The sequence below is a fragment of the Stegostoma tigrinum genome, chromosome 1, assembly GCF_030684315.1.
Source record: "Stegostoma tigrinum isolate sSteTig4 chromosome 1, sSteTig4.hap1, whole genome shotgun sequence".
NCBI classification, from domain to species: domain Eukaryota; kingdom Metazoa; phylum Chordata; class Chondrichthyes; order Orectolobiformes; family Stegostomatidae; genus Stegostoma; species Stegostoma tigrinum.
This window is the reverse complement of record NC_081354.1, coordinates 133,889,011-134,033,189: the sequence shown is the minus strand read 5'-3', so window position 1 is coordinate 134,033,189 and position 144,179 is coordinate 133,889,011. Positions and strand designations below refer to the sequence as shown.

The following is a 144,179-nucleotide window of genomic DNA, read 5'->3' as shown; positions in this document are numbered from 1 at the left end:
TCAGCTTGGCAGGAATTGAACCCATGCTGCTGGTGTTACTCTACATTGCAGACCAGCCATGCAGCCAACTGACCTGACCAATTCCTAGAGTATTTTAGCTTTTTATCTAAATAGTGAGACACTGCAGAGCTCTGACTTGGGGGTCCTGGTGCATGAATTATGAAAAGTACACCAAATAAGTAATGAACATTTTGTGCAGAGTATAGGGAATTTTAGAAATAATTTCAAGGGAATGTACGCATTGCTGGTTAGGTTGGTATTTATTAGCTGTCTGCAATTTCTCCAGAGATAGTAAAGGTAAATTGCCACCTTAATCCATTGCAGTTCAAGATGTACGGACATCCACAATTCAGATAGGAGAGTAATTCCAACATTTTGACCCAGCAACAGTGGAGAAATAGTAGTACAGTTCAAAGTCAGGATAAGATGTGTGACTTGGAGGGGACTGCAGCTGGTGGTGATCCCATGGTGCTGCCCTTGTCCTTGAGAAATTGTGGGTTTGGTGAGCTGTTGTATTACATGTAGTGCAAATGGCTGGCATTGTTTATTGGTGGTAAAGGGAGCGAAGTTTGAAAGTAGTAGATGCAGTGGCAATTAAGTGGGCTATTTTAGAATTTGTCAAGCTTCTTGAGTACTGTTAGAGCTGTGCCCACCCAGTCAAGTGAAGAGTGTTTCATCACACTCTTGATTTGTGTCTTGTAGATGGTGGACAAACATTAGGGAGTCAGGGAGTGAGCCACTCCCTGCAGAATTCTAGTGTTGTCCCTGTTTCTGTGCTGCCATATGTATAGAGCTGATCCAGTTCAGTTTCTAGTCAATGATAACCACCACGATCTTGATAGTGTGGGATAGGGTGATGGAAATGCTTCCAAGTGTCAAAAAGCAATGTTTAGGTTAGTGGCTAAATTACCTCTTATTGGAGATTGCCATTACCTGATACAGTGCTGCGCAAATTTTACAGGGCCATATCTGTAGTACTGTGTATAGTATTGGTCTCTTCATTTTTGAAAAGATGTAAATACATTGGAAACAGTCCACAGAAAGTTCACTGGAATGATACCTGGAAAGATTAGACTTGTATCCTCTAGGTTTAGAACAATAATAGTGACTTAATCGAAAAATATAAGAGCCTGAGGGGGCTTGCCGAGGTAAATTTGGAGAAGATATTTCCACTTGTGTGAGAATCAAGAACAAGGGATCATCCTTTCAAGAAAGAGATGGAGTGAAATGTTTTCTTTCAGTGGTCTGTAAATCCTTGGGACATTCTTCCTCAAAAGGTGATCGCAGAAGAATCTTTGAATATTTTTAGGTCAGAAGTAAAATGATTCATGATAAGCAAGTGAATGCTGGGTACTGGGGATGAGGAGAGAATGTGTAATTAACGATACAATCAGATCATCCATAGATTTATTCAATGGCTGAAGAGGCCCAGAAACCAAATAGTCCACTCTTTCTCCTAACTCCTATGTTTATACATTCCTTTACCGCCTCTGGCCTAAGAATGTCAAACTCCTATCCAAATAGCCCTACTGGTACTTACATCCAGAGTCTTCCGCTGGAATTAAGATCCAATGGGTGGGAATCCTGCCCACTGGGACATGTTGATCAATCAAACACTAAGTAACTGCAGATTGGGGATAGTGGATTTTCATGGATTGAGGATGGCATGGTAAGGGAGCAGGGATTATGAAAATTAGGGCAGTGGTTGGATTTCATTGTCGTACCTCATTCCTGACACAGTTGAGTTGATTCCAGCAGTGCAAGCTGATGTCCATAAGGTTTCCTTAATTAGCCAAAGAAGAACTTCAATTCATAATGGGGCAGGAATGTTGACTATGGGCCTGCCTGTCCAGAACCTAATTTTGTTAGAAACAGATGACAGTGAGGTTCAGGTACCCTCTCAGACCACCCCATCTAATTCAACTGAGCCTAATTTCACCGCCAGTGGGAGAAGTTGATTCAACCCAAAGAATAGTGAAAATTTGGCATTGTCTTCTGAAAACAGACACTAATGCGAGATCAATTGTGACATTTTAAACTGAGATTGACAGCTTTTAGCTAACCAAAGATATTAAGTGATATGAGAAAGGACAGATACATGGAGCAAAGTTGCAGATCAACAATGGTTTCATTCTACAGCAGAACAGGCTCAAGGGATACTATGTACTTTTCCTGTTCCAACAAACCTTGATTGGCTAATGTAGTGGTTGAGAAGCAGCAGAATTATCGAAAACACTGATCTCAATCTTACAAAGAAATTCATCAGCTCCTCTCATTCATTAGAGTTTAAAGTTATAACTCAAAGTAGGATGGGAGCTACTTCATATCTTCTAAGGCCATTTAAACCTTGCTCTGATGTCAACAACACAAAACATAAATATAAATGAAACTTTTGCTTATTCATTATCCTTTGTTAACTCACCAAACAATAAAACACACCAAATTAGGTTTCTGGATGCAATACTGATGTCTTTCTAGACCTCCTTGAAAGGATTCTTAGCATATAAGGCTACACCTCAAATCGGGTCATCTGATAATTATTAAACCCAGTCTGTCTATGATTGGCCTGACCCCATGTGGTTGCACCCTGCCCTCGGTTGGGAGCTGTCTGCAGATGGATGCCAAAATAATTTCCACTGTATCCTTGGAGATGACGAAGATGACTAGCATCCTTGAGGTGCCTATTGTCCAATTAGCTTCAATAAACAGGATCTGAACATGTGTGAGCCATTTTTCTTTTCATGTCTTAACACATCTGGGTGTAGATATAATACTTAAAGTCTTTTTTCGGCAAGCAATCTGAGTCCCAGTCCCAGTCTAAGTCCCAGTCCCAGCAGTGGAAGCCAGGATCATCTCCTCTATACTACTGGCCCACAACTTACACTAACATCACAATTCTTCATATTTTATGCATAAATACATACAACTACAGCACAAAGTAAAGAGAGATAAGACAAAGAAATGCTTTACATCATGACTTAAAGAAAGGTGCAGAAAACAAAGTGCTTTACAACATCTAACTCTGTCGAAGTAACATCAGAATGGCAAAATGCCTTACAAGGTATTTAAAAAGATGGTTGTAATCATGAGGATAAAGTGGAGATTCTCATTGCTCTCAACAGCAACCCATATTTATATTGCACAATTAATGCATTAAAAACTTCCAAGCAACATTCATGCTAATTGGTTCTTCTTCTGGCAGACGAATAAGATCTGTGCGCTGCAGCAACTTCTAGAACTGGAAGTCAAAGCTGCGCACTGAAACTGTGCGCAGGCTCACACCGCAGCTCCACAGCTTCGAAGAGGACATATAATAGAATACCCTTTATTGAAAATCCTTTACTGTCACATGTACTACAGGACAGTAGTACAATAAAGGTTTTTCAATGGCTGCCTTTAATGGCAGCATCTTGTGTGCAGTAACTAGATACAAACCTTACAGAGTAAAAGAGAATATGGATTAGCATGAAACAGTGAAAGGGTCCAGAATGATAACAAGTGACCATCAGTGCTTAAGTTCCACTCCATGTCTGCAGGCCCCAGAACACAAGGCCGCATTGCCTCCAACTGCTGGCCTCCATCCACCATTATTTCCACTGCTGCTCCGGGAATCACCCGGTCGCTCTTCTGTGGTTCTCAGCCCATGCTCGCCCCACTGTGGGTCTCAGCCCATGCTCGCTCCGCTGTGGGTCTCAGCCCATGCTCGCTCCGCTGTGGGTCTCGGCCCATGCTCGCTCCGCTATGGGACTTGGCCCATGTTTGCTGTGCCTAGGATTTGGCCCGTGATGACTCTGTTGTGAGACTTGGCCCATGCTCGCTCCACCATGGGACTTGGCCCATATTCGGTCTGCTGTGGGACTCGCTCGGTGCTCGCCCTGCTGCGGGACTTGGCCCATGCTCGCTCTGCTGCGGGACTCGGCCCGTGTTCGCTCTGCCACCAGACATGGCTCGTTTGCTCCACTCCTCGGCCCCACTGTCCAAGTAGTGTAGGGTGGTGGTGAAGAAAAGGAAAGCTACGAAAAGGAGATAAAAAGAAGGGAAAGGGAAAGCGACTGGCAAGCAGAGGAGTTCCGACCAGAGCGTCCTACTCTGCCATCTTACATCTTCGAGACAATGCTGCTTTCCAGGCAATGACCAATGCCTTGGTCAATGAGGAAATTCTTGTTGTTGTGCTGCAGCAACTTCTAGAACTGGAAGTCATTTCAAGGCTATTGGTTTGAATAGATCATTATTCACTGTGAAACAAAGACTGAATTAACAAATTTTAAGGAACATCTTTACAGAAAAAGTGAAGCCAACAAGTAGAAAAGTTTAAGGATAAAATTCAAAGTCTAGGGCATCCATTACCTGAAAGCATTGGAATCATTCTATGTTCAACAGTGTTTGTTTGCACTGATTCAGCATGTTCTCTAATCAAAAGTATTCAATCAGCCATCATTTGACATTGAATAATGAACCATCGAAATCAATAACTTTGAAACAAAATCACACAGCACTCAAAGCACATCAACTGCAAATATTTATTTGTCTTTAAACTGGTTAGAATAAGACATTGTAAGGCATCCCTCAGCTTAGAGGCTCTTGAGAAAGAAACTGTCAAAGCTAAAAATCACAAAGTAATTTCTAAGCTCCAGGCACAGTAATATAGAACCCGCACAGTGCAGAAAGAAGATATTTGGACCATCAAGTCTGCACCAACCTTCTGAAGAGCATTTCATGCAGACCCAGACGCCTACCCTATCCGCATAAACCTGCTTTTCCATGGCTAACTCCCTAGTCTGCACGTCTTTGGACTGTGGGAGGTAACCAGAGTATGCAGAAACCCACACAGGCACAGGGAGAACATGCAAACTCCACACAGACAGGCAGCCAATACTGGAATTGAACCCAGCTCCCTCAAGCTGTGCGGTTGCATGTGCTAACCAATGAGCCAACATGCCACCCTCTCATGAATTGAGTGACTGTCTGGTATAGAGAAATCACTACAGTATCATTAAAGTGCTATTATTATTTGTTATACTGGTTATTAGTATTCATTATTATAACCACTATAATTAGTTGTTGTGATGTAAAATTGCATTTTTATTGTAAAGCCATATATTATTCTAGTTTTCCCTTCTCTTCCATCTGCCTTTTTCACCTTCCACCCTGCTCTCCCTCCTGTTTCATTCCTCCTTGCATCTCCACTTCACCCACACTCTCTCTTTGTAGCTTTGCTCCTGCCTCTCCTCCCTGTTCAAACTCCCTGCTCCCTCCTATTGCCCCATAAACCCGTCACTTTCTGGAGACCCAAGGAAGGGAGACCTTCAGAAGGGAAGGGAGGAAAGGTTCCAAGTCTGGTGGAGGGGAGGGCCCTGAGCCTGGGGATAGCTTGACATGAGATCCAAGTTGGGTGGGGGTGAGGGCAGAAAAGAGGGAAGGGTAGGGATGCAGTCCCGAGATTGTGGGGAGGGTAGAGAAGAGGGTGAGGAAATACTGAACAAAGATGTGCTATAGTTCTGAGTGAGTGGGCAGAATAGGCATAGAGTCCCAAAATAGCAGGATGAGAGGAGGAGGAGGATGGAGGGCAGACAGCATATTGTAGTCCCAAGATTCCAAGGCATGAGGAGAAATGGAGACAATCCTACTCCTGTATGCTTCTGGAAGGCCAACATGAGTGGTCTTGTCTCTCAACAGGTTAAAGGATAAAGCCATTTGATGCAGAATTAGGAGGGTGGGGTGAATCATGAGATTGTGATTCTAAGGCATACGCTGTTGGCTACTCGTATCTTCAAATATTTTTATCCACAATATGTTTTTATCTTTTTCGTGTCTGTTCCCTTTCTGTATAAACCTTGCTAGGTTAGTTTCATTGGGAAATAGTGCAGCCTGGAGTTTGTACTGGACTATACCTTGGGCTACGGTGACTCTTGCAAGGAGTTGAGTTGAGTTCCTCATCGTTCCTCAGATTGTAGCAGGCTGTGCCAGCTGCTGGCAGCAGAGGTTATGCAGGTCTTGCTTTCCTGGGCTACATTGTCGTGCATCTTGAGCAGACTGGAGTTATTTAGAAAGGAGATCTAGGATTTTGATCCTGCAACAGTGAATGAAGAATGAAACAGTTCCAGTTAGGATGATACGCGGTTTGCAATAGAACTTGCACATGGTGGTGCTCCCATGCACATGCTGCCCTTGACTTTCTGGGTAGTAGAATGAAGGTGCTATGGGCAAAGCCTTCATGACTGATAAGATGTTAGGTTTCATATTTTATTTCATACCTTTAAATTTAATTACACGGCTGCATTTAAGTTGTGACTTACATTGTTGACTATCTCTTTATCAACACCACCACACCCCACCCTTATCACAATCACCACTGGTTTTTGTGGTCAAGTGTTCCTTGTGTGATCCCCAGTTCTGTTCACCTTGATGGAATCAGCACATTTACACTGCAAAACGATCAGAAGGAAGGATGACAGGCCAGCTGAAATGGAGGGTTGAGGAAAGTTCTTGGAAAACATTTTGAAAATATCCAGTAAGATTTGCTTGCTTTTGTTTATGTCATAATAATTAGGAAGCTGTATTTAATGTCTATGCCTGCTTCTATACATGTAACAAGCTGTGGTCACTTTCAAGTATTAATGATTGCTTTCACAAACTTTACAAGCTGTGATGTCTTTTGAACACTATCATGATGTTAACTGAGCACTTAGTCAGCAATCAAGAGTCATTCTAAATCACACCATTTGATTTCAGAAACCCATCAAACACTGAATCAATGGCTAGGGTGGATGACTAAAAGTGTAGACACCCAAGTCGGAGGGATAAAGCGCAGTGTTATTCAAGAGGTCAGAATTAGAGGAAAGTAGATATCTCTGAGGGTGTGGGGCCAGAGATTATAGAAACAGAAAGCAGCCAAGTGGATAAGAATTTTAAACCAACATGTTTTATACAGGGAGTCAATGTGGGTCAGCCACCATGGGGGTGATCAGTAAGCAGTATTTGTTATGAATTAAGAAACAGTCCAAACTGGAAAGAATAATAGCATGGATGATATTTTCAGCAGAAAAAGAGCTTCAGAAGATTCAGTGATGAGGGATGTTACAGACGTGGAAACAGGCTGTTTTACTGATAGTGTGTGCGTGCATTTCAAAACTTATCTCTGGGTCAAATATAACACCAAGCAAATATAACATCTCACAGTCTGATGCAGTGCCAGGCAGTCATAAGAGAGCAGGATAGAATTGATGGGGAGGTAGCTGAGTCTGAGGCAGGGACTGAAGGTAATGTCTTCCAACTTCCCAATATATAATTAGAAGAACGATAAAAGTTAGCGACAAAGGAGAAGTTAGTGAGGTATAGCTGCACAATGTTCAAGCTAATGAAATATTTTCAGATTATGCCTCTGACAATTAGATATTTAAAATGAGGTGGATCCTAGGGAGACACCAGAAATAATAGTGTAGGGATGAGTAGAGAAGACATTGACATTCTCTAGCTATGATTGGACAGAAATTAATGGAATCGATAGATCATATATCATTGGGAGAGAAGTCGGTTATTTAGTACATTGAGTCAGCTCCTGGTTAATCTGATAGTCCTCATCTCCCCTTCTCTGCCTTTTCCCCATACCCCTTAATTCCCTAACTGATGAAGAATCAGTGTGTCTCAGCTTTGAAAATGTGTGTTTATCCAGTGTCTACACCTCCCTGCAGCATAGAATTCTGCAGATTCACTAACTTCTCAGAAAAAAAAATCCTCTTCATTTCCATCCTAAATGGATGTCCCTTTAGAATTAGGATTAGAATTAGATTTTCTTGTCACACGTCTTCAAGTACAGGAATGCAGTGAAAAGTGTACAAGGTTGCTCTTCCTGGCACCATCTTAGGTACAAGGTTCCTAAGTACAAAACCTTAGGCACAATAAAGAAATAAAGTCAAAGTTCAGCATTACAGTCCTTCTTAGGTACTTTGCCATGCTGGACTCGGTCCCTCTGCTGGTTTGATCTCCTTTGCAGATGCCAGGAGACCTCTGGCTGCCTCTCTCAACGCTGCCACCCATTGAGCTCACCAGACATCTTACCACTGACAACCAAAGTCCTGATCTGGCCCCCAGCCACCGCCACCCTCCAGACCTCGGCAAACCATGATGCTGCCGACCACCAAAGTCCCGCTCGAGGCTCCCAGCTGCTGCTCTGAGGGCAGAGTGAGTGCAAGTGGGTGCAGTTCCATTAAGCTGAACAACAGTGTTGGCACATGGGGGAGATTAGTTTAGTGTGTGATCAATTCTGTCAAAAGCTATAATCATGTTGGAGCTGTTCATTGGTTCATCGAGCTAACTGGTTTTCGTGCAAATATTTCATCTCCTTTTGAGGTGACTTCGTCAATGCTGTGTAGCCTCTGTTGAAGCGCTGTTGTTCTGTTCCATTCTGGATTTATATGGTCCGGTCTGTCATGGTGGGCAGTCTTGTTTCCGGTTTTGTCCCAAGGTGGTATGTAGATGGGGTCTATTTCAACATGTTTGTTGATTGCAATGGTGGTTGAAAGCAATTATGTTGAAATAAACCCCACCTACATACCACTATGGTACAAAACCTGAAACAACGCTGCTCACCATGACAGACCGGACCACATAAATTCAGAGCAGAAGAGAACAACAGTGCTTCAACGAAGGCTACACAGCACTGACGATGTCACCTAGAAGGGAAATGAAACATTTGCACGAAAACCAGTCAGCTCGGTGAACCAGCCAACAACTCCAACCGCAACTCAAGCTATAGATCTTCATTAAAACATTATAATACAATCATGTTGCTGAGAATAAGGAGAGATATTTTCCTTTGTAATGTTACATAAAATGCAATTTCTCACTTTGGTAACAGCTGTTTTGGTAATGTGACAGGGGAAGGAACTTGAATGAAGCTAGTCAAATGTGGAGCTTTGGGACAAATAGGCACCCCTTTAGGATGTGACAACATAATGAATGACTGATGAGGGAGGGAAATTTGGAAATGGGATGTTAATTTCCCTTATTTAAAGGAAAGAGAGACAGACGGAAAGGCATGCCCTAGAGAAGAAAGAGCCATTAGCAGTATTGGTGCCATAAGAGTCAACAGTCTAGCAGAATATGGTTACAAAAGGCCACATAGACACAATGAACTCACAGAGGTCTTTTTCTTTATTCATTCATTGGATGAAGCTTTGCAGGCGAGGGCAGCAATTGTCACACATTTAAAATTGCCCAGGAGGCAGTTAAGAGTCAACCATATAGCTATGGGTCCAAAGTCACATGTAGGCCAGATGAGAATGGCAGTTCCCTTCCCTAAAGAGCATTACTGAACCAGAAACAAAAACAAAATTGCCAGAAAGGGTCAGCAGGTAGACCTGCTGAGCTATTCCAGCATCTTTGTTTTTGTTCCTGAGTTACAGCATCAGCAGTTCTTTCATTTTTCAATTAGTGAGCCAGATGGGTTTTTCCAATAATCGGGAATAGATTCATTGTCACCATTAAACACTTAATTCTAGAGTTTTTTTATTGAATTAAAAATTCAAATCCACATTCCCAGATCATTACCTTGATCACTAATCCATCAAAAATACCTCTAGGCCATCACATGAGTAGAAACAAGAGATATTAGAGAGGAAGCCAAGCCTAGGTGTATGAAAGAAGGTCATTAGAATTAGAATGTGGAGTAGCCTAGAGGAGGTTTGGCATCAGAAACAAAAGCAGAAATTGCTGGAAAACACCCAGCAGGTCTAGCGGCATCCGTGGAGAGAAATCAGAGTTAATGTTTCAGGTCCAGTGACCATTCCTTACAATCCTTAAGTCGGAAGGGTCACTGGACCTGAAACGTTAATTCTGATTTCTCTCCACAGATGTTACCAGACCTGCTGAGCTTTTCCAGCAATTTCTGCTTTTGTTTCTGATTTCCAGCAGCTGCTGATCTTTCAGTTTTTATTTAGGAAGTTTGGCATGGTGGGTGAAGGTCAGGGAGGGAAGAAATTGAGGAAACTCAGAGTAGGGTCTAGATTTTGATCATAAGGAAGTCCATAAACACCTTTCTCATGGTCGGGGTGGTGTTTGAAGAAAATGGGGAAATGTTTTAAGAAGTCTTGTAGCAGAGAAAATAAGTCAGGATGTATCTTTGCATTCAATAATGGTCCTGGAAAGCGGGCAGTTTTTGCAGACGTGAGCAGTACATGATAATGCCACAACGATACCACCCGAAGGTTGCAGGGACAGCAACTCATATTCCGCATGGGAATCCTGCAGCCCAATTGTATCAATGAGGATTTCACAAGCTTCAAAATCTCCCCTCCCCCTACCGCATCCCAAAAACAGCCCAGCTCGCCCCCGCCTCCCTAACCTGTTCTTCCTCTCACTTATCCCCTCCTCCTACCTCAAGCTGCATCCCCATTTCGTACCTACTAACCTCGTCCCGCCCCCCCTTGACCTGTCCGTCCTCCCTGGACTGACCTATCTCCTCCCTATCTCCCCACCTACACTAATCTTTACTGGCTCCAACCCCACCTCTTTAATTTGTCTGTCTCCTCTCCAACTATCTTCTCCTCTATCCATCTTCAATCTGCCCTCCTCTCTCTCCCTATTTATTTCAGAGCCCTCTTCCCCTCCCCCATTTCTGATGAAGGATCTAGGCCCAAAACATCAACTTTCCTGCTCGTAAGATGTTGCTTGGCCTGCTGTGTTCATCCAGCTCCACACCTTGTCATCTCGGATTCTCCAGCATCTGCAGCTCCTATTATCTCTTACACATGATAATGCTTGATGTGATTCAGCCAGACCAAAGAGTGAATGGCTAAAACAATTGTTTTCCATTAGCAACCTATTCCTCCTCAGCATTTCTCCATCAAGTGCCACGACTTCATATGACCTGGGCTCACTACTCACTTCAGAAATCTCTGCGAGTAACTATGCTCCCATTCTGGAATATGTGATACTGACTTTTTAATCCCATGTGCATTTGACGTAGTTACAACCATTAGTATAGTATACTGGCCATTCACCAACTTCATTCTCTTATCCTCATTCGGAAATATCTTTTGCACCCTGGTGAATTTGAATATCTTATGGTTTGGCAAGATAATTTCTATTTGTAGAATCATATGATCTGGATATTGTAGAAAGAGGCCATTCAGCTCAGTGAGTCTGCCCTGACCCATTGAAAAGCATCCCATGCCTGCACCCAATCCCTGTAACCCGACATGCAGTTTTAGCCATGGCCAACTCACCAAACGTGCACATCCCTGGACACTACAGGACTTCTGTTTTAACATGGCCAATCCACCTAACATCTTTGGACTGTGGGGAAAGCCAAAGCAACAGGAGAAAACCCACACAGACACGGGGAGAATATGCAAACTCAAAACACACAGTCACCCGAGGGTGGAATGGGTGGGTGGAATAATGGTTGGAACTACATCAACTACACATGGGATAAAAAGTCACATATTCCAGAATGGGAGCATAGTTACTCACAGAGATTTCTAAAGTGAATAGTGAGCCCAGGTCAGATGATCAAAATGAGCTCTGCTAGTGATGGTGCCCTATACAGAGTCATAGAGATCTATTGTCCAGAACAAGGTCCCTCAGTCCATTGCATCCCTGTCAATCAAAAACAACTACCTAACTATCCTAATTCCATTTTCCTGCACTTGGTCCATTACCTTGTGTACCTTGGCACTGCAAATGCACATCTAACTACTACTTAAATGTTATATCCAGAGGCGTAGCTCCGAGCTGCAACATAGGAACATGAAAAAGAAATCTTTCATTGTCCCACACGTCAAGAAAATCGATTTAATAGTGTGACTCACCTGCTCCAGGAGACCATTTGATGTGGGATAATACTGCGTTAATGACACAATGTTCACACTCTTGGAGAACACATACTTAAAAGGTCCAAACATAATCAGAAATGATTTCTTCAGATGTACTAAACAAATGGTGCATAAGCAGCTTGAATATGACATTCTGCCACGGATATGTTTCAAGTGTTCCTTACCTATGTGAAATTGAAATTTTGGAGAAATGAGTTAGTAAGCTTGTACTTCTTTGGGGTGTCAACTTCACGAATTATCTTCTTCCGTGAATCATAGTATTATCCTTTCCTACTTGCCCTTGAGCAGGTGGTGGAGGTCTGCATTGTTGAACTGTTGCATCACCGGATGTAAGTTCGCCCACAGTGCAGTTTGGAAGGGAGTATCAGGACTTTAACCCAGTAACAATAGGAATGGCAACATTGTTCCAAGTCAGAATTAGTGTGTGGTTTGAGGGTGGGGGTGAGTGAATTTGTAACTTATAGTACATGTACACTCATACATCTGTTTCCTTTGTCTTTCTAATTGGTGGCAATCATGGTTTTGGAAAGGGTCTTTGAAGGAACTGTGATAAATTGTTCCAGTGCATACTCCACATGGTATGTACTGCTGCAGCTGTGTTTTTAAACTAATATTAGTCAAAATATTCTTGCTATTTTTTCTTTATATTGACATTTGATCCTTATATCGGGAATCATCATGATCATAATAAAGACACCCACAAGTAACCTAAACTTGACAATTAGAATTCCAGGCTCAAGTCCACAGAAACAAAGGTGAACATGGTTCTGATATAAATCATGCATTATTATACAATGAGTTTAATAATCAGATCTCACACAACATCCACAGGGTCACAGTGTTTAACTCATCAAATATATTGAAGAATGAATCAACAATTACAAGGTTAGAGATTGTAGTATTTCATATTGTGGCACGATATATTAGGAATGCAAGGGTTTTTATGTTTGACTGCATTATGATCACTAACAGCATTTTATTGAATTACCGGGACCTCAAGCTATGGTTTTTGTGGGTTGGGAGATGCTGCTACTGTTCTCCTGGCTGGATCCAAGGCCTATTCAGTTGACAATGTTTGATGAACAATCACTCACAAATGAAAACAAGTAGAGACATTTGTGTTAACAAGTTGTAGCTTATCGCTTGATAGCAATTAGTTACAAACTACTTGAACTAGTTAGGCATTGTTACTATTGGGAAGTACAGATGAAATATCTGTCCTCTATGAGATCCAAAACTATTTTTCTGAATTCCCTATCTCCAAGGCTTTATGACATCGTCAGACTGGGTGGAGCTTAATGTACTCTCCAACGTTAATGCTTCTAGAAAGATGACCTTACGCAACAAGGCAAGACTGTTGAATGACAGTCATTGCAAGGAATTCCATCCTATCTTTATAACTGCTCAGATGCTCTGGTCACAACATTGATCAAGATCCCGGTTTACATTTCTTTTTAAGATCCTCCTGAGTATTGAACATGGATGATATTGCAAACATCAGTATCGTTTTCTTCAGGTGGTCACATTACAGTATATTAGACACTTAGGATACGTTTCAAGCTTTAGTCTTTAAATCTAAATATACAGGATTGACAACTACCATCACAGCATCAGTTGCTGGGATCTTCTGCTACACAAGATGATTTTAACTTTTTCCCAATTCTCTATTGTAGGATTGAGTTACTTTGACTTGATTAAGCAAGTGAGGAATTAAGTTATATTTTGTTTGATTGTGGTTATTTGTAATACACTTTCACTGAGGAAGAAGGTCAAATGGCCTATATAAAAAGCAAGGTCATGGCTTTATGGTTTTATGGTTTGTTTTTATTGTTTGGGCTAATGTAAACTTAGGCTAACAGATGTGAGAAGGCATTGAAGGGAAGTGTTTTTACTTATGCTTTAAATTGGTTTGGTTACATAATTTAAAGTACGTACTAGATCTATGTGAATTGGCTTGTATGATTATAATGGGCTTTCATTGTGTTTATACATCAACAGTTATTGTGAGTCACACATGGATCTTATGTTTTGGAGAATACTTAGCAGTATAAATTTGGACATTTATAATGATAGCTAATCATTGTGAGGTGACTCATTATGTCACCTTATCTACATAAAGATATATGACCTTGTTAAGCTAAAAAGGACAATTTTTTAAAAATAAATTATCTTATAACTGATTTGCATGAGAAGGAATGAATCAGGAGACAGTAGAAAGTGATGTCACTAAGATGATGGTTATTTTTAAAGAAACTAATCAGGAATTGAACAGGCAATACGTAGCCAATTCAAGGTTGTCTAAGAACTATTCACACAGTAATAAGCCAGTTAGAATTCAAGATGTCCCTGCACAGAGGATAATGACTAGCAAGGATTATTAAATAGTAATTCTTAGTGTTTTCACGCACAAGATGAAAAAAGTGAAGACAGAAAGTGAATAGAAGAGAATATGAGACCAGTGCCTAGTCAGCCAATGTTGTGATCTGGTGTACCAAAGCGAATCAACTGAAAATCAACTCTCTTATTAATTATAATATTCTTTGTGCTTGTTTTGATAAACTTGGATTCTTTAAAGTTTGTAAAAACATACTGGTATCTAGAATGGTTTTCATAGCTTGTCAAGAGTAGTAAGCTTTCAGATTGTCTCTTTCATTCTGAGTTTATAATTGTAATTGCAAACTCATTCAGAAAGACCAAAGAAATGTTTTCCTGACAGGGTTGAGAACAGCAGGAGTGCGTGTTTTTGCATGTCCTAGGTTCGGAGTGCACGCTAGTCTCCAGTCATCTTCAGCATCCTTACCACTGGCCCAGGCCTCACTCTGCCAAGGCCATGTGGTAGAAAGTAGAGACGATGTTAGCAGGACTGGAGGGCTTGAGTTTTAAGTAGAGGCTGGGTAGGCTGGTACTTTATTCCTTAGAGCATAGGAAATTGAGAGGTGCCCTTATAGAAGTTTATAAAATCATGAGGGACACAGATATGGTGAATAGCAAAGGTCTTTTCACTTAAGTAGAGGAGTTCAAAACAAAAGGCCATAACTTTAAGGTGAGAGGAGAAAGATTTAGAAGCCACCTGAGGAGTAACTTTTTCACACAGACGGTAGTTCATTTGTAGAATAAGCTGCCAAATGAAGTGGTAGATGCAAGCATAGTTACAACAATTAAAATACATTTGTACAGGTATATAAATAGGGAAGGTTTATAGGAAATAAAATGTGAGGCTGGATGAACACAGCAGGCCAAGCAGCATCTCAGGAGCACAAAAGCTGACGTTTCGGGCCTAGACCCTTCATCAGAGAGGGGGATGGGGGGAGGGAACTGGAATAAATAGGGAGAGAGGGGGAGGCGGACCGAAGATGGAGAGCAAAGAAGATAGGTGGAGAGGGTGTAGGTGGGGAGGTAGGGAGGGGATAGGTCAGTCCCTCCCAGTCGCAAACCATTTCCACTCCCCCTCCCATTCTCTTGATGCCTCCCAGTCGCAAACCATTTCCACTCCCCCTCCCATTCTCTTGATGCAACTGCACCTCCCAGTCGCAAACCATTTCCACTCCCCCTCCCATTCTCTTGATGCAACTGCACCTCCCAGTCGCAAACCATTTCCACTCCCCCTCCCATTCTCTTGATGACATGTCCATCATGGGCCTCCTGCACTGCCACAATGATGCCACCCGAAGGTTGCAGGAACAGCAACTCATATTCCGCCTGGGAACCCTGCAGCCATATGGTATCAATGTGGACTTCACCAGTTTCAAAATCTCCCCTTCCCCCACTGCATCCCTAAACCAGCCCAGTTCATCCCCTCCCCCCACTGCACCACACAACCAGCCCAGCTCTTCCCCCCCACCCACTGCATCCCAAAACCAGTCCAACCTGTCTCTGCCTCCCTAACCGGTTCTTCCTCTCACCCATCCCTTCCTCCCACCCCCAGCCGCACCCCCAGCTACCTACTAACCTCATCCCACCTCCTTGACCTGTCCGTCTTCCCTGGACTGACCTATCCCCTCCCTACCTCCCCACCTACACCCTCTCCACCTATCTTCTTTGCTCTCCATCTTCGGTCCGCCTCCCCCTCTCTCCCTATTTATTCCAGTTCCCTCCCCCCATCCCCCTCTCTGATGAAGGGTCTAGGCCCGAAACGTCAGCTTTTGTGCTCCTGAGATGCTGCTTGGCCTGCTGTGTTCATCCAGCCTCACATTTTATTATCTTGGAATCTCCAGCATCTGCAGTTCCCATTATCTCTGATAAGGTTTATAGGAATATGGGCCAAAGCAGGACAGACAAGTAGGACTAGTTTAGTTTGGGAAATCTGGTCAGCATGGATGAGTTGGACCAAAGTGTCTGTTTCTATGCTGTATGATTCAATTACTCTATAGCAGTCACCCCACCTTAAAATAATTCATGCATAAGCAGCTTTTATCCCTCAAAATGAAGTTTGGAACTTGGACCATGAGGACCCTCATGGATACTCCCAACAGCAGCAGTCTGAAATGACATTTACTATCGTTGCCCAGGAGTTTGGATGTTTTGACAACGATATTGGCACCTAAGTGCAACCCAATGTCAGCTCAAGAAACAAAGTGGCAGTTGTACCTTCTTCTGGAAATATGAGTCAAAAGTAGAATGTCTCTTCCATGGGGTTGCCTTCACCATTAGAAATAAACTAGTTGACCATCTCAGAAATGCTTCATACAGGTTAAATGAACATCTCTTGTCTCTTCAGCTCACTCTTGCCCAGAACCTGTGCACCACAATCCTTAGCATGCAGGTCCCAACATTGGATACTACAGATGAGCCCAAATCGGAATTCTACTCCAACTTAGAACAGCCCAATTCCCAAAGTTCGACAAACTGATCCTCTTGGCAACTTCAATGCCAGGCTTAGAAAGGACACAGACCCCTTCTAGGTGTAATTGAGTGAAGTCATGTGTCTGGGTGGGATGCTCTGAGGGTCAGTATGGATTTGTTGGTCCGAAGGGCCTGTTTCCATACTGTAGGAGCTCTATGATGGGATTGTATAATCAATAGTAACGGTACCTTATTCCTGACAAAATGCATAGAACATGGCCTGGGCCGCAGGAGAGGTTGAGTCAGTTGGAACAATGAAAGCTGACTTGGCTGACACATGCAATGTTCTGAGGGAGCTTGACTGGGTAGATGTGGAAAAGTTGTTTCCCCTTGTGGGAGAGTCTAGGACTTATAACCTCAGAAAAGGGGAATTTCTTCTCTCAGAGTGTTGTAAATTTGTGGAATTATTTACCATTGACTGCTATAAAGGATACCACTACCATGTAACTCTCCCATCTACTGCAAATGACCATGCAGTCAGACCGGGCAAAGACGGGGTCTTTGGCCAACCGCTCAAGTACCCAAATCTGCAAGTAGCATATTCACAAACAATGAGGAGTGAGTGCATTTTCTTTTCTGTAGACAAAGAAGATGAGCAAAATAAACTTTGAAGTTAAAACTAATAGTGAGATTTAAGTTGGAAACAACAAAATGAATTTTGCAAAGTGAAGTGTGCAAAGGGAAAAGGAAAGTCTTGTGTGTGAGAGAAGTTTGTGTGTTTTATTGCCATTCAAATGTTTTATTCTGTAAAATGTTTGTAAGCCGATGTCCAGTTTTTATAAGTGAATAAGATGTGGTAAATGTTGAAGTCTTGAAAAAAATTATGCTCCTTAGTTGAGTGGGTTAGTGAGCAACAGCATTCAATGTAGTATCAGAGATAATGGGAACTGCAGATGCTGGAGATTCCAAGATAATAAAATGTGAGGCTGGATGAACACAGCAGGCCAAGCAGCATCTCAGGAGCACAAAAGCTGACGTTTCGGGCCTAGACCCTTCATCAGAGAGGGGGATGGGGGGAGGGAACTGGAATAAATAGGGAGAGAGGGGGAGGCGGACCGAAGATGGAGAGTAAAGAAGATAGGTGGAGAGAGTGTAGGTGGGGAGGTAGGGAGGGGATAGGTCAGTCCAGGGAAGACGGACAGGTCAAGGAGGTGGGATGAGGTTAGTAGGGAGCTGGGGGTGCGGCTTGGGGTGGGAGGAAGGGATGGGTGAGAGGAAGAACAGGTTAGGGAGGCAGAGACAGGTTGGACTGGTTTTGCCCAGTTCATCCCCTCCCCCCACTGCACCACACAACCAGCCCAGCTCTTCCCCCCCACCCACTGCATCCCAAAACCAGTCCAACCTGTCTCTGCCTCCCTAACCGGTTCTTCCTCTCACCCATCCCTTCCTCCCACCCCAAGCCGCACCCCCACCTACCTACTAACCTCATCCCACCTCCTTGACCTGTCCGTCTTCCCTGGACTGACCTATCCCCTCCCTACCTCCCCACCTACACTCTCTCCACCTATCTTCTTTACTCTCCATCTTCGGTCCGCCTCCCCCTCTCTCCCTATTTATTCCAGTTCCCTCCCCCCATCCCCCTCTCTGATGAAGGGTCTAGGCCCGAAACGTCAGCTTTTGTGCTCCTGAGATGCTGCTTGGCCTGCTGTGTTCATCCAGCCTCACATTTTATTATCTTAGCATTCAATGTAGCGCAACTTTGATTGTAAGATTTGTCACTGATTGTTCTGTTAGTGAACACTCAAAGAACCCTTACCTCCTCTATTATGTGAATAGTTAGTAGGTTTTTACTGTTTTCTATCTAAAATTAAAATGGTTTGTGTGTTTGCTTGAAAAATCACTTCTACTTCTCTTGAAAATTTGCCTAGAATTATTTGATAAGCATTTTTATGAAAGAAGACCTGAGGCCAAATGCTAAAGCATTTTTTAAGCGCGTAGATTTAACTTTGAAGTTAAATGAATGCTGTAGAGATTCAATGGGAAGCTTTCAAAGAGAAAATTTGTGCATAATAAAGGTGTCGCACGTATGAAGTACACTTTAGGTTTATTTGTTTTCTGAAGTTGTGATTTTACAGAAATACATTTAAAGGAAATTCTAGATTAAGTGGGAATTGAAATAAAATGCTATGAAGATGAGTTGGAACCCTGAAATACAACAGGATGTTTAGCCCTAAATTTCAAAATGTATCTTTTTCATAGAGAACTGCAGTGGGGTCAAAATAACTGCAGAAGTAGGTGTTGATGGCTGGCACATGAAGGTGTCAAAGAAATATCTAACAGACTGGACTACAGCCTCTAGTGACTAAAACAATTATGAGCGGCTAACAAATCCGTGCTGATTATACCCCAAACTGCAAACACATTTTAATGTTTTTTTTTCCATTGAAGACTACTTAAATTCAAGAGTTAAAGAGTCAGTTCAACTCTTCTGGAGCCTGCTAGGGGGACTGAAAATTCTCATAAGTGCCAGCCTGGGTTCAAGCATTAGCATGCTGTGAAGGTCACAGCTGAAGAACTGTTCCCCAGTCGCCCTCTATTGCAGGTAAAGACCCTCATTTATTCTGAGTGCTAGAAGTCAACCAGTTAGCAGCCAGACAAAAAGAAAGCAGGCAACAGCAGGACTCTGTCTCATCCCGAGTACTGGAATTTAACCATGATTGAACAGATGTACAGAATGTCATACAATCTGAAAAATTTAGGATCAAAATAAACACAGTTCAGCTACAAATGATAATGTGAATAATATCCACTGCAACAGTCACAGCAATCAACTATAGGCCCATTGCAAACAATTCAAGGATTAATTCATATAACTGTTTCTTTTCAGTTCTATCCTTTTGGATTCACTATTTACTGTATTTCTAATCTGGGTCTATCTGTGTTGTATAATTAATTCTTTTTTCATTTAATAATTAATAAACTCATTCTTCGTAACTCAAGAAAATCTGATTAAATTTGCTTTTTTAAGATGTATGTTCATTTGGATCTGGGTGGAAGGTATCCACAAGGGCAGAGATCTATTTTTAATTCAATCTTGTGACCAACTGAGGAGCCGGGTTAGTACAGAAGACCCAACAAATCATTCCTCAGCCAGGAATTTAACAACTTGAGATATCCCAACTTTGATCTATAACAAATTGGAGAACCTTGCCTGAGGCTTGGACATAATCCAAAGCAATTGTCAATTCAAGTTAAAATTTCAGTTCGAAATTGAAATTTGAATGGAATTTTGTTTTTATATTTAATGTGGTAATTTTAATCTATATGTGAATTCACACGTGTGTGTTAGTTTTGAGTCTGGATGTTAATGATTGGACTGAAAAATACCAATTTTACTTTTAAATCTCAGGGGAAAAAAATGAAAATTTAACAAAAAATGTTAGAAATTGGGGAAAGAATGATAAATTTTGAAAAGCACGGGACTTTAAAATTTCAAATTTGGACATGTTGATTTCTTTGTTGAAAGCAAGCAAAGGAGTGTGGTTTCTTTGCCTGGGTGAGCTCGATAATTCCACAACATTTTAATGACAGAAGTAGTTAATTCACTATGGGCCAAATGGATACGTTGATTTTTTTCTAATAGGTGGGATATGCAGTGACAGCACCACAAGCAATTCCTAACATCTTTAAAAATCAGGGAATTTTCTCACGTTGTCATAATTTAGACTGAAGGCTTAGCCTTTTTAAAAATGTTGGTTTAAACTGACACAGTTCTGTTGTTATTAGTTATCTTGTGAGACTTAGAACATTTGTAAATTAGTTGTTGTGAATTCCCCACAAATTAAAACACTTCTGTCTTTGATAAGTTGATTTAAAACAACTCTAGGCCTGGAATCTTTATTTCTGAAATTGAAATTGAAATTGACATTGATATAGGCTCTGCTATGTACACGCAAAATGGGTAGGGAATTAGTTTGAGTTTAAAAGAGACAGACGAAATTTTTAATTCTAAAGGAAAATTTGTAATAAATAGCCTGAGTGGTAATGGGTTTCTGAATATCAAAAAGGAATATTTCTATTTGATGAGAAATAAATGGAACATATTATCAGGTAATGATGCAACAGTTTGAAGTTGGGATAATTTCTATGGCAATAATAATAATATGATTTAGTGGGTTACTTAGTGAAATGTACTTTAAGTTAAAGACCAAGAACACATATATAATTTGTTTTCATTGTATGTGTTTGTATGTTAATAGTTTGGGAATTGACCATGCTCCAGTAATTGGTGAGGGATGTTGTTGGGTTAGGCATTTTGCAGTGAAATTATAATGATTAATAATGGACTTTTATTACCATTAGTTACTTGGGGTTATGGAGTGGAGATCAAGATTTTAAGAAATATGAAGTTGGGACAGATCATGCCGTTTAAGAAGTTATGAAGTTGAGAAAAGAAGGGACAATAAAAATAATGAGATCGTGGAGGAGGACAATCTTGTTCAATTGGTAAACTAGAAATTCTGTGAATGTTCTTTAGAATGATTAATTAATCTTCATAACAGTTAAATATCACTTTACAGTATGGATGTGTAAAGGTGGGGCAAGTGTTTTTTGAGCTACAGGAAACCTACCTTCCATTTTAAGCAAGCATGGGTTAAAACTGAGAGAAAAGAAACAATTATTACTTGTGGAATAAATTAATAGGGCATGTTAAGGCATGGTATCAGATGAAATGTTTAGTTCCTCAGGAAAAAAAAAGTGTTGTTGCTGTTAAAGTAAAACTTTTGCAATGTTTGTCAAAGTCAGGGGAGATGGATTTAAGGGAAAATGTACAACGACAATTTGAGATTGAATTTCATGAATAACATCCGGTATCTATGTAGGCTAAGTGAGAGCTAGTAAGACCTGCCGATCCTAGAGTCAGAGATAACACAGTGTGGAGCTGGAGTAACACAGCAGGCCAGGCAGCATCAGAGGAGCAGGAAAGCTGACGTTTCATTTCAGGACCCATCTACTGAAATGGAAGGGTCCTGATCCAAAACATCAGTTTTCCTGCTAGACTTAGTGACAGTCAGGAATGTAGAGTATTTTCTTTTGGTAATGTTAGTGTCCATGTCTAAGGGGTTTTTTTTAAACAGACTGAACTGCAATTTACAAACAGACCATGACCTCAGACCCTTTTTTTACTTACACCTGAGATATGGGCATCACTGCCTGGACCAGCATTTATCACCCATCACCAGTTGTTGTTGAGAAGGTGGAACTGAGCTGCCTTCCTGAACCACTGTAGTCCATGTAGTTAGATAAACAATGCTGTTAAGAATTGGATTCCAGGATTTTGGCCCAACAATACTGAAGGATTGATGATACATTTTCTAATTCAGGACGTTGAGTGACTTGCACCTGATATTATTCCCATGTATCTGTTGCCTTTGTGCTTCTAGATGGAGGTGGTCATGAGATTAGAAGGTGCCATTTAAGGAACTTTAATAAATTTTTGCAGTGCATCCTGCAGATGGTACACATTCCCAGTACTGAGCGTTGGTAGTGGAGGGATTGGATACATGTGGTGCCAATCAAATGTGTTGCCTAGTCCTGGATGGTGTGATACTTATTGAGTGTTACTGAAGCTGCATTCATCCGGGCAAACGAGGAGTATTCCATCACATTCTTGAATTATATCTTTTAGATGGTGAATAGCTCTGGGGAGCCAGGAGGTGTGGAACAGGATTCCTAACATTTTATCTGCTGTTGTAGTCACTGTATTTATATGGTTAGTCCGCTTCTATTTAACAGTGCTAGACAAGTTAGTTGCAGGATGGATGTTCCTGATGGTGAGGGAACCCAGAGCAAGGGATCACAGCTGGTTAAGGAAAAGGGCAAATCTTTCAGGACTGAGATGATGAAATCATTCCTCACCTAAGAAGTGGCCAGCCTGTGGAATTCAAGTAGTTGAGGCCAAAATGTTATGTGTTTTCAAGAAAGAGGAAGATACAGTTTAGTGATAACATCATTGAATGCTAAAGGTCATTGATTAAATTGTCGCACATTAGTGATAGTCAATGCACAGCATTTGTGTGGTGCAAATGTTACTCCTGACTTACAGCACAAGTCTGGAAATTATCCAGGTCATGCTGCATTTTGACATGGGTTTTTCAGGAACTGAGGAATCGCAAATGGTGCAGAACATTGTGCAATCATCAGCAAACATCCCCACTTCTTACCTTATGATGAAGGGAAGGTCATTGATCTCTATCTCAGTCATCTCAGTTCCAGGATATTTCTGCAATGTGTTCCTCAGGGTGATGTCTTAGGCCCAACCATCTTCAGCTACATACAGTCGTAGAGATGTGTAGCATGGGTATAGGTCCTTTGGTCCAACTAATCCATGCCAACCAGATATCCAAAATAATCCAGTCCCATTTGCCAGCATTTATTTGGCCCATATCTCTCTTGAATTTTTCATATTCATGTATCCATCCAGATGCCTTTTAAACGGTGTCATTGTACCAGTCTCCACCACTTCCTCTAGCCGCCAATTCTGCACATACACCACCCTCCATGTGAAAAAGCTGCCGCTTAGGTCCCTTTTAAATCTTTCCGCTCTCACTATGAACCTATGGCCTCTAGTTTTAGACTCCCCGGGTGTGGTGGGGTTGAAGGGGAGTGTGAAGCGGACAAGGGAGTCACGGAGAGAGTGGCCTCTCCGGAAGGCTGACAAGGGTGGGGTTGGAAAAATGTCTTTGGTGGTGGAGTCAGATTGTAGAAGGCAGAAGTGTCAGAGGATGATATGTTGTATCCGGAGGTTGGTGGGGTGGTACATGAGGACTAGGGGGAATTCTCTTTTGGCGATTATTGCGGGGGCAGGGTGTGAGGGATGAGGTGCAGGAAATGCAGGTGACACAGTCGAAGGCGTTCTCAACCATTGCAGGGGGGAAGTTGCGGTCCTTGAAGGACGAGGACATCTGGGATGTACCGGCGTGGAATGCCTCATCCTGGGAGCAGATGTGGCGGAGGCAAAGGAATTGGGAATAGGGGATGGAATTTTTGCAGGAAGGTGGGTGGGAGGAGGTGTTCCAGGTAGCTGTGGGAGTCGGTGGGCTTGAAATGGACAACGGTTTGTCGGTGTAGTCTGGGATGGGGACAGAAAGGTCCAAGAAGGCGAGGGATGTGTTGGAGATGGTCCAGATGAACTTGAGGTTGGGGTGGAAGGTGTTGGTGAAGTGGATGAACTGTTCAAGCTCCTCGGGAACCAATGTCCTGTAAAGCTGCAACGTGACCACCCAACTCCTGTACTCAAAGCATTGGCCATAAAAGGTGAGCATACCAAATGCCTTCTTCACTACCCTGTCTACTTGAAAATAGACTTCCAAGGATCTATGAACAAAGAACTTAGCACAGTACAGCACAGTACCAGCCCTTGGGCCTACAATTTGTGCCAACCTATTATCCTACTCTGGGATCAATCTACACTGCATTCCCCACATTTTACGATCCTCCATGTGCCTATCCAAGAGTCACTTAAAAGTCTCTAAAGTATCTTATTCCACTACCACTGCCGGCAGCACATTCCACACACCCACCACACTCTGTGTAGAGAGCCTACCTCTGACATCTCCCCTGTACCTTCTTCCAATCACCTTAAAATTTTACCCCCTCGTAATAGCCATTTCTGCCCTGGGAAAAATTCTCTGACTATCCACTTTATCGATGGCTCTCATCATCTTGTACACCTCTATCAAGTCACCTCTCATCCTTCTTCACTCTAATTAAAAAAGCCCTAGCTCCCTCAACCTTTCCTCATAAGACCTGCCCTCCAGTCCAGGCAGCATTCTTGTAAATCTCCTCTGCACCCTTTCTAAAGCTCCCACATCTTTCCTATAATGAGGCGACCAGAACGGAACACAATATTCCAAGTGTGGTCTAACCAGAGTTTTACAGAGCTGCAGCATAACTTCATGGCTCTTAAACTCAATTCTCCTGCCAATGAAAGCCAGCAACCTGCACTCCAAGGTCTCTTTGTTCAGCAATGCTCCCCAGTGCCTTCCCATTAACTCGATAAGCCCTGCCCAGATTTGCTTTTCCAAAATACAGCACCTCATATTTATCCAAATTAACCTCCATCTGCTACTCCTCAGCCCTTGGCCCATCTGATCAAGGTTCAATCGTGCCCTGAGGTAACCTCTTTGCTGTCCATTACACCACCAATTTTAGTGTCATCTGCAAACTTACTAACCATACCTGCTATTTTCACATCTAAATCATTTCTTTAAATGATGAAAAGCGGTGGACCCAGCACCAATCCTTGTGACACATCTCTGGTCAGAGGCGTCCAGTATGAAAAGCAACCCTAAAATACTATCCTCTATCTCCTACCTTCGAGCCAGTTCTGTATGCAAATGGCTGTATTCTCCCTGTATTCCATGCAATCTAACCTTGCTAACTAATGTGCCATGCAGGACTTTGTCCAATATCCAGTTGACGTCCATAGAGACATTGTCCAAACCTCTGCCTTCATCAATCCTCTTCATTAGTTCTTCAAAAATCTCAATCATTAGTGAGACATGATTTCCCACACACAAAGCCATGTTGACTGTCTCTAATTAGTCCTTGCCTTTCCAAATACAAATAAATCTTGTCCTTCAGGATCCATTCCAAAAACTTGCCCACCATTGATGTCAAGCTCAATGGTCTGTTGTTACCTGGCTTTTCCTTATGACCTTTCATAAATAGTGGCACCACGTTAGCCAGCCTCCAGTCTGCCAACACCTCCCCAGTGGCTGTCAATGATACAAATCTCCCCTATCTTCCCACAGAGATCTAGGATACACCTGATCAGGTCCTGGGCATTTATCCATCTTTATTGTTTTAACACGTCCAGTACTTCTTCATCTGTGATATGGACATTTTTTTTAAGATATCTCAATTTATTTCCCTAATTTCTATAGCTTCCATATCCTTCTGCACAGTGAACACTGATGTAAAAATACTCATTTAGTATGTTCCCCATTTCCTGCAGTTCCACACAGGGGCAGCCTTGCTGATCTTTAAGGGACCAGGTTCTCTACTTAGTTACCCTTTTGTCCTTAATATATTTGTCGAATCCCTTTGAATTCTCCTTAACCTTATTTGCCAAAACTATATCATGTCCTCTTTATGCCCTCCTGATTTCCCTCTTAAATATACTTCTATTGCCTTTATGCACTTCCAGGGATTCATTTGATCCCTGCTGTCTATACCGAACATATGCTTCCTTCTTTTTCTTGACCAAAGCCTCCAGTTATTGAGACCATGAAGAGAAACTACTTATTTTGATTAACTTAATAAATTCTGTAAAACTTATGATAAACAGATTTGTACCTGGAATTTGTCTTGTAGCTAATCGGGACTATTAGATTGTTTCTCTTGACTCAGTCTATAATTGTAATTGATTTTGGTCTGTTAAAGTCGAACCTCAAAACCTTCCTGTTCAGTCACAAAATTATTTTCAATGTAGAAAGCCGCAGTAGTAATAAACCATAGTTTAGTCCTTTGTGTGTGTTTTTCTTCAAGTTGTTTTAAGAGATAGGATACGTCAATTATTATGTGTTTTCACCAAAGAAAATCATTCTTGGACAAGGACTCTAGCCTCTAATTGTTTCCCAAATAAATAAATAAGTTCTATCAGGATCTCCAATATTATTATAAACCAGGAGAATGTAGTTTGAATAGTTTATAAACATCAACTGAACACCAATATTAAATGATAGCCTTAATTACCAGGACCAACTTCATGACATAATTGCCCAGTTGTATTTGTCTCACCCATGATTTATACCATCTTTATATATTTAGTTTCCATCAAAAAAGTGTATCTAATGGCACACTTTATCTATCACATTATGCTCAGGGTCATACATGCATATATGTAAATTTCTTGCACCTTAATTTTTGAAGTTGTAACACAGCTGTTGAAAAAGTAGAAAACCTGTGATTCAAAACAAAAGGAAAGGGGGTTCACAGATTTCTAAGAATTAAGCAACGGATATTTTGATTTTCGCTATTACACCAACATTCTAATTAAATGGTCAATAAATAAGAAAAAGGTGTCCTGTATTTTATGTTCCAGCTTTTATTTCAAAGACTATTTGTACTTACTTACTTTTCTACCTGTACTGGGTTAAGTCGAATTTTTTCTAGGATTCTGTTGTACGATCTTGGAGATCTTTTTCAAACATTCTTTCATGGGTCTTGGGCCAACATGTTGTTCTGATGTCCAAGAGTTGACTCACCTGCCATTATGCATAATCCAACTTCACAAATTCATAAAAGGACAATGGGTTTCACATAAAAGTAGAAGATCAAATTCCAGATTTGAAAGAACTCATATCAGTTGATTAACTTGTTTAACTTGACTAGTTCATCTTGGATGACAGGAAGAAGGAAAGTGGCTGATTATGTCCCACGTCATGTGGAATATATTTCTTCAACCATGACGTGACATTGAAAGCAAAAGCATCTGCGGAGATGCTACCGTGCATGCCATTGTTGGTGCTTTTTTTTTAATTCAGGGAATGTTCAACAAAATTAAGGCTCACATAAATCTGTGAAGCCAACCATCCTTTTGTCTATTTCACACTGGAATTGAAGATTTGGAATTCATTAAAAAAAATCGAATGAAATGGATAATTAACTAGTTATCTAGAAATGTTACCATGATAAAAAAAATTAATCAAGCTTTCAGGCAGCATAACTTTTTTTTTCTCTTATTTAAGCGTTACTGACAAGGTAACTATGCATTTTTTTTTCCAAAACTGGGCTTTATGAAATACTGTTCGTACTTCTGTTACATACGTTTAGTGAATTGAGACATCAAAATTCAATGGGTGATGTTTTTTGGTCTTGCCAGAAGTTGCCTGTATTTTCTTGCAACACTGCCATCTTCTGGTCACTTTAAATCACTTCAACGCAGACATAGACCAGAAGCAAGTCTATAGCATCTCTACAGCATGGAAACAGGCCATTTGGCTGAACATGTTCACACTGAGCTTCTGAAGGTCACCCCACCCAATCTCACCCTATCCCTGTAACCCTACATTTCCTGTGGCTAATGTACCTAACCTATAGATCCCTAGTCACTATACCACAGCACGGAAACAGGCCATTTAGCCCAACATGGGCCAATCCTCCTAAGGGTATCCCACCCAGGCCCATTCCCCTACCCTATTCCTGCATTTCCCAAGGCCAATCCACCTAACCTGCACATTTTTTGACTGTGAGAGGAAACCAGACCACGTAGCAGACCATACAGACATGGAATCGAACCTGGATCCCTGGCACTGTGATGCAACAGTACTAACCACTGAGCCACCATTCCACTCCTGATAAGGTTACAAGGTTATCTCACCAAGAAGAAATCCCAAGGTCACTGGTGCTCAGAAGACTGTTAGAGGCCAAGCACCTGCTCAGGTCCAGGCAGAGAATAATCCCATGGTGTCAGACATTAATGATATGTGCAAATACATAAGAGATATAGGCACAGCCATCAGGTTTTGTCAGAGACACTGGTAAACTGAAGCAAAGGAAGGAGAAGACCACCAACGTTATCATTACCATGCTGTCTCCAGCATGTGTGCATCTGGCTGTCTCCATGGAATGGCATAGAAAACCAGGTCCAGCAGAATGCTCAGTGGACACCAGAAATAAATGAGAACTAGACTCCATTATTTTTGATAATAAAATGTGAGGCTGGATGAACACAGCAGGCCAAGCAGCATCTCAGGAGCACAAAAGCTGACGTTTCGGGCCTAGACCCTTCATCAGAGAGGGGGATGGGGGGAGCGAACTGGAATAAATAGGGAGAGAGGGGGAGGCGGACCGAAGATGGAGAGTAAAGAAGATAGGTGGAGAGGGTGTAGGTGGGGAGGTAGGGAGGGGATAGGTCAGTCCAGGGAAGACGGACAGGTCAAGGAGGTGGGATGAGGTTAGTAGGTAGCTGGGGGTGCGGCTTGGGGTGGGAGGAAGGGATGGGTGAGAGGAAGAACCGGTTAGGGAGGCAGAGACAGGTTGGACTGGTTTTGGGATGCAGTGGGTGGGGGGGAAGAGCTGGGCTGGTTGTGTGGTGCAGTGGGGGGAGGGGATGAACTGGGCTGGTTGAGGGATGCAGTGGGGGAAGGGGAGATTTTGAAACTGGTGAAGTCCACATTGATACCATATGGCTGCAGGGTTCCCAGGCGGAATATGAGTTGCTGTTCCTGCAACCTTCGGGTGGCATCATTGTGGCAGTGCAGGAGGCCCATGATGGACATGTCATCAAGAGAATGGGAGGGGGAGTGGAAATGGTTTGCGACTGGGAGGTGCAGTTGTTTGTTGCGAACTGAGCGGAGGTGTTCTGCAAAGCGGTCCCCAAGCCTCCGCTTGGTTTCCCCAATGTAGAGAAAGCCGCACCGGGTCTGCAAAGCGGTCCCCAAGCCTCCGCTTGGTTTCCCCAATGTAGAGAAAGCCGCACCTCCGCTCAGTTCGCAACAAACAACTGCACCTCCCAGTCGCAAACCATTTCCACTCCCCCTCCCATTCTCTTGATGACATGTCCATCATGGGCCTCCTGCACTGCCACAATGATGCCACCCGAAGGTTGCAGGAACAGCAACTCATATTCCGCCTGGGAACCCTGCAGCCATATGGTATCAATGTGGACTTCACCAGTTTCAAAATCTCCCCTTCCCCCACTGCATCCCTCAACCAGCCCAGTTCATCCCCTCCCCCCACTGCACCACACAACCAGCCCAGCTCTTCCCCCCCACCCACTGCATCCCAAAACCAGTCCAACCTGTCTCTGCCTCCCTAACCGGTTCTTCCTCTCACCCATCCCTTCCTCCCACCCCAAGCCGCACCCCCACCTACCTACTAACCTCATCCCACCTCCTTGACCTGTCCGTCTTCCCTGGACTGACCTATCCCCTCCCTACCTCCCCACCTACACCCTCTCCACCTATCTTCTTTACTCTCCATCTTCGGTCCGCCTCCCCCTCTCTCCCTATTTATTCCAGTTCCCTCCCCCCATCCCCCTCTCTGATGAAGGGTCTAGGCCCGAAACGTCAGCTTTTGTGCTCCTGAGATGCTGCTTGGCCTGCTGTGTTCATCCAGCCTCACATTTTATTATCTTGGAATCTCCAGCATCTGCAGTTCCCATTATCTCCATTATTTTTGACATTGGTGATCAACATCAGTGGCAAAGTAAGAGGTGTTAAGGGGCTTTGACTTTACTCCAGGTCCTCCTTACTCTCAAAGATACAGAGTCATGCCAGATGGCAAAGGAAAAACAATGTTCTGAGTGCACAGAGGTAGCATGGATGATGCATCATTTTAAATACTCTTTCAAATTATAAATACATATGTACTTTAATTCATCTTATGTCTGATGGACTGTCATTTAGATCTAGAATCTGATTAAGAGGCTCTTTATACATCCCAATAATATTATAAATGATATTGACAGATATTACATTTCTGTCAGAAGTATCCTAGATAGCAGTAGATGTAAGGAAACTTTCAATCCTTACTTACATATATGCAGCCAAGACCTTGTACTTTGATGGGGAGAGCACTCAGACCAAAGAGAAGGTGAATGCTTTGTGAGTGTATAGAGACTTGCCTATGCTTATGTTCATGTTTTACAATGGAGACAGCACTTTAGTAATATTATTGTCAGCCAAGTAATCCATGGACTCAAATAATGCTTTGAAAACCTAGGTTTATACCCCACCACAACTGATGGTTCAAAAAATCAAAATTAAAAGTCTAATGAAACAATTGTAAATGGTCATAAAATACCATTTGGTTTATTAGTGTCCTTTAGGAAGGAAATCTGCTGTCCTTACCTGGTCTGCTCTGCATGTTACGGCAATGTGGTTGATTTTTAACTGCCCCCTGAAATGGCCACGCAAGCCATTCAGTTGTTAAGGGCAATTGGGAGTAGGCAGCAAATTCTGGACCAGTGAATTCTGCCCTGAATGAATAAGAAAATACTAACTTATTAACCGTATATGTGAGATTACCTGATTATTCATGCGTGTACAATTATGTGGAGGCAAAGATCCATTCGATCTGCATGATATACTAGAAAGCGCCCATTCATTCAAGGATATATAATGGTCAATGCTTAATTAACTTCAAACTTTGGTTCATAGTGAAAACATGTCCACCCAGCCCCAAAAGTCAAAACTAGTGAAAGCTAATTTGCCCACTGTGAATGTGTTGGCAGGCATTTTTGTTCTTTATTGTGTGATTAGTGTTTGGTCAAAGATCGTATGTGATCCATTTCATGTGAGCTCCAAGCTACGCCTGCTAATGAACAATACCCCTACACCCCAACTCTTTATGTTCTGTTGATTCCATCAGCTTTCACTTACCCCACATTCCTACCCAGCCCCTTTATTTAACAGCTAATATACACATTTTTTCACCCTCAGCCTATGGTTTGATGCACTGCCATGACCACAACCAAAATCCAATGTCTTCCCATTGAAGCCAGTGTGCTGCTGCCTTGCAAAGCCACTTCCTTTCTTGCAATACCCTGTGCTCCCTTATGCTGTATCAATTTCCACCCTTATATTTGGAGTTTTCCCATTTCATTGTTGTTATCCCCTCAACATCACTACATAATGCAGTTTACCCTCAGAACTGAATTACCCACTTGCTGCAACACTGCGCAAACTGTTCATTGATATGTACCCTCAAGAAATGCTGCCTAATCCTGAACTGAGGTGTAAGGACAGCCCTCACTGAGCAAGACCTGACCCCAAAGTGTTATCCATATGGCAATATATCTATCCATGCGACAATTCAGTCTTAGCAACCATGACAAGCTGCCTACCTTACTGTCTGAGCTCAAAGGGAGGGCAAACAGAAACGCTGTAAACCCCTCAAGTGCAAAGTGAGTGAACTCTAAGAACACAACCTAAGAGCCGTAATATGCAACCTGTTCAGATGCATGAGATTGGTGTGTACCCTGTGTGCAAAGCATGCTGGCAGAAGGATAGCATTGTAAAGTGTCCATGAGCTCCAAATTGTGGTAGTGAAATGCTGAGGAGTAGCCCATGCTTGTCCAAGACAAGCCATGATGGTGTGGTATGGATGAAGTTTTGCTGATGCCAAATTTCAGAACAAGGACCATAGCATACTCATCACCTCATCATTGTCTACTGTTCAGCTGGCTTTATGCATAAGGGTGTACATCTGAGCGAATTCCTCAGCAGTGATGGTGACAGCGAGGTGTAACTGACAGAGCCAATGCTGCAGGATGGCCAAGGCTCATGCTTTTGTTTCCAAGATAATATGTTGCAGAACAATATTGATCCCATGTAAACACCCAGTGACCAGGCCCCTCTGTTACCCTGCCCATTGTAAGCCCTTTTGCAGCCATTCTCCTCAACATTGCACTTTATTCAAGTACTTCAGAATTGGACCGACACCAAGCTTGTCCTCTGTCAGTAACATTCAGCTCCAGTATGCACATGCCATTTTTGTTTCAGATTACTTGATGATTTAATTTTATAATTTCTCTTTGACTTTTATTTGCTTTATTTTTAATTCTCTTCTATTTGCATAAATCTGCATAAACTATATACATTTATTTGTAATGTACTCAATGCAATATTCTGACTTGTTCTCCATATACTTCATACACATCTCTTTGCTTTCCTCAACTTTTCGTTATGTTTTAATTTGTCCAAGCTGATCTTTTAAGCGTTTCACTTGATCTTGCTTTTTAGTGGGTTTTTTTTCTGGACTCTGTTACCTTTTGCCTTTACTGTTTGCCATTTTTTAATCCATTTTTATTTTCCCACATTCTCTGCTCAGCGCCTCAAAATCAGGTTTTGTCCGATCTTTTGCTGGGTCATTCAACACGATTATTGATTTCTCAATGATTGCCTTATCACATATCAATTATGGTCACTATTAACTAGAATGTTGCCTATTTTTACCTCTTTAGTCCGAATGACCAAATTATAAACCATAATTTTACACTCCAGTTCTTTCATTCTATTCTGTAACCACTTAGTTAATTCTTTCTGATGTTCTTGTTTTCCGTTTTACATATATTTTGGTTGATTTTATTTCTTGTGCACCTTCACCTTCCAGTTCCACCACCAAATTCACTGATTAAAAGACTTTGTCACTTCCCTATATTTACTTTTTATTAGGATCTGATTTTCATCTGACAGTACAGTTTGTGAGGTCATTGACTTGCTTGCCAAGATGGCTTGTTTTTGTTCAGACGTTTCATCACCATGCTAGGAGATATCATCAGTGGACCCTCCGATGAAGCAATGTTATTCTACTCTGCTTGGAATTTATGCTGTCCGGTCCGTTATGATGAGTACTGTCATTTCAGGGTTTGATCTGTATGGGTTAATATATGGGGTCCAATTCTCTACGTTTGTTGATTGAAGTATGCGTGGAGAACCATACCTCTAGGAATTCCCATGTATGTCTATGTTTGCCTTGGGCTACTATGGTTACTTTGTCCCAGTTAAACTGATGGCCTTCATTTTCTGAATGTACCGATATTAAGGAGAGTTCATCGTGACATTTTTGCTGCTAGCTGATGTTTGTGTATTCTGATGGCTAGTTTCCTTCCTGTCTGTCTGATGTAATGTTAGTGGAAGTCGTTGCTTGGTACTTTGTAAACAATTATAATGGGAACTGCAGATGCTGGAGAATCCAAGATAACAAAGTGTGGAGCTGGATGAAAACAGCAGGCCAAGCAGCATCTCAGGAGCACAAAAGCTGACGTTTCTGGCCTAGACCCTTCATCAGAGAGGGGGATGGGGAGAGGGAACTGAAATAAATAGGGAGAGAGGAGGAGGCGGACCGAAGATGGAGAGAAAACAAGATAGGTGGAGAGGAGAGTATAGGTGGGGAGATAGGGAGGGGATAGGTCAGTCCAGGGAAGATGGACAGGTCAAGGAGGCGGGATGAGGTGGTAGGTAGGAAATGGAGGTGCGGCTTGAGGTGGGAGGAAGGGATGGGTGAGAGGAAGAACAGGTTAAGGAAGCAGAGGTAGGCTGGGCTGGTTTTGTGATGCAGTGGGGGGAGTGGACGAGCTGGGCTGGTTTTGTGATGCAGTAGGGGGAGGGGAGATTTTGAAGCTTGTGAAGTCCACGTTGATACCATTGGGCTGCCGGGTTCCCAAGCGGAATACGAGTTGCTGTTCCTGCAACCTTCGGGTGGCATCATTGTGGCACTGCAGGAGGCCCAAGATGGACATGCCGTCTGAGGAATGGGAGGGGGAGTTGAAATGGTTCGCGACTGGGAGGTGCAGTTGTTTGTTGCGAACCGAGAGGAGGTGTTCTGCAAAGCGAGCCCCAAGCCTCCGCTTGGTTTCCCCAATGTAGAGGAAGCCACACCGGGTGCAATGGATACAATATACCACATTGCCAGATGTGCAGGTGAACATCTGTTTGATATGGAAGGTCATCCTGGGGCCTGGGATAGGGGTGAGGGAGGAGGTGTGGGGGCAAGTGTAGCACTTCCTGCAGTTGCAGGGGAAGGTGCCGGGTGTGGTGGGATTGGAGGGGAGTGTGGAGTGCAACTTTCCCCACGCAGTGGTCGGGAACGCCCTTGACCGCGTCTCCCGCATATCCCGCAACACATCCCTCACACCCCGCCCCCGCCACAACCGCCCCCAGAGGATTCCCCTCGTCCTCACATACCACCCCACCAACCTCCGGATTCAATGTATCATCCTCCGACACTTCCGCCATCTACAATCCGACCCCACCACCCAAGCCATTTTTCCATCCCCACCCTTAGAACATAGAACATAGAACATTACAGCACAGTACAGGCCCTTCGGCCCTCGATGTTGTGCCGACCTGTCATACCGATCTCAAGCCCATCTAACCTACACTAATCCATGTACGTCCATATGCTTGTCCAATGACGACTTAAATGTACCTAAAGTTGGCGAATCTACTACCGTTGCAGGCAAAGCGTTCCATTCCCTTACTACTGTCTGAGTAAAGAAACTACCTCTGACATCTGTCCTATATCTTTCACCCCTCAATTTAAAACTATGTCTCCTCATGCTCGCCGTCACCATCCTAGGAAAAAGGCTCTCCCTATCCACCCTATCTAACCCTCTGATTATTTTATATGCCTCAAGTAAGTCACCTCTCAACCTTATTCTCTCTAATGAAAACAGCCTCAAGTCCCTCAGCCTTTCCTTGTAGGACTTTCCCTCCATACCAGGCAACATCCTAGTGAATCTCCTCTGCACCCTTTCCAAAGCTTCCACATCCTTCTTATAATGTGGTGACCAGAACCGTACACAATACTCCAAGTGCGGCCGCACCAGAGTTTTGTACAGCTTCACCATAACCTCTTGGTTCCGGAACTCGATCCCTCTATTAATAAAAGCTAAAACACTGTAGGCCTTCTTAACAGCCCTGTCAACCTGGGTGGCAACTTGTCTGCCTTCCGGAGAGACCACTCTCTCCGCCACTCCCTTGTCCGCTCCACACTACCCTCCAACCCTACCACACCTGACACCTTACCCTGCAACTGCAGGAAGTGCTACACTTGCCCCCACACCTCCTCCCTCACCCCCATCCCAGGCCCCAGGATGACCTTCCATATCAAACAGATGCTCACCTGCACATCTGCCAATGTGGTATACTGTATCCATTGCACCCGGTGTGGCTTCCTCTTCCCAGTCGCAAACCATTTCAACTCCCCCTCCCATTCCTCAGACAGCATGTCCATCATGGGCCTCCTGCAGTGCCACAATGATGCCACCCGAAGGTTGCAGGAACAGCAACTCATATTCCGCTTGGGAACCCTGCAGCCCAATGGTATCGACGTGGACTTCGTAAGCTTCAAAATCTCCCCTTCCCCTACTGCATCCCAAAACCAGCCCAGTTCTTCCCCTCCACCCACTGCATCACAAAACCAGCCCAGCCTGTCTCTGCCTCCCTAACCTGTTCTCCCTCTCACCCATCCCTTCCTCCCACCTCAAGCCGCACCTCCATTTCCTACCTACCACCTCTTCCCGCCTCCATGACCTGTCCATCTTCCCTGGACTGACCTATCCCCTCCCTACCTTCCCACCTATACTCTCCTCTCCACCTATCTTGTTTTCTCTCCATCTTCAGTCCGCCTCCCCTCTCTCCCTATTTATTCCAGTTCCCTCTCCTCATCCCCCTCTCTGATGAAGGGTCTAGGCCCAAAACGTCAGCTTTTGTGCTCCTGAGATGCTGCTTGGCCTGCTGTGTTCATCCAACTCCACACTTTGTTACTTTGTAAACAATGTTCATTTGCATGTTGTGGGAATGGGGTCTCTAATCCTTGTAAGTGTATGTCGTACAGTGACTGTGGGCTTGAGGGCCACCATGACTCCTTGTGGTCTTAGGAGTCTTGTTGTCAATTCCGATATGTTCCTGATGTAGGGAAGTGTGGTCAGTGTGTTAGGTCGTGCTTTGTCCTCCTGCTGTTGTCTGTTATATAAGCATGTGCAGATGAAGTTGCAGAGATATCCATTTAAAGCGAAGATCTTGTATAAGTGTTCTTCCTCTCCCCAGTGTTGATCTGGAGTGTTGTAGTGTGTCCTGGCCCATTTAAATATTTCCTAATGCAGTTTTGTTTGTGGTCTTTGGGGTGGTTGCTATCGAAGTTGAGGATTTGATCTGTCTGGGTTGCTTTTCTGTATACTGAGGTTTGGACATCCCCAATCGTCCTACCTTAACATTGTTGGTTTCTTCTCCCTTGCAAATTTAATCCCTATGAATATGCTGTTGATGAGGTGGTAGGTCTCTTCTAATTTATTCCATTTGATAATGACACATGTGTCATCTATGTACTGGATCCACAGTTTAGTTTGAATGTGGGTGAGGGTGGTGTGTTCTAATCTTTGCATGACTGCTTCCGTGATCAGTCCTGAGATGGTGTACCGTTGATCTGTTTGTATACTTGACCATTAAAGACGAAGTGTGTGGTGAGACAGAGGTCTTGTAATTTAAGTATGTTGTCCTTGCTGATGGATTTGCTGGTCTGCATTGCTATTTCCTCTCGTAATGCGACCACTGTTTCTTTGGCTAGTGGGATGTCAATTGATGTGAATAAAGCTGTGGCATCAAAGGATACCATAATCTGTTGCAAATTCGCAAGGAAGAAGAAACTAACAATCAACTTCTGTTTCTGGATGTTAAGGTAGAACGATTGACATACAGCGAGTTCCAAACCTCAGTATACAGAAAAGCAACCATACAGAACAAATCCTCAACTTCCACAGCAACCACCTCAAAGACCACAAGTAAAGCTGCTTTAGGAAACTATTTAAATGGGCCAGGACACACTGCAACATGACAGAATTACGCTGGAAAGAGGAAGAACACTTACACAAGATCCTCGTTTTAAATGGATATCCCTCGCAACTTCATCCACACATGCCTGTACAACAGACAACAGCAGGAGGACGCAGTGCAACCTAATACACTGAACATACTTCCCTACATCAGGAGCATATCGAAACTGACAAGTCTCGTAAGCCCACTAGGAATCATGGTGGCCCACGAGCCCAAAGCCACTCTATGGCAAACACTTACAAGGATTAAAGACCCCATTCCCACAACATGTAGAATGAATGTGGTTTACAAAATACCCTGCAATGACTGCCACAAACATTACATCAGTCAGACAGGAAGGAAAGTAGCCATCAGTATACACAATCGTCCGCTAGCAGCAAAAACGTCACGATGAACTCTCGAGATAACAAAGTGTGGAGCTGGATGAACACAGCAGGGCAAGCCACATCTTAGGAGCACAAAAGCTGGTGTTTCGGGCCGAGACCCTTCTGAACTCTCCGTAACACCTGCACATTCAGACAATGAAGGCCATCAGTTTAACTGGGACAAAGTAACCATGATAGCCCATGGCAAATATAGGCATCCACCCATACTTCAATCAACAAACATAGAGAATTGGACCCTATGTATAAACCCATATAGATCAAAACCAGAAATAACAGTACTCACCATAATGGACCGGACAGTATAAATTCCAAGCAGAGTAGAATAACATCGCTTCATCGGAGCGTCACTGATGATATCACCTAGCATGATGACGAAACATCTGAATAAAAACAAGCCAGCTCAGTGAGCAAATCAACATCCTCAACCACAACCCGAGCTACAGATCTTTGCCAATATTTTAAGTACGGTTTATTTTAGTTTCACTACTGGTCACTGCATTGCACAAAAAGGAGGCCCACTTTTCAATAACAGCACATTAGCCAATTGTGAATTCTTCTGATATGTCTCTGAAACTAATCTAAAGATTATTACCCTTAAGGTCTTACTTCTTAGCTTCAAACTACTAATATTTCCTCAGCAGAAATTCCTTTCCTTTTCCAACTATGTCATTTCTTTTGATATAAGCGGCTTAAGGTCTTTAAACTTGAACTCGAGTTTGAGACAGCCTGAAGCAGAAGATGGAGAGAACAATTTCTTGATAGTTTTGTTCAGCACACAGTCACAGTTTAAAAGGAAGCATATGTTTAGAAAAAGGGGGGTATGCATATTAGTGAATAGTATATGAAGAACTTAGAAGAGGTTGAGAAGAAAATCAATCAGATACCAGTTCTATCCAACAGATACAATGTACAGGTGACATGAGAAGGACAATAACTTACAGAGTGCATCCACAAACCTCAAGGTTCAGAAGAATGTCCAAGCTGGGGAAGAGCACAGAAAATTGTGGTAGGAAATAGGGGATTCCATTATTAGGGGAGCTGGTTGATATGCGTTGTGTCGATGGACAGCAATCCCACAGAATGTGTTGCCTATCCAATTTCGAGCAAGGAATATCATATAACAGTTGGAGATGAATTTGTAAAGAGACAGTCCATTTGTGGTAGTACATTTCCTGGAGATGGGTATCTGGTACAGATTTGCTGTCCACAAGCTTTCATATACTGTTGGTGCCCCTCATAGACTGGCCTGCTACCTCTCGTCCAAAATATTAATTTGTTCAATGTTATCCTGAATAAATATAACTGCTTTTATGTTCATTTATAGACATATTAGTTTATTTTCTTGAGTTGTTAATTTTAAAAAGAGATTAGTTTGTCAGCTCATCTCTTAAATAACTGTGTTAGTTTAGAGACAAAATAAGCTACTGTTAATGCTCACCAAACAATCATCACCCAGCTATTCTGTGATCTAATTCCTTGATTTTTTTTAAATTAACTCTCCACCATCCTTTTATGCTCAGTGCTCACTTCTAGTCCCACACTTACCTCTGGTTCTACTCTCATCTCTGGTTCCATTAATATCTCTGATCCCATTCTCATCTCTGGTCCTATTCTCAAATGTGGTGCCACTCTCAAATCTGGTCCCACTCACATCTGGTCCCACTCTTTCCCCCAGTCCCACACTTACGTCTGGTCCCACTTTCCCTTATGGTTGAACTCTCAGCTCTAGCTCCAGTCACCTCACCTTAAGTCTTTCAGCTTCACCTTTTCTCTGTTGCACTTCACTCTGATTTCACTCAACTCCAAAGAATGCTAACTTAGCTAACCAGCAGACACAGTGCAGCCTTGTCATTTTAATTGTCTGCTCACACCCATTCTCACCTCACCCTCCTGCACTGTTCCAGTGAAGCTCAATAGGAGTTCAGGGAATAGTATCGCATCTATCAATTCCAACCCTCAACTCTGAACCCACTCTCACCTCTGGTCCCACTCTCACCTCTGGTGCCAGTTTTGTTTCTGGTCCCACTCTCACCTCTGGTCAATTCTCACCTCTGGTTCATCTTTCACTTCTGGTTCCACTATTACATAGAATTACACTGCAAAGAAAAAGACCCTATGGTCCAACCATTCCAAGCCAAACATAATCCTAAACTAAACTAGTCCCACCTTATATGGAAATAGAAGGTGTGGTTAGTAAGTTTCCCAGTGATTGAAGGTGTAGTAGCCAGCCAAGAAGGTCACCTCAGAATACAATGGGACATTGACAAGGGCCAATAAACTGAGGAGTGGCAGATGGAGTTGAGGTTAGATAAGTGTGAGGTGCTATATTTTGGAAAGGCAAATCAGGGCAGCACGTTTACACTGAAGGTTGTGGGGAGTGTTGCTTAATAAAGAGACGCTGGAGTGCAGTTTCGTAGTTCCATCAAAGTACAGCCACCGGTAGAAAGGATATGAAGGAGACATTTGGTGTGCTCGCCTTTATAGGTCAGTGCATTGAGGATTGGAGTTGGGAGATCACTTAGCAGCCATATAGGACATTGATTCGGCTGCTTTTGGAATACTGCCATCGATTTTGGTCTCCTTGCGAGAGGAAGGATGTCGGCGCAACAATGAGGGCCGAAGGGCCTGTTCTGTGCTGTCTTGTTGTATGTTGTATGTATGTATGTTGCCTGCTCCTGGATCTTATCCCTCCAAACCTTTCCTATTCATGTACTTATACAAATGTGTTTTAAATGTTGTAACTGTACCCACATCTACCACTTCCTCAGGAAGTTCATTCCACATGTGAACTACCCTGTGTAAAAATTTACCTCTCATGTACTTTTTAAATCTCTCTCTTCTCACCTGAAAAATATGCCCCCAGTCTTAAAATTCCCCATTCTAGGGAAAGACACATACTATTAATCCTATCTATACCCCTCATTATTTCATAAATCTCTATAAAGTCGCCTCTTAACCTCTGACACTCCAGTGAGAAAAATCCCAGCCTATATAGCCTTTCTTTTGAACTCTCTGTAACTTAATAATATCCTTCCCACAGCTGTGTGACCAGAGCTAGACACAGTGCTCCAGAAGAGGACTCACCAATGTCCTGTACAACCTCAACATGACTTTCCAACTCCTAAGCCCAAGCGAATGAGGAATGAAGGCAAGCATTCCAAATGCCTTTTTAAACATGCTGTCTATTTGTGACGCTAAGTTCAAAGAATTACGTACTGAGACTATGGGTTCTTCTGTTCTACAACACTCACTAAGGCCTGACCATTAATTGTATAAATCCTGCCCTTGTTTGTTGTACAAAAATGCAATACCTTGCTTTATTCAGATGAACTCCAGCTTCAATTTTTCAGCATGTTAACACTTGCCTCTATGACCCTGTCTTAGTTCTGGTTCTACTCTCACCTTTGGTTCCATACTCCCCTATGATCCCACTCACCTTTGATCTGACTCTCATCTCTAGTCTCACTCTCACCCCTCGTCCCATTCTCGTTTCTGCTCCCATTCTTATCTCCAGTCCCACCTTCAATACTGTTCTAAGACCTTGGGTTGGACCTCCTATATATCTGCCTCTTGCTTCTAGTCGTGGTGTCACTGCTGAATTGTAAAGAAAGTGACCAATTTAATGAAAAATGTTGTAAATGAAAAATTAAGCTGTTAGTTAAGTTAACAGACATGAGGGAAGCAAACTGCGCCATATGTAACTTTTGAATAAGTGACAAGAAAATCGTGAGAAAACCCGACAGAAAAGAATGAAACCTTTTGGGACTTTGAGACAGTACAGTTGGAAAATAGCCAACAATCCATGATAAATGGATAGAGCCACAAGCATTTATAAAGGAGAGTGCTTTAAACAACTAACAAGACTTTGTTTTTGTAGGAATACAATGAATAATGGAAGCCTTTTTCTGTTTGAAACTGAGACAAACCGGGAGACTGATCAGCCATCTTAGGGCACAGAAAAGGGATGCATCCTAAAAAGTTTTCTTGAATTTTGAGACCAAAACACACTGAGTAAAATTGCACAAGATTGTTGGCATACTTTACCTCATAAACTATATTTGTTTGAATATTGGAAGGGAATTTATGGTGGATTTAAAATACTTTAACAAAAATAAGTATTGAGAAGTAGGAGTTATCAGCAATTTTAGTGTGCTTAAATGCAGATAAATCTTTGGACCCAAGACAATAAAATGTGAGGCTGGATGAACACAGCAGGCCCAGCAGCATCTCAGGAGCACAAAAGCTGACGTTTCGGGCCTAGACGCTTCATCAGAGATGGAGATGGGGTGAGGGTTCTGGAATAAATAGGGAGAGAGGGGGAGGCGGACCGAAGATGGAGAGAAAAGAAGATAGGTGGAGAGGAGAGTATAGGTGGGGAGGGGATAGGTCAGTCCAGGGAAGATGGACAGGTCAAGGAGGTGGGATGAGGTTAGTAGGTAGGAGATGGAGGTGCGGCTTGGGGTGGGAGGAAGGGATGGGTGACAGGAAGAACAGGTTAGGGAAGCAGAGACAGGTTGGACTGGTTTTGAGATGCAGTGGGTGGAGGGGAAGAGCTGGGCTGGTTTTGTGATGCAGTGGGGGGAGGGGATGAGCTGGGCTGGTTTCATCGACAAACTTCGCCAGAATGCCCCCGGTCCCTTCATCCAGATCATTAATGTCCGCAACATCATAGTCCAATGTACTGATCTAGGCTCTAAGCTCATCTGCTTTACCTTTAATACGCCTTGCATTGAAATAGACATGGTTCAGCCTATTGCTCTATGGAACTTATAAGCCAAGAGAGTTTGGAGATAAATCTTCAAATTGTTAGAACTGAAAAAAGTTCGGAATTGTGATAGTCAGATTCAGAAAGAAATCCTTAAAAGAAGTATAGGCAATGCGAACAAAAGAAACAGAAAAACATCAATTGAGTAAAGCTTTTTAAAAATGGAGGTAGTTGCAATATTTCTCTAGAATGGTGTTTCTGAAAATAAATGGTTTTAGGAAACAGGTTGAAACTTTTCATCCTCTCTGATGAAGGGTCTAGGCCCGAAACGTCAGCTTTTGTGCTCCTGAGATGCTGCTTGGCCTGCTTGAAACTTTTCATCCTCTCTGATGAAGGGTCTAGGCCCGAAACGTCAGCTTTTGTGGTCCTGAGATGCTGCTTGGCCTGCTGTGTTCATCCAGCCTCACATTTTATTATCTTGGAATCTCCAGCATCTGCAGTTCCCATTATCTCTGAAACTTTGTTCTGATGTTTATGTGAAGAATTTTCTAACTGCCTTCTACATATATTTGTCCATTTCTTTTGTGCAACAAATGTTCTGTTGTTCAACAACAAACACAGCCTCACGTAATTTTGTTTGCATGATTAACCATGGCTTAAAAATTAAATAAATGCTATGTCAAGCCAGGTTTTATTCTGGAACCTGAGCTGTCCAGTGTTACTACTGGATGATAACATTACTTATCTTTGTGTCATTGCTAATGATACCTTTGGTCCTTTAAGCCAAGTGTTAGAACCGTTGCTGATTTCGCAGTGCTTTTACTCATATTCTTTTATAAATTTTGGTTTAGAGCTGAAATTGACTCATGAAATTTGCACAACAGTTTGTGGTTAAAAAAAAGAACAGATCAGACAAGCTTTTGTTTGTTTGTAGGTCATATCTGAAGTTTAATTTCAGGCTGACTCTTGATTTTAAAAAAAATGATTTCCTACAGATACAGTGATCCAGGTAAAAGCATTGTGTTTAAACAGTTAGCAGACATTAGATAGCAATGAGGTCAGTATCTGGGAATTGGTTCTGGCAAGTCTGTAGGAAAACCTATAGTCAAGCAGACAGCATATGTTGAATGGTAACTGAGATCTCAGGAAAAGACCATTGGTCTATTGGGGTGGAACCAGAGATGTTTGGTTTGGCCAGTAGGTACAGGTAGTGTAATGGATACATCAGCAAACCTTGAGTTGCAGTTCAGGAAAAAGGAAGCGAGAAAACTGGAGATTTAATTCTAAAGGATGGAAAAAGAAAGAGGAGAAAGAGGGACGGAAAGGGAAGAAAGAGAGAGAAAACAGGAATTTAAATTAATATTGGTGCAGATTTAGTAACCTAAACCTAAGGTTTTGGAAAACGTGGAAGAGGACTGTTCTAGTCATAACTCACGTTCAGTTAAGAGATGTTTAAGGTATTGCAAGCTTTGCCAAAATTTGATGAGAAGAATGTGGAAGCATTTGTCATGTGTTTAAGATGATAGCAACACAAATGAGGTGTTCAAAAACAGTTTGGACCTTACACATACAAAGTAAATTAACTGATCAAACACAAAAAGTTTATGCATCCCTGTTAGAGGAATGTTCTTGGGATTATGATGAGGTGAAAAGGGGCATTCTAAGCACAATTCAGTTGGTCCCAGACGCAGACACGTAGAGGTTTTGGAGCATACGGAAACAAGCAGCGCAATGGCTTAGTGGTAAGCATTGCCACCCTTGGCACCACGGACCTGGGATTGATTCCACCCTCGGTTGATTGTCTATGTGGAGGTTGCATATTCCCAATGTGTCTGAATGGGTTTCCTCCAGGCACTCTGGTTTCCTTCCACTGACTGGCCATAGTAATCTACCCCTTGTAACTGATGATGTGCAGGCTTGGCGGGGTGGGGGGTGTTAGCCATGGGAAATGAAGGGATAGGTTGAGGGGTGGGTCTGGATGCGATGGTCTTTGGAGGGTTGGTGTGGACTTGAAGAGTCAAATGGCCTTCTTACACGCTGTAGAGATTCTAAACTTGTACTGAGTTTGGGAGAATTAAACAAAATAATTTTGATAGGTGGTAAGAGTATTAAAGGCTGAGAATACTTCAGATGCTCTCAAGAAATTATTCTTTTAGTAGAATTTAAACTTCCTTATCTCCTATAATTAGAATACATGTAGAAGACCAAGGGTAGTAACAGCAAGACAAACAGCGATAATGAGGATAATTATGACTGATAATTATGAATTGACCATAAATCATCACCCCCAGAATTTAAAAGAAAATAGAAGGTGGGACAGTAAAAGGGAGGTAAGTAGCCACGGTGGGGAATGGACAATAGGGAATGCCCTAAGAACTCCTCAGATTAAGAAGGAAATTGCTGAAGGTGGAGGTGAAGTTCTGAAGCTTAAATGTTTCTGATGTAATAGTTGTGCTATGAGCATTCATAGGACAAAAAGGAATTAGTGAAAATGAGTTGGAGAAGTTAACACAAGAAGATAACACCACTAACTGTAAAAAAAGGCCAGAGGTTAATTCTTTCATTAGTGAAGGAAGTTGTAAGGTAGATGAGAAGTATGCAGGATTTTTTGTAAAAGGGGTGGTGACTCCTTTGTCTTCAGGACTGCAGCAATTCAAGAAGGCATTTCACCATTACCTTCTCAAGGGCAACTAGGGATGGGCAATAAATGCTGGCCAGCCAGCAAAACTCACATCACACAAATGAAAATAAAGAAAAAGCTGAAGTTGCCAAATCTACAGCTATAATAAGAGGTATAGGGGCAAACAATCATTTTCACTGGAGAAAAAATTGATTTTCCCTCCAAAGAGCTCAATGAACGCTAAGATATTAATAAATGGGATGATTAAGAATGTATTCCAGTTCCGTTACATCAAGCTTAACTAGTATGTGATTTGTTATCAGAAGTAATTGTTGGAGTAATAAAACATTATCTGTTGAGGGAACAGTTTTACTTGTGGGTAATTATTTGGCAGGATTAAAGGTAGTAGCTTCAGTGATAATTACAGAATTCCCAAAGGAGATTCAAGAAACAGAATTACAGGAATAGGTTCTTGGTACCTTTCCATCATGTACAGTAATCAAGTCAACGATTAAACAAAATTCATCAATAAGGATTGATGTGACACTGTAAGCAAGTTAGAACATAGCTGAAACCTTTGTGAAAGGCGAAGATAATCAGGTGGAGTGTTTTGTATGACATTCGTAATTACAGCACAAAAAGCTGAACCTGATTTTAAAAGTTAGCATGGTCAGCTCACTCATTTTCTAATCAACCTGTTCAGTGATTTGATTTGATTTGATTTGAATTATTATTGTCACATATATCTAGGTATAGTGAAAAAATTTTGATTTGCATGCAGTACAGACAGATCATAACACACAAAGTGCAGCAAGGTAATAGGATAGAGTGAAGAATACAATGTTACAGATGCAGAGAAGGTGCACAAAGATTGAAATCAAATCAACATTAAATTTAAATTTTGAGAGCTGCAATCAGAAGTCTAATAACAGTGCAGAAGAAGCTGCTCTTGAATCTATCAGCATGTGTGTTTAAGCTTTTGATCTTCTGCCCAATGGATGAGATTATAACTGGGGTAGGAGGGGTCTTTAATTATGTTGGTTGCCATCCCAAGACTGCAAGATGTACACATGGAGTCAATGGACGTAAAGTTGTCTTGCTGAGTGGACTGATGTATTTACAGACCTCCGGAATGGTGGGACTTGAGCGAAGAATTTCTGGGTCAAAGGTAGAGATACTATCACAATGCCACAAGAGCCCAAAGCCTATTGCACCTGGTATTCGCAAATGACTCCCCCATCCAAGTACTAACCAGGCCTGAATCTGCTTCGTTTCCAAGATCAGATGAGCTCAGACATTTTCGGACCAGTGCGGTCACAGTGAGAGCATAATGAGGTAGAGGCCAAAAAAGCTTCTGAGTGCTATTAGTTTAAGACTGGAGTGCTGATGAGGAAGTGGAGATCCCGTCATTGACCCACAGATGAAGAATGGTTGGGTATAACTACCCAGTTATCATAGGATGATATTGTGAGTTGCACATGAGATTCCCATGGCAGGACACGTGGAGATTCAGAAAACTCAGGCATCTGTAACCAGATGTTTTACTTGGCTAAAATTGCATAATGATACAATACAGTTTTGTAAGATGTTTCATACTTGTCAAGTTGTAGGTAAAATTCAACATGTGTTAGAACCAGCATCTTTAAATTCCTAATCAAGCTTTTGAGGAATCATTCAGTTGGAGGCTGAAGGATGACCTTTTGGAGTTTGGTTAGGGTGAATAATCAAGGTCTTTATCATGGGTGGGAGAGTCCAAAACTAGACACATAGGTTTAAGGTGAGAAGGGAAAGATGTACAAAGGACCTGAGGGGAAACCTTTTCACACAAAGGATGATGTGTGTTTGAAACGAGCTGCCAGGTGAAGTGATGGAGACAGGTACATTACAACATTTAAAAAACATCTGGATAGGTATACAAATAGGAAGGATTTAAAAGGATATAGGCCAAACGAGACTAGGTTAATCAGTGTGGTTGACTTGAACTGAATGGTCTGTTTCTGTGCTGTATGAGTCTGTGATTCTATATGACTCTGTTGTGTAGGACCATTACCTAAAGCCGAAGCCAGAAATGAATATTTCTTTACCATTATGGTTATGAATGCTCAGAGGCTAATAATCAAAGCTAAATTTGTAATGGAAAAACTCAGTTTTTCACCTGATACAATCTGCCAATAGAAGTACAGTCTGAATAAGGATAAAATGTTATGTCAAAACTTTTTCAAGGTATCATCAATAATTTGGGGTTCAAACAACTGCAATTGACTACCATCTGCAGACATTAAGCACTTTGGAGAGGCATCCCCAAACTCTCAAAATCATGATCAAAGCCTATTGCTATGAGTGTCTAAATAACTAAGATAAATGATTAGATTTTCACTTATTTGCAAACAGAGACCCTCCAAATGAATCTACAGGCTACAGCCCATTCAGATTAATTTATCGCCATGAAAGAGGGCCATTAGAACTGATTACAGATAAATTGCTATGCCATTGAAAAGAAGCTTCAAGGTTAGAATAGTGTCCACATTTCTCAAAAGGTCAACAGGAATATGTAGAGTTTCACAGGAACATCTAATAACATCACAAAACAAGATAAAAGAGTGGATAGGTAAACATGCGACAATCGCGTTTTTAAAGCAGGAGATGAAATTTTGGTACTGTTGCCTTTACATTAAAAGCAAAATTCAATAATTCCTACAAAGTAATTAAAACAGTTAGTCAGGTAACATATGTGAGATAATGGGAACTGCAGATGCTGGAGAATCCGAGATAACAAAGTGTGGAGCTGGATGAACACTGCAGGCCAAGTAGCATCTTAGGATGCTGCTTGGCCTGCTGTGTTCATCCAGCTCCATACTTTGTTAAGTCAGGTAACATATATAATTGATTTGCCTGATCATAGGAAAAAGAATCGATTCTTATCATGTGAACATGTTAAACAGTACTATCGTCAGAAGATGATGAGATTAATGCACAGGTGTGTTGTTTAGTAAGTGTAGTCAAGGACGATTTAAGAAAGAAGGATAAGGCCAGAGAGAATTAATCAATTCCCAAAGTGAACTTTCTACAACTGGATTACAAATGTAGAGATACTAGAGAATTCAGACACTATATTTTCATATTTAGAGAAGATCAATATAAGGATATTGAGATTGCTCAGAAAATTTCTAAAAATTGCAAAAATACATTAATCAAACATGATACGTATGTAGGTAATTCAGAACCAATAAAACAAAACTCATATCAATTAAACCCAGAGAAATAGGCCAAAGTAACAGAGGGAATTCATGCATAGGATGCCAAAGCACCTACAAATCAAAAACATCAAAGCATTGAGTCTACGATACTGGAAGATTGCACTGTCACAAGATCTAGAAAGAGTTAGTAAGCCACTTACTTTATAGGAAGGTATTCTTGCACAGCAGCAACACCCCCAATCACCAAACCAGAAGTTCGTGGCTCATGGTCCAGGCCACAACTGTTGGTTATGGAAAATGCAATTGTCACGTAGCCAAAAGAATTGATGTCCAGCCTGTAAATCATTCCAATACACTAAATTGCAGATGGTAAAAGAAGGGGGCTTTTCTGGTCAGCCATTCTACCAAAGGCAGCAGCTATGCAGTTTTTTGACCAGAAACGCAAACTAATCCAATATAAATGCTTGTCTGAACTCTTGCGATGAGATCAGGAGTTGCCAACATGCTACTGAAAGGATCGGAAGGCATGGAGAGAGTGCAGAAAAGATACATGATATTGGTTCCAGGGTTGAGGAAATTCACTTACTTCAATAAATGGCAGAATACAGGGCTGTTCTCCTTAATGGAGAGATGAATCAAGAGATTTTTTAGAAGTATTCAAAATCATTTGAGAAGAGGAAAGAAAGGAGGGGAAAAAATTATTTCAATTGGTGAAAGGATTAAGAGCCAGAGGATTCATGGTGATTCAGGTTTTTACAGAATGAATGGTTAGGATCCGGAATACACTGCCTGATTGTGTGTTACATGTCAATTCATTCGTGGTTCACAAAGATAATTGAATTTTCATCTGAAAGGGCTACATTTAAAAGATTGCAGGGAAAAGTTAGCAACTGGTGAATTGTTCCTTTAGAGAGGTTGTAAACACAAGATGGCTGATTGGCCTCTTTCTATATTATAACATTCTATAATTCTCCAGGTGTTGCAAAGTTGCAAAGTCAATTAAATTGTTCCAACCTTTTTCTCTAACTAATTTATTGCTCTTCTCACACTCATCTCATTCAAAATCTGATTACTAAATCTATTATGTGCATATCTATGAACATTCCAAAATTTAAAATAAAATTCTGTTCAGACCTAGTATCACATTATAACCAATCACAACTTTAAAAGACTCCAACTGAGCTCAATTCAGCATTGGCTAAAATTCCTATATCTTAATGCCTCCCAGTTGTGTTCACCAGGAACTAAAAGGTCTAAGAGTTTTCGATTATTTTAGGTTTGTTACCTTAACAATTAAAAATCACAACTTCTACCTATTCACAAATATCTTTGAATTATAAATATGTCTGTAGTGCATTTAATAAACATATTTTGTGAATGATTACTGCTCAGTTTCACATATGACTTCACATTTTATAAAACCAGATGGTGTGCCATCTGGCGGTGAGAATTGATTGCAAAACCGTTATTCACAGAGCTAAACACTGCAAATTCTTTTTGCAGAAATCCACTAAGGGTTCTTACATAGCACATTCGAAATCTGAAACCATGACTATCTAGTAAACATATGGAAACACAACCATCTAAAAGCTCACATCCAAGTAGTTCACCATCTTGATTGGCAAATATACTGCTGTTCTTTCAATGCCACTGGGTCAAACTCCAGAACTCTCTCCTAACAGTTTTATGGCTCCACTTACCAAATGCACTGCTTAGGTTCATGAAGGCAGCTCACCTTCTCAAGGGTAACTAAAGAGGGCAATAAATGTTGCCCCAACAAGGAAAGCTGACTCCATAAATTAATATGAAAAAAAACTAACTTATTGGATATGGTGTCACAGGCTACCTTCTTGATGTGCAGCAGTCCATTTGCTGTACATACATCCACGATGCTGTTTAGAAAGGAATCTCAGGTTCATGGCCCAGTGACAGTGAAGGTACTGGAATATATATCAAAGTCAGAATGGAGTGCGGCACAGAGGAGAACCTGCAGATGATGGTGTTGGAATAGGCTTCTGTCTTTATCCTTTGGATGATAGAATTTCTGGATATAAACGGTGCTGTTGAAGATGTTTTGCTGAGTTGCTGCAGTGCATATTATGGATGATATGCACAGCGGCTAGGTGCACAGTGTTCGAAGGAGTGAATACTTAGGGATTGGAAACTGATCAAGCAGTTTGTTTAGTCCTGGATTTCACTCAGCTCCTTCAGCATTATTGGGAGCTGCAAGAAAGGAGTATTCAATTACAGTCATGTCTTGTGCCTTGCAGATGGTGGGCAGATGAGTGAATTGCTTGGTGTAGAATATTTGACCTCTGATCTGATCTTATAGTTGCCTAGTTAAACAGCTGGTGCTTTTACAGTGGTGACCCTCAAGATTTTTAAGGGATTCAACAAATTTAATCCCATTCGACCGCAAGTGAAAAAAAATAGAGTGTAGATAACCTTTGCCTACGCTTAAGTGGCACAAGTGTCAGTTGTCCCTTATTAAGCATAGTGTTATCCAGATCTTGGGGAATGTACATAGGGAAGCTTTATTATCTGTGGCGTTGCAACAAAACTGAAGACTATTCAATTGTCTGGCAACATCCCTCCATCTGTTGATGGAGGATGACATTGTGAAAGAAGATGAAGGAATTGAAAATTTTTGGACATTGGACCCTAACTTCGAGAACGCTGGCATTGATATCCAGTGGATGAAATAATTGGTCTTCAATGACCAGAATCATATTCCATTGATGCCATGTATGACTCAGCCAGTGAAAGACTACCCCCCTTATCCCCATTTACTTTGATATTGCGCAGGTTCTTTGATGCCACACTCAGTCAAAAGCTGTCTTCCCTCATCCTCACATACCACCCCACCAACCCCCGGATACAACGCATCATACTCCGACACTTCCGCCATCTACAATCTGACCCCACCACCCAAGACATTTTTCCATCCCCACCCTTGTCTGCCTTCTGGAGAGACCACTCTCTCCATGACTCCCTTGTCTGTTCCACACTCCCCTCCAACCCCACCACACCCTGCACCTTCCCCTGCAACCGCGGGAAGTGCTACACATGCCCCCACACCTCCTCCCTCAACCCCTCCCAGGCCCCAAGATGACTTTCCATATTAAGCAGATGTTCATCTGCACATCTGCCAATGTAGTATACTGTACCCAGTGTGGCTTCCTCTACATTGGGGAAACCAAGCGGAGGCTTGGGGACAACTTTGCAGAACACTTCCGCTCGGTTCGCAATAAACAACTGCACCTCCCAGTCGCGAACCATTTCCACTCCCCCTCCCATTCTTTAGATGACATGTCCATCATGGGCCTCCTGCAGTGCCACACTGATGGCACCCAAAGGTTGCAGGAACAGCAACTCATATTCAGCTTGGGAACCCTGCAGCCCAATGGTATCAATGTGGACTTCACAAGCTTCAAAATCTCCCCCTCCCCCACCGGACCCCAAAACCAGACCAGCTCGTCCCCTCCCCCCACTGCATCACAAAACTAGCCCAGCTCGTCCCTGCCTCCCTAACCTGTTCTTCCTCTCACCTATCTCCTCCTCCCACCTCAAGCCACACTTCCATTTCCCACCTACCAACCCCATCCCACCTCCTTGACCTGTCCGTCCTCCCCGGACTAATCTATCCTCTCCCCACCTCCCCACCTATACTGTCCTCTCCACCTATCTTCTCCTCTAACCATCTTCGGTCTGCCTCCCCCTCTCTCCCTATTTATTTCAGAACCCTCTTCCCCATCCCCCTATCTGATGAAGGGTCTATGCCCAAAATGTCACCTTTTGTGCTCCTGAGATGCTGCTTGGCCTGCTGTGTTCATCCAGCTACAGACTTTGTCATCTTGATGTCAAGGCCGATCATTTTCACCTCACCTCTGAAATTTAACTCTTTTGTTCATGCTTGGGCCATGATTACAAAGAGGTCAGAAGCCAGGTAGTCTTGGCATAACCCAAACTGAGCATCAGCAAAGAAAGGTTATTGGTGACATGAGATGGGGCCATAGCTTTGAGGCATGATTCCAGACATGATTCAAGCTGTTGCTTGAATAGTCTTTGGGACAACTTTTTCAATTTTTTCACAAGTCACCAGACGTTAGTGAGAAGGTTTGTTGTACCTCTTTTAAGATGGACAAGTCTCTAAGGCCTGATGGTATCTACGCCAGGTTATTGAGAGAGGCAAGAAAGGAGATTGCTGGAGCCTTGACCAAGATCTTTGCATCCTTGCTAGCCACTGGAGATATCCCAGAGGGCTGTCTCCTAGCTAATGTTGTTCCTCTGTTCAAGAAGGGGAAAAGGAATAATCCAGGAAACTATAAGCTGGTGTGTCACACATCGATGGCTGGAAAGCTATTGGAGAGAATTCTTAGGGATAGGCGTTACACGCATTTGGAAAAACTTGGGCTAACTAGTGACAGCCAGCATGGCTTTATGCAGGGCAGGTCTTATCTTACTTGATTGGATTTTTGAGGAGGTGACAAAGGTGATCGATGAAGGTAGAGCAATAGATGATGTCTAAATGGGTTTTAGTAAGGCTTTTGACAAGGTCCCTCATGGTAGACTCATCCAGAAGATTAAAATGTATGGGATCCGCAATGACTTGGCCACGTTGATTCAGAACTGGCTTGCCCAAAGAAGGTAGGGGGCAGTGGTGGAAGGGTGCTTTTCAGGCTGAAGGTCATTGGCTAGTGGTGTCCCGCAGGGATCTGTACTGGGACCTCTGCTGTTTGTGATGTATATAAATGACTTGAATGAAAATGTAGACGGGTCAGTTAGTATGTTTGCAGACGATACGAAGACTGGTGGAGTTGTGGATAGTGTAGATGGCTGCCAAAGGACACAGCAGGATATAGATCAGTTGCAGATATGGGCAGAAAAATGGCAGATAGAATTTAATCAAGGTAAGTGTGAGGTGCTGCACTTTAGGAGATCAAATGTTAAGGAAAAGTATATAGTTAACAGCAAGATCCTGAACAGCATTGATGTACAGAGGGAACTTGAGGTTCAAATCCATAGCTCCCTGAAATTGGCCATGCAAGTAGATAGGGTGGAAAAGAAGGCATATGGCATGTTTGCCTTTATTGGTCGGGGAATTGAGTACAAGAGTCAGGATGTCATGTTGCAGCTTTATAACATTTAGAGTACGGTGTTCAATCCTGGTTGCCACATTACAGGAAGGATGTGGATATTTTGGAGAGGATGCAGAAGATGTTTACCAGGATGCTACCTGGATTAGACATTACAAGCTATAAGGAGAGGCTTGACAACCTTGGGTTGTTTTCTTTTGAGTGGTAGAGGCTGAGGGGATACTTGATAGAAGCCTAAAAAATTATGAGATGCATAGATAGGGTTGGTCAGAATTTTATTCCCAAAGTTGAAATGTCGAAAACTAGAGGGCATGCATTTAAGGTGAGAGGGGAAAGTTCAAAGGAGATGTGAGTGGCAAGTTTTTACACAGAGATTGGTAGGAGTCTAGAATGCATTGTCATGTGGTGACAGTGGATGCAGATACAACAGGTGCATTTAAGAGACGTTTAGATAAGCACATGAATATGCAAGAAATGGAGGGATGTGGACCAAGGCCAGGCAGGAGAGATTAGTTTAGTTTGCCGTAATGTTTAGCACAGCATCATGGGCCGAAGGGCTTGTTCTTGTGCTGTACAGTTCTATGTTCTATCATTTCTTGTGCCTAGGCTCATCTAGGTTTATTCTTATTTTAATTTTCTGTAGGAATGAATATGACTAACTGGCTTGCTAGGTCATTTCAGGGGGCAGTGAAGAGTCAATCATCGGGCTGTCCATCTGGAGTTACATGTAGGCCACATCAGTTAAGGTGGTAGAATCCCTGCATTGAAGAACCAAAATCATGGGTTTTATGACAATCTGGTAGTTTCACAGTCAACATGGAAAGACATTTTCTACATATTCATTCAGCAGGGAAAGAATTCAGAGGAAATGCAGGAGGAAGGTGTAAGTTTTGTCACTACACTTGACAAGAGAATCACCCATAAATGGTTCAATTTTATTTTTATTCACTCATGGGCATGGACACCTCTGGCTAGACAGCATTTATTGTCTGTCCCTAAATCCTTATCCCTGTCCCTAAAGATGGTGGTGAGCTGTCTTCCTGAACTGCTGTAATCCATGTGCTGTAAATCTGAACTCAAAGTAGGCCAGTTAACTTCCTCAGCGTCCATGTTCCAACTATATATGTTTGACTACAGATGTGAAAGGCAAGTTCTATAAGAAACTTCCCACTGCAATTAACAGAATCCCTGTGTCAGAAAATGGTTCCATGCTGCAGGATTTCAATTCAAGAGTGGTTATCTCTCCTTGTCACCATTGCCTAGGAAAGATAAACGACATTGGACAGAGACTGTACGAGCTTTGCTGCTACCACAAATTCTGTACAATTAATACCTTATTTCAAAATAAACTGTGTCATATGGTGTTCTGGAGATATCCAAGTTCGGGTAATTGGTACCAGGTGAATTTGATCATAACCAGTCAGGATTGTCTGAGCTGCATTCTTCACATTTATCCAGACATTTATCCATGTTACCTGCCATCACTTGCCATTCACTAGTTGCTACCAGGGAGGGTGGAGTCAGTGTCACTTCGATGAGAAAAAACATGGAGTCTACGTTTTCGAGACTCAAGGATATTGAAAGTGCAAAAACATGATGCATGTGTTTATACAATTTCCATTACATTTTACCTGCAGTCATTGTTTTGCATATTTACAATATGTGAAAAATGAACGTGTTTAGGCATCAAATGCTGGTCTTTGGTGCTTGCAAATCTAACATCGTCATCTCAGTGATATTGCAGTAAGCAGCAAGGACTTAAAAGTAGATGAATATTGGTAAAAAAAAGCATCTCATCGCTCATAAGACTTTCCCATGTGCAATGCTGAGGGGAATGTTGCTTCATCGTCATTGCTCTGTACAACTGAAGCAAATGACAAGTAAATATGATAGATGCTGAAGATTCAACAGAATGGCAGCAGGTAAATAAGGAGCAAGATGAGGACATTGAGCTGGAGGAAGCTCTCAATACACGACAGAGCTCAGCAGCGTCAGGTGCCTCAAGCCACTAAGGATGTAATTGACAAACAGTTCTGGTAGATGAGAATTGAGTGCAGCAGACCATCATGGACTGTTAGATGGTTCTTGGTCATCATGCCAGCATTTTGTTGGACTGTAGGAACAATCTGCAACCTCTACTCATTTGCTGACTCATGTTTGGAACTGTCCTATTCCTTGCCTGCACATGACATTCTCCTACTGGGCAATTACATACTACAAGTCTCCAGGAGGAACTGGAGCAACAGTTTTTATAAAGTTCATTCAGAGAATGAAGGTATCGCTGGCCGATCCCTAATTGCCCAGAGGTCAGCTAAGAGTCAATCATATTGCTATGGGTTTAGAGTCACTGGTAGGCCAGACCAGGTGAGGATGGCGGTTCCTTCCCTAGATGACATTCGTAAACTAGATGGGTTTTTCCAACAATTGACAATGGATTCACAGTTATCACTTGATTCTTAATTCTAGATTTTTTTTATTGAATTTGAACCCAAGTTACCAGAAAATCACTTAAGTCTCTGGATTAAAAGGTCCAGTGATAATATCACTAAGCCATCACTTCTGCAATGTTAGAGAGGGTGTTTTGATGGGGTGTAGCTAAGGATATGTAGACTGTGTGGCCTCGTGTTTAAACCACAATCAGGTTGAGAGAATTGGGATGTATGTGTGAGGGAATGCCAGCCATGTCACCAAAGTGCTGTGATCAACATGGATTTGTGACTGCTGTGCCATTTGCCATTGAGGGGCAACAGCAGATTACCAATATATGTCCAAGTGCACTGCGGCCTTTTAAAATGTGAGTTGACAATGACTGCCTTTGACATAAATGCAGCATTTGACCCAGAATGGCATGAAGAATTCCAAGTACACTAGAGTAATCAGGATAAAGCTCTCTTCTGATTGGAGTCAGACCTAGCACAAAGGATGCCGACTGAGGTTTTCTGGAGGTAAATCATCTCAGTCTCTGAATATCAATGCAGGAGTCCTTCAGTGTAATATCCTGGACCCAGTCTTCTTTAGCTGCTTCAGCAATGAACTTCTGTCCATCACAAAGTCAGGATTGAGGATATTCACTGATGATTGCCCAATTTCAGCAGTATTTGTGATTTCAAGTATTGAAACGGCTTGCGTCCAAAAGCAGCAGGGTTAGGCAACATCCAAACTGCAACAATAAGTGGCAAGTAACATTCATCCTACAAAAGTACCAGACAATGACATCCATATCTGTTCAAGGGCATTAGTATCATTAAAACATCAACTATCAGAATCCAGGGAGTTACCTTTACCTGGCCTCTAAAAAGGCCCCGCCATAGAAACTCAATAGCTAAAAGATCAGAGACTAGGAATTCTGTTGCAATAATCATCTCCTGCCTTCCCAGTGCCTGAACACCACGTGTAAAGCACATGATGGAATACTTTCTACTTGCTTGGATGGATCCAAGTCCTACCACACTCAAGAAGTTCAACTCATTCAGGTCAAATAACTCTACTTGATTGGCATCCCATCCATCAAATTCAAAACTGACTTCTTTCACCACTGACACACTGGCATCATTGTGTACCATTTACAACATACACTGCAGTAATCCACCATCAAGGCTCCTTTGACAAAACTTTCTAAACCTACAACCTCTACCATCTAGAAAGACAAAGGCAGCAGATACAAAGGAACATCATTACTTGCTAGTTCCCCTCAACACATTATCCTGACTTGGAATTAAATCACAATTTCCCCACTGTCGCTGGGTCAAAATTCTGGAATTCCCTTCCTAACAACATTGCAGGTATATTTAACCCCAAGTACTGCAGCAGTTCAAGATTACAGCTCAACACACCTTCTCAAAAGCAATGAGTGATGGATATTGAATGCCGATGTAGCTAGCAACACAAATATTCAATGAAGAAATACCTATAGAGTCATAACTGCCCCTTTGCCCAATCATTTCTCTTTAATTGCTCATTCAATGAAACCCAATAGCTCACCTAGTTAAATGGTATGACAATGAATGGTTCTCCAACATGTTGTGCATCTTTTCACTGTTTCTGATTCATAGTGAAACCTGTGCATACAATTTGCCAGTCAGCCTGTTCAGAGATCTTATTACACATACTGGTACAGATGGCATTTGAACCTACATTGCCTAGTCCAAGGATAGAAACAATAACACTGCACACAAGATCTTGTGCAATCCATGTATTCAAGCAAAATTCCAAGCTGGTTTTTAATGCGGTAACAAGAAACTCAATAATGAGCTCAATTGCCCAGCAGTCTGACCCAGGCAGGTCACTAGATTCAACCTTCCACTTTCCTGACCAAAATTATTGGTGGTCAGAACAGTGACGACAAGCAGGCATACAGCACTAATTTATGAGACCACCAATGTCATGTTCACTGCCATGGGGTAAACATCCAGCCCACTTTCTATGTTTTTTTTAAATAAAATGTCAGGTTCACATTATTTTTCTGTACATAATTTCAAAAAAATTAATTAGCACAACATATGGAAACCAGGTACCATGATCCATTTGTAATTATGGCATTTACATTTTTCAATATGCTAATAAACTGCTTAGGCTGATATGTTTGATAAAAGATAGATTATGTAGCTATCGAATGGTGACAATACACAAAATATAATACAAATGGCGGGATAAAACATTCAGAGTGTTCTGTATTCTGCCTGAGGTATTAACAACCTCATGGATGGTGTCATGGAGACGTATATTTGCACTGAGGAATGAATGAATTTCAGTTAGTGACAAACGACTCTTTTCATATGTAGATGAATGACTTATATTTATCCTCTTTGATTGCCATTGCAGTACCTCTAGCTGTGAGGATTAGAGCAGGATTTATTTTCATTAGACTCTTTTCCTTCCAGGCTTCAGCATGACGTTGCTGGTATTTACAGCTTACTTAATTGTGTTGCAGCTAAGCGATCAGAAGAAACTCTAAATTAAATTTGCAGATTTGTACATTGCCTTAAAAGTAAGAAGCAGCAGGAAGCCACTCTGCGTTTCTAAGTTGACTTTTGACTAGTAAATCAGCTGAATCGGACAAAGACTATTGGTTTATACTGTAGATTTCTCTCTTTTCCTCTGTGTCTGCAAGGCTATGACTGCCAAAACATATTCCATTTTCATGTCACATTACTCAAACTCATGAATTTAACAAAAGAATATGAGCAAGAGACATTTAAGTGTTGTGAGAACATTTGAATTTTATGTGGGAGATTAGCATTTAGTCATTTTAGTCAACTGTCTCCTTAATTGTTGATTTATTTGATGCTTCTATCATTGTGCATTAGTTTACTCATGTTTGACTCCTTAAAAAAAAGTTATGCCAAGTGTAATGTCCAAGGTCAAAATAAGTGCCGGATACAAATCAAATAGGAATCACTGAAAAGATGAGTCATTAACCTCAATATGCAAATAACAGGATAATGTGTCTCTCATAGAACAAAGAACATGGAACAGGCTCTTCGGCCTATGAAGCCTGCGCCAACATTTGATATCTTTCTAAACTAAAAATCTTTAGCCTCCAAGCAGTTTGTATCCCTCTATTCCCTGCCAAGTGTGGCTTGGCAGCAGTATTAGAGATCAAGTTAGTCGGGTCCTAAAGGACATAGCTGCTAGACTGGGTCTGTGGCAGGTGGTGAGGGAACTCAACAAGAGGGAAAACATGCCTGACCACATCCTTACCAATCTGCCAGCTGCAGATGCACCTGTTCATGACAGTATCAGTAAGAGTGACCACCACACAGTCCTTGTGAAGACAAAGTCCCGCCTTCACATTGAGAATAATTTCCATTGCGTTGTGTGGCACTACCATCATGCTAAATGGGACAGACTTCAAACAGATCTAGCAACTTAAGACTGGGCATCCGTGAGGCGCTGTGGACTATCAACTGCAGATGAATTGTACTCCAGCACAATCTGCAATCTCATGGCCCGGCATATCCCACACTCAACCATTACCATCAAGCCAGGGGATCAACCCTGGTTCAATGGAGAATGCAGGAGGGAATGCCAGGAGAAGCCCCAGGTATACCTGAAGATGCGGTGTCAACCTGGCAAATACACCAAACAGGCCTACTTGCTTGCCAAACATCATAACAGCAAGTGATAGACAGAGCTAAGCGATCCTACAACCAATGGATCAGATCTACGGTCTGCAGTCCTGCCACATCCAGTCATGAATTGTAGTGGATGATTGAACAACACACTGGAGGAGGAGGGTCCACAAATATCGCCATCCTCAATGATGGAAGAGTCCATCATAACAGTGCAAAGGATAAGGCTGATGCTTTTGCAACAATCTTCAGCCAGAAGTGCCAAATGGGTGATCCATCTCAGCCTCCACCAATGTTCCCTAGCATTAGAGATACCGGTCTTCAGTCAATTTGATTCAGTCCATATGATATCAAGAAAAATGGTTGGAGATACTGCAAAAACAACAGGCCTTGATAACAGTCTGGCAATAGTACTAAAGATTTGCGCTCCAGAACTTGCCACTCCCCGAGCCAAGTTGTTCCCCTACAATTACAACATTGGTGTTTACCTGACATTGTGGTAAATTGCCCAGTATGTCCTGTACATAAAAAGTGGTACAAATCCAACCCGGCCAATTACGACTCAGTCTACTCTCAATCATCAGTAAAGTGATGAAGCATGTCATCAACAGTGCGATCAAGCAGAACCTATTCAGCAATAACCTGTTTGGTGATGCCCACATTCCACCAGGACCACTCAGCTCCTGGCCTCATTACAGCCTTGGTTCAAACATGGACAATAGAGCTGAATTCCAGAGGTGAGGTCAGAGTGACAACCCTTGATATCAGGGCTGCATTCGATCAAGTGTGGCATCTAGGAACCCTGGTAAACCAGGAATCAATGGGAATTTGGGGCAAACTCTCCGATGGTTAGAGTCATACTTGACACATAGGAAGATGGTCGTAGCCAGTCATCTCAGCTCCAAGATATTTCTGCAGGAATTCCTCAGGATAGTGACACAGTCCCAACCATCTTCAGCTGCTTCATCAATGACCTTCCCTACATCGTTAGGTCAGAGATGGGGATGTCCGGCAATGATTGCACAATGTTCAGCACCACGCGCAACTCCTCAGATACCGAAGCAGTCCATGTTCAAATGCAACAAGATCTTGGTAAAATCCAGGTTTGGGTTGACAAGTGGCAAGTAACATTCACACCACACAAATGCCAGGCTATTTGCATCACCAATAACAGACAATCTAATAATCACCCCTTGGTGACCCAATGGTGTTACCATGTGAATCCCCCCACTATCGATGTCAAAACCATGCTGACTCAGCCCTAATGTACAATACATTTCCAAGCACTTTATAATCTCATCCTTAAAAATAAACTTTAGGGTGGTACGGTGGCTCAGTGGTTAGCACTGCTGCTTCACAGCATCAGGGACTCAGGTTCAATTCCAGCCTTCACTGACTGGCTGTGGGGAGTTTGCACATTCCCCCAGGTCTGCGTAGGTTTGCTCTGGGTGCTCTGGTCTTCTTTCACAGTCCAAAGATGTGCAGGTTAGATGGATTAGCCAAATTAAATTGCCTGTAGTGTCTAGGGTGGGAAATGCAGGTCTGGGTGGGGTGCTCTTCAGAGGGACAGTGTGGACCTGATGGGCCAAATGGCCTGCTTCTACATTGTAGGGATTCTATGATGCTTTAAAATCTTACCAAACAATAAGATCAGGCTAAGTGGCCTATAATTTCCTGTTTTTTGCCTCCTTCCCTTCTTAATCCATTAGCCATGTTCTGGTCCAATGGGACCCTCCTCAACTCCAGTGATTCCTGAAAAATCACCACCAATGCCTCTATAATCTCCTCAGCTGTCTCCTTCAGAACTCTGGGTTGTAGTCCATCCAGTCTGGGTGATTTATCCACGTTCAGAACTTCCAGTTTCACCAGCAACTTCTCCTTAGTGATTGCCACTATACTCACTCCTGCCCCCTCTCTTGAAGTTCTGCTATGCTGCTGGTGTCTTCCACTATGAAAATTGATGCAAAATACCTCTTCAGTTCTGGATGTGAGTTTGCTCGCTGAGCTGGAAGGTTCATTTTCAGACATTTCATCACCATTCTAGGTAATATCATCAGTGAGCCTCCGACGAAGCGCTGGTGTTATGTCCCGCTTTCTATTTATCTGGTTAGGTTTCCTTGGGTTGGTGATGTCATTTCCTGTTCTTTTTCTCAGGGGATGGTAGATTGACTCCATCAACAAACACATTGGCTCCAAATCAATGTGTTTGTTGATGGAGCCAATCTACCATCCCCTGAGAAAAAGAACAGGAAATGACATCACCAATGCAGGAAATGACATCACCAACCCAAGGAAACCTAACCAGATAAATAGAAGGCAGGACATAACACCAGTGCTTCGTCGGAGGCTCACTGTTGATGTTACCTAGAATGGTGACGAAACGTCTGGGAACAAACCGGCAAGCTCAGTGAACCAGCTTACATCTCGAACAAAATAAAGACCCACTCTCTTGTGGACCGAGAGGAGGAGAGCGCTGTGTTGGAGGTGGAAGGAGGACGTCGGGTTGGCTGTGCACCCTTGCGACCAGTGGATCTTAATGCTGGCTTCGGCCTAACGCTGGTTCAGGGGAGCAGCCAACCTGCAACGATGGCTGCGGCAAGTGCTCGTGCCCCAGGTCAGGGGGTCCGGAACACCATCCGTGTTTCTGTAAAGAAGGTGGATGAAGGTGCACCTGTGGACCACACCTTCTTCGTGAAGAGGGTCCTGTTGGACTGTTGTGGGTTCGCTGCTGTGGACATTTACTGCCTGCAGGATTTCCCCGGAGGAGGTTTTTACGACGTGACCTTCAGGAGTTTCAAGCTTTGCAAGAGCTTCCTGGAGGTTTTCAAGGAGAAAGGAGGTGAGGGCCCCCTCTCTGTATTGACCGCTGTCCCACTGTTTGTGATGCCAGCACAGAGGAGCCGTATGGTGACTGTGCACATGTACAACCCACATATACCAGCAGTTGATGTCCTGACCTTCCTCGGAAGGTATGTGAAGGTGGAAGGGGACCTAACTGACATCGTGGACCCCTTTGGCATCTGGACGAGTAAGAGGCAGGTCAAGGTGACGCTGAGGATGGGCGCAGACGGGAATGTCGCACACCCACCATCCAGCTTCGCGATCGGCAGGAGCAAGGGCTACCTGACCTATGCAGGGCAACCTAAAGTCTGCCATGCCTGTGGTAGGTCAGGTCACATGGCGGCCGACTGCAAAGCCACCATCTGCAGGGAGGAGGGACACTTTGCAAAGGATTGCCCATGAGAGGGAAGCTGCAACCTTTGCGGGGAAGTGGGCCACTTCTATAGGGCATGCCCGCGGCGGGGTACCACCTACGCCCAGGTCGCCGACAGGGGAAATGCGGGGCCAGGCCCCCCCCCCGGAGGAGAGGAAGGCACCAGGGCCCTGCAAGGACCCCACTAATGTGCAGAAGGGCCAGGTCGTGCAGGAGGGCCCAGCCCCGCAGGATGGGCCTGAGGCCAGCAAAGCGCCCCTGCAGGCTCCACTACCCCGCCCTCCCCAACCCCCGACAACCCGGAGTCAATGGAAGCGGCGACAAGCGATCCAAGGGAGTGGATGACGGTCCAGAAAGCGAGGAGGAAGGTGAGTCGGCAGGCCCAGGAACCGCAACCATCAGGCGGGAAGAGGCAGCTACAGGGGGGCTATAAGAGCTCCGCTGACGATGGGGATTCTGAGAGGGCCCACCCAAAGCAGAAGTTAAAGATCTCAAGGGAGAAGGAAAGCAGCACCATGCTTCCAGGTGATGGGACGTGTCCTGAGGCTCCCTCCGACACCCAGTCATGTGCCGCTGGCGCACTGGAGGGCCCCCCGGAACTTCCAGGCAGGAAGGAGGAAACAGCGTGTCCCCAGCCTGACCCAGAGCCGGACTCTCCTGCCTCCATACCCCCGACGTGGGGATGCCACCCGGAAGGCAGCACGGACGGTTTCCTGAGCCCGGAGAGCATCCAGCAGTTAGCCCGAGCAATGGGCATGAAGGGACAGATAGAGGGGCTGGATTGTGGACTTGGGGAGGGTACTGCGGTCACTGCCCACAATGGGGGTACGAGTTGCGAGCATTAATGTGCCCAGCGTCAAGTCCACCGCAAGATGTGTGTCCATGTTGGCCTACCTGACCACCGTCAGGGCGGACCTCCTGTTTCTGCAGGAGTACGGGATACCGCACCTCAGCAGGTACGGGAAATGGTCCGGCGCCTGGACCTGTGGGCCTTCGATCTGGTCGGGGGGTAACGACTGTCGGTCCTCGGGCCTGGCTATTCTGCTGCGGGGGCACAACTTCACCATCTCTCAAGTTCAGGAGGTGGTTGGGGGGGGCGCCTCCTAGTGGCTGATGTCACCTACAGGAACGCTCCCCTGAGGCTGATCAACGTGTACGCCCCAGCGGTACAGAGTGAGCGGTTGGCCGTCCTGCAGCGGCTTCCACCCCTGCTGGCTACGTCCAGGCCGGTCATCCTAGGCGGAGACTTCAACTGCATCATTGATGCAGATGGAAGATCCGGCGTGGGGACAGCGGGTCGGGGGAGTCAACTGGACGTCACGTCCAGATTCCTGATGGGCACGGTGAAGGATGCCAAGCTGTTCGACGTCTTCAGCACCCCTGCAGAGGGAGCGCAGCAGAGGTACACCTGGTCGCAGCCAGACGGGTCTATCTGCTCAAGGATAGACTTCCTGTTTGTGTCACGGATGTTGTCGGTCAGGTCCACCGGCGTCGAGCCGGTGTTCTTCTCTGACCACTGCCTCCTGCTGGCCGACTGTCACTTACAGGACGACCAGCCGGCCGGCAAGGGGACGTGGAAGCTCAACATGACTCTGTTGACCCCAGAGAACGTCGAGGAGCTTAAGAGGGAGTACGCCGGTTGGAGAACCGTGAAACCCCTCTTTGAGTCTCCAGGTGACTGGTGGGAGACGGTGAAGGAGAACATCAAGAGGTTCTTTGTCCTCAGAAGGCAAGAGAGAGGCGGGGAAAGCTGTTGCGACTCCAGAAAAGGGTGCAGAACCTGCTCCTTCTGCAGTTGACGGGGGTCGATGTCACAGAGGACCTCCGCGAGGTGAGGGGCCAGCAAGCCTCGCTCTTCGCTGCGGAGGCCTCCCGGATAATCTTCCGGTCCAGGGTCCGCTCCGTGGAGCAGGACGAGACGTGCTCGCGTTTCTTCTTTCAGAAGGTGCACAAAGAGAGCTCTGTGCTTAGCCGGCTGAAGGAGGACGACGGCTCGGTGACGTCATCTCGGCCCGACATTTTGAGGATCAGCAGATCCTTCTATGCCGGACTGTAAGACACGAAGCCCATGGACAGCACGGCCTCCGAGTCGTTCCTGTCGTCTATCACGGAGGTCTTAGACGACGGCACGAGGGAGTGGCTAGACCGGCTGATATCCCTGGACGAGCTGGCCAGAGCCCTCAAGTCCTTGCAGAGGAATAGGACTCTCTGGAGCGACGGCTTACCAGTCGAGCTGTATTCCGCTCTGTTGGACCTGGTCGGCCAGGACCTGCTGGGAGTGTACGATAGTGCGCTTCGGGCAGGGGAAATGTGCAAGTCCATGAGGAAGGGCATCATCACCCTCCTTTACAAGAGGAAGGGGGAGAGGGAAGAAACTAAGAATTGGCGTCCCATTTCACTATTGAACGTGGACTACAAAATCCTGGCCAAGGTCATAGCCAACCGGGTCAGGTCTGTCCTGGAGTCGGTGATTCACCCTGACCAAACCTGTGCTGTGCCGGGCAGGAAGATCGCTGAGAGGGGTACGATCGCCTATGTACAGGACAGGCGGATGGACACCTGCCTCGTCAGCCTGGACCAGGAGAAGGCCTTCGACAGGCTCTCTCATGCTTACATGAGGGACGTCCGTCCTCTCCAAATTGGGGTTCGGGGAGGGCATCCACAATTGGATCCGGCTGCTCTACACCAACATCGTTAGTGCAGTCTCGATCAACGGATGGGAATCGGACAGTTTTCCGGTAAGATCTGGAGTCAGGCAGGGCTGCTCGCTCTCTCCTGCCTTGTTCGTGTGCTGTGTGGAGCCCTTCGCCGCATCCATCAGGAAGGACGTGAGCCTGAAGGGCGTGACTATCCCAGGCAGCGGAGGCCTTCAGGTCAAGACCTCCCTGTACATGGACGACGTTGCCGTCTTCTGCACCGATCGTCGGTCGGTGAGTAGACTGTTGGACATCTGCGGCCAGTTTGAACTGGCCTCGGGTGCCAAAGTCAATAGGGTTAAGAGCGAGGTCATGTTCTTCGGGAACTGGGATGACTGCTCCTTCAACCCCTTCACCATCAGGGCAGACTACCTGAAGGTGCTGGGTGTTTGATTTGGTGGAGCTGGGGAATGCACTAAGACTTGGGAGGAGCGTATCACCAAATTGAAGCAGAAGCTGGGCAGGTGGATGCTCCGGTCCCTCTCCATCGTGGGTAAGAACCTGGTTGTCAGGTGCGAGGGGCTTTCAGTACTGTTGTATGTGGTGCAGGCCTGACCTATTCCCTGGACCTGCACCGCTGCTGTCACCCGGGCCATCTTCCACTTCATTTGGGGGTCGAGGATGGACCGGGTCCGCAGGGACACCATGTACAAAGACCTGGAAAATGGGGGAAAGGGCGGACCGAACGCCACCCTCGACCTGATGGCTACCTTTGGGTAGGGCTGCATCAAGCTGTGCGTAGATCCTCAGTACGCAAACACCAAGTGTCACTACTTACTGAGGTTCTACCTGTCCCCAGTGTGGCGAAGGATGGGCCTGGCCTCGTTGCCGCGGAACGCTCCGAGTAGTTGGACCGTTCCGTACCACCTGTCCTTCGTGGAGAAATTTTTGAAAGGAAACACCTTTTGACCACAAGGCCGTCAGGCAGTGGTCAGCACGTAGTATCCTCGAGACCCTTCGGGAAAAGGAGAGGGTGGATCCCATCATGTGGTTCACCACGCAGACTGCCAAAGTCGTTTGGCAGAATGCCTCATCGCCAGAGCTTTCAAACAAGCACAAGGACATTGCTTGGCTGAAGGTGAGAGGGGCTCTGCCAGTGAGATCCTTTATGCATGCCCGGAATCTCTGTGCCACCGCACGCTGCCCTCGAGGTGGCTGCGGGGGTGACGAGACTGTCGATCACCTCCTACTGGAGTGTGCCTATGCGCAGGAGGTCTGGAGGGGGATGCAGTGGTATTTGTCGAGGTTCGTCCAGAGCAGCTCGGTGATGCGGGACTCCATGCTCTACGGGCTGTTTCCCGGGACGCACACCGAGACCAACATCAACTGCGCCTGGAGGACCATCAATGCGGTGAAAGACGCTCTTTGGTCTGCCCACAACTTGCTGGTCTGCCAGCTGAAAGAACTGACCCCGACCGAATGTTGCAGACTGGCGCACTCCAATGTCCAGGACTATGTGCTGAGGGACGCGCTAAAGCTTGGGGCAGCCGCCGTCAAGGCGCGGTGGGGCAAGACCATGGTATGAAACCCCTCGTCCAGAATAAAGAGCCCTATCTGGTAACTGGGCCCAGCTGGCGCCTTCCCCAACTGGTGAGGGGGCCAACTGGGACTGTGCGGGGTGACGACTGCCGGGGTATTTTCTTTGCTTTTTTTTTGTTCTTTGTTTGTTTTTTTTTCCTTTTAGTTGGTGTACGTACCCCCTGGGTAACCTGGAGCGGCTTGCATAACTGGGTAGGTGTATAAATGTTTTATTTTTTTGTACATCTTATGAATAAAGTATATTTTTTCAAATAAAAACAAAAGCGACGAAACGTCTGAAAACGAACCTTCCAGCTCAGCGAGCAAACTCACATCCAGAAGCTCAACCTGAACTACAAGTCTTCTCAAAACTCGCTAACCTCTTCAGTTCCTCCGCTGTTTGTTCCCCATTACTACTCCAGCCTCATTTTCCAGTGGTCCAATGTCTATTCTTGTCTCTCACTTATTCTTCAGCTATCTAAAGACTCGTGCAATCTTTTTTATGTTAATAGCTAGTTTAATCTCAAATTTCATTTGCTCCCACTCGTGCTATTTTAGTTATCGTCTACTTTTTTTTAAAAAGGCTTCCCAATTCCCTGGCTTCCCACTATTCTTCACCACATTGTATGTGTTGTCCTTGACTTCCACTGTCAGCCATGGTTGCCATTATGTTTTCTCTTCTATGCAATGAATTTCTGCTGTTCCTCCTGAATTACTCACGAAATTCCTGTCATTGTTGCTCCACCATCTACCCTACTCGGCTCTCATTCCAATCAACTCTAGCCAGCTCCTCTGTCATGTCTTTAGTTACCTTTCCTCAATTGTAATACCATTACATCTGATTCCAGCTGCTTCCTCTCAAACTCAGGGTGAATTCTGACATATTATGGCCACTTCCCCCAGGGATTCCTTAACTCCAAGTTGGCTTGCTGAAAGAAGACAGAGGGTGGTAGTTGATGGGAAATGTTCATCCTGGAGACCAGTTACTCGTGGTGTACCGCAAGGGTCAGTGTTGGGTCCACTGCTGTTTGTCATTTTTATAAATGACCTGGATGAGGGCGTAGAAGGATGGGTTAGTAAATTTGCAGATGACACTAAGGTCGGTGGAATTGTGGATAGTGACGAAGGATGCTGTAGGTTGCAGAGAGACATAGATAAGCTGCAGAGCTGGGCTGAGAGGTGGCAAATGGAGTTTAATGCAGACAAGTGTGAGGTGATGCACTTTGGTAGGAGTAACCGGAAGACAAAGTACAGGGCTAATGGTAAGATTCTTAGCAGTGTAGATGAGCAGAGAGATCTTGGTGTCATGTACACAGATCCTTGAAAGTTGCCACCCAGATTGACAGGGCTGTTAAGAAGGCATACAGTGTTTTAGCTTTTATTAATAGAGGGATCGAGTTCTGGAATCAAGAGGTTATGGTGAAGCTGTACAAAACTCTGGTGTGGCCGCACTTGGAGTATTGTGTACAGTTCTGGTCACCGCATTATAAGAAGGATGTGGAAGCTTTGGAAAAGGTGCAGAGGAGATTTACTAGGATGTTGCCTGGTATGGAGGGAAGGTCTTATGAGGAAAGGCTAAGGGACTTGAGGTTGTTTTCATTAGAGAGAAGAAGGTTGAGGGGTGACTTAATTGAAACATATAAAATAATCAGAGGGTTAGATAGGGTGGATAGGGAGAGCCTTTTTCCTAGTATGGTGACGGCAAGCACGAGGGGGCATATCTTTCACCCCTCAATTTAAAGCTATAGGACAGATGTCAGAGGTTGTTTCTTTACTCAGAGTAGTAAGGGAATGGAATGCTTTGCCTGCAACGGTAGTAGATTCGCCAACTTTAGGTACATTTAAGTCGTCATTGGACAAGTATATGGACGTACATGGAATAGTGTAGGTTAGATGGGCTTGATCGGTATGACAGGTCGGCACAACATCGAGGGCCGAAGGGCCTGTACTGTGCTGTAATGTTCTATGTTCTATGTTCTTCCCTAAATAAGTCTGCCTCATTACACATCATCAAATCCAGAACTGCCTGTTCCCTAGTGGACTCTATCACAAGCTGCTCCAATGAATTCCTTTTCGTGACATCTGTATATTGAAGCTCCCCTTAGTTTATTGCATTTTTATGTCCTGATTTATTTTCATCCCAATTACTGCTCAGAGGCCTGTACACAACTCATTACAGGGTCTTTTTACCGCTGCAGTTTTTCAACTCTCCCCACACAGATTCTACATTCTTCTAACTCTATAAAAATCTTGCTATCAATTTAATTTCATTTCTTACTAACTAGGCAACTCCACGCCCTCTGTCCATCTGCTTGTACTTTCACTGGGATGTGTATTGTTGGATATTTAGTTCCCAGCCTTGATCACCCTGCAGCCGGGTATCTATGATACCCACAACATCATACCTGCCAATTTGCGCTCCAAGTCTACTTGTTTTATATACTGCATGCACTTAAGCACTGAGGTAGAGAATTAAAATAGCAAATAACCAGAAGGTTAGGATCAGGCTTGCAGGTTGAGCAGAGTAATAAGTAGTGATGCAGTTGCAACATATTGAAGACACATTGTAAAACAGCAGTTTACCAGATTTTCAAGATACTGTTGGAAGTGGCAGTAACAAAAGACATTCATGGTACAGTTTTTTAAAATTATGAGGGCCTGTCAACATTTGGTATTTGGATGTCATTGTACATGAATCACAGAAGAGTGACCTGCAAGTATGCCAACAATTTGTGATGCAAAAGATATGTAACACAACAAGAGACTGCAAAATAAGAGAAGTTTCACTGCAATCATACAGAACTTTGATAACACTATATCTTCATAACCAAGTTAGGATATATTTGCATTAGAGGGAGTGATATGAATGTTTACGTAAATTGTTAAGAACTTGAAATCTCTAGCCCATGGGACAGTGAATCATCAGTCACTGAATATGTTCAACAGGGATCCATACATTTTTAATACTAAGGGAATTCATTTCAGTACTTCGGGGAGGTGCAGCCATCATGATAATATCACTAAACTAGAAATCCAGATTCTGAGAGTAATGCTCTGGGAACACAGGTAAAATCCCATGTTAGCATATGGAGAAATTGAAATACACCACAAATAAAATGGAAACAGATTCTGCTCTAGCAGGGACCAAGAACCACTATCAATTGCCATAAAAACCAGAGATAACAAGGTGTAGAGCTGGATGAACACAGTAGGTCAAGCAGCATCACTGGAGCAGGAAGGCTGACGTTTCAGGCCTAGACCGAAAGGATTCTGATGAAGGGTCTAGGGCTGAAACGTCAGCCTTCCTGCACCTATGATGCTGCTTGACCTCCTGTGTTCATCCAGCTCGACACCTTGCTTTCTCAGATTAACCAGCATTTGCAGCTCCTATTATCTCTGTCAAAAAAAACCCATCTGGTTCAGCAATGTCCCTTGGGAAAGGTAATCTGCCTCCCTTGTCTGGTCTGGTCTACGTGTGACTCCAGACCAATAACAGTGTGCAATAAATATTGGCATCACAAGTGATGCCCACATCCCATGAATGAATTGAAAATATTGAAAATTAATGTGATCCCAGATGCCAGCTAAAAGAAAACAGTAGCATGGTAACATTCAGTGAATTGTGTATTATGCAGCAACATATAATAATATTGCAATAAAGATATTATTTTGACCATTCATGCAGGATTCAGGCAAACTCTCCAAATTCCTTAGTAAATGAAGCCACAGTGAAAACCCGCTCTTCAAAATTTTATGCACAATTGTATTCGCTACACTCTTCCCCCACAACTAATATGTCTTATCCTAATCCCCCTCAGTCCCACAAAGACTTAAAGGTCCCTCTTCCCAATCACCCTCATACACATCAGCATTGCTTTCCCACACTCCTCCCACTCAATTAGTAATTCCTCTTCCAAAACCCCTTCTTCCTCTATTCACTCACTTAACACCTACTCTTCATTCACCAGCTCTCTCTCTGAGTTGATGTAGTTCGATTCATGAATAGTGATAACAGAGATTCAAATCACACAGGTGATCAGGAATCTTTCCTGGTCTTAGTGCATATCATTAGCTCATGTTGGAGGGACTTGACAACTTATAGTCAATGTATTTGATCAGGTTACAAACAGACTTTCCATGGAAATCAAGTACTGACCTAGGAACTTTATCTGATGCATCAAGCTCAGAGGCAGCAATACTACCATTGCGAGTCATCCATTCATTTAAATGTGCAAATTTCAAAAAAGGGGCAGCTTTTCAGCCCCTTGAGCCTACTCCACCATTCAACGAATTCACGGGGGATCTGGTTGTGACCTCAAATCCACCTCCCCAGCTAGCCCTAATAACTTTGTAACATTTTGTTCAACAAGAATTGATCTACCTCTTCCTTAAAAGTATTCAAGGACTCTGCTTTCATCGTATTTTCAGGAAGAGAGAGAGAGAGAAACAAAAGCTTTTACAGTGTTAGATGCACTACCCCGATTTTTAAAAAATAACCAAGCTTATTATGGAAACATCCTCTCCCGGTGTACTCTGAAGATTTTGGGACCAACCTGTGCATCAGAAAATGAATACAGCACAAATCAAATGTTTCGACCCAACATTCCAGAAGTACTATATATTTTTTCTAAAAAAGGTTCTTTATCATCCAAGTGTATACCAAATATCAGGCAGAATTCAAGATATTCTCCTATACTGAAATAAATTGCTTCCAAGAACTGCACCTGGTTTGTACTTATAGGTTAAATGTTACAAAGAACACGCCTGTGAAAATAATGCATTGTCCTACTTTCCAAAATTAGCATTGCCACATCTAAATTTACGGATTTTATGACGTGGGGATTAAAACATCATCTGCAGCCGATTTCCTAAACTCCATTGATTTCCTTGTCATTCAATACGTCTCCAGTCAGAATGATCATTTTCGAGTTAAAACTGTTGCGCAATTTTAAACTGAACACTATTTCAGACAACCGGTCTAATATAGAGTCACTGTCTCAAATTGCCCTCCAGCTGTGAAAGCTGAACTTCCCTTCCCTCAGCCCTCCCGAACACTTTGGTGACCTGAGTTTCAACTATTTGCCAAGTGGCTGAGTATGGAGTCATGTGGGTTGATAAAGTTCCACGTTAATCCAGAATCGGTCACACGCTGTGGTGATAAAACCACACACTGATGAAGAATTTGCCACTGAGCTTTCAGACTGCATCACATCCAAACCGTTATTTCATATTCAGTGTCCATTAGGAAACAGGACCAATGCTTCAAACACAGGTGGTCCAGGTAAAGTTGTTTCAAATATTGCCATTTTGCAGATGCACCCTCATGTGGTCTACGTTGCTGTAACCTGTTCGTGTGCCTTTTAAGGATTCGGTAACGTTAATCAGCGTAATGCGGGCGCGGGAGGTTTGACGCCTCGTGAGGTCCGCTAACGGCGCATGTGCGGCAACGGCCGCTGGGTTTAAAGGGGCGTCGAGTGCAACGCGAAGCGTGTGCTGGGTCTGGGGTCTGGGGTCTGGGGTCTGGGTCTCGGTCTCGGTCTCAGGCACAGGCACAGTGCGGGAGGGAGGCTGATGGAGGGGGCTGGAGGGAGGGAGATAGCTAGATATAAGGACAGAATGGGCTAGAGAGAGGGAAAAATGGGAGACCGATAGAGGAGTGGGAAGACAGTGCAAGGGGGAGACATGGCAAGGGGGAGACTGATAGGTCGAGGAGGGGTAGACAGAACATGGAGGAGACTGTTAGGTTGAGGAAGGGGGAGCCAGAGCCTGGAGGAGACTGATAGGTAAAGGTGGGGAGACAGGGCAAGGGGGAAACTGACTGATGGAGGGAGACAAGGCAGGAGGGCACCAGGGCAGGAGGGAGACTGATGGATCAGGGTGTAGTCAGGGCAAGAGGGAGATCAGTGGAGGTGGATTGGGAGACAACACAGCTGGGAGGTGGATACGTAAAGGGGGGAGATGGTTGGGTCGGTTGCAGGGGGATTATAGGGCAGGGGTCAGACTGATAGATGAGAAATGGGGATGACAGGGCGGGGGAAACAGATGAGGGGTGGTGGAGAGACAAGGCAAGGGGAGACCGATAGATTGGAAGGTGAGACATGGCAGGGGGACACTGATAGAGGGGGTGCAATGGGATCGGTGGGGTGAGACAGGGCAGTGGGGGGATACAGGGCAGAGAACAGACAAATAGATAGGAGTTAGAGAGACAGGGCAAGGTAGAGACTGATAGATAGGGTGGGGGAGACAGGACATCAGGAGACTAGTAGATAGATGGGGGTGGGAAAGGGCATGGTGGAGATTGATGGAGGAAGAGAGGAGGCAGGAGGATACTGATGGAGTGAGAGAGGAGGTGGAGGGGAGACAGATGGAAGGAGGGAGGAGGCAGAGGGGAGATGGATGGATGGAGGGAGGAGGCAGAGGGGAGATGGATGGATGGAGGGAGGAGGCAGAGGCAGGATGGATGGAGGGAGGAGGCAGAGGGGGGATGGATGGAGAGAGGAGGCAGAGGGGAGTTTGGATGGATGGAGGGAGATGGCAGAGGGGAGATGGATGGAGGGAGGAGGCAGAGGGGAGATGGATGGATGGAGGGAGGAGGCAGAGGGGAGATGGATGGAGGGAGGAGGCAGAGGGGAGATGGATGGAGGGAGGAGGCAGAGGGGAGATGGATGGATGGAGGGAGGAGGCAGAGGGGAGATGGATGGAGGGAGGAGGCAGAGGGGAGATGGATGGAGGTATGGATGGAGGAAGGAGGCAGAGGGGAGATGGATGGATGGAGGGAGGAGGTGGGGGAGATGGATGGAGGGAGGAGGTGGGGGAGATGGATGGAGGGAGGAGGTGGGGGAGATGGATGGAGGGAGGAGGCAGAGGGGAGATGGATGGATGGAGGGAGGAGGCAGAGGGGGGATAGATGGATGGATGGATGGAGGGAGGAGGCAGAAGGGGGATGGATGGAGGGAGGAGGCAGAAGGGAGATGGATGGATGGAGGAGGCAGAAGGGAGATAGATGGATGGAGGAGGCAGAGGGGAGATGGATGGATGGAGGGAGGAGGCAGAGGGGAGATGGATGGATGGAGGGAGGAGGCAGAGGTGAGATGGATGGAGGGAGGAGGCAGAGGGGAGATGGAAGGATGGAGGGAGGAGGCAGAGGGGAGATGGATGGATGGAGGGAGGAGGCAGAGGGGAGATGGATGGATGGAGGAAGGAGGCAGAGGGGGGATGGATGGATGGAGGGAGGAGGCAGAGGGGAGATGGATGGATGGAGGGAGGATGCAGAGGGGAGATGGATGGAGGGATGGATGGAGGAAGGAGGCAGAGGGGAGATGGATGGATGGAGGGAGGAGGTGGGGGAGATGGATGGAGGGAGGAGGCAGAGGGGAGATGGATGGATGGAGGAAGGAGGCAGAGGGGGGATGGATGGATGGAGGGAGTAGGCAGAAGGGGGATGGATGGAGGGAGGAGGCAGAAGGGAGATGGATGGATGGAGGATGCAGAAGGGAGATGGATGGAATATAGGAGGCAGAGGGGAGATGGATGGATGGAGGAAGGAGGCAGAGGGGCAATGGATGGATGGAGGGAGGAGGCAGAGGGGAGATGGATGGAGGGAGGAGGCAGAGGGGAGATGGATGGATGGAGGAGGCAGAAGGGAGATGGATGGATGGAGGAGGCAGAGGGGAGATGGATGGATGGAGGGAGGAGGCAGAGGGGAGATGGAGGGAGGGAGGAGGCAGAGGGGAGATGGATGGATGGATGCAGAGAGGAGGCAAAGGGGAGATGGATGGATGGAGGGAGGAGGCAGAGGTGAGATGGATGGAGGGAGGAGACAGAGGGGAAATGGAAGGATGGAGGGAGGAGGCAGAGGGGAGATGGATGGATGGAGGGAGATGGCAGAGGGGAGATGGATGGAGGGATGGATGGAGGAAGGAGGCAGAGGGGAGATGGATGGATGGAGGGAGGAGGCAGAGGGGAGATGGATGGATGGATGGATGGAGGGAGGAGGCAGAGGGGAGATGGATGGATGGAGGGAGGAGGCAGAGGGGAGATGGATGGATGGAGGGATGGATGGAGGAAGGAGGCAGAGAGGAGATGGATGGATGGAGGGAGGAGGTAGGGGGAGATGGATGGATGGAGGGAGGAGGTAGGGGGAGATGGATGGAGGGAGGAGGCAGAGGGGAGATGGATGGATGGAGGGAGGAGGCAGAGGGGAGATGGATGGATGGAGGGAGATGGCAGAGAGGAGATGGATGGAGGAAGGAGGCAGAGGGGAGATGGATGGATGGAGGAAGGAGGCAGAGGGGCGATGGATGGATGGAGGGAGGAGGCAGAGGGGAGATGGATGGAGGGAGGAGGCAGAGGGGAGATGGGTGGATGGAGGGAGGAGGCAGAGGGGAGATGGATGGAGGGATGGATGGAGGAAGGAGGCAGAGGGGAGATGGATGGATGGAGGGAGGAGGTGGGGGAGATGGATGGAGGGAGGAGGCAGAGGGGAGATGGATGGATGGAGGGAAGAGGCAGAGGGTGGATGGAGGGAGGAGGCAGAAGGGGGATGGATGGAGGGAGGAGGCAGAGGGGAGATGGATGGATGGAGGGAGGAAGCAGAGGGGAGATGGATGGAGGGAGGAGGCAGAAGGGAGATAGATGGATGGAGGGAGGAGGCAGAGGGGAGATGGATGGATGGAGGGAGGAGGCAGAGGGGAGATGGATGGATGGAGGGAGGAGGCAGAGGGGAGATGGATGGATGTATGGAGGGAGGAGGCAGAGGGGAGATGGATGGATGTATGGAGGGAGGAGGCAGAGGGGAGATGGATGGATGGAGGGAGGAGGCAGAGGGGAGATGGATGGATGGATGGAGGGAGGAGGCAGAGGGGAGATGGATGGAGGGAGGAGGCAGAAGGGAGATGGATGGAGGGAGGAGGAAGAGGGGAGATGGATGGATGGAGGGAGGAGGCAGAGGGGAGATGGATGGATGTATGGAGGGAGGAGGCAGAGGGGAGATGGATGGATGGAGGGAGGAGGCAGAGGGGAGATGGATGGATGGAGGAGGCAGAGGGGAGATGAATGGATGGATGGAGGGAGGAGGCAGAAGGGAGATGGATGGATGGAGGGAGGAGCCAGAAGGGAGATGGATGGAGGGAGGAGGCAGAAGGGAGATGGATGGATGGCGTGAGGAGGCAGAGGGGAGATGGATGGATGGATGGAGGGAGGAGGCAGAAGGGAGATGGATGGAGGGAGGAGGCAGAAGGGAGATGGATGGATGGAGGGAGGAGGCAGAGGGGAGATGGATGGAGGGAGGAGGCAGAGGGGAGATGGATGGATGGAGGGAGGAGGCAGAGGGGAGATGGATGGATGGATGGAGGGAGGAGGCAGAATGGAGATGGATGGATGGAGGGAGGAGGCAGAGGGGAGATGGAATGATGGAGGAGGCAGAGGGGAGATGGAATGATGGAGGAGGCAGAGGGGAGATGGATGGATGGATGGATGGAGGAGGCAGAGGGGAGATGGATGGATGGAGGGAGGAGGCAGATGGGAGATGGATGGATGGATGGAGGGAGGAGGCAGATGGGAGATGGATGGATGGAGGGGGGAGGCAGGGGGGGATGGATGGATGGATGGAGGGAGGAGGTGGGGGGGATGGATGGAGGGAGGAGGCAGAGGGGAGACGGATGGAGGGAGGGAGAGGCAGAGGGGAGACGGATGGAGGGAGGAGGCAGAGGGGAGACGGAGCGAGGAGGCAGACGGGTGACACACGGAGGGATGGAGTAAGTGGACGGGAGACGGACGGATGGAGGAGGGAAGAGGTGTAGGGGAGACGGACAGATGGAGGGAGGGAGGAGTCGGAGGGGAGACGGACAGAAGGATGGAGGGTGGGAGGGGAGACTGAGGGTGGGAGGGAGGAGGTGGAGGGGAGACGGATGGAGGGAGGGAGGGAGGAGGTGGATGGTGGGAGTGAGGATGCAGGGGTGGTGACGGACGGATGGAGGGATGAGGCAGCCAACTTATCTGCTTTATTTCTATCCACACAAGTTGAAGCACATGTTACATTGAGTGATAAATACCTTCTTGTTTAAATGAAAATGAACTACACCTCCATATAGCCATCTTAGGTGCATAATGGGAAATTGCAGATGCTGGAAATGTTAAATATAAACAGAAAGTGCTGTAAATACTCAGCTGGCTAGGCAGCATCTTGTGGGAATGAAACAGAATCAAAGGTTCAAATCCATCTGATTTTGTTCTGACAGATTTTCACTGACCACTGTTTTCTCTTTCCGATGCTGCCAGACATGCTGAGCATTTCCATAGTCCCAACCCTAATACTTCTTGTTTCCATTTAACAAAATAACCCACTTCATCTTGCAGTCTCCTTCCCCAAGCTCCCTAACTCTTGCAGCTTCCCACTTCCCTGAAGTCTCCCTCTTTGACTCCCTTAAAGGTTCCCTCTTCATCCTAGAGCATCCTTTTGTCCAGCTGCTCTGCAGCCTCCATCTTTGTCCTTTCCTGTTGGCAGTCCCCAGATACAGTCGATGGTTGGAATCGTCTGTTAGAATTATAGTCCTTAAACACAGAAGAGGCCCATCGACTCATCAAGTCTTCATCAACCTATCTGTGCAAATCTTACTTTCTAGTCCTCAGCCCATTGCTCATCCAAGTATCTTTTGAAAAGTTTTGAGGTTTCCGGCCTCAACTACCTTCCCAGGCAGTGCATTCCTGATTCCTACCACCCTCTGGGTTAAACGCTTTCGTCAAATCTCCTCTAAACACCTTGTCTTTCTCCTTAAAACAATGCCTGCTTCATCTTAAAATTATTGACCCTTCAAGTAAAGGGAACTGTTGTATCTTATCCACTCTGTCCATACCTCTCCTGATTTTACACCTCAATCACAACCCTGTAGCTCTAAAGAAAACAATCCCAATCTGTCTAATGTCTCTTCATAGCTAAAATGCCCATCCCAGGCAAAACCCTGTGAATTGACTCTGTACAATCACATCCAGGCTATAGTAAGATGGCTAGAACTGCACACACTACTGCAAAGTCTTGCACAGTTCCAATATAATCTCACAAGTTTTATAATCTATGCCTTGACGGATAAAGGCAAGTATCCCATATGCCTTCTTAATTACCCTACCAATTTGTCCCGCTGCCTTCAGGGACCTGTTGACAAGCATTCCAAGATTTCTCTGTACTTCTGAACCTCCCAGAGTCCTGTCATTCACTGAATGCTTCCTTATCTTGTTCCCTCTCCCAAAGTACAACACCTCACACTTTTCAGGGTCAATTCCATTTGCTACTGATCTGCCCATCTGACCAATACGTTTGTAACCTCCTGTAATATAAAACTTCTCAAACACTGTTGACCACCCGCCCAATCTTCACGTCATCTGCACTCTGACTTAACATCCCCAACCTGCCGTGACCCCCCTTTCTTCTAAATCTAATCTATCTAAAATCTAAAGGTTTTAGTTAGGACAGATTTCTTGAAACACATTCAGGTCAGAAGAATTTTTTTATATCATCATGTAGAAGGCCCAATAAGGGACCTTCCTAATTCTGGGAATAAAGCTGGACAGGTGGCTGAGGTGGCAATGAGAGAGCATTTTAGTGATAGCAACCACAATAATATATGTTTTAAGTTTGTTATGAAAAGAAAAATGATTGTCTGCTAGAGAGGGTGTTGGATTGTGGAAGGTCGATTTTATTAAACTAAGGCAGGATCTGTCCAAAATCTAGGGCAGAACAGTGGGGTCATTCAAAGTTGAACTGACGAGAGTACAGATCCAATATGTACTCATTAGAGTGTAACGTAGGCAAAACAAGCCCAGAGGATCCTTTATGTTTAGCAATATTAAGGACTGGATAAGAAGGAAAAGAGATGCTTTTCGCATATAAAGAAAAGCAGCAAATCAACAAAGGTGCTAGTGGAGTGTCAAAAGTGCAGGAAAGATTTTAAGAAACCAATCAGAACAGCAAAGGGTGGGCTAAGAACAGCACTGGCAGATAAGATTAGTGAGAATCCCACTATGTTCTATTAATATGTCAAGGGGTAGAGGTTAACCAGGGAAAGCGTGGGGCCCATTAGGGACAAAGGGGACCACCTGCATGGAGCCAGAGGGCACTGGGAGGGTGTTAAACACTTTGGAAAAGAAGGATGTAAAAACAGAATACAGGGGAGGTGCCAGAGGACTGCAGGACAGCTAATGCGGTTCTACTTTTCAAGAAGGTTAATAGAGATAATCTAGATAGCCTGCATGGTTTTGTCTGAAGAATGTCTCACCTAACAAGTTTGATTGAAATTTTTTGGGGAAGTGACGAGGTATATGAGTCAGGGTTTGCAGTTGATGTAGTTTATATGGATTTCAATGAAGCTTTTGACAAGGGCGTCCCACATGAGCAGTCTAATAAAGAAGGTACAACCATTTGTTGGCCCTCCCTGGCATCCGCTGTCTACGTCCTCTGAGGAAATAGAGGTGCAGGTTTGAAAGATGCTGACAGAGGATCCTTGAAGAATTGAGCAGTGTGTGAAGCTTCTGAAATGGTAGATACATAATGGTATTTGAACATGTATACACTAACTTCAAATCTCATGAAGTCACTGAACTTCTTTCAAGGGTGTGGGTGCATCGACTTGCCAGGGGATTGACTCCTGGCATTAATCAGCATCAATTTTTACACCATGCCTTCTGATCCTGCATTTGGTAAGTTCCCAGGCCTGTTGCAGGTACAGCTCATTCTCCTCCTTTGTACCTACTCCACCAAGGCCATCTGAGTAGTTTTGGAAAGCTTTGCAACCCAGTACCCTATCATATGGTAGTCTTCTAATTCTGCAAGGTGATACTCAGCTCACAAAGGTACCTGCCCTAACCACATTGCATCTTCTCTTTCAAGAGGTGCTAAGCTAGCTTGAACTGGCACTAGCCAGTCTCAACTGTAGTGCTTTGTTTAGAAAATCAGTCAAACAACAGCATAGTTAGTGTGGCCTGAAAGCTGCAATAATTTAAACCAACAAGCAGTGAGAAGTCTGCTTATTGTCTACATTGCATTCAACAGCACAAGTTATTCATTCATTATGATCCCTATCAAATTTAAAATGAATGTGGCCAAGGTAATTTAATTCAAAACTTTGTCTAATCAAATATTAACTCAATGATTTTTTTTCTTTAAAACAATACCTCACATTTAATTCTGTACACTTCTTCGTCTCAACTGCTACACAATTTTGGGCTGTGTTGAGTCCTTTAGACTTTTCAAGTGTACGAATTACGTAACATTGCTCACAGTTCAAAATAATACATAATAAGTCTTTGAACTGAGCATGGAAAAAATGCACAATATAGATGAATATGAACAGCAGATGGGACAAAAAAAATGAGGAAAAGATAAAGTTCAGGAGAAAACGTATAATGCCAGAAATGCTACAATATGTACCATGAAAGTTAGCGAGTTTTGAGAAGATTTGTAGCTCAGGTTGAGGTTCTGGATGTAAGTTTGCTCGCTGAGCTGGAAACGAACCTTCCAGCTCAGCAAGCAAACTTATATCCAGTACCATAAAAGTCTTAATAATTGAACTTTCCAGAGAATGTGACCTCAGTACCTTTCCTAAAAAATACATTTTGTACCATCAGACTTCATGAGTTGAGTTTTAACATTTCCAAATCCATTGCCACTTAATTATGTGGTGTATTTCAATTTTATTCCCTTTGTATTGTACGACTGCTCCCTGGTAGATTAGTTATAACTAACACATACCATGATAAACTAAGATCCCATTTCACTTTCATTACAACTAATTATGTATGACTAGATCTCAGTTTTACAAACATGGTTAAAAATGCACAAAAACATTTCTGAAATTGAATCTGATAAAAATAAATCCACTATTTAGTTGCCTTGTAGCAGTGCTCCTCATCATAGGCTGTTATTAAAGAGCAGTATAGCAGAGGAACAGGGAATCATCTAGTGGTATTATTGCTGGGCTGTTAATCCAGAGACCCATGTAATCTTCAGGGACCTGCATTCAAATCCTGCCACTCGAATTCAATAAAGAAAATATGAAATTAAGACCACTGTTGGAACAACCATGTGGTTCACTAATACTCTGTAAGGAAGGAGATCTGCCTACACCACCTGTTCTGGCCTACATGTGACTCCAGACCCACAGCAATTTTGATAACTCTTAACCACCTAGTGATGACCTAATCCTGTGAATGAATAATAATAAAAAATGCCCTTTGGCAAATCAGGTGGCGTTTCAAGTGTATGTTGTTAAATGGGCTATCAGCTGTTGGGGGTGGGGGGAATGCTGTGTTATCTTTTGAGCAGGTGCTTGCTAGTCTTTCCGTAGTATTTTTGATAGATTCAGTTTACTTATTTTAAGGATTTTTTAAACCTCTTCTGAATTTGATTTTAAGCTGGAGTCAAAGGAATACACGCAGCAAATAAAACATCATGGAGGAGAAACCACAGCCATAAAATATGATAAAAACATTGTCAGATGTAATTGTCAACTTATTATAACCTTGCCTGATAAAGTCAAAAGGTTTGGTGATTGGCTGAAAGGTAAGAAACTGAGCTTCCTGTCTTTGCTAATTTTAACAAAAACAAATGCTTATGTAAAATATAACGTACTTATTGGGAACTATTTTACCAAGTTATAAGGTAGAATTTATATAACAGTACTCCTTGTAAAATGGCTCATGGTAGTTAGCAAGATGTGAAGTTCTAGAATATTCCATGTCTGCAAAAAGACCATTGATGAATACAAACAACAAGCCAAGGTCACTAAAAATGCATTTGATCAACGAGAGGGAAATTACAGGCAGGCAAAAAAGCAACAGCCTATGAATTATAGAATCCCTACAGTGCGGAAACCAGCCATTCAGCCCAACAAGTCCACACCACTTCTTCAAAGAGCATCCCACCCAATCCATCCCCTACCCTTTCTCTGTAACCTTGCATTTCCCGAATCTAATCCACCTAATTTACACACTCCTGGACACTATGGGCAATTTAGCATGGCTAATCCACCTAACCTGCACATCTTTGGACTTTGGGAGGAAACCAGAGCACTCCGCAGGAACCCACACAGATGCAGGGAGAACATGCAAACTCCACGCAGACAGTCGCCCAAGGGTGGAACTGAACCCAGGTCTGTGGTGTTGTAAGGTAGCAATGCTAGCCACTGAGCCACCATGCTGCCAAGGAATCTGTTGCTTGTAACAAGGCTGAGTTTGGTGATGTCACAATAGCAGAAGGTGCCAGAATTACAGATGTTGTTGCAGTGCCTGTGAAATCAAAGCCAGCAATATCAGAGCTAGCCACAGTCAACTAATTCAGCCAAAGAGAAAATGGCGTGGAAAGCTAAACAGGGTCCCAGGTTCATCCTAAGTGGAAAGTGCATTGTGAACAGCAAACCCTTGGAGAAACAGCCAGTACTGGAAAATCTCAGCGAGTATCTGTGAACAGAGGATAAATGTATATTGGCTAAGGCATATCTGAAAATGAAAAAGTGGGACAGCAAATTGGGGAGGGGAGCTGAGGGCTGGGAGATGGGCAAATGAAAGGTATTGTATAAGTTGAAGCAGCAGCCAAAGGACAGCTTCCTGAGTTGCACCAGTAAACAGGTGACAGGCGCAGACCAATGGCATCAGGAGTGGGAGAAACTGCACATCTACCAGTGCTATAGTATAGCCAAATGTACATTTATAATTTTGGTAGCTTGGTGTGGGAGGGGAGATACCAAACATGTCAAATGCTGTTTCTGACATTGATTGGTCCAAAGAGCAAAGGTGGATAAATGCCAGGGTGTTGAAGGCGTGAGAATGGGGTTGGGAGTTCTGGTGGGTGGGGAACCTGGAGACAAGGGAGGTGGTAGCTGTCATTAAAACATATAAGAAAACATTACAATCCACTTATCTGTACTGATTTGAACACAGACCTCAAGGAGTGTGTTTTCCTCTTGGAGGGCATAGCTTTACCGACAATGCACTGTGCCATAATGCCCCTCCACCTAATTCACCATTGGATCTGTGCTGCAGCCAGGAGAATAAATACCCACTACAGCAAACAGAAAAGTAGGGTTATACATTTTCAATGAAATTACCACTGAATTTATTGCTGGTGTGTGTAGCCCATGCTATAAATAAGTATAAAGTGAAAATATTATGTGAATCAGAGAATACTGAGTAGACCCTCTAACATTTTTTGTTTGGAAAATATTGCAGGGCAGAATGTTATCTTTCTATTTATTGACTGGAACTTGCGTGGAATTGCTCAGGTGATGTTTGTCAACAACTCATTGAGTGGGTTAATTATTTTGGTTGGACTCATTTTACAAAATCCATGGTGGGCACTGAATGGTTTCGTGGGATTGGTGTTCTCAAACTTGACAGCACTTTTACTCAGTCAGAACAGGTATTTCCTTTTGTAATATATATTTTATTATTATCATTTTCTTCAAGAACACGTGATGATACTTTTTACTGTACTTAGTCTTATGTGCAGAGCCATTATTTACAGTAGGACATTATATTTAATCTTGTAGCAAGTCACCAGTATCAGAGGGAGAATCTAGTCCTTAATATTTCACATTCTGAAATCATATTTCGTTGCCAAGTTAGTTAAAATTTGGTAATAACAAAGAATATACAGCTGTCCTGGAAGATTCTTGAAATAATCCCACCAATTAATGTATTTTCCTCCCATGAGCTCTACTGAAAAGCTTCAGAAGGACAGTTGATAATTAAAGTGCCTTCACTTTCTTTTACTCTCTTATGAGGTGAGTGTTTCTTGCAAGGCAGAATTTCGGTTGAACATACTGTCGGCATGGGGTGAAACTGATTACGACTTGAGCTCTTCCCAAAGTAGAGGGGAAGGTAGTGAAAATGAAAGTGAATTCAAGTGCAGCAGTGACCCTAACTGTCAAATCATTCTGTTGGGAGAAGCTGAGGGCACTACGATTGAAGCCTGCCAAGATAATACTACAGACAAACATAGAACAATTGGTGCCATCAAAAGGGTATAAATTGGAGCATGTACAGTTAAGGGACCATTGTGTACAATTGACACTTTACAAAATAAAAGGAAAACACTCTGCTTTATTTGGACAGCCCTGGTTACAAAAATTAAGGTTGAACTGAGTTGTTAGATGGGTGAACTCAAGCGTGAGCTTCCAAGAGATCCTGGACAAATGCAAAGATGTCATCAAAGGAACCATAGGGGGAAATGAAATGAGTTGAAATTATATTACAGCTGAAGCCAGAAGCTCAGCCTAGGAGTCTAAAGGTGTGGGCCTAAAGTGGGTGAGGAACTGGAACAGCCAGTGATTCTGGGAGCAATGGAACCAGTAATCATCAGTGAATGGGAAACTCCCATCATTCCAGGCTTAAAAACAGATCGTGTGGTGAGGGTTTGTGGTGACTTTAAGGTCAAGTCAACCTAGCCATGAGTGAGGTTGAACACCCCCTTCCACTCATTGAAGACCTATTCAGTAGACTGGCAGGAAGAAAGAAATTTTCAAAAATGGATCGGCCACAGGGATACTTACAGATGGGGGTCATGAAGGAGTCTCAGCCGCCACTGACAATAGTGACAGCCAGGGTCTTTTCCACGACAAGCAACTTCCTCTTCACAACATGCCAGCCACAGCTCTGTTCCAGAAGGGTATCAATCAGATATTAACTGGATTATCAGGATTCCAGTGTTATCCAGACGAAGCTTTGATGGATCTTCCAAACAGGAGCTTTTGAAAAATTTAGAAGAAACCCTAAAAAGATTGCAGGAGCATGGTCTTCAAGTAAAATGAGAGAGACGCAAGTTGTTTAAAATCACCTTAGAGTAATTAGGCCATGAAATTGATGGTGAGGGACTACACGACACGCCTATGAAGATGGGGCTATCATGAAAGCCCTAGACCAAAGAGAGTGTCTCAACTGAGATCATTCTTGGGACTTGTAAATTGCTATAGCAAGTTTATGACTGATCTGACAACACCTACATTTGTTGCTGGGAAAAGGGCAGCTATGGAAATGGATCCAGGAATGTGACGTGGCTTACCAGGAGGTGAAGCAAGTCTTTAAAAGGTCAGCAGCCTTAACAAATTTCAACAGGAAGTTGCCATCACTGTTAGTGTGTGTCACCTTGCCTTATGGGGTTGGTGCTATACAGTTGCACATCTTACTGACTGTAGAGGGAAGACCCATTGCTTTTGTATTGAGGTCACTGACAACGATGAAGGAAAATTATGCTCAGGTGGAGATTGAGCATTGTGTTTAGCATTAAGAAATTCACCCACTTCCTTTACAACAGTCACTTTGTGCTACTGACCACCCACAGACCTCTAACCTCTGTTTTTGGCCTATAAGCATGGTGCAAATGAAGGAGATAGCCAGAGGCTACTTTTGTCGGCTGAATGTGCACTTTCAGATTGAGGAGAAAGCAGGATCATGCAAATCCTGTCCAGTAGTAAGAACAACACTGCCATTGTTGCCCTTTCATCTATTAGAATGGCCTCAAACATCATGGTAGCGGATTCAGTTTGATTTTGTGGGACCAGCAGAGAGATAGATGCTACTAGTGACCATGAATGCCCATACCAGTGGCTTGAGGTGGCAGTCATGAAGTCAGTATGGGCAGAAGCAAGGATAGAGCAATGAGAGGAAGTATTTGCCGGGTTCAGGAACCCCAAACAAGCTATAAGTGTCAATAGTCCGTAGTTTATTGTGAAGAGTCATGTGAGATTGGCTTCGTATCACCCTATGACCGATGGCCAGGCAGAGAGTTTTGTGCAAACCATGGAGCAGGCCTCAAAGGCTCCACAGGGGAGAGGTCATTAGAACAGTGAATCAACAAGTTTCTCAGCATGTATAAGAAGATATCACATGTAACCAGGCAGTGATCACTGGAGCCCTTAATGTTCAGCCATCAGCTGAGAGCCATGTTTGACTTACTGCAGCCAGAAGAGACCATAGAGGTCCTAAAGTAAAATCAAGAAGGTTTCTTTCTTAATTCTACCTATATTGTTGGTACCTACATGGACCTTGACAACTGGATCTTTCCTATCCCACTTTAAGTTCCTCTGCAGCCCAGCTGAAATATCCTTAATCTTGACACTTCTCTCAATTGAACTATTTAGAAACAATCCGAAATGATGGAACCTTATCAGCCAATGAACTCACTGATTTCCTGTGATGTCAATCCAGTTTTTTTCCACAGTTCAGTGCAGCTGTTTGTGAATAGCTGAATGTGCCTCAGCGTCCGCTGTTCCCCAGTCTCAGGCCTGTATAGGCTTGAGCCTTGGGCGCTATTTATATTCTCACACTTAGTGCTGCTCCCACACGTGTGTGCTGCTGTCTCCCAAATTCCAGGTCAAGTCCCTTGTTAGACATGATGAGGCCACTTCGCCATTTCATTTTTGTGCTTTTTTTAAAGAAAGGAACAATTGTTGAAGTTTCTCATTGCGCTGCCTAAATGTTTGCCTTTGCCTATACACTGTCATCCCTATAAGTAACATTCCAGAATTTATCATAGCCAGCCAACATCCAACACCATCATGGTTTCCTTTATTTAAATTCAGACCTTCATCTCAGAGTCTTAATGAAGAATTCTAAAGTATTATGGTCACTCTTCTGTGAGTAGTCTCACACAGCTAGATTACCAATTATTCCTTTCTCAATATGCAATACCAAGCCTGTTCTCTGGTTGTTTCCCCAATGTTTTGATCCAGAAAACTATCCTGTACACATTCCAGGAATTCTTCCACTACAGAATTATCGCTGGTTTGATTTGCCTAATCTGGATTGATATTAAAGTCATTCATAATAATGGATGTGTATTAATTGTTAAAAAACCAAAAGAACTGCGGATGCTGTAAATCAGAAACAAAAACAAAGTTGCTGGAAAAGCTCAGCAGGTCTGGCAGCATCTGTGAAGGAGAAAACACAGTTAACGTTTCGGGTCCGGTGACCCATCCTCAGAACAGTTCTAAGGAAGGGTCACCAGACCCGAAACGTTAACTCTGTTTTCTCCTCCCCAGATGCTGCCAGACCTGCTGAGCTTTTCCAGCAACTTTGTTTTTGTGTCTTAATCGTTTGCATGTCTAATTTCTTGTCGAATACTTGCTTAAATATGACCACTTCAGTTTGGAAGTTGATAATCAACATCTTTCTTTTCTGCCCCTTTTGGTTTCCAAGTTCAGCCCATACAGGTTCCACCAGAGCTATTATCCTTCCGTGCTGTTGAGTTAATCCTCTTTATCTAGCCGTGCTTCCTCAGGTCCTTTTCCTTTTTTGTTTGTGCTTCCTATAAGCGGAAAACCGCTGGATATCCACTTTGCATTCCTGGTTGACCAGCAGCCTTAATTTGAATTATACTATACTAACTTGTTTATATTTATTTGCATCACTACTACATCCACTTTATTGCAAATCCTCTGCTCTTGAAGAGACAAGGCCTTGAGTCTTGTATTTTTAACATTCTTATTTCTGTTTACATTATTTTTGACTGTGATCTTATCCATCCTTGCCCCTGAATTCTCTACCTTCACTTTTCTTAATGTTTGCTAAAATAGTTAGGGAGGGTTTAGACTAATATGTCAGAGGGGTGGGAATCTCTGTAAAGAGTGAGAGAAGGAGGGAGCAAGGACAAAATCAAAAGGCAATAAGAAAAGTGATAGGCAGCGAAACCAAGGACAAAATTCAAACAGGGCTATTGAGAAAAATAAGAACAAGACAAACAATGTCAAAAAGACAAGCTTGAAGGATTTGTGTGTTAAATGTGTGGAGCATTTGCAATAAAGTGGATTAACTAATGGTGCAGATAGATGTAAATAAGTACAATATAATTGGGGTTACGGAACATGGCTGCAGGGTGATCAGGGATGGGAACTGAATATCTCAGGGTATTTAGTATTTAGGAAAGACAGGCAAAAAGGAAAAGATTTTGGAGTGGCTTTGCTGGTTAAAGAAGAAACTAACACAGTTGTGAGAAAGGATATTTCCTCAAACAATGTGGAGTCTGTCAGGGTAGAGTTGAGAAATACCAAGGGGCAAAAAACATTTCTGGGTGACATAAGTAAACCCCCAAACTGAAGTGGTGATATTGGGATAATAAAATGTGAGGCTGGATGAACACAGCAGGCCAAGCAGCATCTCAGGAGCACAAAAGCTGACGTTTCGGGCCTAGACCCTTCATCAGAGTGATGAAGGGTCTAGGCCCGAAACGTCAGCTTTTGTGCTCCTGAGATGCTGCTTGGCCTGCTGTGTTCATCCAGCCTCACATTTTATTATCTTGGAATCTCCAGCATCTGCAGTTCCCATTATCTGTGATATTGGGAATTGCTTTAAACAGGAAATTAGAGATGCATGTGATAAGGGAATATTGGTGATAGTGGATAATTTTAATCTGTACATAGATTGGGGAAATCAAATTAGCCACAATGCCATAGATCAGGAATTCCTGGAATATATAAAGGATGGTTTTCTTGACCACTATGTGGAGGAACTAACTAGAGATCAGGCCTTTTTAGACTGGATACTGTATAATGAGAAGGGAATCATTGCCGTTCTAGCTATGCGAGACCCCTTAGAGATGAGCACCACAACGTGATAGAATGTTTTATCAAGAAGAACAGTGAGGTAGTTGATTCAGAGACTAGGATGCTGAATCTTAATAAAGGAAACTATGAAGATACGATGCGTGAATTGGCCTTGATAGACTGGGGAGAGTTACTTCAAGGGATGATAGTGGATCAGCAATAGCAAACATTCAAGGAACGCATGGGGAAACTGCAACAACTGTTTATTCCTGTCTGGCACAAAAGCAAAATAGGTAAGAGGATCAATCCATGGCTTACAAGAGAAATTAAAGGTAGTATCTGATTCAAGGAAGAAGCCTACAGAAAAGAAAAATAATATGTCTGAGAATTGGGGGCAGTTTAGAATTCGGCCAAGAAATTCCAAGGGATTGATTAACAAGACTAAATTTCCTTCAGCACAGTATGGCCCTGATCTGTTGCTTTAACCCATTTGCAGTCACTCCAAAAAAAATCAACAAAAAAATTCATTGTCCCCTTAAATGTAGTTAGAAATGTTGTGTTATGAAATATTGGACTAAATTATGTTTTTTTTACAGATCTGATATTGCAGCAGGGCTTCATGGATACAATGGCATCTTGGTTGGCTTTATACTGGCTACATTTTCTAATAAAGGAGATTGGTATTGGTGGCTGTTATTGCCAGCAACTGTGATGTCATCATTATGGTATGGAAGCAAATTATTTTCACACACATTTAGAAAAGTTGAAGCACATATTCTACATTCAATTTCTTTATGTATTCTATTTCAGAATAATGTTAATTATACTGTTTATTAATAACTCTGAATATTTTTAAACTTTCCAATAAAAGTATGGCTGAAATATTGCAACAAAAAGACTGAAATCTACATGCATTCAGAATGTGCGCCTGCTGAATGTAGATGCTAAGGAAATGGATAATAAGGAGAGGCTGTGGCATAATGGTAATATCACTAGACTATTAATTGAGAAACTGGTTCAAATCCTACCATAGGAGGTGATGAAATTTGAATTCAATAAAATCTAGAATTCAACTATATTAAAACCATTGCCCGTTGATGATTTAATCTGGTTTACTGTCATTTGTGGGCGTGGCAAGGTGGGGGAAGTCTGCCATTGTCTCCTCGTCTTAACTACACGTGATGATGTGTAAATAGAAAGTGTTTGACTCTGAACTGCCCTTTGAAAAACATAATTAAGTCAGATGCATATTGAGCATGTAATTATGCATTGGAAGGATCAACAGCAAACACAGCACTCCTTACCCTGCCAAGTCCTTCCCAACGTCTGAGGATGAGGGCCAACATTGAGAGAACCAGAAGAACTACAGATGCTGTAAATCAGGAACAAAAACAAAGTCGCTGGAAAAGCTCAGCAGGTCTGGCAGCATCTGTGAAGCAAAAACAAGAGTTAACATTTTGGGTCCGGTGACCCTTCCTCAGAACTTCCTCTGAAGAAAGGTCACCGGACCCAAAACATTAATTTTGTTTTTTCTTTCACAGATGCTGCCAGACCTGCTGAGCTTTTCCAGCGACTTTGTTTTTGTGCCAACATTGGGAAACCTGTCCACAGGCCAAACACTAAGACAAAGCATCAGATGTAAACAATTTGGAGCATCAGGCTCACTCCGCTGTTCAATGAGATCATGGCTTATCTGATCAACCACAATTCTTCTTTCCTGTTTATTTCCCTCTGCCTGATGGAAGAGGTTGTAGGAGTTCATTGCCAGGGTGTGATGGTGGACTTTTGTGGACTGCCAACACTGCCAGTTTATCTTTCTTTAGATAAGGTGTATAAAACTGTTCACAGTTTCCTACGGTGCAGCCAAACTCGTGCCTTGTATCATTTTAGCAAGACCTCCTTATATTTCTAATTTATACTCTTTGAAATAAAGGCAAAGGCCATTTGCCTTCCCTACTCTTCACTGAACTTGGATGCTAGCCTTTTGTGATTCATGCATGAGGACCCTGAAACTCTCTGTGTTGCAGAATTCTGCAGTCTTTTCAGCTTAAATAATATTCTGATCTATTTTTCCTGACAAAGTGTATAACTCAAATATTCCCAAAATAATTATATTCCATCTGCCATGTTTTCCCCACTCATAACCGGTACACTCCTGTGTCAATCTCACTACTTGCCTTCCACTTAATTTTGTGTCATCCACTGTATATTCACTTCCATCATCCAGTCATTAATATATATTGTAAGTAATAGCAGGCCCAGCACCAGTGTCTGTGGCTATCCAGGTGGCCATCCTGAAAATATCTTTATTTCAATTCTCTGTCCTCTATTCGTTAGAAGTCACACGACACCAGGTTACAGTCCAACAGGTTTATTTGAAATCATAAGCTCTCGGAGCACTGGTCCTTCAACCGGATAAAGTGACTTCAACTGACAAAGGAGCAGCACTCCAGAAGTTTGTGATTTCAAATAAACCTGTTGGACTATGTCCTGATGTCATGTGACTTCTGATCTTGGCTCTTCCACGTCATCTCTATTAGTTAACTAATCCTCCATTCCCTATTAATATCCCACCCCTAAAATCATTGGGTCCTTTCTCGTGAAGTGGGCTTGTGTGCAGTACCTTATCAAACTCCTTTTGGAAGTCCAAACATATGACATCTGCAGGTTCCTGTTTATCTATTCCTGCTTCTTATCTCCTCAAACATTCAATAAATTTGTCAGGCAGGATGTTTTGTCATGAAGACATGCTGACTGCTTGTGTATGTTTCACGTTTCTAAATGCTCTACTTTGGCATGTAGGTCAAGGGCAAGTCATTGATGCCATAGACTGGCCCTTGACCTTCCTTATTTGTCCTTGAGAAGGTAGTGGTGAGCTGTCTTCTTGAACTGCTACAGTGCATGTTCTGTATGTAGACCCTTAGTACCACTAGGGAGGGGATTTCAGAATTTAATTCCAACAACCATGAAGGAATGTGATATATTTCCAAGTCAGGATAGTGAGTAGCTTGGAGGGGAACTTGCAGGTGGTCGTGTTCCCATGTATCTACTGCCCCTGTTCTTCGAAGTAAAGTTAATACAATTCACGATCCTTCCAACCGTATTTGGTGAACAACCATGCAGTAGCTGGGAAGGTGATGAGCTTGGCACCCAACCTATTTCATGTATGTGTGTATGTCTATCAAAATCAAACCCAGTGGGGCTATGTAACATTCAGCTTTAGCGCAATCCAGAGAGCATTGTCTAAAACTGAATTTTTGACACTTCTTAAAGTGAAATTAAGGTTTACTTTTGCACACAAAATGAAGCTTCAAACTCTTCTTTGCAAATGACAATTGATTCTAGATTAATTATCAAGTTAATTGTTAGAGGATTCATATATGAAGATGTATGGCAATCGGTCAATTATCTCTATGCCTGCAGAGGAAGTGCCAACAAGTCTTATTTCACCTTCCAGCTCTTAGACCATAACTCCCTGTGGTCTCCGTCACCACAACTGCATATTCATGTGTGTTTTAAATGCAATGAGAATTTCTGCCTCAATAATTTTTTTCAGACAGTGAATTACAGATTCCCACCATTCTCCAAATGAAAAATTACTCTTCAACTCCTCTGTCATCTATAAATTTCTATAAATCTATGGAAATTGGCTGCCCTCTACAAATGAAAATTGACCTTACCTTTCCACTTTACTTAGGCCCCTCATAATTTGATAGACTTCAGTCAATCTCCCCTTAGCCTCCTAAATTCTATTAAAATAATCCCAACCTGTCTCATCTTACCTCATACTTAAAATTTTCCATTCTTGGTAAAATTTTAAGTCTCCTCTGTGCACTCTATGATGTGATGATGTCCTTCGTGTAATGTGAGCAGAACTGTATGCAGTAATTGAGCCCTGGTCTAATTGAACTGCTCTACAGTTCTGCTGAATGTCATTATTCTTATATTGTAAGCTTATATTGGATGCTTTCTTGACCGTCTTATTTATCTGTCTTGCTACTTGAGGGATCTATAGACATGTACTTCAAGGTTCGTTTCCTTCCACACTTCTCATAAATTTACCATTTATTAGGTATTCTTTTGATTTATTTGTCCCCTCAAGTGCCCTCTGGTTTGAATATCTGTTGATCTAACTTAATATATGGATATCAAATCTGAATTTGAAAGATTTCTGTCAACTTGAAGTCCTACGGAGCAAGGGACAAAGATGAGTACATGAAGTTAGGCCACACAGAATGGTGGGCAATGTGTTCAAGGCATTCAATGGCTGTTTCTTTCTTGGCCCTTGTTCTGGTTCTGGTGTTTGTACAGATGCGTGAGAGGAAACTCATCTTTGGATCAAGCATGACAACGAGCTTAAGAGTAATTAGGTTCAGCCTCTGATGTTGCCAAAGAATAGAATCAGTGTTTAGGGATAGTGTGTGCTATGAACCAAAGATAATTGCTTCAGTCTTCCCAGATTTAGTGTTGAGAAATTTTCTGCTCTTCCTGTGCTAGATATCAGACAGTTTTGAAGCATGAGAAAAATTGAGGTGTGTGTAAATGAATTTGTTGTTCTTCGTGTGGTATTCTATTTTCAGATGATGATGTTGAGGAGTGAGTGAGTAAGAAAAGTCGCTATAGTCTTACCAAACCATAGGAGAAAAGGTTGGTGATCGTTTAACCTGAGGGCCAGCACTCCTCAGGCGATGGGAGACGTTGAGAAGAAGAGAACTTTATGGTAACCCGCAGCCGGTCTGGGAATTGAACCCACACTTTGCCATTACTCTGCGTGTGTCCAAACATAAAGAATGTTGTGAGGATTGCTAAGTTAACAAGCTACGGCTCATTTAGCAAATTGACCTTTCTGTTAATTCCTTTTCTTGTAACCTTCAGTTGTTCTCATCAAGTACAATTTTAATCTAAGCATGCCTTGTCACAGCTGAAGTACGCCTTTATATTAATTGAATTGATGAGAATGGTCTTCTACATGAATGAATTGCAGCAATGTCCACTGGACAGAAATTCTTTAGTGGGTGCAAATAAAGAACAAAGAAATAGGATGAAGATCATGGGGTGTGACTTGTTATACTTGAAAGAGTTTATATTGGGTCACAGTAACTCAGTTGTTAGCACTGTTGCCCCAGAGTGCCCAGGGACCTGGGTTCGATTCTAGCCTCAGGCAACTGTCTGTGTGGAGTTTGCAGGTCCTCCCTGTGTCTATGTGGGTTTCCTACCACAGTCCAAAGATTTGCAAGTTAGGTGGGTTGGCTAAATTGCCCGTTTTGCTCAGGGATGTGTATGTTAAGTGCATTAGCCACAGGAAATGCAGGGTTGCAGGAATGGGTCAGGGTGATATGTTGAATGGCCTGTTTCCACACTGTGAGGATTTTATTTTATTCTATGATAAAGAAAATGAAGTTTTAACTGTTGTGCATTCTAACCCCTTGTTAATATAACCCCACTGCAACAAATACCAAGATGCCAACACTTCATAAGGCACAGTAATTGTGCCCAATACTATCCTCTACTGTTTCCGATATCATTGGTTGGAATCTTTGGCATGGATGGATAACCACAACTGGACATTCACCTGACACCCATGAACCAATTGAAACTCTCATTTGCCTACCATAAGCTAGCAAGGGACTTTCATCGGCAGCTATGTTTCCCTTAATTTTTTGACAAAATTTATAAACAGTATGCCTAGTTTATAGTTCACTGGTGGGACTAACAAGCATGCTTGAGGTTGTTATAAGACATGAGGTACCTGCTGTCAGCTTACATGACAACCACGGAACTCTTAGGCCTGGATTTTCATTTTTGAGACAGGTTGCAGGAGTCAGGAATTTTAGAAAGTCAGAGCTGTCAATCAAGCTTTTCTTTCCTGCAACTCAGCTTTTAATAAACTAATGGAGTTCTGGATTAATTCAGTCCCAGTTAAAACATTGCACTCTTGACAACTCTAGATGTTGGCTCTCTTCTGTGATGGAGAGCTGCTTTCTTGAACTACTGAAGATGCAAAAGTGCTAAAGAAAAGGGTTTTCAGACTGACTGAGGAGTTGATAAAGGTGTTATGAAAGGGATGGCCCCTTTAGAGTATGGAAAGGAGGATGGAGGGGATGAGTTTGGTAATCACATGACATTGAAGCTGGTGGATGTAGAAGATAAAACATTCCATCTGGAAGCTGGTGGAGTGGGAGGTGAAGTCAAGGGAAACTCACAATTCTGGGAGGGAAGGGAAGTTTTCTCTTACACAGGCATATGTGGCTGTTGCTGGCTGGTCTGGCTTTATTTCCCGTCCCTAGATACCTTTGAGGAAATAGTGGTGAACCGCCTTCTTGAATTACTGCAGTCCATATGTGCTGTAGGCTGACACACGATGCCAATTAGCGGGAAATTCCAGATTTTTAACCCAGCAACAGTAAAGCGACAGTGATATATTTCTGAGTCAGAATGGTGAGTGGCTTGGAGGAGAACTCACAGGTGGTGGTGTTTCCTTGCATCTGCTGCCCTTGTTCTTCCAGATGGTAGTGATCATTGGTTTGGGAAGTGCTATCTCAGGATCTTTCAATTTTTCTACAGTGCATGTTGTAGATAATACACCTTGCTGCTGCTTAGCATTGTTGATGGTGGGAGTACATTTTTGTGATGTGGTACCAGTCAAGTGGGCTGCTTTGTTCTGGATGGTGTCAAGCTTTTTGAGAGTTGTTAGAGCTGTACCAATCCGGGCAAGTGATGAATATTCCATCACGCTTCTCACTAGTGCATTATAGATGGTGGGCAGGGTCTTGGGAGTCAAGAGGTGAGTTACGTGCTGCAGCATTCCTAGCCTTTGGCTTGCTTGTTTAATCTTTGTATTTATTTGGCTCGACCAGTACAGTTTCTGATTAATGGTAGCCTCCAGGATGTTACTAGTGGGAGGTTTACTGATGGCTATGCTATTGAACATCAAGGGGTGAAGGTTAGATTGTCTCAAATTGGAGATGATCATTGCCTGTTATTTGTATGCTGCAAATGTTTCTTCCCACTTGTCAGCCAAGCCGAAGCTGTTCAGCTTGTTCAGCGGAGAACAGCTTGGACTTGGGTACTAGAACATAGAACAGTACAGCACAGAACAGGCCCTTCAGCCCACAATGTTGTGCCGACCATTGATCCTCATGTATGCACCCTCAAATTTCTGTGACCATATACATGTCCAGCAGTCTCTTAAATGACCCCAATGACCTTGCTTCCACAACTGCTGCTGGCAACGCATTCCATGCTCTCACAACTCTCTGCGTAAAGGGTACTGAATAGTTCGGAAACACAAGTCTTCAGTACTGTTGCAGGAATATTGTTGATGCCCATAGCCTTTGCAGTATCCATTGCCTCCAACTGTTTCTTGTTATCACGTGAGGAAATTTGAATTAACTGAAGACCATCTTGTGATGCTAGGGCCTTTTGGAGGAGACCAAGATGGATCATCCACTTGGCCCTTCTGGCTGAAGATTATTGTGAATGCTTCAACCCTACCTTTTGTACTGATGTGTTAGGTGCCCTCATCATTGAGGATGTGGATATTTGTGGAGTCACCTCCCCTCCTTCAGTGAGTTGTTTAATTGTCCACCACCATTCATGACTGGATGTGGCAGGACTGCAGCTCTAGGATCTGAGCCATTGGTTAGAGCAGAAGTGCCTAAATTGGAAAGGATGTATTCGAGGACCTTGCACACCACACTGGGGGAAGATCTTTGGGTGAGAAAAAGATAAAGCGCATTGAAAGCATTAATATAAATAGTGTCAATGTTGTAACAGATACAATGGAGCACTTGACAGAATTAAAGACCTTTTGGAAAAAAAGAGAACAAGAACGTGCGGTCAAGGCAGTTGTGAATGTCAATGAGCTTACAGTGGTCAATAGCCTATACCTAGAAAATGAGTTACAGAATTTGAGTAATGAAAGTAAACTGTCAGATGGGACATGTGAAAAGAAAGGAAGAGTGGCAATTTCAGAAAACGTTAACGGAAATTTCCACTTCCATCAATGGAACAGAAAATGAGGTCAAGGGAGGAGGCCTGATTCAAGCTGGCAAAACTGATATTCTGTGTGTTTTATTTTAAAATGTGCATGTCTAGGATCCGTACTGAGTTCGATAGCCACACATTGATTTGAAAGAACTGATTAGAGTGAAAGAAGAAGTTGTTAAATTTGACAACAAGTCCTGTCAGGTAATGATGCATGAAGACTTTATAGGCCTTGTTCAGGGAAGAGGAGGAGAGTGTTCATGCAGTCCCATGGGATACGGGTATGAAGAGATTGAATATTCATCATGAACTGAATAAAAGGCATCAGAAATGTGATGGGTGTGGGTGAGAAGAAACTTGGTAAAGAGAGAAAAAAATTCTTTATTTCATTGCAAGTCTAGATTTTCCAAAAGAACAAATGCCCTTGTAATAAATTTGTTAAGCATGATTTACCTGTCGCAATCCCTTTGTTAGCTTGGAGTTATTCCCTTTCTTCATGTTAAATCTGCTTGAATTGCTTTCTTTGCAATTAATCTCTGGTTTGTTTTTACGACTCTAATGTTGTACTAGCTGGCGAGTAATATACAAGATTAGAAATGTGACCTTTCAAAAACAAGCTGGAATTTTATTTTCTTATCTCTGGTATTTTTCCTGCATTTAATGAACAACAATGCATTTCAGACAAAACTCTCCCTTCTCCAAGCTGCATGTCATCAGGTCTTTATTTTGTCCAATCTGGTTTAATTGATTTTTTAAAGTTTAAATGCTCATAGTTTTGTTTTGATTCTTGCCATTACTAATCCTTGCCTGCTGCATGAATTTTAGATGCAATTCTTATAAGCCTGATGATCAGATAGGACATTATTTTTGGTCACCACAAGAATATGAGATTCTACAATTTCTATGATTTATTTAAAAAATCTATATAAACATTTACATAAGCAAACATTCTGATATGCCCTTTTCTCCCTTTATAGGCCTGTTAACTAACTTACTATTTGTTGATAAATTTAAAATGAAAATGCTTCCTACTGATTTTGTTGCCAATTCTGCTCAATTTGTCTTGCTAGTTGGAACACCCATACAAGGAGATAATGATGGGAAATGTCTGCGACACGTGCAAAAGTTCTGATTCTGCAAGTATGGACATTTATAATTCGGTGATGAGAAAATGCCAGAAATAGCAGAACATTTAGAAAAGCTTAGTTAAATCAAACAGAGTTTTGGGAAGGAAATTGTGGTTGATAAATTTGTTAGAGTTCTTTGAGGATATAACAAGTGCTGATGAACAAGAACAAGCAGATTTTCAGAAGGTGACCCAAAGAGGTTACTGTACACAATAGGAGTTCCCAGGATTGGGGTTAACATATTAACATGGATTGAGAATCAGTTGACACACAAGACACATAGTCAATTTAATGGACCTTAATGGTTGGAAATATACAACTTGTGGAGTGCCATAGGATTGGTCCATGTGCCTCAACTGTTTACAATCTCTATTAATGACTTGTGGAGGGGCTGAGTGTAACATCTCCTAATATGATAACAATACAAAAATTGTTGGGAGGACATATTGTCAAGCCGAAATAAGGAATCTGCAAGGAAATATAAATTGATTGAAAGAGTGGCAAAGAAAAATTGGCAGATGATGTTTAATGTAGGAAAATGTGATGTCAGGCAATTTGGTAGAGAAAAGTAAAAGACAGACCATTAGTTAAAGGAGAGAGACGCCAAGAAAGTGCAGTGTAGAGGGAGCTGGGTGTTTCTGTGCATGAAACACAAAAGGTTAGAATGCAGACACAGCAAGCAATCAAGAGTAAATGGAAAACGAAAGAACTGCAGATGCTGTAAGTCAGGAACAAAAACAGAAGTTGCTGGAAAAGCTCAACAAGTCACAGCACTTGTGAAGAAAAATTCAGAGTTAATGTTTCAGGTCCAGTGATCCTTCCTCAAGACTTCCTCAAAGTTTGAGGAGACCCGTCAGACCTGCTGAGCTTTTCCAGCAACACTTGTTTTTGTTCCTGAGAATAAATGAACTATTTCTAGAAGTTGGAGTGAAAAGCCAGGGAATTCTTTTTACAACAGGGTCAAAAATCGCATGAAACCATGTTATCATCCAACAGGTTTATTTGGAGTGTGATTTTTGACCTTGTCCAACCCAGTCCAACACCGACACCACCTCCTTACCAATAGGATGTTGCCAAGCCACACCAGGAGTTCTGCATCCAGTTTTAGTCCCCATATGTTAAAAAGGATATATTGATTAATTTCTAAGATGAAGAGGTTGACTTATCAATAGGCCTAAACATTCTAGGTTTTTATTCTTCAGAGTTTAGAAGAATGCTGGATGATTGTATAGGAACAAACACAATTTTGAGGGGTCTTTACAAGGTGGATATTGACAAAATGTTTCCATTAGTGGGGGAATATTGAATTAGGGGCATAGAAAATAAGGGGTCACTGATTTAAAACTAAGATGCAAAGAATACTTTCTTCCAGAGTGTAGTAAATATCTGGAATTCACTACCCCAGAAAGTTGTGGAAGTCAAAAATAATTAAAGACAAAGTATATTGATTTTTGAAATATCAGGGAGTTGATCGCTAAGCTGAGCTGACACGATGGAGAGGTTGGGGCCTGATTAAGGAGAGATCAACCATGATTTTGTTCAATTGCAGGGCAGGCTCTCGAGGCTATCTGGCCTGTTGCTTCTATTTCTTATGGTTTTATGTGAGACACCCCAATTCTGGTGTATGCTCAAAAGTTAGTGAGGATGATTTTAGATGGTCACTTGTGCTGGATGCATCATATTCAGTATTTAAGCTTTTATTGAGTCATTCATCTGGTTAAATCTTTTTATACCTTTCCAAAGCCGTTTGATACAACTATGAGCTTGCTCAGCCATTTCGGAGGGCAGTAATGAGAGTGCTGCCAGAATAGCATGCTTTCTTCCCTAAAGATAGTTCTGTGACATTAATTTTAAAATATTATTTATTTTATTAACTGAATTTAAATTACACAGTTGCTACAGTAGGATTTGAATTCAGGTCTCCAAACTGCATGTCTAGTGACATAACAACTATGCCTTCATACCTTACAGCAAGTCATGTATGTGATGAGCAGGATAGTTGTGTACAAAATGTGGCTTCATAATGTTTCACTTTTCTAAAAATACCTTTTGCCCCAAGTGGGGGAAATTAAAACTAGGGGTTATATTTTTAAAATGAGAGGAGAAAGTTATTAAAAAGGACATGAAGGGCAACTTTTTAATGCAGAGAGTGGTTTGTGTGTGGAATGAGCTGCAGGAGGAAGTGATGGATGCAGGTTCAGTTACAATATTTAAAAGACATTTGGATAAGTGCATGAATAGGAAAAGTTTGGAGGAATATGGGCCAAACTCAGACAAGTGGGATAAGTTTAGTCTGGGAACATGGTCAGCATGGACTAGTTGGACTAAAGGGTCTGTTTTCATGCTGTATGATTCTATGACAAATATCTTAGCAATAAATCTGTTAACCATGATCTGCCCATCTATCATAATCCCGATCTTGGCATCAAGTTATTCCTTTCATTCATGTTAAATAAGCTGGACTTCTTTTCTTCTTAATTAACTTCAGTATTTCTAAATGTTGTGCTAGTTGACTCGTAATACACAGAATTATGAATTTGACCTTTCTAATACAAATCAGAATACTATGTTCTAATCATTTTTTCCTGTATTTAATGAGCTACAGTGCATTTCAGACATTTTTTCTCCTTCAACCTTTATGTTGCAAGCCTTTAATGTTTCCTATCTGATGTAATTAATTTCCTAAAGTTTAATCACCTGCATTTTTTTACCATCGTTAATCCTTATTTTTTCCATGCAATTTAGAGTGAACACTTAAAAGACCATGATTAAAGGCCCATTATGTTATGATCATTGTAAGAGTAAGAACCTTCAATGCAATATTAAAAGTTTCTAGAAACGAGAAGAACAGCATTGTCTTTTCTATCTAAAGTACCAAATTATTTTAGTCTGGAGACCTGGAAACTACAGGCAAGGCCTGCATTTATTGCTCATCCCTCATTGTCCTGGGTGATATGCTGCCATCTTGAATCACTGCAGTCCATGTAAGACCATAAGACGTTGCAGCAAAAGTAGGCTGTTCAGTCCATCGAGTCTACTCTGCCGTACAACGAGATCATGGCTGATCTGATAATCCTCAACACCACCTTGCTGCCGTTTCCCCAAAATCCTCAATTCCCTTACTGATTAAAAATCTGTCTATCTTAGCCTTAAATATACTTAATGTCCCAGCATCAACAGCGCACTGTGGTAAAGAACTCCACAGACTCACAACCCTCTTAGAGAAGAAATTCCCCATCACATTTGTTTTAAATATGCGACCCCTTATTCTGAAATTACATCTTTAGTCCTAGACTCTCCCACAATGGAAACAACCTTTCTGCATCTACTCTGTCAAGCCAGTTAAGAATCTTGAATGTATCAGTGAGGTTGCCTCTCATTCTTCTGTATTGTAATGAAGTAAGGTGTTTGATAAGGTTCCCCATGGAAGGCTGATGGAGAAAGTGAAGTCACATGGGGTCCAGGGTGTGCTAGCTAGATGGATAAAAAACTGGCTAGGCAACAGGAGACAGAGGGGAGTAGTAGAAGGGAGTTTCTCAAATTGGAGACCTGTGACCTGTGGTATTCCACAGGGATCTGTGCTGGGACCACTGTTGTTTGTGATATATGTAAATGATCTGGAGGAAGGAGTAGGTGGTCTGATCAGCAAGTTTGCTGATGACACTAAGATTGGTGGAGTAGCTGATAGTGAAGGGGACTGTCAGAGATTACAGCAGAATATAGATAGACTGGAGAGTTGAGCAGATAAATGGCAGATGGAGTTCAATCCGGGCAAATGCAAGGTGATGCATTTTGGAAGATCAAATTCAAGGGCAAACTATACAGTAAATGGAAAAGTCCTAGGGAAAATTGATGAACAGAGAGATCTAGGTGTTCAGGTCCAGTGTTCCCTGAAGGTGACAACGCAGGTCAATGGGGTGGCCAAAAGGCATATGGCATGCTTTCCTTCATTGGGCGGGGTATTGAGCACAAGAGTTGGCAGGTTATGTTGCAATTGTATAGGACTTTGGTTTAGCTACATTTGGAATACTGTGTGCAGTTCTGGTCACCACATTATCAAAAGGAAGTGGATGCTTTGGAGAGGGTGCAAAGGAGGTTCACCAGGATGTTGCCTGGTATGGAGGGTGCTAGCTATGAAGAGAGGTTGAGTAGATTAGGATTATTTTCATTAGAAAGACGGAGATTGAGGGGGGACCTGATTGAGGTCTACAAAATCATGAGGGGTATAGACAGGGTGGATAGCAAGAAGCTTTTTCCCAGAGTGGAGGACTCAATTACTAGGGGTCATGAGTTCAAAGTGAGAGGAGGAAAGTTTAAGGGAGATATGCATAGAAAGTTCTTTACACAGAGGGTGGTGGGTGCCTGGAACGTGTTGCCAGCGGAGGTGGTAGATGCAGACATGTTAGCGTCTTTTAAGATGTATTTGGACAGGTACATGGATGGTCAGGGAGCAAAGTGACACAGACTGTTAGAAAATAGATGACAGGTTAGTCAGAGGATCTTGATCAGCGCAGGCTTGGAGGGCCGAAGGGTCTGTTCCTGTGCTGTAGGTTTCTTTGTTTCTTTGAATACAGGTCCAATCTACTCAACCTGACCTCATAAGACAGTCTCTTTATATCCGCTTTCAGCCTAGTGAATGTTATTTGATCCAGGGACCAAAACTGTTCACAGTAATCTTATTATGGTCACATTCATGCCTGATATAGTTTTAGCAAAACCTCCCTACTTTTGTACTGCATTCCATTTTAAATAAAGCCCAACATTCTATTTTTCTTCACTATTACATAGAACATAGAACTAGCCACTGAATTTTTTGCTAGCTTTTTGTGATTCATGGCTGAGGATTCCCAAATCCCTCTGTTCCATAGCTGTTGGTAGTTTTTCTCCATTTAAAAAAAATTGACATAGCTGCACCCACAGTGCTGTAAGAAGGAAGTTTGAAGTCATCGACCCAATAATTACATATAAGTAGCTTAAGGCCATTTCAGAGGACAGTTAACCGTCAATTGCATTGTTGTGGGCCTTGAGTCACATATAGGCTGGACTGGGTAATTGTGCTCATTTACCTTACTGATGTGTAATCATGGCCACCATTATTGAAGCTAGGTTTCATTCCAAATTTATTTCATAAAGTGTAAATTATCCGGCTGCCGCGATGGGATTTGAAATAAACAATTAAAGTAAAATACTACGGATGTTGGAAATCTGAAACAAACAGAAAATGCTGGAGAAATTCAGCAGTTAATGGCAGATTTTGCTACTACAAAGTTATTGGAAGAAATGAACCTTCTTTCATATCTGCTGCTTAATGAGTCACGCATTACCCTCCAGCCAGGCTGAGACATTTACGGCAGGTTCTGCTATATAGGGATACAGGAAATAGGAGCAGGATCGGGCTATTTGGCTTAGAAATCACTTTACCATTCAACTGAGTCATGACTGATCCTCTGGCCCACTACCATTTTCTAACACAATTCCCATATCCCTTTAATATCCAGAAATCTGTTGATCTCTGTTGTGAATATGCGCAATCACCCAGCCTCTATAGCCTTCTGGGATAACAATTCCAAGGACTCATCATTCTCTAAAGTGAAGAAATTCCTCCTCATCATCTCACCATGAACAGATCTTTCCCCTGTCTCCTCAAACAATGAAAGGGTTGCTCCTGCCTTCATTTCCACCCCACCAGCCTCAATATTCAATGGTTCATCCTTTGTCATTTTGGGCCACTTTCAACAGTATGCCACCACCAAAAATGTCTTTGCCTACCTTCCCTGTCAACATTTTACAGGGACCCTTCGCCACACCCTGATCCACTCCTCTGTCACTCCCAACACCTCTTCACCTCTCCATGGTACTTTCCCATACTATTACAGAAGAACATAACAACATACAAAATTGGAGCAGGAGTAGGCCAACTGGGTCCTCAGTCACCTTCTCACCATCCAATAAGATCATGCCTGCTTTTCAAGGACTCAGCTCCACTTACCCACTTGCTCACCATAACCCTGAATTCCTTTACTGTTCAAAAATCTATCTTTACCTTAAAAACATTGAATGAGGTAGCCTCAACTGCTTCACTGGGCAGGGAATTCTACAGATTCACAATGCTCAACTCAGTTATAAGCTTGTTCTCCTTACTTTCAAGCTACACTCCCGAATTCTATTTGGAAGGTGTAATGCTTTCCTCTTTTCTTCCACTGCCCTCAATGCCCAAGGCTCCAAACACACCAGGTGATCAACAATTTACTCGTACTTAAATCAAACTGGTCTACTGTGTTGTCTGCTCACAAATGGGGTGAAATAAAATGCATACTGCCTGACAGACTCTGCCCTGTCTTTACTCTGCTCCGTCCTCAAGAAAGACCCTACCTCTGTCACTTACCATTTTCATACGCTATTATACTGCTGTGGTAACACTTCTGTCCTAGGCCTGCTGCAGTGCTTCGTCTACATTGGGGAAACCAAGCGGAGGCTTGGGGACTACTTTGCGGAACACCTCCGCTTGGTTCGCAATAAACAACTGCACCTCCCAGTTGCGAACCATTTCAACTTCCCCTCGCATTCCTTAGACAACATGTCCATCCTGGGCCTCTTGCAGTGCCATAATGATGCCACCCGAAGGTTGCAGGAACAGCAACTCATACTCCGCTTGGGAACCCTGCAGCCCGATGGTATCAATGTGGATTTCACAAGCTTCAAAATCTCCCCTCCCCCTACTGCATCCCAAAACCAGCCCAGCTCGTCCCAGCCTGCCTAACCTGCTCTTCCTCTCACCTATCCCCTCCTCCCACCTCAAGCCGCACCCCTATTTCCTACCTACTAACCTCATTCCGCCCCTTTGACCTGTCCGTCCTCTCCGGACTGACCTATCCCCTCTCTACCTCCCCACCTATACTCACCTCTACAGGCTCCACCACCCCTTTAACTTGTCTGCCTCCTCTCCAAATATCTTCTCTTCCATCCACCTTCGATCCGCCTCCCCTTCCTTCCAATTTATTTCAGAATCCTCTCCCCATGCCCCTTTTCTGATGAACGGTCTAGGCCCGAAACATCAGCTTTTGTGCTCCTAAGATTCTGCTTGACCTGCTGTGTTCATCCAGCTTCACACTTTGTTATGAAGGAACAGCACCTCATTTTATGTTTAGGCATTTGAAAGCCTTCAGGACTCAACATTGAGTTCAACAACATCAGACCATAAGCTCTGTCCTCCAACTTAAGACCATAAGACATAGGAGCAGAAATGGGCCCATTCAATGCATTGTGTCTGCTCCACCATTAGGAACATAAGGACATAAGAATATAGAAACAGGACTAGACCATTTAGCCCCTTGAACATGTTCTACCGATCAATCATAGCATGGCTGATTTGTGGCCTAACTTCATAGCTCCTTTGGCCCATTTCCTTTAGTACCTTTACTTAACAAAAATATATTTCAGTCAAATTTAAAATTAACAACTGATCTACCATCCACTGCCATTTATGGAAGAGAGCTCCAAAACTCTACCACACTTTGTGTATAAATGTGCTTACTAACATCTCTCTTGAATAGTCTGGCTCTATTTCTCAGACTATGCTCCTAATTCCAGAATCCCCAACCAGTGGAAATAGTTTATTTTTGTCTACTCTATCTTTTGCTGTTAATATCTTGAAGACTTTGATCATGTCAAGCTTTGATTATTTTCTGCACCTGTGTGTGATATTTTAAGGATCCATGTACCTGAAGGTGCTGAGTGACATTCTGTTGGGTAGCATTGTGTCCTAGTATCAATCACAAGAGCAATTTAAAGAAAGAAACCAACCTTTACTATTCACATGTTGCTGAAGTTTTGCAGACGACTCTTGAAACACATCAGGGATTTCTATGGGATACTTCGTCAAGTGTTCTCCAACATATTTTTTCAATAATATAGTATAAAACAACAGCGGATGCTGGAAATCTGAAACAAAACACAAATTGCTGGAGAAACTGAACAGGTCTGGCAGCATGTGGAGAGAAATCAGAGTCAACATTTCAAGTCCAGTGACATTTCAGAACTTTATCAGCATTTGTCTTGGCATTTTTCTGAGGACATTATCTGAAAAGAATAAATGCTGTGCTATTCTATCATGTAGGCTACCTCATAGGCATCACAGCAAGGAAGAGGCTAGAAGATTATCAGCATCTTGCCACAAGACACCCCTTGGTCTGCAGGAAAGGGACAGAAGAACACAAGCTACTGCACGAGATGGGAACAGGAGGCCAACTAAGACCCCTTCTCCTCTGTGCATTCAGCATATCCCTCCTTCTGTGGACCTTCTCCAGCAGGACCTCCAATGGGGTTGTTGATTTGTTTGCCGAGCTGGTAGGTAGGTTTGCAGACATGTTGTCACCAAACTGGATAACATCATCAGTACGCCTCCAATGAAGCATTTTTGGTCTGTCCCACTTGTTCTGTATGTGGGTCTGGTTTGATGAGGCAGTTGGCCTAATTTCTAGTCCTGCTTTGTAGTTGTCGGTGTATGGGGTCTATTTAACATAGAACATTACAGCACAGTACAGGCCCTTCGGCCCTCAATGTTGTGCCGACCTGTCATACTGATTTGAAGCCCATCTACCTACAATATTCCATGTACATCCATATGCTCATCGAATGACGACTTAAATGTACCTAAAGTTGGCGAATCTACAACCGTTGCAGGCAAAGCATTCCATTCCCTTACTACTCTCTGAGTAAAGAAACTACCTCTGACATCTGTCCTATATCTTTCACCCCTCAATTTAAAGCTATGCCCCCTCGTGCTCGCCGTCACCATCCTAGGAAAAAGGCTCTCCCTATCCACCCTATTTAACCCGCTGATTACTTTATATGTTTCAATTAAGTCACCTCTCAACCTTCTTCTCTCAAATGAAAACAGCCTCAAGTCCCTCAGCCTTTCCTCGTAAGACCTTCCCTCCATACCAGGCAACATCCTAGTAAATCTCCTCTGCACCCTTTCCAAAGCTTCCACATCCTTCTTATAATGCAGTGACCAGAACCATACGCAATACTCCAAGTGCAGCCGCACCAGAGTTTTGTACAGCTGCAGCATAACCTCTTGGTTCTGGAACACGATCCCTCTAGTAATAAAAGCTAAAACACTGTATGCCTTCTTAACAGCCCTGTCAACCTGGGTGGCAACTTTCAGTGATCTGTGTACATGGACACCGAGATCTCTCTGTTCATCTACACTACCAAGAATCTTACCATTAGCCCAGTACTTTGCCTTCCGGTTACGCCTACCAAAGTGCATCACTTCACACTTGTCTGCATTAAACTCCATTTGCCACCTCTCAGCCCAGCTCTGGAGCTTATCTATGTCTGTCTGCAACCTACAGCATCCTTCATCACTATCCACAACTCCACCAACCTTAGTGTTGTCTGCAAATTTACTAACCCATCCTTCTACGCCCTCATCCAGGTCATTTATCCTAAGATCCTCTGGGAAGCCTGTGGACCCAACACCGACCCTTGCAGTACACCACTAGTAACTGGTCTCCAGGATGAACATTTCCCGTCAACTACCACCCTCTGTCTTTTTTCAGCAAGCCAATTTCCAATCCAAACTGCTATATCTCCCACAATTCCATTCCTCCGCATTTTGTACAATAGCCTACAGTGGGGAACCTTATCGAACGCCTTGCTGAAATCCATGTGCACCATATCAACCGGTTTACTCTCATCTACCTGCTTGGTCACCTTCTCAAAGAACTCAATAAGGTTTGTGAGGCACGACCTATCCTTCACAAAACCATGCTGACTATCCCTAATCAATTTATTCTTTTCTAGATGATTATAAATCCTATCCCTTATAACCTTTTCCAACACTTTATCAACAACTGAGGTAAGGCTCACTGGTCTATAATTACCAGGGTTGTCTCTACTCCCCTTCTTGAACAGGGGAACCACATTTGCTATCCTCCAGTCATCTGGCACAATTCCTGTAGACAATGACGATTTAAGGATCAATGCCAAAGGCTCAGCAATCTCCTCCCTGGCTTCCCAGAGGATCCTAGGATAAATCCCATCCGGCCCAGGGGACTTATCTATCTTCACCCTCTGTAGGATTTCTAATACCTCTTCCTTGTGAACCTCAATCCCACCTAGTCTAGTAGCCTGTATCTCAGTATTCTCCTCGACAACATTGTCGTTTTCTAGCGTGAACACTGTTGAAAAATATTCATTTAGTGCTTCCCCTATCTCCTCTGACTCCACACACAACTTACACTACTATCCTTGATTGGCCCTAATCTTACTATCATCATTCTTTCATTCCTTAAATACCTGTAGAAAGCCTTAGGATTTACCCTGATCCTATCTGCCAACAACTTCTCATGTCTCCTCCTGGCTCTTCTGAGCTTTCTCTTTAGGTCTTTCCTGGCTACCTCGTAGCCCTCAAGCGCCCTAACTGGGTCTTCACATCTCATCCTAACATAAGCTGCCTTCTTCTTGAAGAGAAATTCCACCTCCTTCATAAACCACGGCTCCCGCGCTCTGCAGCTTCCTCCCTGCCTGACAGGTACATACTCATCTAGGACACACAGGAGCTTTTCCTTGAATAAGCTCCACATTTCTAATGTGCCCATCCCCTGCAGTTTCCTTCCCCATCCTATGCTCCCTAAATCTTGCCTAATCTCATCGTAATTGCCTTTCCCCCAGCTATAACTCTTGCCCAGTGGTGCACACCTATGCCTTTCCATCACTAAAGTAAACATAACAGAATTGTGATCGCTGACACCAAAGTGCTCACCTACTTTCAAATCTAACACCTGGCCGGGCTCATTACCCAGTACCAAATCTAATGTCGCTTCGCCCCTTGTTGGTCTATCTACATACTGTGTCAGGAGGCCCTCCTGCACACACTGGACAAAAACTGACCCATCTATAGCACTCGAACTATAGTGTTCCCAGTCAATATTGGGAAAGTTGAAGTCCCCCATGACAACTACCCTGTCTCTCTCACTCCTATTGAGAATCATCTTTGTTATCCTTTCTTCTACATCTCTGGAACTATTCGGAGGCCTACAGAAAACTCCCAACAGGGTGACCTTTCCTTTCCTGTTTCTAACCTCAGCCCATACTACCTCAGTTGACCAGTCCCCAAACATCCTTTCTGCAACTGTAATACTGTCCTTGACCAACAATGCCACACCTCCCCCTCCTTTTACCATCTTCTCTGTTCTTATTGAAACACCCAAATCCCAGAACCTGCAACAACCATTCCTGTCCCTGCTCTATCCATGTCTCCGAAATGGCCACAAAATCGAAGTCCCAGGTACTAACCCATGCTGCACGTTCGCCCACCTTATTCCGGACACTCCTGGCATTGAAGTAGACACACTTCAAACTAACTTCTTGCTTGCCGGTGCCATCTTGCATCCCTAAAACTGTATTTCGGACCACCTTACTCTCAACCTTTTCCATAGTCAAACTACAATTTTGGTGCCCATCCCCCTGCTGAATTAATTTAAACCCACCCGAATAGCCTTAGCAAATTTTCCCCGCAGGATATCGGTACCCCTCTGGTTCAGGTGAAGACCATCCTGCTTGTAGAGCTCCCACCTACCCCAGAAAGAGCCCCAGTTATCCAAGAATCCAAAACCCTCCCTCCTGCACCATCCCTGTAGCCACGTGTTCAACTCCTCTCTCTCCCTATTCCTCACCTCACTAGCACGTGGCACGGGCAACAAACCAGAGACAACAACTCTGTTCGACCTAGCTCTCAGCTTCCATCCTAGCTCCCTGAATTTCTGCCTTAAATCCCCATCTCTCTTCCTACCTATGTCGTTGGTGCCAATGTGGACCACGACTTGGGGCTGCTCCCCCTCCCGCTTAAGGATCCCAAAAACACGATCAGAGATGTCACGCACCCTGGCATCGGGGAGGCAACACACCAACCGTGGGTCTCTCTCATCCCCACAGAACCTCCTAACTATGGAGTCCCCAAAGACTACTGCTCTGCTCCTCTTCCCCCTTCCCTTCTGAGCAGCATATTTCCACCATACACTAGCTACCAAGAGACACAACCATCACTCGTTTCCATACACTCAGACAAAGGTGGCCACCAATTCGACTGGGACAATGTAACCATCCTCGGACCAGCCAAACAAAAGCACATATGGGAATTCCTCAACCCAGAACTCCACCGACAAACCTGTGGAAATCGACCCAAATATCAACCACTGCAAAGCAGAACCAGAAATGAGGCCAACCACCACTTCAAACTGGATCACATAAATAACAAGCAGGGCAGATCAACAGGGCTTCATCAGAGGCGCACTGATGATGTTACCTTGTATGGCAATGAAACGTCGGCAAACCAACCTACCAGTTCAGCGAACAAATCAACAATGCCATCCACAACCTAAGCTACAAGTCTTCTCAAAAACTTTAAAAAATGTTCAATCTGAAAACCTACCTACCCTCTCTTGGAACTCTGAGCCATCATGCCATGTATTAACGTATCTCAATCATCACGCTGCACACCTTCATTGGAAGTGAGCGCTTCAGATCTACTACCCCATGAAAACTGTTTTTAATTAGAGTTCAAGTGCTAAACCAGTAGGAGCCTGTCTTAGCAGCTCTGCACAGGTTTAAATTATTTTATTCAGTAAGTAAATCCAAAATTCCATGCTGCGAGTACATTTTCAAATAAACTTATGTTGTTACAGCATCCATTTCGTGCCTTTTTTTATTCTGTTCAAAATTTTGACCATCATATTCTATCTCTGTTCATAGAAAATCAGATTACAAATTTATTGTTGTTGTATGGACTTGTCTGAGGGGAGTCTCTGATTTTCATTCTAAACTGCTTTTGTATTTCATTTACCTCTCAAAATGATGTGTTCCTACATTTTATCCACCACTGACAAAAAAAACCCAATATTTGATATGTTATTTGAAATATTAATATTTCAATATAATTCCAATAATATCTAGCAGATCTCCTTTCGTGGTTTCTTGCATTGTTACTTCTGGAGACCACCAAGCAATCACTGACCCCATCATTTTTCTCAAATATACAATCTCTCATTCTCATCATCTTTTAGATGTAGTTTCAATTATTACAATGATCTTAGTCAACGTTTTACGTTTCATCCTGCAAAAGTTATCCTCCATCCGGTCATTCCCTTACTTTCTGATTTATGTTAATTCCAGGTCCATGAGCTCCTCCGTTTTGAAATTCTTATCCTTCTGTTCAAAGCCTTCCATAATCTCATCTCTGTAACATCCCCCAGTCTAATAAAGTTCAGAGATGTCCAAATCCAATCTTTTGGACATCCCCACAATTAGCAATGTTCTTTTAGCTGCATAGGTGCTAGACTCTTTAGTTTCTCTCTAAAGCTGTTGTCTCTCCATCTCCCTCTTCCTTTAAGACTGTTCTTATAACTTATCTCTGCCAGCAAACGTTTGGTCACCTGTCCTAATATATGTGGCATGGTTTTGTTAGATAACGCTTTTGTGACACATCTTGGGATATAAAGGTTCCGTTTAAATGCAAGCTGTTGTTACTGTTCTCTGTAGAAGGAATTACTTGCAATGCAAAATTTACCATTTCCTGAACTTTAGAAAAGTAACTGGGCATTCTGTAAATTATTAAGGTAGCCAACTCATATTTGCAGTAAAAATAATTTCTCTTTTGCAGCCCTGTGCTTTCAAGTGCTTTGGCCTCTGTAATGGAAAAATGGGATCTGCCTATTTTCACACTGCCTTTTAATATTATTCTGTCGATGTTTATGGCGGCTACAGGACATAACAACCAACATTTTCCCCAGGTTCTCATTCAACCTGTGGCTGGACCGTTCAATGTCACATGGGCAGATCTCAGTGTTACCATGGTGAGTAAAACTGCTCTGGAGAATCTTAACTTCTTTTATTGTGAAATGGCAGGCATATATATTATTTATCACATATATACATCAGCAGTATTAAATATTTGCAACAAAATGTTACATGTAAAACTGAATGATTTTAAGATCCTTAAACGACATTTGTGTTTATAAATCAGCAGCTTCCATGACATCACATTTAAAGAAATCAAATAATGACTTCCTGCTTATTTTTTAACCAGCTTCTTAGAGCTGTCCCGATGGGTGTTGCCCAGGTGTTTGGCTGTGACAATCCCTGGATTGGTGGTGTGTTCCTTATTGCATTAATTATCTCATCTCCAATTATATGTCTGCATGCTACAATTGGATCCTGTCTCGGTATACTCGCAGGTAAGGTTGTACCAGAAGATCCTGGAAAAAGTGATGTTGAGTCCATGGTGAAAATAGGCCAGTGTAAGGAACCTGCATGCTGGCTGCTGAGACTCATTTAAGATCATATTCTGCAGTCTACTAGGATTTGCTGGTGTTTCAGGGAGTTTTCCCACTTCATATGGGTTTCCTGTTCATTAGGAAGGCTGCCAGCAAACTTGGTTGTGTTTACCAGCAATATTCCAGGAGGTCCATCTTTCAAAGACATTTAGTGCCCAATTGAAGAACTGGGTATTAGGAAAGCGGTGTGTCCAGTGAAAGCCAATCCCTGCCTTTATATCTGAAACCCCTTCCTATCTCTACTATCTATACCACATCCACAATCGCTGCCCCACTCACATCACCCCAAGGATCCCACTATGATATCTGGTGAAGGCCTCAATGTATTACTGGCAAATCAATGTGTAGTAAATGTTATCCTCTTCCAAGCTTTGGAAGATTAAATGAGGAGCAATTATTTCCCGCGGCAGCAGAATCAGTAACAGAGAGACAAATTTAAGGTTAATATTAAAGAAAAAAATTGTGGATGCTGAAGAAGTAAGAATAATAAAGGTTTGGGAAATACAGCAGGTCAGACACTGGAGACAATGGAGCTGGAGGAACACAGCAGGCAAGGCAGCATCAGAGGAGCAGGAAAGTTGATGTTTCAGGTCGGGACCTTTCTTCAGAAATGGGTCAGACACTATCTGTGTAGAGGAAAAGAATTAACACTTCATCAGAGTTGAAATGAAATGGAATTTTAGGAGCTTTTAAGGCACTGAGACATTGCCTTTAACGCACGATCAAAATGTTCTAAAATGTTCAAGCTTATAAATTACTTTTCATTAAATGCAATTTATAACAAGGTACCACATTAGAAAAAGTGAAACCAACGACCCATTATCTACTTTTGGCAGAGAGTTAAATGTTGCCGTAACACCAGGAGATTTCCATGCTCTTTTTGAGATAGTAACATTCCATTTATTTTATCCAGTTTAACAAGGAAATAGACCCCAGTCTAACATTTCATATAACAATATAGCACTTCTGTTTGATCCTAAAGTGTCTTCCTACATTCTTGGCTGAAATTCTGACATGAAACTTGAATCACCATACCTACTGGCACAGTTACCACAGAGCCAAGGCTGATACTAAATCACATTAATTGAACAGGTCAAACTAAACGAATGAGGAAAATTGTTATGCCTGGACCTTATGAAAGGTCAAGTTATGCACATCATTATTGTGAGAGTGCTAAATTAATCAGCAGCACCGGACTAGTTTGCAAGACGGCATGGTTTTTATTAAAGCAAGATTGTGCAGAGGTGTGAATTCCACAAGACATTCTTTATAAGTAACTAAATTAGTTGCAGTTTATTTACTGCGGATCAGTTTAGTTCAATAAATTTTATCTTATTAAAACTACAATTCTGATTTCAAATTGTAGCCACAATGTAGCCATAAACTATGAAGAAAGGCTGTTCAATCACATCCAGAATATAACCTGCAATGCCTTCTCCTCTTCATCCCACACCAGACCTGTTTCCCACTGCATCTATTATTGATGCCCTCCTACTTCTCAGCTACATTTGACTGGTTCCTAGAATAAGGAGTAGAGTGTTATGAGGAAAGGTTAGATCTGTATTTATTGGAATTTTAAAGAATGAGAGTTGATCTAATTGAAAGATGTGATACTGATGGGACTTGATAAGGTATATTCTTAAAAAGAAGGTATCCCTTTGCAGAATGAACTGGAACTAGGGGACATAGTTTAAAATCAGGCATCATCTATTTAAGACATAAATAAGGAGATCTTTTTTCCTGTGGGTGGTGGGTGTTTGGAGCTGTTTTATCCGGAGAACAATGGAGTCACTGAATATTTCTGAAGCAGATATGAATAGATTCTTGAATAAGAAAGGAATCAAAGACTTGGATGAGGGGATTGAAGGATGGGTCAGCAAGTTTGCAGACGACACGAAGGTTGGAGGTATCGTTGACAGTATAGAGGGCTGTTGTGGGCTGCAGCGGGACATTGACAGGATGCAGAGATGGGCTGAGAGGTGGCAGATGGAGTTCAACCTGGATAAATGCGAGGTGATGCATTTTGGAAGGTCGAATTTGAAAGCTGAGTACAGGATTAAGGATAGGATTCTTGGCAGTGTGGAAGAACAGAGGGATCTTGGTGTGCAGATACATAGATCCCTTAAAATGGCCACCCAAGTGGACAGGGTTGTTAAGAAAGCATGTGGTGTTTTAGCTTTCATTAGCAGGGGGATTGAGTTTAAGAGTCGTGAGATCTTGTTGCAGCTCTATAAAACTTTGGTTAGACCGCACTTGGAATACTGCGTCCAGTTCTGGTCGCCCTATTATAGGAAAGATGTGGATGCTTTGGAGAGGGTTCAGAGGAGGTTTACCAGGATGCTGCCTGGATTGGAGGGCTTATCTTATGAAGGGAGGTTGACTGAGCTCGGACTTTTTTCATTGGAGAAAAGGAGGAGGAGAGGGGACCTAATTGAGGCATACAAGATAATGAGAGGCATAGATAGAGTTGATAGCCAGAGACTATTTCCCAGGGCAGAAATGGCTAACATGAGGGTTCATAATTTTAAGCTGGTTGGAGGAAAGTATAGAGGGGATGTCAGAGGCGGGTTCTTTACACAGAGAGTTGTGAGAGCACGGAATGTGTTGCCAGCAGCAGTTGTGGAAGCAAGGTCATTGGGGACATTTAAGAGACTGTTGGACATGCATATGGTCACAGAAATTTGAGGGTGCATACATGAGGATCAATGGTCGGCACAACATCGTGGGCTGAAGGGCCTGTTCTGTGCTGTACTGTTCTATGTTCTATGGAGTTTATTAGAATGTGAAACTTGGGCCACAGTCTGCCATGATCTTCCTGTTTGCCTCATCCACTGCTGAAACTCTCATCCATGTCTTTGTTACTTCTAGACATGACCAGTCCAGCACATTCTGAAGAAGGGTCTCAACCCGAAACGTTAACTTTTCTGCTCCTCTGATGCTGCTTGGCATGCTTTGTTCATCCAGCTTCACACCGTGTTATCTCACATTACTGGCTAACTTGTTCTATACTCCAAAAATTGAAATCATTCCAAACTCTACTGCCTGTGGTCTTAATTCATGCCAAATTCCATACACCCATCTGCCCTGTGTTGGCTAACCTGCACTGGCTTCCAGTAAAGCAAGGTTTTGATTTTAAAATCTCATTACTGTTTTTAAATTCTCTCTTGGCCTCACCTGCCTTGTCACTCTGTGATTTTCACCAGTTCTGGAGCGCTATGATTTTGCATTCTTCCAATTCTGGTTTCATGAGCACCCCTATTTCTAATTGTTCCACCACTGATGGTCATGCCTTTAGCTGTCCAGGTCCTAAGCTTTAGAATTCTCTCCCTAAATTCGACTAGCATTCTATCAATCTTTCTTCCTTTAAAGTACTCCTTAAATAGATTTCTGTAACCAACCCACTTCCTTCTAACCATCACAACCCACTTCCCACATTTCTCTTCCAACCCAGGGATAAGCTCTCTCCTAAATCACTTTCAAACTTCCATGAGATTAGCCTTTGCCTTTCATTTGGCAGGTATCGAAATGGTCAGCTATCCCTTTGCAGAGATAGTAGGAACTGCTGATGCTGGAGAATCTGAGATAACAAGGTGTGGAGCTGGATGAACACAGCAGGCCAAGCAGCATCAGAGGAGGAGGAAAGCTGATATTTTGGGTCGAGACCCTTCTTCAGAAAAAGAAAGGGTCTCAACGCAAAACGTCAGCTTTCCTGCTCCTCTGATGCTGCCTGGCCTGCTGTGTTCATCCAGCTGTACACCTTGTTATCTCAGCTATCCCCTTGCCTTTCTTTAGATATCTTTGTCACCTAAAAATATACTGTTGCATAGGTAGTCTTAAATGAGGGTGGATGCTTTACTAAAGAGAAATTGGTGGACTCAAAGGTATTTTCATTGTATATGCTTATTCACATTCGAATAACATCATGCTAACAAAAAGGTCAGATTCAGCCTTCGGTTGTAAAGACCTTATCTTTTTGTTTTACTTTACATTTCATCATGGACTGAATCGGGAAACTGACTGTTTCAAAACAAAGAATTGAGGAAGGGATTGCTATACTTTTGCAAACTGATTTACTGGAATTCATTTTGTTTGTACACTGTTGCTTTGCTTGCAGTAGGAAGAGAAGATAGCACAACTCCAAGGTGTGGTTGGGGGTTCCCAATTTATGAATGCCTGATTCACAAATACACATACTTATGTAAGAGATCCCATATTAATACTAATTTTAAATATCTGATGTGCCAACATTTGCTTGTACTTACGAACAACTATTTTATATTGTACTATATTGTATTATGTTCTCACTTGCGTATAAATTGACTTATAAACATACTGAATCCCCTCATAACCTGGGGACTGCCTGAAGTGAGATTTGACCAGCAATAGTTTGTTGATAGGTTTGTGGAATTGTGGCTAGTTGTGGATACCAAAGGCCGTCAGACTGATGACAATAATTTGATTGGATGTTGGTAGCTGAAAAGCTTGTGGTTGTAAATGATATTGGAAGAAGCCTTCAGACTGCTGAAAGGCAGGCAGTATCCATTTTAATAAAATGCCTAACACCTTAGGTAAGTCATTGTTGATTCCCTACCAGTTACTGCAAGCTGTTGGAGATAGTAGGAACTGCAGATGCTGGAGAATCTGAGACAACAAGGTGTAGAGCTGGATGAACACAAGCTGTCAGACACTTTATCATTTGTGAACCAGTTAGTCTGTGCCTCCTGGATGGAAAAGATCAGAGAACTGAAGCACATGCGAAATAAAAAGTACACACAATAAAATCTTGAGGACAGGCGCCATTGAACTGTTTCCCAAGCTTTTTACTCCTTCCACCTGTAACACCAATGATTTTTGTGTGCGTGCATGTGTGCGTGTGTAGGTGGCAGGAGGTGGAGTTGTTAGAGGAGGTTTAAAGTTTTAACTGGTACTTACATATTGATAGTTAATAATTGTTTATCTCCCCTAAGCCAAAAAACACAACTCCACATCTTTCTAACTGAAGCCAAATGCACATTATTGCATATTTTGTAAGCCCATAAAATTTTTCCTGATGTAAACAAATTGCCATTAGCCCCAAGACTTGCATCCCACATACTGTTTCGTTGACATTAATTCATTGACTCCAGAAGTACTTAGAAATTAATCAGTAAACAGTTTCACATACAAACGTAGCAAATCTGACATTCCACTAGCTCAAAATCCTGACTCTAAAATAAATGATGTTAAAATACATATAACACACCATACATCACATAATAATGCTCCAAAAAAAGGTTGCACTAGAGAAATAGTCAAAAGGCAGAATTAAAGGTTCTTTTCATGAATGTTTGCCAAATTCATAAAAAGTCAACTAAGTTGATAACACAAATAGCAATAGATGACTATGATTGGACAGTCATCCCAGAGACATGGTCACAAAATGGGACCTGCATATTCTCATATTTGACAATTTGGAAGGATAAGAAGAAAAGAAAGTGAGATGGGTTAGCTTTGTTCCTAAAAGATGCGATTTGTATACTCATGAAAAAAAAATCTTGGCTGCAGGATCAAAATCTAGAATTAGTTTAGGTGGAGATAACTAGCAAAAGAAACATTAATTGATGGAGGTGTTTGAAGGTCCTCTGATAATAGGTACATTAAGCCAAAAAATGATAGGGCTTTCAACAAAGGAATTGCAATAATTTTGGGAGTTTTTAATCTTGTAGATCGATTTAATCAAATTGACAAAAGTCGGCTGGAGGATGAGTTCATTTGTGGGACTGTTTCTGAGAATAATTTGTTCTGCAACCAATCATGGAGCAAACTAATTTAGACCAGGTAATGTGTAATGAGACAGTATTATTTTAAAACCACATGGTAAAGGGTGCTACAAGCAAAAGTAATCAAGACCTCATGCAATTTCACATTTAGATTGAGCATGAAAAATTTGAGTCTGAAACAAGTGTCTTAAAAGTAAAGGCAATTACAAGGGTGTGAAGGCGGAGTTTTCTAAACTAAAATGGGACAATTGGTTAAAAGATAAGACCGGAGAAAATCTTGAGGCAAAAGAGGGAAAATCTTAAAATAATCATATTCAGAAGAGGAATACATACAAGGAAAGATAATAGGAGTAAAGGCTGACAAGTCATTTGGACTTAATGGCCTGCATCCTATGAACATAAAGGAAGTAGCTGCAATGATATTAGATTAGATTAGATTCCCTACAGTGGGGAAAAAGGCTCTTCAGCCCAACAAGTCCACATTGCCCCTTGAAGCATTCCACCCAGACCCATTTCCCCTATAACCCACACACCCCTGAACACTACGGACAATTTAACATGGCCAATCCACCTAGCCTGCACATCTTAGGACTGTGGAAGGAAACTGGAGGAAACCCACGCAGACACAGGGAGAATGTGCAAACTCCAGACAGACAGTTGCCGGAGGCTGGAATCGAACCCAGGTCCCTGGCGCTGTGAGGCTGCAGTGCTAACCACCGTGCCCTCAAATACTCTATGTTGACTGGTTCCTTCTTATTCTTATGCATGCATTGTTCATTTTCCAATACTTTCTAGATGCTAATAGGGTCTGTTCTGTTCAAAAATGGAGGGAAACCAAGAGCAGGAAACTACCAAGCAGTTAGTCTAACATCTGTCATTCAAACAGAGCTAACATGGACGTATGAATGGAAAATCATGTTTGACAAATTTGCTGAAGTTTTTCTGAGAATGTAACAAGCATGTTGGATAAGAAGGAACCAGTAAACGTAGAGTATTTGAATTTGCAAATGGCATCAGCTAAGGTGCCACAATAAAGAATACTGCACAAGATAATAGCTCGTGGTGTCAGGATTTTTAATTCACTCATGGGACATGGGTGTTGCTGGCTTATTGCCCTCCCTGGTTGTCCTTGAGACAGTTGTAGTGAGCTGCCTTCCTGAACCACTGCAGTCCATGTCCACAATGCCCTTAGGGAGGCAATTCCAAGATTTTAACTCCGGAACAGTAAGGGCACGGTGATAAAATGCAGGATGGTGAGTGGTTTAGATGGGAACTTGTGGTTGGTAGTGTTATCATGCTTCTGCTGCTCTTGTCCTTCAAGATGTAAATAATTCTGGGCTTGAAAGGTGCTGTCTAAGGATCTTTGGTGAAGTTCTGCAATGCAACTTTTAGATTATACACAATGCTGCAACTGAGTGTCGATGGCGGAGGGAGTGAATGCATGTGGATGTGGTGCGAATGAAGTGGGCTGCTTTGTTCGTGATAGTGTCAGGCTTCTTGAGTGTTGTTGGATCTGCACTCATCCAAGCAGGGGAAATATTCCATACACTCCTGACTTGTAGCTTGTAGATGGTGGATAGGTTATGGCAAGTTAGGAGGAGAGTTACTCACAACAATATTCCTAGCCCAAGAACCACTCTTGTAGCCACTGTATTTATATGGTAAGTCTAGTTGGTCTTCTAGTCAATGAAACCCTCAGTATATTAGTAATGAGAGATTCATTGATGATAGCACCATTGAATGTCAAAGGATGGTGGTTAGATGTCACTTATTCGAGATGGTCATTGCCTGGCATTTGTGTCGTGCATTTGTTACTTGCCATCTGTCAGCCCATGTATTTGAACATGGTCTGTTTCAGTATCTGAGGTGTCATGAATGATGCTGAATATTGTGCAATCATCGCCGAACATCCCCACTTCTGACCTCATGATATAGGGAAGGCCACTGATGAAGCAGCTGTTGTTGGTTGGGCGTAGGACACTACCCTGAGGAGCTCCTGCAAAAATGTCTTGGGGTTGTGATGACTGATCTCCAACAACCACAACCATCTTCCTACGTGCCAGGTATGATTCCAGACAGCGAAGGTTTTGTCTCCTGATTCCCACTGATTCCAGTTTTGCTGGGCTCGTTGATATCGCATTTAGCCTAAAACAGCCTTGATGTCAAGGGCTGTCACTCACCTCACTTCTGGAATTCAGCTCGTTTGCCCATGTTTGAACTAAGGTTATAATGAAGTCAGGTGCTGAGTGGCCCCAGCAGAACTCAAATTAGGAATCAAGGAGCAGGTTATTGCTGACAAAATGTTGTTTGATAGCACTATTGATGACACCTTCCATCATGTTACTGATGATTTAGTATAGATTGATTTTGGGTAATTGGCTGGGTTGGACTTGTCCTGCTTCTGTGTATGTGACAAACCTAGGCAGTTTTCCACATTGTCAGGTAGATGCCAATGTTGTAATTATACTGGAACAACTTTGCTAGGGGAGCAGCAAGTTCTGGAACCTGCGTCTTCAGTGCTGGATTGTTGTTACAGCCCAGAGCTTTTGGAGTATCCAGTGACTCCAATTGTTTCGTGATATCATGTGGACTGAATCAAATTGGTTGAAGACTTGTATCTGTAATACTGGGGACTGCTGAAAGAGGCAGAGATGGATCATCCATTTGCCACTTCTGGCTGAAAATTGTTGTGAATGCTTCAGCCTTCCCTTCTTCACTGATGTATTAGCTCTTCCATCATTGAGGATGGGGATGGTTGTGGAGCCTTTCTCTCCAGTGAATTGTTTTATTGCCAATGTGGCACCCTCAGAGCTTAGATCTGATTCATTGTTTGAAGGATCACTTAGCTCCTTCTATCACTGGCTGTTTATGCTGGTTGGCAAGCAAGTAGTCCTGTTTGGTGGTTTCACCAGATTGAAACCTCATCTTCAGGTATGCCTGGCGCTGCTCCTGGCATGCCCTCCTGCACTCTCCATTGAACCAGGGTTGATCCTCTGGCTGATAGTGATGTTTAAGTGTGGGATATGCTGGTCTATGAAATTGCAATCATGTTGGAGTACAGTTCTGCTGCTGTTGGTGGCCCACAGCACCTCATGGTTGCCTAGTTTTGAATTTCTACATCTGTTCAATGTCTGTCCTATTTAGCATGGTGATAGTGCCATGTAACATGATGGAGGTTCTTCTCAATGAGAAGGCAGAACTTATTTCCACAAGGACTATGCAATGGTCACTCTTACTGATACCATCATGGACAGACGTATCTGCAGCTTGCAGATTGGTAAGCACATTTTTTCATCTATTTGATTCCCTCACAACCTTCTACTTTCCCAGTCTAACAGCTATGTCCTTTAGGACCTGACTAGCTTGATCGTTAGTGCTGCTGCCAAGCGACTCTTGGTGGTGGACATGAAATCCCCTTCCTAGTGTACATTTTACATCCTTGCTATCCTGAGTGCTTTCTCTAAATGTTGATCAACATGGAGGATTACTGAGCTATCAGCAGGGCAAAGACAGTATGTGATAATCAGCAGAAGGTTTCCGTGCCCACGTGTACCCTGAAGCCATAAAACTTCATGGATTGAGAGTCGATATTGAGAGCTCCCAGATCAATTCCGTCCCAACAGCATACCACTGTGCTGCCACCTCTACTGGGTCTATGGCACAGGATGTATTCAGGGATGGGGATGGTGGTGTCTGGGACATTATCCTGTAAGGTATGATTCTGTGACTATTGCAGACCAGGTGAGGATGGAAGATTGCCTTCCCTAAAGGACATTAGTGAGCCAGATGGGTTTTTCTGACAATTGACAGTGTTTCCAAGGTCATCAGTAGATTCTTAATTCCAGATATTCTTAATTGTATTCATAGTTCACATTCTTCCCTGTCAGAATTCAAACGCAGGTCCCCAGAACATTAGTTGAGTTTCTGGATTAATAGTCTAGCAATAATACCACTAGACCAGAACCTCCCTTCGGATGCTGAATGTGAAGAGGCTTATCAGAAATGGCTGCCAGAACAGTGCATCTCAACATTTTTAAAAATTATTCATAGGATGTGGTTGTCACCTGATGGGCTATCATTTATTACCCATCCTCAGTTGTCCTTGAAAAGGAGGGGGTAAGCTGTCTTTATGAACTACAGCAGCCCATTCGACCTGTAGAATTTTAATCTGGGTTTCTAGTCCAGCAACAATACCACTATGCAATCACCTCCCCTCTGAATGCTCTCTGTGGCGCTCCTGATATTAGTTTCATACCCTACAAAAAGTGCAAATTAGATGTGCAATATAGTATCTATCAGTCTGTTATTTTACTGTGATAACAATACAAGTGTATCAGTACAGAAGCAAATTGAAAATAACTTCCCTTAAAAGACTAAGCGGTTACTTATTTTGTTTTGTCATTTGATTTTAGGATTATCCCTGGGTTCATCTTTCCAGAAAATCTATGATGGATTATGGAGCTACAATTGTGTTCTGGCCTGTATTGCAGTGGGAGGAATGTTCTATGCCCTTACATGGCAGACCCACCTCTTGGCAGTAACATGTGGTACATATTATCTATAATACTAAAACTCTGGTGTATGGTGCCCCAATTACAGTGACCATATGTCATTTTCTGAAATATTTATTACAATGAAGATTTGTAATAGAATGATGAAAAACTATATTTAGATATAACAGATACAATGGGTTTAGCAACATGCAAAAGTTTTGTTGGCATGATTCTTCTGAAAGCCTGTTAGCTACTCACAAAATTTTATGAGGAAAGAAGACTCAGTCCTTATTTTGTCTCTGTAACAGCAATTTCTTTCTTCAAACTAAATATTAGGTAAAATAATGAGTGCATCTTAAACAGTTTTGTAGCAAAATAACATTGGGAGATAATTGAAAAATTGCATCAGAGAATTTATTTGTGATTTGTGTGCCCTGCTTGCTTCTGGATGCATTTTGGCCAACTCAGATGTGTTTGATTGTAATGGTGTCATGTCGGGATCCAGAATTAAGCATTCTACCAGTAACCTGACCATCCACCAGTTCCAATCCAGCTAACCTGGAATTGTGAGGGAATAGGCATGGATTTGAAATTTAGCAAATGTTCATCAACTTTGAAGGAGAAAAGGAAGTTGGAGATAGACCAGAGAATCCCTACAGTGCCATTCAACCTATCCAGTCTGCACTGACACTCTGAAGAGCAACTCAATCCCAAAATCTCACAACAACCATGGGTTAATCCTCCTAGCCTGTACACTATGAGGCATTTTTAAACATGACCAATCCACCTGATCTACATATTAGGTGGATGACCAGAGCACCTGAAGGAAGCCCATGTAGACATGGGGAGAACTTGCAAACTCCACTCAGTCACCCAAGACTGGAATCGAATCCAGGTCCCTGGCACTGTGTGGCAACAGTGCTAACCACTGAACCACTGTGCCACCTGGGATGTGATGGTGTTTGCAAGACCAGAGGGTTGAAGGGAGGCATTTTTGCGGAGAGGTTGATGGTGGCAAATTTGAAATGCAGACAATAAATATCTGAGGACAGGGAACTATTAGCAATGTCAGTTGCTATAGAAAGGGAGGTTGGATGGTCATTAGTTTAATGAGAGAATGTGAGGAGGCCAGTCTAGTCTCTTATAACTTTCATAGAATGATAGCAGATATATGGAATTCAATCACAATAGCATCATTTAAAAGCACCAAATTATCATTTTAAAAATTAAGTTCTGTTTGTGCAGTTACGTTTTGCTTTATTCAATCCAGGTAAAAAAAAAATTCCTAGTTAGGCTTTCATTTTCTGTAACTATAAGCAAGTCATAGGCATAGGACAGACTTTAAATTTGTATCTATATTCCTCAACCTGATTATACGCAATGACACTTTCGGTAGCCTTTTCCAATGCGAGAAGCTATAGTCCTATTAAAGTATTTGTTGAAAGGATAACTAGGAATTCTGTATGTAAAGGTGATGTATGTATGTAAAGGTTTTTTTGCAAAAGTGTCACAAATGTTTTAGAGATTTCTGCAAGTGCAAATTAATGCATCCAATTTATTATTAATGTAGCATTAAATGATTAAGTTTTGTTATCAGCTTACCAAAATTTAAATGATTCAGTTTCTTAGTGCCAATGTAATTTTGGCCACTTGACTTTAGCCGCAGTCCAAATTTTGCAAACACCCCAGAGGGGTGTTTTTCTGGAGGATGATGTAAAGTGTGACAAGTAGATAAGATGCTTTCCCAATTAACAGCCACTTAAGCAACTCAATCCAATTTCATTGGGAAATGGAAGATGGGCAACATTGGTAAGCCAATGCTTTCAACAAAGCTGGTGAAAGACCAGAAAGGAAGGGGAGGACATTGTTCAATGAGTATCCTATGCACATCAGAAATCACCTTACTAAGATCATAAACCCACCCTTTGTGCCTCTCTGTCTTGCTTTCAAAAACCGTGAACCCCAGGCCCTTAGGCTCCTCTCCAAGATGGTTGATTCCTCCAAGGCCCAATTTACATTTTGCCAGGATCCATACTGTCTTCTTTCCAACAGTGCCCACCACTACAATCTGGCAGTGCTTGCAGCTACAAGAGCTGCCAGCCAATCTGATTGTTCGGTAGCTCTTAAGGGCAAGAATTCCTTCCACTGAGGGGGATAAATGCCTGCCTTTACCTGTTAAGCCCACCTGTAGCATACCATCACTGCACTGCAACCTTTTTAGAAGTTCCTTTCTTTGAGAACAACTTATCTAACAGGAGAGGATTGAAGGAGCAGTATGTCCCCATGTAAAATGCAGTCCCATTGATTCATCTTAGCATTTAAAAGAGCAACCACATCACAAATTGTTTCAAAGTAAGAATCATTAGTTATTGAAGACCTCTTCAATAGGATGCAATAATTTGATACTATTTATAGAAAGCTAGTCATTGTCCCTCATGTTTTTTCAATCTCTTCCAATAGCAATTTTCTGTGCATACTTAGGAGAAGCACTGATGAACACGATGTCTGTGGTAAGTTGATATCATGAAATGTCAAAACTTTTGATGCACTTTAAGAAAGCAGTGTTTCCTATAAAATTAGTCAGGTAGTTTCTGCATTTTATTCTGAGTCTTTACCTCCAAAATTTCAAGCTAAATTCTTACACCATTTCCAGAAAACTGTTTCACTTTGGTATTAGTTTATAACTTTCGCATAAGAAATTAAAATAACTAACTACCAGGTGCATTTACTTTGTCTGCATTTGTAATTGTAATTTATAAGGTACAATTCCAAAGTACAATTTTTAAGGATGGAGCATCCTTTGGGGACCTATTCTGAAAATGTAGAATGAAAAGTAATAATTGCATGTGAATGTTGATTCTTGTTTGAGCCCTTTGGTAATTTCAGCTAGCTTTACATAATTGTTTTAAAATTTTTGTACTAGTACTGAATATTAATGACATAACTGCAGAAGCGACTTAGGGAGATTATATAATCACAGTGAAGTTTTCACAGACAGTACAGATTATTAATAAAGAACCAGTTACAAAGAGTAAATAACTTAAAGTAATTTATACCAGATAAAAGAAAGTATCAGAGAAACTTATACAAAGCTGACAAATTTCCAGGTCCATATGACCTACATTCCAGGATTAAGGAGAAGTAACTCCAAAGACAGTGGCTATAATGGTCTTGCCTTTTGAAAGATTCCCAAATTCTGCTATAGTCCCAAAGACTTGGAAATAGCAAATGTGACACTAATATTCCAGAAAGGAGGAAGAAGAAAATAGGGAATTATAAATTAGTCAAAGTAACATCAGTTTTTGGTTATATGCTAGAATCTGTTATTAAGCTTAGTAATATACCTAGCAAATCATGTTATGATTTGTGAAACAGAAATCATATTTGCAAAGTTTGACAGAGGTTCTGATGACAGGAAGCCAGTCGATGTCATATACTTAGACATCTAAAAGGCATTCAGTAAGGTGTTACACAAAAGGATGTAACATTAGAGGTACAATATTAACCTGGCCCACACAGCACAGACTAACAAAAATCGGTTTTGATGCTCACTATGTAACAACTTCATGTTGAGTGAAAATAAAATCAGACCAAATGTGAAATGGTCAACTGATTGATCCTGTCAGTTTCCTGGGCAGCTTGTGTTAAATTTACATTTCAATCAGTATGGAACTTTTCAACTTTAAACTTGTGTGAGTGGATTCCCTCTCCCTCAAGAAGAGGCCTCTGAGCATCACATTATAACTTTTAGTTAATTGCTATAATTTGAATGCTGCAATAATCCCCAGTGCTGATTCAGCCTGATTTTTTTTCTATCACATGATTTTTATTTCTAAGTCTTTGTCTTCATCCAGCTGTAATTTCACTTACAACAATGAATTTGCCTGGATGGGAATTCCTTTAGGCTGCCGCTGTACAAATAAATTTGGAGAATCATAAACAGTTCTATATTTCATATATTATATACCTAAACTCATGTTTACAAAACTAGTCAGTCTCCTGGGGCCATCAGTAATCTGTATTTGATGCTTTCACCTTCACAAAGAAATTGTCAAGTACCTATGGTATCTCTTGGAAATAACCTACAAGTAACCACCTTTTCCCATAAACATGCATCAAAGGTTTACACCTGGTTGCTTTCAAAGAAACTTTTGTGACATAAACTAAAACACCCAATTGCTTTAGGAGTCAAATATGCAATTTCCTTATGGAAAAGACAAACCAGGACAACAGGCTCAGAGTCAGGACAACAGGCACAATTGCATGTTACCATTACTGAATAAATCACTATTGGTATCCTTGGGGTTACCATTAACTAGAGTTCAACTGGCGTGTTACAAAAATAAGGTGGCTACAACAGCAGGCCAGGGGCTAGGAATATGCAGTGAGTAACTCACCTCCTGACTCCCCTAAGGCTGTCCATCATCTGTGAGGCACAAGTCAAGAATGTAATGGAATACTGGACTGACCTATCCCCTCCCTACCTCCCCACCTACACCCTCTCCACCTATCTTCTTTACTCTCCATCTTCGGTCCGCCTCCCCCTCTCTCCCTATTTATTCCAGTTCCCTCCCCCCATCCCCCTCTCTGATGAAGGGTCTAGGCCCGAAACGTCAGCTTTTGTGCTCCTGAGATGCTGCTTGGCCTGCTGTGTTCATCCAGCCTCACATTTTATTATCTTGTAATGGAATACTCCCCACTTGCTTGGATGAAATTAGCTCCAACAACACTCAAGAAGCTTGACACGATGCAGAACAAAGGAGCATGCTTCATTAGCATCACGTCTACAAACATCCATTCTCTGTACAGACAATGTTGAAAATAGGAAGGATGTAAAATTGGTAACAGGAAATAGAATACCTGTTAGAGGGACACAAAAGGTAGGAGAAACAAAGGCGAGCATTGAGTGTGATTGAAATGCAGAATACTGTCACAAAGACAAAGTTAAGGCCGTGCTTCCTGAGCGCATGCAGCATTCATAACCAGGCAAATGACCTAAAGGCATAAGTAGAGGTAAATGGGTATGATCTAATTGTCACAACAAAAACATGTTGCACAGGACCAAAAACATTCAAGGATATCAACTTTTAGGGAGGGCAGACAAGAAGAAGAGGAAGGTGAAGTTGCACTGATAATAAGGGAAAGGATCAGTATACTAGTAAAAGAGGATGGCAGATCAGCAGAACAATATATTAAATCTGTTTGAGTGTAGCTAAAAAGCAGAAAAAGCAGCAGACATTGGTTGGAGTCATTTATAGGCTAGTGATTGTTTGGGTCATGGTATTAATCAGAAGATGAGAGAAGTATGTAGCATGGCCACCACAGTAATCATGGGTGAAATCATGGATAACCAATTGAGCACGAAAACTGTGCAGGACGGATTTCTTAGGGATGGTTTCCTCGAACAGTATGTTGAGGTGATGACCCAAGGACAGGCTATTTTGGAATTGAATTATATAGTTAAAAAAGGATTTATTAACAATCTTGTTGTAAAAGAACTTTTAGGGATGTGTGAACTCAGTACAATAGAATTTTATATTATGTGTTAAAGTGAGGAAGCAAAAGTATTAAACTTGAACAACGGAGATTATCAGGCACAAATCGGCTGATGTGGAATTGAAAAATACGTTAAAAGGCATGACTATAAATTGGCAATGCATTTAGTTTAAAGAACAATTACCTACAGCTACTATGTGTTCTCCTAATGTCCAGTAACTCAAAGAAGGTCAGTTAACCGTGGTTAAGATTAAATGAAAATGCTTACAAAGTTGTCAGAAATAGTAGGATATCTGGAGATTGGGAGATTTTCAGAACATGCAAAGGAGGACTAAGAAGCCGATAAGGAATGGGAGACGATGAGTACAATCTAGCAAAAAGTGTAAAAATGACTGTAAAAGCTTCTATGGGTACATAAAAGGAAAAGGTTTGGCCAATACAAATGTGGGTCCATTAAATGCAAAACCAGGAGGATTTATTATAAAAAATAGATAAAGGTCAGAGAACTAAATGATTACATTGACAGAATTTTACAGGGGTCTAAGAGATATTGTCTATGATGAGATGTGTAACAGAATTGGGCTACAAATGTGATTAGGCTCAATTTGACATCAGGAACAACTCACATAAGCTTTTATGCTTTTCAGCGAGGTGAGATTCTTGCAAAGTACTGGCAAGTTGCCAATTAACAGGGATTATTACTTGTTAAATTTCTTGTTAACAACCCAATTTATCCCATTAATATTCAACTTCCCATCTAATGTCCTTTAGGGAAGGAAACTGCCATCCTTACCTGGTCTAGCCTACACGTGACTCCAGACCCACAGCAATATGGTTGACTCATAACTGCCCTCTGGGCAATTAGGGATGAGCAATGAATGCTGCCGAGCCAGCGACGCCCTCATCCTATGAATGAATAAAAAAAAACTTACCAAACTTGACAAACAAGCTCAATGGCAGAAAAATTGGCCAAGGAAATGAGAGTGAATGCCAGGCAGATTTAGCTTGCTACTTGCTTTGAACAACCTCCGTGTTCAAGTCCCTGACCATCATTGTATCCCAACCTTATCAGGTCAGGACCACACTCTCCCACAGTCAGGACCCTTAGATAACAATGGGACCTCTCCACAACTCTTGCACATTTCAGAAAATGCCCTGCTCCCCCCAGTAATTTTGTTCATTTGGCGATTTCACATAAGGAAACATTAAATTTGAAAAGGCCACCTCTAAGGACGGTCCTGCTCTCCTGTTTTGTAAATCTTTTCCACTGCCCCATCTATGGAGGTGAAGGAGAACTACATTATTGGAAATTCTGTCTTTCAGATAAGATGCTAAACCAAGGCCTGCCTGACATTTTTTTATCAAAGAAGAGCAAGCAGTAACCCTCACAAACATTTGTCTCTTGATCAATGGCATAAAAATAGCACGAATGGGACATTTCTCTCATCATTGCTTTGACCTGAAACAGACAAATTTCTACAGATGCATTTGTAATGTGCTTTAGTTGTTCTGCTGAAATTGTACTACTATTGCAACTCTACTTTTATGTTATTTTCCAGTTTGGATTACCTGCAGGAACTTGGCCCTTCTGCCTTTCCGCACTTGTGTTCCTACTGATTACCAGCAACAACAAAGCTATTTATAAATTGCCACTCAATAAAGTGGCCTCCCCTGAGGCAAACAGAAAAGTTTACAAGCAGCTGCTGAAACATGACCAATATGCATAAAAAGGAACATTGTGTAAAATTTTGGAATGGAAGCTCGTTGTTTTGATCCTGTGGGTAAATGTATGGTTCAATCTTAAACTGCATATGGTGAAATGCTCACTTGTAATTCGGTACTTGACATGTTAATCATGTATCCATGTTTTTAATTTCAAATAGTTTCCAATACTTTCAAGTTAGTTTTAAGCTTAACTCAAACTTACATCAAGGGGGCAGGCATACAAACTGGTGAAAATCAATTTCAGTATCAATATCAAAGTAATTCACAGTTTCTTCTTTTGAGTGAGCTAGAGAATAGAGACACTTTGCGATCATAAAAACCCCACAGTGTGGAAACAGGCCCTTTGGCCCTACAAGGATACACCAGCCCTCCAAAGAGCATTCCACCCAGTCCCGTTCCCTTACGCCTGCAACCCACCCAATCTACACATTCCTGAACACTATGTGCAACTTAGCCTGGCTAATCCGCCTAGCCTGCACATCTTTGGACTGTGGGACGAAAGCAGAACACTCAGCAGAGACCCACACAGACACAGAGAGAACATGCAAACTCTTCACAGTCACCTGAGGCGAAAATCAAACCCAACTCCCTGGCGTTGTGAGACAGTAGTTCTAACCACTGAGCCACTGTGATGTTTCAAGAGTCACTTGAATACAGTAGGGGTTGGCTAGCATCAATGGACGAACGCATAACGTTACTTTGCTTGAAATTTACATTTGTCTTCCTATTCATTTATATGATGTGAACAACCTTGGCCAGGTTTCCTGTTATTGCCCATCCCTAACAAGGATGATAGGGAACCACCTTCTAGAACCACTGCAGTCCACAGGGGTTAAAGTTTCCATTGTGCCTTTGGTACAATTGAGTAACATGCTCAGTTATCTCAAAGACCAATTATCAATTAAGTACAGGTGCCAAAGTAATGCATATCTAACATAGTGCTTTCAGTATTGGTATTGTAGTTTACTACATTAACCTTGTATTAAAAGATTAACTTAGAGAAACAAAAAAAAGTGTGAATCAACTATTTTTAACTGATTAAAACATTACTTGTAGACAATTTTCTACAATTGTGCTATTGATAGAGATATATAGCATATTAAGAAATTGTGAACATACATCTCAGTTTTCCATGCATTTAAAATGAATATTGTCACCAAAAGAATGAAGCAAGTGCTTTGAGGGCTTTGCAGCAACCACACTGATTGCTGTACCAACTATAAAGATGGAAGAAGAATTGTCAAAATTGTTTGCAAAATAAAAGGAGGTGTATAGAATAAATAAATATCACTTTCAACGTGTCACTACAGGAGTAGTTCCTGACTACTAACTACTTCATGGTTTAATTAATATAGAGTTAAATGAATGGATAGCCATGGATCAGTCAGCCTGTTTGTCCCTGATAGTGTAACTGACAGTGTGAGTTTAAAAACCATGTTCTTTCTCACTTGTTATTTTTACAAAGGCCTGTAAAGCCATTGAGGTCATCGGATAAATTGCAGAGTACAATTTATAAATTTATCACAATGCCAACTTCCAAAATATCAGCACAAAGGTATGAATAATCATGTTAGCATAATTCAAGTAAAGATTAGACCACACTTCGATGCTATGCTTTGCCTTTCATGTACCTAATTTCCATATAATCACAACCAGGTCTACCGTAAATATCAGTATAGACTTCAATTAGGCCAGCACAGAGCCCATAAATATCAAAGCACATACTTCTCACATATCCCAGAAAAAAAACTATAAATGTATCAATATTTCAATAAATATTTCAAAATTCCAATAAATTGCACAATGCATCCATCGTAATCTTGCATATTCCCCATAAAAATCAAGGCATAAAACTATAAATGTTCTAAGTCTCCAGCAATCTTCCACGAATATCGAACAGCATTAAAATTTTCATTAATATTCCAGAATGTTGTGTGCATATATATCTACACAACCTCCAAAAATTAACACAGCACAGTCTCATAAATAATAAGCACATATGTTGTGAGGCACATCACAACATGTTCTCCAGAAGCAACAAAGCATATTGCCAATAATATCCCAGAACATTTCCTACAAACATCATAACACAAATCTTAATAAATACTACGTCATAACCTCCATAAATTTTACAATGTCAATCTCAACTAGCCCAGTACATCTCTGTCAGTATCACAAAGCATTTTCCAAACATAATCCAGCGTAAGCCTCAATATATAAAACAGCATATATCCACCTTAAATATGACAAGACAGTCCATAAATGTCCTAACACTTGGCCCTTGCATGAAAATCATTGCACAAATGTTAATATTATACCAAATTCTCTCATAAATATTCCAGAAAAAACCTCATAAATATCATTAAAGCCCCAAAAACATCACTGCATAAATTCCAAAAAGTATTACAGACACAATTACATCATATTCAACATAAACTTCAATAAATATCCCATCATATCGCACATAAACGTCACAGCAGCTACATTAATTATTACATCTCCCTGAAACAATCACAACTTATTTCTGCATCCTAATAATCCAGAAATATCCAGCACAGCTCCAGTAAAGATCACAGAATCTCCATCCAAATAATAACACTTCCTCCTATAAAAACAGCCACATCTTATAAAAGTAGCATCATAAACTATCACAACACATCTCTTTTTCTTATCCCTGTGTTGTGGTTAACAATTCCAAACCGCATTAGCACCATCAAATGCATATGGTGAAGTAAGTGTATTCTTCACTGTAAAATTCTGATGGTTTTCTGCGAGCAAAATCATGCCTCAAAAACTTGGATTGTGTTTTTTAATGAAGTAACCGAAAAGATTGATGAGATCAGAGCAGTAGATGTTGTTTACTTGGACTTTAGTAAAGCCTTTGACAACGTTCTGCATGGTGGACAAATTAGCAAAGTTAGATCACGTGAGATTGAGGGTGAGCTTGCCAATTGAATACAAAATTGACTTGATGGTAGGAGACTGAGGATGGTGGTGGAGGGTTGGTTTTGGACTGGAGGCCTGTGACCAGTGCTGTTCCAAAGGGGTCAGTACTGTTGCATTTTTGTTTTTCATTTATGTAAATTATTTGGATGAGAACTTAGGAGGCAAGGTTAGTAAGTTTGCAGATGACACCAAAATTGGTGATACAGTGGACAGTGAAGAAGGTTATCTAAGGTTACAAAAAGATCTTGATCAAATGGTCAATGGGCTGAGGAGTGGCAAGTGGAGTTTAATTTGGATAAATGTGACATATTGCATTTTGGTAAAACAAACAAGGACAGGACTTATACAATTAATGGTAGGACCCTGGGTAGTGTTGTAGAACAAAGAGAGACCTTGGAGTTCAGGTACATAATTCTTTGAAATTTGCATCATTAGTAGACAGGGTGGTTAAGAAGGCATGCTTGCCTTCATTGATCAAACCATGGAGTATAGGAGTTGGGATGTCATGTTGAGGTTGTACAGGACATTTGTGAGGCCTCTTCCAAAGTATTATGCGCTGTTCTGGTCACCCTGTTATAGGTCATGTATTATTGAACTGGAGAGGGTTCAGAAAAGACTTATGAGGATGTTGCCAAGAATGCAGGATTTGAGATAGAAAAACAGACTGGAAAATGTGGGTAAAATCCAAAAGAACTGCCGATGCTGTAAATCAGAAACAAAAACAGAAGTTGCTGGAAAAGCTCAGCAGGTCTGGCAGCATCTGTGAAGAGAAATCAGAGTTAACTCTTGGCCTGAGGAAGGGTCACCAGACCAAAACATTAACTCTGATTTCACAGATGCTGCCAGACCTACTCAGCTCTTCCAGCAACTTCTGTTTTTGTTTCTGGAAAGTCTTTTTCACTGGAGCATAGGAGGTTGAGGGGTAACCTTATTGAGATTTATTAAATCATGAGGGACATGGATAGGGTGAATTTCAAGGGTCTTTTCCCTACGGTAGGGGAGTTCAAAACTAAAGGGGCATATCTTTAAGGTTAGAAGAGAATTTTAAAAAGGACATGAGGGGCTGCTTTTTAGACAGAGGGTGGTTCATGCGTGGAATGAACTGCCAGTGAAAGCGGTGGATGCAGGCACAGTTACAACATTTAAAAGACATTTAGATAAGTTCATGAATAGGAAAGGTTTAGAGGGATAGGGGCCAAGTGGCGGCAGGTGGAACCAGTTTAGTTTGGAAACACGGTCAATGTGGATTGGTTGGATCAAAGGGTTTGTTTCCATGCTGAATGACTCTATGACTGAATTACTATCAACAATAGATATGTGTTATCTTTATATATAATGGCTGCAAAGTTACAATTTCTACTTACAATTGTAATATGCATTCAATTTTGATTTGATGTTCATTGTTTTGCAAAAATAAAGTCTACTATCCTCATTGCAATTCAAAAAATATTTATACTTTTGGTTTATTCCAAATAACAAAAATCAGCTAACATTATCTAAAATATAAAGAGCTGTGATAAGCTAAGGTTTATTTTTCCACATTAACTAGAACATCAGATAACATGTATTCAGACTTCTGAGACTTTCTTAAGGACAGTAGTACATCATTCTATTAATATTTTTAGGTGAAAGGAATGTATCAGGAATAAAGTTAATGCATTGTCTATTCAGTTGACTTGGACATTTCATTTAGTGTATTTTAAATACTTCATATAGAGTGATTCATCCATTTATGATCCATTAGTTCATTGACTGTAACGTTAAATTATTAACTCTTTGCAGATTTCTCCACAATAATTACTCTCCCAGAACTGACTCCTTTCTGAAAAATCCATAATAATTGAACAATGTAAAAATTGATTACTATATGTTGTAATAAGAATGTATTTGCAGGACCTGTTCTATATTCTATGCCAAATATATCTATTGAGGAACAAAATATGTTACAAACAAAGAACAAAGAAAATTACAGCACAGGAACAGGCCCTTTGGCCCCCCAAGCCTGCACCGATCCAGATCCTCTATCTAAACCTGTTGCCTATTTTCCAAGGATCTGTATCCTTCTGCTCCCTGCCCATTCATGTATCTGTCTAGATACATCTTAAATGACTCTATCGAGCCTGACTCTACAACCTCCGCTAGCAATGCGTTCCAGGCGCCCACCACCCTCTGCATAAAGAACTTTCCATGCATATCTCCTTTCAACTTTACCCCTCTCACCTTCAAATTGTGACTCCTAGTAATTGAATCCCCCACACTGGGAAAAAGCTTCTTGCTTTCCACCCTTATACCTCTCATGATTTTGTGGACCTCAATCAGGTCTCTCTTCAACCTTCGCCTTTCTAATTAAATAATCCTAACCTACTCAACCTCTCTTTGTAGCTAGCACCCCCCATACCAGGCACCATCCTGGTGAATCTCCTCTACACCCTCTCCAAAGTATCCACATCCTTTTGGTAATGTTAGTCTATGAAAAAGGTACTTATTAAGAGGATTTCCCAATACCTCAGTGCATAAATGCAATCTCTACTTTGGGAGTGTTTCTTGGAAAGCTGAGAAGTCCCAGATTCCATTCCTTGTCTGTGCTTAGTTTATTTCAGCCAAAATAGAAATTAGGATAGGATAGTTGGTGGATATAACTTCTAAGGAGATGGAAATCAGACTGAGTTAATGCCTCTGATCGTTGTTAGGCTTTTATCTGGCTTTAGAATCTACTAAGGCGTAGAGGTTTAGGCTAGATTCCCGTCAATGTTCAAAGTTCACCAACATTCACTCCTTAGTTTTACAGATGAAAAAATGTCTGTTGGAAGAAACATCTGAGAGCTGGGGAGTCAACCTTTAAAACAAGTTAGTTGATTCAAGTGAGGGAACTTATTAATAATTAAATCATTTACTGGTTTCAGTGTAGCAACGCATAACCCATAGCAAGAAAACTCTGAGTCACAAACATTGTTGTAGTGTACCCTATGATTACCAGGTCAGCAGACCATGGTTATGCACATTGCAATATATTTGTGACTTTGAACAAAATTGCCTGCTCAAATGTGGCACACACAGTTTTTCATCTGCTAATTCTTGCACTTTTCTATTGCTGTAAATTAGATTGGAGTTTTAAGTAGCCATACCTGCAGCCATTGTTGGCTGTCCCTCAATTTGAATATGACATATACTGAAGGTCATGAGTTTCTGGCACGAATCTTCATTTGACTGAACAGCCCAGTTCTCAAGTCAGAGATTTTTCAGCACATTGGACAGGACATTCCATGATGTAGGAAGAGCCAAGTGCAGGATTTACTTCCTTTTACGTTCTTCTCTACTGTTGATCTGCTTCAGTATTTCAAAGTTCTGACTAAAATAGTGTTGCAACTTGATGAACAAATTAAACATGGAAACTAAAAGCAGGAGTTGGCCATTATACCTTACAAACTTGTTCCAAACTTGGTTCAATATTATCATGGCTGATCGTCTATCTCAATGCCATTTTCCCGCATTCTCCTCATACGCCATGATGCCTTTAGTACAAAAGAAAACTCTCTTCTTGAATATATTCAGGGATTTGGCCTCCACAAGTTCCAGTGGTAGAGAACTCCAAGATTCGATACCCTTCAAGTAAAGAATGTTTCCTGGTCTTAAAATGGCCTACCCACCACCCTGAGATCATATCCCTGGTTCTAGACTTCCTAAACAGAGAAACCTCCTCCCTGCATCTCATCCATCAGACCTTGTTGGAATTTTATACATTTCAAGCAGATCCCTTCTCATCCTTAACTCTAGTGAACACAGGCCCAGTCAAATCAATGTCTCTTCCATAGGACACCCCTGTTATCCCTGATGTCATCTTTGTGAGACTCAGCACAAAGGTTCTCTGTGTCAAGCTTCTTAGGTGAGGAAACCAAAATTACATTCTACATCCTCAGTTCCCAAAAGATCATTATTTAATTAATACTCTTCCTTTATTTCACGCCAGTGTACAGTTTTTTTAATTCACTCATGGGATGTGAGCATCACTGCCTAGCCAGCATTTACAGCTGTTCCCTAGTTGCCCTTGACCAGGTGGTGGTGAGCCAATTTCTTAAGCCACTGCAGACCACATGCAGTAGGTTGACCTACAATGCCCTTACAGTAGGAATTCCAGGATTTTGACACAGTGACAATGGAGGAATGGTGATATATTTCCAAGTCAGGATGGTGAGCAGCTTGGAGGGGAACTTGCGGGTGCTGGTATTCCTATTTGCTTGCTGAATTTGTCCTTATAGATGGAAGTGGTTGTGGGTTTAGAAGTTGTTGTTGAAGGATCTTTGGTGAATTTCAGTAGTGCATCTTGTAGATAGTACACACTGCTGCTACCGAAGGAGTTGATGCTTGTGTTGAGGTGCCAATCAAACACGCTACTTTGAACAAGATGCTGTAACATTTCTTGAGTGTTGCTGGAGCTGCACCCATATAGGCAAGTGGGGAGTATTCCATGACATTTCTAACTTGTACCTTGTTGATAGTAGAGAGGTTTTGGGGAGTCAGGTGGTGAGTTATCTACCACACTACCCCTAACATCTGACCTGTCATTGTAGCAACCAGGTTTATGTGACCAGTGCAGTTGAGTTTCTGGTCAATGGTAATCCCAAGGAGAATGATTTGGGGGGATTCTATGATGATAACACCATTGAATGTCAAGGTGGTGATTAGATAGTCTCTTATTGGAAATGGTCATTGTCCGACATTTTTGTGGCATGAATGTTACTTGCCATCTGTCAGTCCAAGCCTGAATATTGTCCAGATTTTGTTGCATTTAGGCATGGGCTGCTTCAGTATCTAAGGAGGCGTGAATGTGCTGAACATTGTGTGATCATCAGTGAACATCCCTACCTCTGATCTTATGATGAAGGGAAGGTTATTGATGAAGCAGTTGAAGATGGTTGGACCTAGGACACTACCCTGACGAATTCTTGCAGAAATGTCCAGGAGCTGAGATAACTTCACATTTAATCACATTGATTTGCATCTGCAGTGTGTTAGCCCACTCACTCAGCTGTCTAAATCACTTTAATGCCTCCATGCATCCTCATCACAACTCACAATCTTGCCCAACTTTGTTTTGTTAGCAAACTTGGGTCATTTATTTATGTTGTGAAGAGCTATGACTCAGCATTGATCCTTGCTCTGACCCCACTATTCACTGCCTGTGACCTGGAATAGGAGCTATTTATTAATATTCTCCATTTTCTCTCCGTCAAAAATTATTGATCCATGACAACTTATTTCATGCTCTTCAGTTTTTCCCACTAATTTCTCATCTGACACCTTGTCAAAAAGCCTTCTGAAAATCCAAATGATTAGCATCTATTGGCTCTTCCCTATCTTGTTTACTACTTACATCCTCAATAACTCCAGTCAACTTATTAAGAATAACTAACCTTTCATTAATCATGCTGCCTTTGTCTAATCACATTAATGCTTCCCAAGTATTCTGTTATTATAGCTGTTATATAAGACGTTAGCATTTTCCTCGTACCCAATATTTCCACAGCCCTTTCTTTTCATATCTAGGATGTTGATTATCCAGCCCAGGTGATTTGTCAGCTTTTAACCTGATTAATTCCCACAGCACTATTTTCTTACTAACACTGATTTCCTTCGAATCCTTGCTTTCTCAAGCCCATCGGCTACCTAATATTTCTAGGAGGTTATTTGTTGTCTCTTTTGTGAAAACAAAACCAAAGTACATTTTCAAAATCTTCTGGCATTTCATTGTTTCTCATTATCATTTACTCAGGTTTTGAATGTAAGGCATTTGAAGGCAAATATAAAGACACATTATTTGCTAATCTTCTCTCCTCATATATTTATAGAATCTCTTATGGTCTGTTTTTATGTTCATTGCAATTTTGCTCTCAGGCTGTATTTTCCCCATCTTGATCAAACCTTTGTCCTCATTTGCTACATTCTCAAATGCTCCCAACCCTCAGGCTTGCTGCTTTTTCTGGTAATTTTATGTTTCCTCTTTGCATCTAATTCTATCCTTAATTTATTTTGTAAGTCATGGTGGAGCCATCTTTTCAGTTTCATTTTTATAATTGTTTGCAAGCTCCACCTATTTATTAATGTAAATGCATTTCTGATGACCAATTCAAAGTTGGTAAACATTCTAATGGATAATATTTCTACTATCTATTCCAATATGGGCTTTATTTGAACTGGTTTCATAGATTTCATTGAATCCCTACAGTGTGGAAACAGGCCATTTGGCCCAACAAGTCCACACTGCCCTTCCGAAGATTATCCCACCCAAACCCATCTCTCTGCCCTTCCCTGTAATCCTGCATTTCCCATAACTAATCCAGCTAATTTACACACCCCTGGACACTATGGGCAATTTAACATGGCCAATCCACCCAACCTGCACATCTTTATGCTTCTCAACAAACCTCTAAATTAAACCGCTCTAATCTTATTCTTGATCAAATCATATTAGATTTCTATATTAGACAGACATAAATATGACATATAAAACATAAAGCATAAATATTTGTTTACCTAATATTAGTCTTATTCACATGTAAAATGGATGGCTGCATTTTAACTGAGTTTACATTTTTGACTGTATTACATTTCATGTTATTTCAGAAAGAATTTGTTGTGACCAACAGCCAATGTCATTCACTCTAGCTGGTGTACTTATAATTTTCCTTACCATATGTTTTCCTTTGACATGTCTTACTTAAATGTAGGTTTATGATGTTATGTGCCATGATCTCCATACCCCAGCTAAAACACCAGGTGATAGGGCTCAACCAGGGGAAGAATAGCTGGCGGATTCCTACCTCAGAGACTTGTCAACCAATCAGACACTGGGAGCTCTCAAGTATGGGCATGCCACAGTGCACACTGGCCAGTACAGGCACTGCACCCAAGCATCTGTCAGTGATTGATATGAACTTTCTGAGCATTCAAAATTCAAGGAGTGGAACTAGTGAGTGGGTGGGTGCAGTATTTTGAGAGGCCACAGCAATGAAGGGAACCTGGGAAAGAGGTCATACCTTTGGGTGGGAGTGAGAGTAGAGGAGGGGCCTGAGACTTAAGTCCCAAGGATGAGGGAACTTGGAGATAGAAGATTTCACCGTGGGGACTGTCCCAATGAACCCCAGGGGTTGGTTATGCCACTACCAGCCGATGGTAGGAAAACCTCCCAGGGGTCAGGGCTGCCCACTGGACTTAATTTACCTCTTTCTTTCAAATATGCTGATCAAAGCAAGACCTCAACATAACACACAGTGAATAGCCATTTAAGTTTTCTTTCAGAATGCAGCAAAGAATGAGTTAAAACATAGAGACGTATCACTTTTTTTTGGCCGTACTTATGTTGATTGACACTATCAGAGGTTCTGTACCATTGGATAACGTAAAACGACTCATGCTGAATATCTTCCAGCAATTTAAGGCAAAGTAAGATCAGCAATAAACTTAATCTAAATGTTGCAATATTGGCACTACCTGGATATCAAAGGAACATTCAAAATACATAGCAATATGGAAATAACAGTAGTAAATTCACAAACTATGTTCACTCTATTACTGATGGGCTTCAGCTGTTAGGGTTGAGCCTCTTGAGTGATCATACACCTACAAAGCTGCAGATTAGGTAGTTTTACTGTTCTCTGTATTGCTTTGATTTGATCTTAGGTTTACATTTGTAGTCATAGAATCCCTTGACTGCAGAAAGAGGCCATTTGTCCCATTGAGTCTGCACCATCCCTCTGGGACCATTCCAACCTGACTACCCCTCTATACTATCCCCACATTACGCATAGCCAATCCACCTAGCCTACACATTCCTGGACACTATGAGGCAAGTTAGCACAGACAATGCACTTAACAGCAGGAGGACCATATTTGGACTGTGGTTGAAAACCAGAGTAACCAGCGGAAACCCACGAAACACAAAAAACGTGCAAACTCCACACAGACAGCCATTCAAGGTTGGAATTGAACTTGGGACCCTAGTGCTGTAAGGCAGTATTGCTAACCATTGAGCCACTGTGCCCCCAAGTCAGCACTGTGGGCATCTTGTTTCCCTGTCTTCAGCTAACCTTGAAGATGGTGTATGTGCTCTGTGACTGATATTATGTATTTTTTTTATTTTAAAACTAATGCCATTCAATTAACTTTGAAATGTACAACATGATCATTGTTTTTATTTTGTTTCAAAGCAACTTTACCCTCCTTATGCTTTCCAAATTTCCCTTCATTAACATTTTCTCAATTTTCAAATACCTTGAATTTTCTAACCCCCTTCTAACACCTTGCCCACTGTAAAATTGATTTCACACACATTGTTTCACTAATGCAAGCCACCTACCAAATATAGTTGTGAAGCAGTTACCTCATTTTTTTCAAACATTTACTCAGTTGAACATATTTAATTTTCTATCTTGTTCCTGTTCTCCAGTTGTGTAAGTTAACAGGAAGAAATGCAATGGTATTACTGTGCTTTCAACTTAGAAATCATAGTATGCAGTGTTTATTTTATTTTGCTCAGTACTGTCAGTGACCAATCATTCCCTGGTAAAAGTTTAGTAATGAACAACAGTGGCTGAAATAAACCATGCAGACAGAAAAAATCCTTTGTTTGAGAATTACATTAACTAGCAAATAATTTGTGTTGTTTTATTGATTGGTTTGCACTTAATTATAATTGTAACTAATGATAATTTGAATGATGTGATATTTTGAAACTCCTTGTTGCTTTAGTAATATATCTTTAAGTATGAGCAAAATCATGCTTACCGTTTTGCAGCGAAGCCCAGCATTATCTTTGTAACACAAAAAGTGGAATATATGTATATTTTTCCTGGAACTATTTGTAAATTGTACTTGCTAGGTGAGAAAGAGTCTTTATTAGAAGCATGTTATTTTTCCCACGATGCGTGGGAAGTCAGATATCATTGTGCATTCAAATGATTCAGACTGTTGTTCACAATACTATTTACAGATGCTAAAAATGTAAAAGGAGTAAAGTTAATCCATTGGCTGTCCAGTTCACTCAGATATTTCACCTTGTGTATTTTGGAAACTATGTGTATGTGAAGATGCAAAGTTCAATAGCTTTAGGGCTTGAACTCTCCTATGCCCTAGCTCTACTCTCACGCGCCAGGCCTTGCGATCACATAGTCTGCTATTGCACACGACCCATCGTTATCCACTAACAGTCGCCATTAACAGCTATTCGCCCTCCTAACCAGATCATTATCCACTCATTTGTCTGTCCAATTGTTTTTCTCCCTCTTTGGGTTCTACCTCCAATCACCTACTCCTTACCCCCTCCCCCTCACCCTGTCTTCTACATAAAAACCAATAATTTCCTAGCTACCATCAGTTCTGATGAAGGGTCACCGGACCAGAAACATTAACCCTGACTTCCCGTCACAGATGCTGCCAGACCTGCTGCACTTTTCCAGTAATTCCTTTTTTCATATGTGAAGATTGGTTGCTGCTTCTGAGTATGTGAGGGACTGTTCCATATTCTGTACAGTATTTCATTCCAATGATCTGACTGTTTAGAAATATTCTATTACAACATTAAGCTATCCTGTGTAAAGATAAAATAAATTTACATAAATGGTGTATTTGTAATGTAAGACTGCAATAATGTATTTTTCAATATCCATCTAAATTCTTTGTCAAATCTATCCTGTGCTATAAAAAGACACTATTTAAAAGCTGAGGAAGGGTTACTCAACTCAAAAGGTTAACTCTGATTTCTGTCCACAGATGCTGCCAGATCTGCTGAGATTTTCTGGCAAATTCTGTTTTTGTTTCTGTTTTACAGCAGCTACAGTTCTTTTGGTTTTTCCTGTTTAAAAGCCTCCCTAATGCCTCAGTGGATAATTGCAAACTCCAATGAAGGAATATGCTTTGCAGTCCTGGCAAGTTCCAGATTCAGTTCCTTGTCTCAATATTGTTTGTTTCAGCCACAATAGCAGTTAGAATTGTTGGCATCAGTATCTCAATGTAAGAAAAGGAAAATAGATCACAGACAAACTCCTCTGAACTCCATCCAGAACTGGAAATATTGCTTTAGTCGGTACTGGGGAGGACAGATTTATGGTTAAATAGTTTGCCAATGTTCATTTTTTTGGCCTTATCCCATGTAAAAAATAAACAATGGGGTGAAACTGGTGGTTAGCACTATTGCCTCAGTGCCAAGAATCTGGGTTCAATTCTGGCAACTGTTTATAAGGAATTTGCATATTCACCCCGTGTGTGTGGAGGCTTCTTCCCAAATTCCAGAGACGTGCAAATTAGGTGGATTGACCATGCTAAATTTCCTATAGTATCCAGGCATGTGTAGGATAAGTGGATTAGCCATGGGAAATGCAGGGTTACATGGATAGCTGGTGATGAGTCAGTCTGAGTGGGTTGCCTTTGGAAGGTTGTTGTGGACTCAATGGGCTGAATGGTCTGCACCTACAAAGTAGGGATTTTATGAAACATCTGACAGAGACATTTGCTTTTTATTTAAAGTTTACTTATCAAATTTAAACTCTCAATTCTCTAAAACAAATACAGAAGATGCTGAAGAAACTCAGCAGGTAACTTGTATCTGTGGAATGAGAAACAGAGTTAATGTTTAGAGTCTGAAATGGCTTTTTCAGAACTGAGGGATTAAACTTGCAAGGGTTCTCATACAAATTTTAAAATTGCTGGAAAAACTTCGCAGGTCTGGCAGCATCTGTGGAGAGAAAGTCAAGTTAATGTTTTGGGTCCAGTGACCCTTCTTCAGAATTGACAGATAAAAATGAAGAAAGAAGCAGTGGATGTAATACATTTGGATTTTAGAAGATGTTTAATAAGTTGCCAAACATTAGGCTTCATAATAAGATAAGAATCCCTGGTGATGGAGGTAGTAGATTAGCATGGATGGAGGATTGGTTAACCAACAGGTGCCAGAGTTGCAGTAAGGGGGCATTTTCAGTTTGGCGACCTGTGATGTGCCGCAGGATTAATTGGGGGGATGGGGGGGTGACACAGTCATTTACAGATCACTATTTCTCCTTAATCTTCTCTGCTGAGAAGAATAGTCCCATCTCTGCAAAGAAATCCAGTGACAAACAGTATATTGGAATCTGTTGTACACGTCCTTACCGAAAAAGTATTACTTTTGGAAGAACAATGAGATAGTCTTAAACCAGATTGAAAGAAAAAATCGTTTGACTTTTAATTTTATTTCTTACTGTGGTTGAGGTTGTTTTGTGTCCTTCAGGTAAGCCTCATTAAACAGGCAAGTCTATACAAGGCTTGAGTTTTAAGGAGATACTGTATAGGCTGGGACTGTTTTCCCCTGGAGTATAGGACGCCAAGGGATGATCTTTAGAAGTTTATAAAATCATGAGAGGCATAGATAAGGTGAATAGCCAAAGTGTTTTCCCCAGTGTGAGGGTGTCCAAAACTCAAGGGCACAGGTATAAGGTGAGAGCTAAAAGATTTTAAAGAGAGCTGATGGCCAAATTTTTCAAAGAACGGTGCGTATTTGGAATGAGCTGCCATAGCAGGTGGTCGAGGTGAGTACAACTAAACAGTTAAAACTTGTTTGGACAGGGACATGGATGGGAAAGGTTTAGAGGGAAAAAGGCCAAATGCAAGCAAATGGGAATAATTCAGTTTAGGAAACCTGGTCAGCATGGATGTGTTGAACAAAAAGGTTTGTGCTGCATGATTCTGACCTTATGACTCAATGTATATTAATGACTTGGATACAGAAAGTGAATGTATTGTATGCAAGCTTGTGGATGCGATTAAAATGGATGGGAAAGCAATTGGTGAGGATGACACAGAGTCTGCAGAGGAAAATAGACAGGTTAAGCAAGTGAACAAAAACTTGGCAGTTGGAATATAAAGTTGGGGAATGTGAAGTTATGCATCTTGAAGGAACAATATAGGAGCTGAATAGCATTTAAATGGAAAAAGGCTGCAGAAGTCCAAACAACCGAGGGATGTGGGAGCTCTCATCCATCAATCACCAAAGGCCAACACCCAATTTCAGTGAGTAATAGGGAAGGCAAAATGGTCTTGAGCCTTTATTTCAAAGGGAACAAAATATAAAAATAGGGAGGTTTTACTAAAACTGTACAAGGAACTAGTCAGACCACTGTTGGAATAATGTGAACAGCTTTGGGCTCCTTACCTAAAAAAAGATATACTGGCATTGAAGACAGTCCAAAGAATTATCGGCATCTTTATCCTAGGATGCGGGATTTCAAGACCTGGGGTATGCTTTTAAGGTGAGAGATGAAGACAGAAATAAATGTTTTTACACAAGAGGGTTG

The 144,179-nt window shown here is 42.5% G+C and overlaps 1 protein-coding gene across 1 annotated transcript; it reads left to right on the top strand.

Moving 5' to 3' along the window:
• The first annotated feature begins 71,585 nt into the window (after positions 1-71,585).
• On the top strand, positions 71,586-130,120 carry LOC125458206 (urea transporter 2-like). Its single transcript, XM_048543243.2, has 9 exons — positions 71,586-71,745; positions 80,868-81,015; positions 82,680-82,869; positions 88,585-88,713; positions 110,768-110,960; positions 111,194-111,341; positions 121,612-121,746; positions 124,153-124,202; positions 128,748-130,120. The coding sequence occupies exons 1-9, from the start codon at positions 71,722-71,724 to the stop codon at positions 128,913-128,915; spliced, it is 1,185 nt and encodes a 394-aa protein (XP_048399200.1). The 5' UTR covers positions 71,586-71,721; the 3' UTR covers positions 128,916-130,120.
• Positions 130,121-144,179: the final 14,059 nt, after the last annotated feature.

What these genes read in the sequence shown, in the direction of transcription:
- LOC125458206 (XM_048543243.2), top strand. Translation starts at nt 71,722, where the DNA reads ATGCTTCAAACACAGGTGGTCCAG. An exon ending in CTTTTACTCAGTCAGAACAG is followed by an intron (nt 82,870 to 88,584) that starts GTATTTCCTTTT and finishes TTTTTTTTACAG; the next exon opens with ATCTGATATTGCAGCAGGGC. An exon ending in CTGTCTCGGTATACTCGCAG is followed by an intron (nt 111,342 to 121,611) that starts GTAAGGTTGTAC and finishes ATTTGATTTTAG; the next exon opens with GATTATCCCTGGGTTCATCT.